We start from the raw sequence: 121453 nt of genomic DNA, 5'->3' as shown, positions 1-121453 counted from the left end.
AAATGTTCTCTTTCTCCTGCTTCTGGACCTGTAGTCCACCAGGCATCTGATTTCAGCTCTGCACTTTCTTGTGTTTCTGACTTTGATCAACTGAGATGTATCTCTCATGCTTTTGAATCAAACAAGCTATCTTTTGTCTCCTTTTATTTATTTATTTATTTATTTATTTATTTATTTATTTATTTTTATTTTTATTTTTTTTAGACGGAGTTTCGCTCTTGTTACCCAGGCTGGAATGCAATGGCGCGATCTTGGCTCACCGTAACCTCCGCCTCCTGGGCTCAGGCAATTCTCCTGCCTCAGCCTCCTGAGTAGCTGGGATTACAGGCACGCGCCACCATGCCCAGCTAATTTTTTTTTTTTTTGTATTTTTAGTAGAGACGGGGTTTCACTATGTTGACCAGGATGGTCTTGATCTCTTGACCTCGTGATCCACCCGCCTCGACCTCCCAGAGTGCTGGGAATACAGGCTTAAGCCACCGCGCCCGGCTCCTTTCATATTTTTAACTGTTACTTCTGTGTGTAGCAGAGAGGAATCCAAGCATCAAATTACTGCCATAATTGTAACCTCCAAAACTGGATTCTAGTTTTATCACTTAATTCTTACTATTCAATCTGTTCAGCTTTATATCTACAGTTTATTTTTTTAATTACTATTATTTCTACGGCCATACCACCAAAAAAAAAAAAAGAAAAAAAATTTAAATTACTAATATTAGCCTACCTAAAAAATACTAGGATCGAATAAAAATTATACATAAAACTCATTGAAAATGCCAAGTTTTGACACTTGCTCTAAGAGAAAAGTTTCTACAAGTATTCCAGTAAATTCTGAATACCAGTACTAAAAAGTCTAGTACTCAGTGCTAGACTTGAGCCAAACTGGTACATTTTTTTTAAAAAAGGAAAAGCCTGCCCTTAGGAAGTCTAGAGTGAGGGAGATAGAAATTAGTATGTATGTATGTATGCACATCATTTATCAAAGAATCACATACCACTGAGGTGTGCTAGGAAGGATAACTGTAACTACAGAAATCCTACGAGGAAAAGGTTCCCCAGACATGGGTAAGCACATAACATGAAATCTTGACACTTTTCACTCTCACCTAACTTAAATGAGCCATCAAATATCAACACATCTATGTAAAGAACTGAAACTTTCGGCCGGGCGCGGTGGCTCAAGCTTGTAATCCCAGCACTTTGGGAGGCCGAGGTGGGTGGATCACGAGGTCGAGAGATCGAGACCATCCTGGTCAACATGGTGAAACCCCGTCTCTACTAAAAATACAAAAAATTAGCTGGGCATGGTGGCACGTGCCTGTAATCTCAGCTACTCAGGAGGCTGAGGCAGGAGAATTGCCTGAACCCAGGAGGCGGAGGTTGCGGTGAGCCAAGATCGCGCCATTGCACTCCAGCCTGGGTAACAAGAGCGAAACTCCGTCTCAAAAAAAAAAAAAAAAGGAAAAGCCTACCCTTAGGAAGTCTAGAGTGAGGGAGATAGAAATTAGTATGTATGTATGTATGCACATCATTTATCAAAGAATCACATACCACTGAGGTGTGCTAGGAAGGATAACTCTAACTACAGAAATCCTACGAGGAAAAGGTTCCCCAGACATTGGTAAGCACATAACATGAAATCTTGACACTTTTCACTCTCACCTAACTTAAATGAGCCATCAAATATCAACACATCTATGTAAAGAACTGAAACTTTCGGCCGGGCGTGGTGGCTCATGCCTGTAATTCAAGCACTTTGGAGGCCAAGGCAGGCGGATCACCTGAGGTTGGGAGTTCAAGACCAGCCTGACCAACATGGTGAAACCCCGTTTTTTTAAAAAAAAATTTTAATTAAAAAAAAAAAAAAGAACTGAAACTTTCACCTGGCTTTTATAGGCTATCTCAAATGAAAAACTCTTTTGTTTATCCTGGAATTATATTGAGCCAACTTTGTTATTGAAGAAGAGAGAGGAGGCATGTTTTTACTTGTATGTTTATGAAGTTAGATGTTTTCCTAGGTAGATACCCACAACCCCAAGTTATGTTTACATTTCCTTTAGACCTTGATTGCAGACAAGAGGAGACTGGGCTTCTCTGAATATGAGTTTCTTATGATTTAACCTTTCTTTTTTAGATGTTCACTTAATTACATTCTAAATAGGTCTTCACAATTGCTTTATTGATGCCAATTTGAGGGTTTGCAACCTAGAGATTATGAGAAAAACACTACTATTTTAGATAACTGGTGAGACACTGAGACAGCAGAGGATGGTTTCTCTGGGAATTTATTTCCACCTGAAATGTATGTGTGTGTGTGTGTGTGTGTGTGCGCGCGCGTGCGCACACATGAATATCTTATCTGTGTTAAGGTTTATTTTTTGAGATGGAGTTTTGCTCTTGCTGCTCAGGCTGAAGTACAGTGGCACAATCTTGGCTCACTGCAACATCCGGCTCCTGGGTTCAAATGATTCTCCTGCCTCAGACTCCTGATTAGCTGGGATTACAGGCATGCACCCCCATGCCAGGCTAATTTTGTATTTTTAGTAGAGACAGAGGGTTTCTCCGTGTTGGTCAGGCTTGTCTCGAACTCCCAACCTCAGGTGATCCACCTGCCTCGGCCTCCCAAAGTGCTGGGATTACAGGTGTGAGCCACTACTCCCAGCCTACCTTTGCTAAGTTTTAAGTGATTAATATTATAAATCAAGAGACTTTAAGTTCTTACCACATATTATGAGAATGCTAATTTATCATCAGCATGTTACGATTTGACGTATAAGTTTGTACTCATGAATAGGGACTATTTCTTTTTATTAGTTGGCAGGATTAATCAGTGTGTCACAATTATCACTTCCTCAAATCATGTTTCTCTGTGGTGAGATCAAACTCCAGCATCGTTTAGAACAGTAAGATTCTTAGCAAATCATGGCAACAACGGCACAAACCAATCGGTCTGTGTTGGAAGCTTTCTCCCTGAATTCTTCCTTCAAGTATCTGGGGCTTTGAGTCAGGATAATACCCACAAGGATTTGGCAAAAGAGATGAGGCATGAAAATGACTCACATTATAGGCGTGCTGAAAACAGCAGGTACAGGAGGTCTTCACAAGCCTGGAGAGGCCAAGCATGGTAGCTCATGCCTGTAATCCCAGCACTTTGGGAGTCTGAGGCAGGAGGATTGCTTCAGCCCAGAAGTTCAGGAACAGCCCGGACAACATAGCAAGATCCAGTCTTTTTTTTTTTTTTTTTTTTTTGACAACTTCACTGCTAGCATAGACCTTGTCTTTAAAAATAAAAAATAGGCCAGGCACGGTGGCTCACGCCTATAATCTTAACACTTTAGAAGGCCAAAGCAGGGGATCACGAAATCAGGAGATTGAGACCAACCTGGCTAACAAGGTGAAACCCTGTCTCTACTAGAAATACAAAAAATTAGCCAGGCCTGCTGGCACGCACCTATAGTCCCAGCTACTTGGGAGGCTGAGGCAGGAGAATCGCTTGAACCTGGGAGGCGGAGGTTGCAGTGAGCCAAGATTGCACCACTGCACTTTAGCCTCAGCTGGGCGACAGAGGGAGACTCCGTCTCAAAAAAAATAAAATAAAATAAAAATAAAAAAATAAAAATAAGTTGAAAATAAATAGTCAGGTGTGGTGGCATGTGCCTGTGATCTCAGCCACCTGGGAGGCTAGGTGAGAGGATCACTTGAGCCTGGGAAATCAAGGCTGCAGTGAGCCCTCTTCAAGCCACTGCACTCCAGCCTGGACAACAGACGGAGACTCTGTCTCAAAGAAGGAAAAAAAGCATGGAGACTGCCTGAGGGGTAAGGGAGGCCGGAAACCTTAAACTGCCATTCTCCTACAGTAGCAGAAATCCTCATCAGGGTCACTCTGGAGTAACCTTGGAGAGTAACATCCAAGGAGCCAAATGATTTTTCTCAACCCACAACATCCACACATTTATATGAACTCTTTTTTTGTTGTTTTGAGACGGAGTGTACCTCTGTCACCCTGGCTGGAGTGCAATAATTGGATATCGTCTCACTGCAACCTCTGCTTCCTGGGTTCAAGAGATTCCAGTGCCTCAGCCTCCCAAGTAGTTGGGGCTACAGGCACGTGCCACCATGCCCGGCTTGTTTTGTATTGTTTATAAACCATATTAAAAGTTAATATAAAGGCCAGGCACGGTGGCCCACGCCTGTAATCCCAGCACTTTGGGAGGCTGAGGTGGGTGGATCACGAGGTCAAGAGATCAAGACCATCCTGGTCAACATGGTGAAACCCCGTCTCTACCAAAAATACAAAAAATTAGCTGGGCATGGTGGCACGTGCCTGTAATCCCAGCTACTCAGGAGGCTGAGGCAGGAGAATTGCCTGAACCCAGGAGGCGGAGGTTGCGGTGAGCCAAGATCGCGCCACTGCACTCCAGCCTAGGTAACAAGAGCAAAACTCCATCTTAAAAATAAATAAATAAAAGTTAATATAGGCCCGGGTCAGTGGTTCACACCTGTAATCCCAGCACTTTGGGAGGTTGAGGCGGGTGGATCACCTGAGGTCAGGAGTCGGAGACCAGCCTGGCCAACATGGCGAAAACCCATCTCTGCTAAATATACAAAGATTAGCCGGGCGCGGTGGCTCAAGGCTGTAATCCCAGCACTTTGGGAGGCCGAGGTGGGTGGATCACGAGGTCGAGAGTAAGAGACCATCCCGGTCAACATGGTGAAACCCCGTCTCTACTAAAAATACAAAAAACTAGCTGGGCATGGTGGCGTGTGCCTGTAATCCCAGCTACTCAGGAGGCTGAGGCAGGAGAATTGCCTGAACCCAGGAGGCGGAGGTTGCGGTGAGCCGAGATTGCGCCATTGCACTCCAGCCTGGGTAACAAGAGCGAAACTCCGTCTCAAAAAAAAAAAAAAAAAAAAAAGGGCCGGGCACGGTGGCTCAAGCCTGTAATCCCAGCACTTTGGGAGGCCGAGGCGGGTGGATCACAGGGTCAAGAGATCGAGACCATCCTGGTCAACATGGTGAAACCCCGTCCTTACTAAAAATACAAAAAAGTAGCTGGGCATGGTGGCACATGCCTGTAATCCGACCTACTCAGGAGGCTGAGGCAGGAGAATTGCCTGAATCCAGGAGGCGGAGGTTGCGGTGAGCCGAGATCGCGCCATTGCACTCCAGCCTGGGTAACAAGAGTGAAACTCCGTCTCAAAAAAAAAAAAAAAAAAAAAAAAAAAAATATATATATATATATATATATATATATATATATATATACACACAAAGATTAGCTAAGTGTGGTGGCACACTCCTGTAATCTCAGCTACTCCGGAGCTGAGGCATGAGAATCACTTGAACCCAGAAGGCTGAGGTTGCAGTAAGCCGCACCATTGCACTCCAGCCTGGGTGACAGAATAAATAAATAAATACTGCAAAACAAAATACTCAGTACCATCTAAAATAACGTTTATTTCAAGAGGTTCATTACTTGGCTTTCAGTTTGTTATATTAAGCTCTAATCTCATTAACGAGAGGACAATTGACATGTCTCCTATTGAAACTTAATTCACTCTGTTCCTTTTAAACTTTGAGTGTTTAAGGATGTTTAACAATTATACTTGAGAAAATTATTGAAATAAAATTTCTGGCCAGGCACGGTGGCTCATGCCTGTAATCCCAGCACTTTGGGAGGCTGAGGTGGGTAGATCACAAGGTCAGGAGTTCAAGACCAGCCTGGCCAAGATGGTGAAACTCGGTCTTTACTAAAAATACAAAAATTAGCGGGGTGTGATTGCATGTACCTGTAGTCCCAGCTACTCAGGAGGCTGAGGCAGGAGAATGGCTTGAACCTGGGAGGTGGGGGTTGTGGTGAGCCAAGATCTCACCACTGCACTCCAGCCTGGGTGACAGAGCAAGACTCCCATCTCAATAAATAAATAAATAAATAAATAATATAGGCTGGGTACAGTGGCTAACACCTGTAATCCCAGCACTTCGGGAGGCTGAGGAGAGAGGACTGTTTGAGGCCAGGAATTTAAGACCAGCCTGGGCAACATAGAGACCCTATCGTTACAAAAAAATATATTTTAAAAAATTTATCAGGGCTCAATCCTGTAGTTTTAGCTACTCAGGAGACAGAAGCAGGAGGATTGCTTGAGTCCAGGAGTTCAAGGCTGTAGGCTGCAGTGTACTGATTGTGCCCTTGCACCCCAGTCTAGGCCATAGAGTGAGACCCTTTCTCTATAAAAATAAAAATTTGATTCATTTTGGAATTTAGAGGAAATAATTTGCTAATTTCTGTAGATTTTTCTTGAATTTCTTTTGAGCAGTTTCATCAATTCATTCTTTTACATTCTTTCTTTCTTTTGAGACAGGGTCTGGCTCTATCACCCAGGTGGTCGTGGGGTGATGCGATCATGGCTCATTGCAGCGAGCTTCCTGCCTCGTTTTTTTGTTTGTTTGTTTGTTTAATTTTTTTTCTAGAGATGAGGTCTCACTATGTCTTGAACTCCTGGGCTTAAGTGATCCTCCCACTTTCACCTCCCAAAGTGTTGGGCATGAGCCACCATCCCTGCCTCTTTTTTGTTTTGTTTTGTTTTTTGAGTCAGAGTCTTGCTCTGTTGCCCAGGCTAGAGTGCAGAGATGTAATCTCAGCTCACGGCAGCCTCTGCCTCCTAGGTTCAAGTGAGTCTCCTGCCTCAGCCTCCTGAGTAGCTGGGATTACAGGTGTGCACCACCATGCCCAGCTAATTTTTGTATTTTTAGTAGAAACGGGGTTTCACCATGTTGGCCAGGCTGGTTTTGAACTGACCTCAAGTGATCCACATGCCTCGGCCTCCTGAAGTGCTTGGATTACAGGCGTGAGCCACTGTGCCCGGCCTCCCAGCCTCTTTGCTTTTAAATAAAGAAGGGTGTCTCACTATGTTGCCCAGGTCAGTCTTGAACTCCTTGCTGTAAGTAATCCTCCCACCTGGACCTCCCAAATGCCAGCCAATTGGTTTTCTATAATTCTGTCCAAGTTCAGTTATAAGACTTCCTCAGTTTCAAGCAGGAATGAAATATTGCTTGGAAAGAATTTGCTTGATGCTTAATATCATTGAATCTAACACTATAATTCTCATTTAGCTCCTCAAACCCTTTCTGGAAAAGGTTGATTGATCAGGGCTGTGCCTCATCAAATTCTGCACATTTGTTACTATTTGATAGTTATTTTGATTATTTTCAATTGTCTATAAAATTTTTTTAAGGAATAGCCTAGGACTCAGAGATCAATCTCTGTGCAGATATGCAGAATAAATTCCTCTAATACTTTAAAATTATTATTATTGCCGGACGCGGTGGCTCATGCCTGTAATCCCAGCACTTTGGGAGGACGAGGCGAGTGGATCATGAGGTCAAGAGATCGAGACCATCCTGGTCAACATGGTGAAACTCCGTCTCTACTAAAAAAAAATACCAAAAAAAAAAAAAAAAATTAGCTGGGCATGGTGGCACGTGCCTGTAATCCCAGCTACTAGGGAGGCTGAGGCAGGAGAGTTGCCTGAACCCAGGAGGCGGAGGTTGCGGTGGGCCGAGATCGCGCCATTGCGCTCCAGCCTGGGTAACAAGAGCGTGACTCCATCTCAAAAAAAAAAAAAAAAAAAAGCCGGGCGCGGTGGTGGCTCAAGCCTGTAATCCCAGCACTTTGGGAGGCCGAGACGGGTGGATCACGAGGTCAAGAGATCGAGACCATCCTGGTCAACATGGTGAAACCCCGTCTCTACTAAAAATACAAAAAAAAAAAATTAGCTGGGCATGGTGGCACGTGCCTGTAATCCCAGCTACTCAGGGGGCTGAGGCAGAAGAATTGCCTGAACCCAGGAGGCGGAGGTTGTGGTGAACCGAGATCGCGCCATTGCACTCCAGCCTGGGTAACAAAAGTGAAACTCTGTCTCAAAAAAAAAAAAAATTATTATTATTATGATTATTATTATTATTTTGAGACAGAGTCTTGCTCTGTCTTAGGCGCCAGGCTGGAGTGTAGTGGCGCGATCTCGGCTCACTGCAACCTCCACCTCCTGGGTTTAAGCAATTCTCCTGCCTCAGCCTCCTGAGTAGCTGGGGCTGTAGGTGCGCCACCACGCCTGGCCAATTTTTTTTTTTTTTTTTTTTTGAGCCGGAGTTTCGCTCTTGTTACCCAGGCTGGAGTGCAATGGCACAATCTCAGCTCACCGCAACCTCCGCCTCCTGGGCTCAGGCAATTCTCCTGCCTCAGCCTCCTAAGTAGCTGGGATTACAGGCACGTGCCACCATGCCCAGCTAATTTTTTAAAATATATTTTTAGTAGAGACGGGGTTTCACCATGTTGACCAGGATGGTCTCGATCTCTCGACCTCGTGATCCACCCGCCTCGGCCTCCCAAAGTGCTGGGATTACAGGCTTGAGCCACGGCGCCCGGCCCAATTTTTTTGTATTTTAAATAAAGACAGAGTTTCACCATGTTGGCCAGGCTGGTCTCAAACTCCCGACCTCGTAATCCGCCCGCCTCGGCTTCCCTAAATGCTGGGATTACAGGCGTCAGCCACCGCGCCCGGCCCTGGGTGCCTGTTTTCTTCACCTCCGAGTGAACAGCAGAGGGAGCTGTTGGGTGAGGGCAAGACGAGGCGGGGAGGGACCAGGGCGTGCCGCGCTGCCCTCACTCAAGATGGCGGCCATCGCCTCGCGCTCGATAGCGCGGGGCGGCGCGTGCGTGCTTAGCTCGCAGGCTCGGGCACCGCGCTCGGGGGCGGGTCTATCTTGGGAGACGGTACGCGCGCCCTGCGGCCCAGTCTCTAGTCATCGGCCTCGCCGCTGCTGCCAACAGCACCGCCAGTGCCACCCCTCCCAGACTGGACGGGAGGATGGAGTCGATAGCCGTCGCTACCGACGATGGGGACAGGCCGGGGGTCCCAGCGGGCTCAGGCCTGTCGGCTTCCCAGCGTCGGGCCGAGCTGCGTCGGAGAAAGCTGCTCATGAACTCGGAGCAACGCATCAACCGGATCATGGGCTTTCACAGGCCCGGCGGCGCCGGTGAGAGCCTCGGCTTCCCCTCAGTCTCCCGCCCATCCCCGTAAATCCTCAGGGCCATTCTTGCCTCCCCATCTCCACTCCACTGACCTTTTTGACCAAGCCCCGCTCTCTGACCTCCTTTCTGTCCCGCCCCTTCGGTGAGTATCCCAGGTTCTCACTCCTGAACCCCAGGACGTTCCCGGTCGCTCCCCGCAGTTGTCCCGGGGCCTGGCCGTGAGATTTTCCCCACCCTGCCTGCAGAGCCCAGGCTCCCTCTGCCCAGTTACCTTCACAGCAACTCCTTCCTTCTTTAGCCACCCCTCGCCTTTCCTGAAGGGCGCACGTTTGATCCTCAGACTGCTGTGCCCACTGCTCCCCTTAAGAAGGTGGCTTTCCTTCTTAAGGTTCCAAGTGCTTTTCCTCACGGTGCCTTCTCTAGCGTTCCCTTCTTTTGCCTTTTGCTGTGTAATTCTTGTCTGCCTACATCAGCTTGTCTTCACTGAACTGCCCGCTAGTCCATCCTACGTGTATCAGGGACTCTTGTGGTCATATCCTAGTGTCTGTGTTCGGTGCCCTCAACACTATCACTTACACAGGCCGGCTAGAAAAGGTGGGGAAAGTGAGGGTGAGCATTCTTCAGAGACCCAGCAAGTGCGACGTGCACACTTGAGGTTTCCTGTCCTCATCAGCTGAGATTGGTGTGATTGGTGTCTGGAACTGCATTTCTTTCTTGTTTGCTTGCTTTTGGGGAGGGGGGGGACGGAGTCTTGCTCTGGCGCGATCTCGGCTTACTGCAACTTCTGCCTCCCAGGTTCAAGCGATTCTCCTGGCTCAGCCTCCTGAGCAGCTGGGACTACAGGCACACGCCCATCTAATTTTTTGTATTTTTAGTAGAGACCGGGTTTCACCATATTGGCCAGTCTGTTCTCAAGCTCCTGACCTCATGATCCACCCACCTCAGCCTTCCAAAGTGCTGGGATTATAGGCGTGAGCCACCCCTCGCAGCCCGGAACTACATTTTTTTTTTTTTTTTTTTTTTTGGAGACGGAGTTTCGCTCCTGTTACCCAGGCTGGAGTGTACAATGGCACTGTCTCGGCTCGCTGCAACCTCCGCCTCCTGGGTTCAGGCAATTCTCCTGCCTCAGCCTCCCGAGTAGCTGGGATTACAGGCACACGCCATCATACCCAGCTAATTTTTTGTATTTTTAGTAGAGACGTGGTTTCACCATGTTGACCAGGTTGGTCTCGATCTCTTGACCTCGTGATCCACCCGCCTCGGCCTTCCAAAGTGCTGGGATTACAGGCATGAGCCACCGCGCCCGGCCTCGGAACTACATTTCTAAAGGAGAGCGCGTCATTCCTCCCCCAAACACATGTCCAGTGATTTTCCTTAATTTTTTTTTTTTTTTTTTTTTTTTTTTTTTTTTTTTTTTGAGACGGAGTTTCGCTCTTGTTACCCAGGCTGGAGTGCAATGGCACGATCTCGGCTCACCGCAACCTCCGCCTCCCGGGTTCAGACAATTCTCCTGCCTCAGTCTCCCGAGTAGCTGGGATTACAGGCACGCGCCACCATGCCCAGCTAATTTTTTGTATTTTTAGTAGAGACGGGGTTTCACCATGTTGACCAGGATGGTCTCGATCTCTTGACCTCGTGATCCACCCGCCTCAGCCTCCCAAAGTGCTGGGATTACAGGCTTGAGCCACCGCGCCCGGCCAAAAAATTTTATTTCATGTGTGTATAATTGAACAATTAGCATGCCCTAGTGTTATCTAAGTTTCCATTGTTTTCTTTAGGAATTGGGCATTAGTCACTGGTCGCAAGCTCCTTATATGCTTGCGACTTTTGTTCTGTAAGGCTTTGGGTGTATAGCTACGAACTTTTAGATGATTTAAATGAGAGGTAAGAAAACCATTTCAAATTAATCTAGAACAATAGAAGAAATTCTATCAGGCTATTATTCTTTCTTGAAGGATTATTTATTTATTTATTTATTAGCACGATCTCGGCTCACCGCAACCTCCGCCTCCTGGGTTCAAGCAATTCTCCTGCCTCAGCCTCCTGAGTAGCTGGGATTACAGGCACGTGCCACCATGCCCAGCTAATTTTTTGCATTTTTAGTAGAGACGGGGTTTCACCATGTTGACCAGGATGGTCTCGATCCCTCGACCTCGTGATCCACCTGCCTCGGCCTCCCAAAGTGCTGGGATTACAGGCTTGAGCCACCGCGCCCGGCCAGTTGTTTTGTTTTTTGAGACAGGATTTCTCTCTGTAGTCCAGGCTGGAGTGCAGTGGCATGATCATAGCTCACTGCAGCCTCAAACTCCTGGGCTTAAGCAATCCTGCTACTTCAGCCTCCGGAGTAGCTAGGACCACAGGCGAACACCACCATGCCTGGGTAATTTAAAAATATTTCTTTTTCGTAGAGATGGCGTCTCACCATGTTGCCTAAGCTGGTCTTGAACTTCGGGGCTCAAGTGATTCCACCAGCCTTGGCTTCCAAAAGTGCTGGGATTACAGGATTGCAGGAGAGAGCCATTGTGCCTGGACTTTTTTTTTTCCTCCGAGAAGGTCTCTCACTCTGTCGCCCAGGCTGGAGTGCAGTGGCATGATCTCAGCTCACTGCAACCTCCACCTCCTGGGTTCAAGCAATTCTGTCTCAGCCTCCTGAGTAGCTGAGACTACAGACATAATCCTAGCTACTGATTTTTTTTTTTTTTTTTTTTAAGATGGGGTTTCACCCTGATGGCCAGGCTGGTCTTGAACTCCTGACCTCGGGTGATCCACCCACCTCAGCCTCCCAAAGTGCTAGGATTACAGGCATGAGTCACTACGCCTGGCAGATTTTTTTTTTTTTTTTTTTTTTTTTTTTTTGAGACGGAGTTTCGCTCTTGTTACCCAGGCTGGAGTGCAATGGCGCGATCTCGGCTCACCGCAACCTCCGCCTCCTGGGTTCAGGCAATTCTCCTGCCTCAGCCTCCTGAGTAGCTGGGATTACAGGCACGCGCCACCACGCCCAGCTAATTTTTTGTATTTTTAGTAGAGACGGGGTTTCGCCATGTTGACCAGGATGGTCTCGATCTCTTGACCTCGTGATCCACCCGCCTCGGCCTCCCAAAGTGCTGGGATTACAGGCTTGAGCCACCGCGCCCGGCCATTTTTTTGTATTTTTAATAGAGACAGGGTTTCGCCATGTTGGCCAGGCTGGTCTTTTTTATTTTATTTTATTTTTTTTTTGAGACGGCGTTTCACTCTTGTTACCCAGGCTGGAGTGCAATGGCACGATCTCGGCTCACCGCAACCTCCGCCTCCTGGGTTCAAGCAATTCTCCTGCCTCAGCCTCCTGAGTAGCTGGGATTACAGGCACGCACCACAATGCCCAGCTAATTTTTTGTATTTTTAGTAGAGATGGGGTTTCACCATGTTGACCAGGATGGTCTCGATCTCTTGACCTCGTGATCCACCCGCCTCGGCCTCCTAAAGTGCTGGGATTACAGGCTTGAGCCACCGCGCCCGGCCGGCCAGGCTGGTCTTAAGCTCCTGACCTGAGCTGCCCTCCTTGGCCTCCCAAAGTGCTGGGATTACAGGTGTGAGCCACTGTGCCCAGCCCCCCTTAAAAAAAGAAAAAACCAACACCAGAACAGCATCTTAAAACTGCTGAAGTAAGGCCGGGCGCAGTGGCTCAAGCCTGTAATCCCAGCACTTTGGGAGGCCGAGGCGGGTGGATCACGAGGTCGAGAGATTGAGACCAACCTGGTCAACATGGTGAAACCCCGTCTCTACTAAAAATGCAAAAAATTAGCTGGGCATGGTGGCACGTGCCTGTAATCCCAGCTACTCAGGAGGCTGAGGCAGGAGAATTGCCTGAACCCAGGAGGCAGAGGTTGCGGTGAGAGATCGCGCCATTGTACTCCAACCTGGGTAACAAGAGCGAAACTCCGTCTCAAGAAAAAAAAAAAACTGCTGAAGTAGCTACTAATGGCTGCCTGACTACACAAACAGTAGTTGTGGGATATGCCACACCCTATGGTCATAGGGCATGGGATTCAGAAATCTAATTTTAAAATAGAGATTTTAAAAGGCTTTACTAATTTGTGTGTGTGTGTGTGTGTGTATGTGTGTGTGTGTATATAATTTTTTTTTTTTTTTGGAGTTGGAGTTTTGCTCTGTCGCCAGGCTGGAGTGCAGTGGTGCCATCGGAGCTCACTGCAACCTCCACCTCCTGGGTTCAAGGGGTTCTCCTGCCTCAACCTCCCGAGTAGCTGGGACTACAGGCAGGCGCCACCACGCCTGGCTAATTTTTGTGTTTTTAGTGAGATGGGGTTTCACCATGTTGGTCAGGCTGGTCTTGGACTCCTGACCTTGTGATCTGCTCCCCTTGGCTTCTCAAAGTTCTGGGATTACAGGCGTGAGCCACTGCACCCTGCTTACTGATTTTATATTTTTAACCAACTAACCTAAGGCAGACAATGCAATTATACGTCTGGGATATATTATCCATAAAAAGTTGGTCTTTTCAGTTTGCTCCATCTCTGAATATCTTTCCCAGTTTGTCTACCAATCTTCTACCCACAAAGTGAGTTATTTCCTCTGCAGAACATTCTTTTTGGGTGATACATTTTGAGGATGTAGAGGAAGAAACAAGCTGCTTTTAATGCAGACTCAGTATTTATTTATTTTGATTCAGAGACTGCTGAATTCTAGCTGAAGCAGCATATTTTAAAATACAAACATGTAAGGCATTTGCCAGTATGGAATAAATAAGGCTTTTAACTTTCTTTTGTCAGAAGAAGAAAGTCAAACAAAATCAAAGCAGCAGGACAGTGACAAACTGAACTCCCTCAGCATTCCTTCAGTGTCAAAGCGAGTGGTGCTGGGTGATTCGGTCAGTACAGGAGCTACTGACCAGCAGGGTGCCATGGCCGAGGTAAAGGGGAACCAGCTGGGAGACAAATTGGACTCTTTCATTAAACCACCTGAGTGCAGTAATGACGTCAACCTTGAGCTCCGGCAGCGGAACAGAGGGGACCTGACAGCGGACACAGTCCAGAGGGGTTCTCGCCATGGCCTAGAGCAGTACCTTTCCAGATTCGAAGAAGCAATGAAGCTAAGGAAACAGCTGATTAGTGAAAAACCCAACCAAGAGGATGGAAGTACAACAGAAGAATTTGACTCTTTTCGAATATTTAGATTGGTGGGATGTGCTCTCCTTGCTCTTGGAGTCAGAGCTTTTGTTTGCAAATACTTGGTAAGAAAAGATCTATAAATTATTAACTAACTTAATGGAAAATGCAAAATGTTTATGAGTGCTTTTTATCCATAGAAGTCATCGCCAGTATTAATATCTACTAGATCCATGTGGCTGTTTGAAGATGTATTATTAACTTTGCTGTTCGTCTTACAGAATGAGGTGTTCTGCATAGATACAGAGCCTAATAATTACTGTTGGCCCTCCATATCAATGGGTTCTGTAATGCTGGTTCTGCAGCATATGTGAATTCAACCAACTGGATCGAACATACTGGGTTTAGTTGGGCGTGGTGGCACGCCTGTAATCTCAGTTACTCAGAAGGCTGAGCCAGGAGAGTTGCTTGAACCCGGAAGGTAGAGGTTGCATTGAGCCAGGATGATGCCACTGCACTCCAGCCTGGGCAACAGAGTGAGACCCTGTCTCAAAAAAAAAAAAAATCTATATCTATATGGGAAAAAAAATAACAATACAACAATAACAAGTAATAAATAATACAAATAAAAAATACAGCATAACAACTATTTACATTGTATTAGGCATCAAAAAGTCTAGAAATGAGTAGGTTACATGCAAATATTGTGCCATTTTACATAAGGGACTTGAGCATCTATAGATTTTGGTATTTGGAGGAACCTGGTACCAGTTCTTCCCAGATACTGAGGGTGACTGTACTGAAACCCTTTTTACATGCTAATGGCTTTGCATATATTGATTCATCTAATCCTCATTCTTACGAACTTGGTATTATTTGAATGAATTGGTAAATGAAGACTCAAAGAGGTTTAATCATTTGCCCAAGGTCACACAGTTACTAAGTGATGCTGGGATTAAACCCAGGCAGTTTCATTCCTTAACTAAAGGGTTAAGTGCCATATGTATAAATTTCAAATAATTTGCAGTAGGAAAATGCAGTTCCTGTGGTCTTGAATATGAGGTAATTTTCCTATGTTCAGAAGACATTTCAGCATTTCCTAATGTAGTATCATAATGACATGCATTTTGGTTGTACCATGATGTGGTCATTTTGTTTTCTAGTATGTTGGAGAATGCAGAAAAGCATAGGTCACAGTTCGGTGTCTTGCTCTAAGGTTTTTCCATTCAGTAGACATTTTAAGCATATGTACCAGGCACATAAATAAATTATCCGGATAATTAAAATTTATATGACTAAGCAAAACAATTTTTTAAATCTATTTTTATGCAAATGTTTTCATAAATAGAATCTGTTAAACAGATTTGATATATTTTTCACTGATGATAACTTGTCATTATAGTTTGCTGTAATGCAAAGATCAGTGATGCTTTCAGCATTCAGTGGGCTGCCTAGTTCTTTTTTGTCTCTATCCGAAGCACTCTGTGCTTTCATGCTTTTAAGGTTATGTCCTATTTTTGTGTGAGTTTTTTGTTTTGATTTTATATTTTTTTCACTCTCAGATTTTCCACTGTTTCTTGCTGCTCTCACTGTACTGCATTCTAGTAATGTTTACTACCTCGCTCCCTTCTTAATAGTTTTCATTTAAAAGTAATTATGTGGTGGCTGGGTGCAGTGGCTCATGACTATAATCTCAGCACTTTGGGAGGCCAAGGTGAGTGGATCACCTGAAGTCAGGAGTTCAAGACCAGCCTGACCAATGTGGTGAAACCCGTCTCTGCTAGACATAGAAAAATTAGCCGGGTATGGTGGCGGGTGCCTGTAGTCCCTCCTACTCGGGAGGCTGAGACAGTAGAATTGCTTGAACCCAGGAGGTGGTGGTTGCAGTGAGCCAAGATTATGCTACTGCATTCTACCCTGGGTGACAGAGTGAGACTTTGCCTTAAAAAAAAAAAAGGAATTATGTGAATGTTGTTTTGATCTTTTCTATTTCTATTTTGTTCACCCAGCCATTTTATCTCTAATAAGAATAGCTTGCCATGGGAGAATCAGGGATGGTAACTCTATGAGTTCATTCCCCACCCTGAAGTCTAAGGAATGAGTAGCATTTAGTTTAGTTTTCTTCTTGTTGTTGTTTTAGAGATAGAGTCTTGCTCTGGTGCCCAGGCTGGACTAGAACTTCTGGGCTCAAGCAATCCTCCTGCCTCAGCCTTCCGAGTAGCTGGAATAATGGCATCTATTTTGAGTGCTAGGCCTTTTATGTGTGCTTGCTGGACGTCATTTAATTTCCTCTGGGTGAGGGAGATATCACTGCATAATGTGTTAAACATCTGTCATTTAATACTTTTTTTTGTTTTGTTTTGTTTTTTGAGACGGAGTTTCGCTCTTGTTACCCAGGCTGGAGTGCAATGGCGCGATCTCGGCTCACCGCAACCTCCGCCTCCTGGGTTCAGGCAATTCTCCTGCCTCAGCCTCCTGAGTAGCTGGGATTACAGGCACGCGCCACCATGCCCAGCTTATTTTTTGTATTTTTTTAGTAGAGATGGGGTTTCACCATGTTGACCAGGTTGGTCTCGATCTCTTGACCTTGTGATCCACCCGCCTCGGCCTCCCAAAGTGCTGGGATTACAGGCTTGAGCCACCGCGCCCGGCCTTTTTTTTTTTTTTTTTTTTTTCGAGATGGAGTTTTGCTCTTGTTACCCAGGCTGGAGTGCAATGGCGCGATCTCGGCTCACCGCAACCTCCGCCTCCTGGGTTCAGGCAATTCTCCTGCCTCAGCCTCCTGAGTAGCTGGGATTACAGGCACGCGCCACCATGCCCAGCTAATTTTTTGTATTTTTGGTAGAGACGGGGTTTCACCATGTTGACCAGGATGGTCTCAATCTCTTGACCTCGTGATCCACCCGCCTCAGCCTCCCAAAAGTGCTGGGATTACAGGCTTGAGCCACCGTGCCTGGCAATACTTTTTTTTTTTTTTTGAGACAGAGTCTTGCTCTGTTGTCCAGGCTGGCATGCAAGTGGCGTGATCTCGGCTCACTGCAACCTCCACCTCCTGGGTTCAAGCGATTCTCCTGCCTCAGCCTCCCAAGTAGCTGGGATTATAGGCACACATTAACCACAGCCAGCTAATTTTTGTGTTTTTAGTAGAGATGGGGTTTCACCATGTTGGCCAGGCTGGTCTCAAACTCCTGACCTTGTGATCTGCCTGCCTCGGCCTCCCAAATTGCTGGGATTACAGGCATGAGCCACCAAACCCAGCCATTACTTTAAATAATTTATAAGGTAAGTTTTTATGAGAGAAGGCAGTTTTGGGGACACTGAAAGCATATGAAAGAATTGAGAAACATATTTTATGTTAGGAAATCAAATATCTTATTTTCTTCACCATTTTGCATACACAAGATTAATTTTAACCGTTAAAATTAATATTCTAGGCCAAGGATGGTGGCTCATGCCTGTAATCCCAGCACTTTGGGAGGCCAAGTCAGGCAGATTCCTTGAGCTCAGGAGTTTGAGACAAGAGACCAGCCTGGGCAACATGGTGAAACTCACATCTCTACAAAAAAAAAAAAAAAAAAAAAAAAAGTGGTACAAGGTGGTACATACCTGTATTTCTAGCCACATAGGAGGCCGAGGCGGGAGGATGGCTTGAGCCCAGAAGGTAGAGGTTGCAGTGAGCTGAGATCATGCCACTGCACTCCAGCCTGGGCAGCAGAGCCACACCCAAAAAAAAAAATAATTGCTGGGCGCTCACGCCTGTAATTCCAACATGTTGGGAGGCCAAGGTAGGTGGATCGGGTCAGGAGTTTGAGACCAGCCTGGCCAACATGGTGAAACCCCTTCTCTACTAAAAATACAAAAATTAGCCAGGTGTGGTGACAGATGACTGTAATTGAAGCTGCTCGGAAGGCTGAGGCAAGAGAATTGCCTGAACCTGGGAGGTAGAGGTTGCAGTGAACCAAGATCATACCATTGCACTCCAGCCTTGGTGACAGAGGAAAACTTCGTCTCAAAAAATAATAATCATAATAATAATAATATTTTCTTACAGCTTTGGCTTAGAATTTTATAGCTGCTGTTTGATTTATTGTGATTTTTAAATGCTTATGTTGGAAATACTTAATTTTAATCTTCTATCTTCACAGTCCATATTTGCTCCATTTCTTACTTTACAACTTGCGTACATGGGATTGTACAAATATTTTCCCAAGGTAAATTAATTTTTTTTCTAAATTTTGATGATATATTTGAATTGATTTATGACTAGCTAATTGAAGGAACTTAAAAATGTTAGTCCTATTTATGGTCTGAATTGGTGCTATTCAAAGTGTGGTTTGCCCACTTATCTCCAAACCATGTGTTTGTGTTTGTGATACATTAAGTTCAAAAAATTAGTAATTAGAAACTTTTATAGCAATTTGACATTGCCATAACATTGTTACTCTGTTGTACAAAAATATTGGTCTACTGTGGATTGAGGTCGTTCATGACAGAGTTTGAATAGTACTTGTTTAAGAAAGGTATTAAATTTAGACCGGCCATGGTGGCTCACACCTTTAATCCTTAAGCTTTGGGAGGCCAAGGTGGGTGGATCACCTGAGGTTAGGAATTTGAGACCAGCCTGGCCAACATGGTGAAACCCCACCTCACCTAAAAGTACAAAAAATGGCTGGGCGTGGTGGCTCACATCTGTAATCCCAGAATTTTTGGAGGCCAAGGCAGGTGGATCCTGAGGTCAGGAGATCAAGACCATCCTGGCTAACATGGTGAAACCCCATGTCTATGAAAAATACAAAAAATTAGCTGGGTGTGCTAGCGCACCTGTAGTCCCAGCTACTGGGGAGGCTGAGGTAGGACAATTGCTTGAACCTGGGAGGTGGAGGTTGTGGTGAGCTGAGATTGCACCGCTGCACTACAGCTTGGGCAACAGAGCAAGACTCTTTGTCAAAAAAAAAAAAAAAAAAAAAATGCCGGACGTCGTGGTTCATGCCTGTAATCCAACCATTTTGGAGGCCAAGGCTGGCAGATCACCTGAGGTCGGGAGTTCAAGACCAACCTGACCAACATGGTGAAACCCCGTCTTAAAAAAGAAAAAGAAAAAGAAATTCACCTTTGAAACATCAGTTGTAGTTTTACAGTAGCAAAAGTTTGGAACCTAAATGTCCACTGAGTGACTACATTTAAAAAAAAATTATAACATCTATTCAGAATGAAGCTGCTCTCAATGTACTAATAATGGTAAGCTCTCCAAGAAATATTAAGAGAAAAAAAATCAAAATTCAGAATAGAATTTATAGTGTACTTATTACTTTTGAAAAGAAAAAATAATATATTATTTGATTTAGCTTATATATGCATAAGCAATCTCTGAAAGAATATACATGAAATTATAAACAATACTTATGTGTGTGATAGAGATGTATATGGGTACTATGTAAATAGAAGAGAGAAAGGGAGAATTCACTATATGTATGTTCTCCCAACCAAACAGCATTTTGTTATGGCAGGGTTTGGTTTTTTTGGCTTGTTTTGTTTGTTTTTGAAACAGAGTCTCACTCTGTCACCCAGGCTGGAGTGTAGTGTTGCAGTCTCAGCCTACTGCAGCCTCCTCCTCCCAGGTTTTTTCTCCTGCCTCAGCCTCCCAAGTAGCTGGGACTATAGGTGTGAGCAACCACACCCAACTAATTTTTGCTTTTTTTTTTTTTTTTTGAGATGGAGTTTCGCTCTTGTTACCCAGGCTGGAGTGCAATGGCGCGATCTCGGCTCACCGCAACCTCCGCCTCCTAGGTTCAAGCAATTCTCCTGCCTCAGCCTCCTGAGTAGCTGGGATTACAGGCAAGCGCCACCATGCCCAGCTACTTTTTTGTGTTTTTAGTAGAGACGGGGTTTCACCATGTTGACCAGGATGGTCTCGATCTCTCGACCTCGTGATCCACCCGCCTCGGCCTCCCAAAGTCCTGGGATTACAGGCTTGAGCCACCGCGCCCGGCTAATTTTTGCATTTTTAGTAGAGATGGGGTCTCACCATGTTGGCCAGGCTGGTCTTGAACTCCCAGCCTCAGGTATCTGCCTACCTGGGCCTGCCAAAGTCCTGGGATTACAGGCGTGAGCCACTGCACCTGGCCTGTTACAGCAGTTTTAAACACAAAAGTTGGCTGGGCACAGTGGCTCACACTTGTAATTACAGACTTTGGAAGGCCCAGGTGGGCAGATCGCCTGAGGCTGGAAGTTCTTGACCAGCCTGGTCAACATGGTGAAACCCTATGTCTACTAAAAATACAAAAATTGGCTGGACATGGTGGTGCGGACCTGTAATCTCAGCTACTTGGGAGTCTGAGGCAGGAGAATCTCTTGAACCCCGGTGGCAGAAGTTACAGTGAGCTGAGATAGCACTACTGCCCTCCAGCCTGGGTGACAGTGAAATTCCATCTCAAAAAGAAATAAATAGCCAGGTGCAGTGGCTCACACCTGCAATCCCAGTACTTTGGGAGGCCAAGGTGGGTGGATTATGAGGTCAGGAGATTGAGACCATCCTGGCTAATGCAGTGAAACACCAACTCTACTAAAAATACAAAAAGTTAGCTGGGAGTAGTGGCACACACCTGTAGTCCCGGCTCCTTGAGAGGCTGAGACAGGAGAAGCACTTGAGCCCTGGAGGCAAAGGTTGCAGTGAGCAAGATCGAGCCACTGCACTCCAGCCTGGGAGACAGAGTGAGATTCCGTCTCAAAAAAACAAAAACAAAAAAATAAACACAGAAGTTGAAAGAATTGTGCCATGAACACCCATTTATATAATATCTGCCACCTAGATCCTACAATTAATATCTTATATATCTATTAGATTTTCTTTTATTTTTCAAACCCAAGATAATCCACCTAATTTTTCTTGATGCATTTCAAAGTATGTTGTAGGTGTACATGTTGGTATACCTCACCCCTCCTGCATAACATTAACTTAAAATTTACTGCTTAAGGTTTTTTTTTCTTAGGCAAAAAAAAAAAATTTTTTTTTTGAGTCGGTCTCGCTCTGCTGCTAGGCTGGAGTGCAGTGGCATGATGTCAGCTCACTGCAGGCTCTGCCTCCTGGGTTCAAGCAATTCTCCTGCCTCAGCCTCCTGAGTAGCTAGGACTACTGGTGCACGTCACCATGCACAGCTAATTTTTCTATTTTTAGTAGAGGTGGGTATTTCACCATGTTGGCCAGGATGGTCTCGGTCTCTTGACTTCATGATCCACTCACCTCGGCCTCCCTAAGGGCTGGGATTATAGGTGTGAGCCACCAAGCCCAGCCTATTCTGCATAGTATTTTTGAGATTTATCCATGTTGTTAGATAAATCGGTAGTTAATTTCCTTTTTTTCTTGACACAGTAATACTCCACTGTATGAGTATCTCCATTTATCTAGTCTCCTATAGATGGACGTTTTGGTGGTTTTCAGTTTTGGGTTAGTATGACTAAAACTAAGAGTTTTCTTGTATCAAGCTTTTTGTGAACATAAGCTTTCATTTCTCTTAGGTAACTATAGGTTTTTATGTTTAAAACAAATTTAAACCATATGATTGGATTTGTGATAGTAAATCAATAAATTAAAGAAAAATGGGCCGGGCACGGTGGCTCAAGCCTGTAATCCCAGCACTTTGGGAGGCCGAGGCGGGTGGATCATGAGGTCAAGAGATCGAGACCATCCTGGTCAACATGGTGGAACCCCGTCTCTACTAAAAATACAAAAAATTAGCTGGGCATGGTGGTGTGTGCCTGTAATCCCCGCTACTCAGGAGGCTGAGGCAGGAGAACTGCTTGAATCCAGGAGGCAGAGGTTGCGGTGAGCCGAGATCGCGCCATTGCACTCCAGCCTGGGTAACAAGAGCAAAAACTCCGTCTCAAAAAAAAAAAAGAAAAATGCAGCTTTTAATCCCTTAAAAAATGAGACTAGAAAATTATATTACTAAGTAAATGTTCTCTCTTCCCCCAGAAGTATACTGAATTGTTCAGTGATATTCTATTGCATGTGTAATCAAGTGTGAATTCCTTTGCGTAGCAATTAAGGCCCTACATGATGTGCCTGTAATTCTGTTACAAATTACTCATTGTTCTCTAAGCTTTCTTCTGCCTCTGACTTGTCATGAGACTTAACCCTTCAAAAAATTTCTCCTTTCACTCTGCCAGTCTAAAGCCTGCTCTCCTTTGAAGATCTGTTTTTAGTTGTTTTTCGAGACAGGGTCTCACTTTGTTGCCTGGTCTGGAATGCAGCGGTGTAGTCTCAGTTCACTGCAGCCTCAACCTCTTGAGAGATCCTCCCATCTCAGCCTCCTGAGTAGGTGGGACTGCAAGTGCATGCCACCACACTCAGCTAATTTTTTTTTTTATAGAGACAGAGTCTCCCTGTGTTGCCCAGGGTAGTCTTAAATTCTTGGGTTCAAGCAATCAGCTGGCCTCAGCCTCCCAAAGTGCTGGGATTAGAGATGTGAGCCACTACACTTGGCTTGAAGGCCTATTTTTAATTCTGCTTCCTCTGAAGTCCTCCTTGTGCTTTATTTACATAAAACACTGGTATGTAAGTTCCTATGTCACACATCATCCATGTCAGTCATTTAGCAGTTATTTATGTTCTGTTAGTAATATTTTTCTTGTTTTTATGTAGTACTGTTGTATATATCATAAATTGTTATTTATGTCATGCTTCCAAGATGATAGTTTTAAAAAACTTTTAATAGCAAGACTGAAGTCTACTATTGCCTAGCAGTTCAATTTATGTATTATAAGGTCGGTAAATGTTGGTATATAACTGATTGTTTTGAAATGTCATTACCGGTTTTTAAATCATTTAGGTAAAAATAGTAGTATCGACCATGTTTTTTTATATTGCTTTTGTAGTCTGCTGAAACTTTGAAGATTAATTTGAGTCTTTCTCTACACAGAGTGAAAAGAAGGTAAAGACAACAGTACTAACAGCTGCACTTCTATTATCGGGTATTCCTGCTGAAGTGATCAATCGATCAATGGATACCTATAGCAAAATGGGCGAAGTCTTCACAGATCTCTGTGTGTACTTTTTCACCTTTATCTTTTGTCATGAACTGCTTGATTACTGGGGCTCTGAAGTACCATGAAGCCTGCAGAACTGAGAAGAAGCTTACAAAAAAAGAAAATTCGTCTTCTACATTGCAGTGTCTCTAAAGGAGGCAACTTGGTTTACACCTTCATGTAATTCTTTTACTTTAGGGGTTGTAAAACTACTTCATTAGAAATCGAATGGCAGATTCCCTGATTTAAAAGGGTTGAGTTTGTATCACTACTGACATGAAGAATAGAGTACCAATGTCATTAATTGATTTTTCTTCTTTAATCAGAACCGCTATTCTGTACTTTTCCTCTTAACTTCTCAGATTTGTAATTCTTTGGGGGAGCTGAGCTAGTGCTTTTAGGAGAGCAGATAAACTTGGTCTCAGCCTACAGACTGCTTCTTGTATTTGTGTCAATCTATCTTGAGAAATGAAGTCATCTTAAAAATAAAATGAAAGAAACTGAATTGTTTAATGTTAAGTCTGCACATTGTAACATTTCTTGTTGAGTATCTTAAGTTTTACTCTAGTACGAGTATTTAATCAGATAAATAATTCATACATGTGAAATTGGAAGATATTTATACAGTTTTTATTGCTGTATACCAAACTCAGAATTGGAACTTTTTGCTTTCAAGTTTTTACTTTTTAGAAGTATGTTTTAAGCAAACAAGAACAAAATGACTAGATATAAAAATGGGATCTGAAGAATTGAGACATGCAACCCGATATCATAAATGTCCTTTTTGCCCCAAATGTGGTCTAGATGAGTTACTATAAACATACTTTTAACTTAACTCAGAAACTGTTATATTTTGATGGTTCGTCTTCTTAAAAGAGTATAAAACTAAAGTGTTATATTGCTTGGTGTTACATTTCCTTACAGATTTTTGTATAGTCTAATTTGGTTAATCCTTGTGACATTAAAAACACATACAGTTTTTTAAAAATTACTCATTAAGTCTTGATTTCTGTCATTTCATTTTGAACCAGGGTAATGAAGAATAGTTATAATAATTTAAGTCTGTTCCTCTGATTTTGGTTAAAGATTATAAGCACACATTTTTCCTGATTCCATAATGAATCTAGTATATCTAGAGGGTTGTAAATCATCCTTAAAGTTGTCACTTCCCTTAATTCCTGAGAAGATGCTAGTGGTCTTCAATTGTACATTGCTCATGTTTACTCTTTTGTTTCTTCTTTTTTTTTTTTTTTTTTTTTGAGACAGCATCTCCCTCTGGTGTCCAGGCTAGAGTGTAGTAGTGTCATAATCATGACTCCCTCCAGCTTTGATTGACCTCGTGGGCTCAAGCGATCCTTCTGTCTCAGCCTCCCAAGTAACTGGGACCATTCATGCCCAGCTAATTTTTTGATCTTTTGTAGAGACAGGATCTTGCCATGTTACCCAGGCTGGTCTCAAACTGGGCTCAAGCAATCCTCCTACCGTGGCCTCCCAGAATGTTAGAATTACAGGTATGAGCCATTGTGCCTGGCCTACTTTTGTTTCTTTTAAAAAAAAAATCATTTAGCCAACTGACACATGCGAAATTTTAGTAATTATAGATCATTACCAAATTTATATTTTGAAAACAGTTCTATCTATATATATTGGTGCTACCTTTTCTCTTTAACTGATTGTCATCTCCTGATCATTTGCTTACATTTGTTGAATAATATAAAATAATCTACAGCACCTGGAAATCAATAGACAAGAAAAAAAAGAATAATATGGAAATGAAAGGGTTTTTTTGTTTGTTTTGTTTTGTTTTTTGGAGACACAGTTTCACTCTGTTGCCCCAGGCTGGAGTGCAGTGGCACAATTTCAGCTCACTGCAACCTCTGCCTCTTGGGTTCAAGTGATGCTCATGCCTCAGGCTCCTGAGTAGCTGGGATCACAGGCATTGCCACCATGCCCAGCTAACTTTTTTTTTTTTTTTTTTTTGAGACGGAGTTTTGCTCTTGTTACCCAGGCTGGAGTGCAATGGCGCGATCTCGGCTCACCGCAACCTCCGCCTCCTGGGTTCAGGCAATTCTCCTGCCTCAGCCTCCTGAGTAGCTGAGATTACAGGCACGTGCCACCATGCCCAGCTAATTTTTTGTATTTTTAGTAGAGACGGGGTTTCACCATGTTGACCAGGATGGTCTCTATCTCTCGACCTCGTGATCCACCCGCCTCGGCCTCCCAAAGTGCTGGGATTACAGGCTTGAGCCACCGCGCCCGGCCGCCAGCTAACTTTTATATTTTTAGTAGAGACAGAGTTTCACCATGTTGGCCAGGCTGGTCTCAAACTCCTGACCACAGGTGATCTTCCTGTCTCAGCCTCACAAAGTACAGAGATTAAAGGTGTGAGCCACTGTGCCTGACCTGAAAGCTGCTTTTTTTTTTTTTTTTTTTTTTTGAGATGGAGTTTCGCTTTTATTACCCAGGCTGGAGTGCAATGGCTCAATCTTGGCTCACCGCAGCCTCTGCCTCCTGGGTTCAAGCAATTCTCCTGCCTCAGCCTCCCGAGTAGCTGGGACTACAGGCGTGTGCCACCATGCCCAGCTAATTTTTGTGTTTTTAGTAGAGACGGGGTTTCACCATGTTGACCAGGATGGTCTTGATCTCTTGACCTTGTGATCCACCCGTCTCAGCCTCCCAAAGTGCTGGGATTGTAGGCGTGAGCCACCGTGCCCAGCCAAAAGGTGCTTTTTTTTTGAGACAGGGTCTCACTCTCTTGTCCCAATTGGAGTGCAGTGGCATGATCAGGGCTCACTGCAGCCTTGCCCTCCCAGGCTTAAGCAATCTTCCCACCTCAGCTTCCCAAGTAGCTGGGACCACAGGCATGTGCCACCATGCCTGGCAAATTTTTTTTTTTTTTTTTTTTTTTTTTTTTTTTTTTTTGGTGGGAGGGACAGAGTCTTACTCTGTTGCCCAGGCTGGAGTGCAGTGACACGATCTCGGCTTACTGCAACCTCTGCCCGCCTCCAACCCGGGTTCAAGCAATTCCAATGTCTCAGCCTCCCGTGTAGCTGGGATTACAGATGTGTGCCACCACACCTGGCTAATTTTTTGTATTTTTAGTAGAGACGAGTTTCACCATGTTGGCCAGGCTGGTCTCAAATTCCTGGCCTCATGTGATCCACCCACCTTGGCTTCCCAAAGTGCTGGGATTATAGGCGAGAGCCACTGCACCTGGCCAGGGAATTGAAGTTACTGAAGTTTCTCTTTTTTTCTTTATTTTCTGAGACAGAGTCTCGCTCTTTTGTCCAGGCTGGAGTACAGTGGCGTGATCTCTGCTCACTGCAAACTCTGCCCACCAGATTCAAGTGATTCTCTTGGCTCAGACTCCTGAGTAGCTGGGATTACAGGCACCTGTCACCAAACCCGGTTAATTTTTGTATTTTTAGTAAAGACAGGTGTTCACTATTTTGACTAGGCTGGTCTCAAACTCCTGGCCTCAGGTGATCCACCTGCCTCGACCTCCCAAAGTGCTGGGATTATAGGCATGAGCCACCATGCCTGGCCTGGGAATTGAAGTTTCTTAGTGTTTGGAATAGTTTAAAATGTTTTTTATTTAGAAACTTCTGAGTTTTGAAAGGTATATGGATTGGCTGGGCATTGTGGCTCTTGCCTGTAATCCCAGCAGTTTGGGAGGCTGAGGAGGACCACCTGAGGTTAGGAGTTCGAGACCAGCCTGGCCAACATGGTGAAAGCCCGTCTCTACTAAAAAAAAAAAAAAAAAATACAAAAAATTATGCAGGTGTGGTGGGGGGCATATCTATAATCCCAGCTACTCAGGAGGCTGTGGCACAAGAATCACTTGAACCCAGGAGGCAGAGGTTGCAGTGAACTGAGATCATGCCACTGCACTCCATCCTGGGTGACTGAGTGAGACTGTCTAAAAAAAAAACAAAACAAAATAGAAACGTATATGGATTAAAACTAGAGTGACAAGGATGGTTGTTTAGAAGTGGCATCTTGACCATGTTACCTAGAAGTTTTTTTCGTTTAATTAGTTGTGTAAATGGACATTTGTCATCACAGTTGGCACTAAAAACAGCAAGAGGGTTATGAGATTCTCAGTACCGGATTGCTAAATCAGAGTCAAAATCTGCTGCTTTGGAAAACAGGTTAGTTTATTAAAAGTTAAGTATTGGAAGACAGACTATAGTCACTTCAGTTTTTGTTTTGTTTTGTTTTGTTTTTTGAGACGATGTTTCACTCTTGTTGCCCAGGCTCGAGTGCAGTGGCATCATCTCAGCTCACTACAGCCTCTGCCTGCCTCCCAGGTTCAAGTGATTCTCCTGCCTCAGCCTCCCCAGCAGCTGGGATTACAGGGACCTACCACCACACCCAGCTAATTTTCATATTTTTAGTAGAGACAGGGTTTTACCATGTTGGCCAGGCTGGTCTCGAACTCCTGATCTCATGTTTATCCGTCCACCTCGGCCTCCCAAAGTGCTGGAATGACAGGCGTGAGCCACTGCACCCAGCTCTAATCCTGTGATTTTTTTTTTTCTTGGTTCTTTACTTGGAATAATCCTGTGATTCTAAGCAATATTCAAATTGTGTTAATTTCAAAAATTAAGGACTTATTTCCATTCACTTCTGCATGGCCTCATCCAGTTCTGTGGCTTCTAATACCATGTATTATACATTCTATAAAATGGTGAGGACCCATATCTCTCCCACCTCTATTTGTAGCTGTTATCTCCTGGACATCTAGTAGGCACCTCAAATATCACATGACTGAAACAAAAGCAATGACTTTCTCTTTCCTCTACCAAATCTGTTGCTCCCATGCCTTTCTCATCTCCTCAAATTCACCGCAGTCCACACTAGCTCTGTTGCAAACCTGGCAGTCATCCTTTATTCCTTCCTTTCCCTCATAGCTCACATTCAGTTTATCAACTGGTGCTTTGAGAGCTGCTTCCTTCCGGAATACACCCAGAATCTGATCACTTCTCAGTCTCCACTGTCTAAGTCACTGGTGGTTTCCCATGTCTCTTAGACTGAAATTGACATTCCCTACCTGCAGCCCATATCCAAACGGTTTATAGGGTGATTTCAAACCCTCCTTGGTGTCCATCCTGTCACTCATTAATTAGCTCAGGCCTTCTTACCCTTGGCATGGACTGGCAGACCCTCCAGGCTCTATCCCTCTTCAGTGCTTCTCATGGCTACCTCAAGTGGGCAGCAAGCCACAGCAGAGGAGCATAAACTCCTCTTGGAGTGTCACTCATTGGTTTGCTTTTTTTTTTTTTTTTTTTAATTGACCTTGTTGAGGTAAAATTTACATACAGTAAGTCATGGACAAATTTAAACGGTATAGTTCATTGAATTTTGAAAAATGTTCAAATTCATTCAATGACCACCAAAATCAAGATACAGAACTTTTCTATCGTCTTTAGGTGTAAGGAAGTAAAACGGTACAGAGGCAGGTAAAGTAAAAATGTGAGCCTTTCTCCAACTCCATAATAGCTTTCTGCGAAAACAGCATTTCCATGTATGTTCCATGAGACTCATCATTCACAATAAATATATATTTTTTGGTGGCCAAACCCTGGAATACTGTTCTCAATCTTGACTGTACTTCAGAATTACCTGGGAAGCTTAAAAATTCCAAGTGCGGCCGGGCGCGGTGGCTCAAGCCTGTAATCCCAGCACTTTGGGAGGCCGAGGCAGGTGGATCATAAGGTCAAGAGATCGAGACCATCCTGGTCAACATGGTGAAACCCCGTCTCTACTAAAAATACAAAAAAAAAAATTAGCTGGGCATGGTGGCGCGTGCCTGTAATCCCAGCTACTCAAGAGGCTGAGGCAGGAGAATTGCCTGAACCCAGGAGGCGGAGGTTGCGGTGAGCCGAGATCGCGCCATTGCACTCCAGCCTGGGTAACAAGAGCAAAACTTGGTCTCAAAAAAAAAAAAAATATTGCTGTAAGTGGTTATATACCTAAGCATCTGGTGTCCTGTTCGTAATGTCTGAATTTGTATGTCCCATCATCGCTACCGTCAGAGACAACTGGGATAGAACTTCTTTAAGGTACTCAGCACAGACTTCTTATCTGAGAAGGTCAAATCCCTTATTTGCTGGTTGGGCTGACCATCCCAGTCCTGTCTTTTCTGTCAAAAACAGTTCAGGTGTTGTTACAGGAACATTGTGAAAAACGTTCACCAGTTTGGGATTACTGGCACGACAAAGATGGTTGGCGCCTGGATGGTCAGACAATGCCTGGTTAAATTTCTCCTTCTTCTCAGAGCACTAGTGGATTCAAAATAGCCATCCTGCAGATCTCCTCACCCACCTTTTCTGTCACCCCACGACTTTCCCAGTGCCCCTAAATAGGGCACTGTGTAGGGAAACCTATGCCCGTAATGCTCGAATTCTTCTGCACTCCTACTACCTTCCATTGTGGCTGTTCTTGAATCTTCAGAAGGATTCAGGTGGCCCTTTTCCTCCTCATCCCCATCCTTTACCCCGAACATCTCGTTTTCCTGTGTCTCAGCAAGTCCAGCGTCTCCAGGACTTGGCTTTGTTATCCCTCCTAAAATCCTTGAAAGAAAGGGCCGAATTTGAACACTCTGCTTTTAAGATGTGGAGGCATCTGAGGTATCTCAGATTTAAATTGAGGAGGGGGCCACCCAGATCCTATAGACCAGGGACCCCTTGACCCCGGCATCCTGCCTTCTCTCCATAATTCAAGGTTCAAGAATATCCAATGTTGTAGCAAGAAAGAATGGCTATAGTCATTTTCTTGTTTCTCCTCATCATAATCTTTCTGTTTTTCTGATTCTCCACACCCCCATGCCATGAATAGTTTTGTCCATGCTGGGTTTAATATCTCTGCTTAAATCCTGTTGACTTTGTTTCCTGAAATGGGAAACTCTTCCTCCAGTCCCCACTTGCTAAGGCTTCTGCAGTGTATGTTAAAGAATTTTTCTCTGGGCTTCTCAGAAGACTATGGAGTCCACCTTAAGAAACGCAAAATCTCCAGACTCTGTGAAGTGAAATGGCCAAAACTTGAAACCGGGTGGCCCCCAGAAGGGTTGTTGGACCCCACAACTGTTCAAGCTGTGTGGCAAGTTGTTACCAGAATGCCCAGACATCCTGATCAGTTTCCTTACATTGATCAATGGTTTAGTTTAGTTCAGAACCCTCCCCCATGGCTCCAGTCTTACACCATTCATAACCCCACCTCTAAGGTCCTTCTGAGTAAAACCCTTTCCCTGCCTCAACCTATTGCTCAAGTGGCACCTTCTGCTCCTCCTGTACTGCCTTCCTCTGAAGTAGAGGAAAGCTACCTGCACCCACTGCCTCCACCTTACAATCCTCCTGCTCCCCAAGGATCCCCCAGAGTTTCTTCATTGGTACCTCCTGTGGCCCCTCCACTGCCACCAGCCCCTGAGCCATCGTCTTCTGTGGTCTCTCTGCCTATTGCCTCTCAGCTATGGCCTCGGTCAAAGGAAGCTACCCCACTCTTCCCCTTGAGAGAGGCACCACCCCCATCAGGTAGCAAGTGTTCTGCTCCCTTTCTGGTTTATATTCCCTTTTCCACCTCTGACCTGTTCAGTTGGAGGGCCCCAAACCCTCCCTTTTCTGAAAAGCTCCATGTCCTAACTTCACTGATGGAGTCTGTGCTCCGGACCCATAGGCCCACTTGGGATGATTGCCAGCAACTCCTTCTGACTCTTTTCACTTCTGAAAAGAGGGACTGAATTCAAAGGGAAGCCAGAAAGTATTTCCTTACCTCAGCTGTTAGGCCAGAGGCAGAAGCCCAAAACCTCCTTGAGGAGGTTTTTCCTTCCTCTCCACCAGAGTGGGATCCCAATACCACAGAGGGAAGAAGGGCTTTGGAAGATTTCCACCAGTATCTCCTTGCAGGTATTAAAGGGGCTGCTTGGAAACCCATGAACTTGTCTAAAACAGCCAAAGTTGTCCAGGGGCCTGATGAGCCACCTGGAGTGTTGTTAGAGGGCCTCCGGGAGGCCTATGGAACTTACACCCCGTTTGATCCAGCGGCTTACAAAAATAGCTGTGCTATTAATTTAGTATTTGTGGCCCAGGCACCACCAGACATTCGAAAAAAGTTACAAAAACTAGAGGGATTTGCTGGAATGAACATCCCTCAGCTTTTAGAAATAGCCCAGGAAGTTTTTGACAATTGAAAGGTTGAAAACAAAAGCAGGCAGCTCAATAGGGCAGCTGACAGAGCCGGAAAAAGACAGGCAAAAATCTAGGCTGGGCACGGTGGCTCACACCTGTAATCCTAGCACTTTGGGAGGCCGAGGTGGGTGGATCACCTGAGGTTAGGAGTTCAAGAGACCAGCCTGACCATCATGGTGAAACCCCATCTTTAAAAAAAAAAAAAAAAAAAAAAAAGGACAGGCAAAAATCTTCGTGGCTGCCCTCCAGGGAACTGAAAAGGAAGAGCTTCCATCACAGAGCACCAGCCAGAGGACCCTGGATCCCCACCAGAAAGGCCAGAAAGGTGAGCGGGCTCCCCTACAAAGGCACCAGTGTGCCTGTCGTAAACAAACTGGACACTGGAAGACTGAATGTCCTTTAAAGTCAGAGAAGAAACCAAACAGAAAAGGGTCCTCACTTTTCCCACAGCAGAGGAATCTGATGATTGATGGGAAGGAGGCTCCTTTTCACTTGGCCCCAGGGAGCCCATGGTTATCACTACTGTGGGGGGCCAGCCTGTACATTTTTGATCAACACAGGGGCTGAACATTCTGTACTGCAAACATCCTTGGGCAGTGTCTCTAACAAGAAGGGCTATTGGAGGTATTCAGGAATATCCTGTCACCCATTCACACGAGGTGAACTTAGGTTAAAAGAGAGTAAGCAATTCATTTCTAGTAGTTCCAGAGTGCCCCTTCCCTCTCCTCAGGCAAGACCTGCTCCACAAGTTGCAGGCATGCATCTCCTTGTTGGCTCAGCAAATTCATCTCAAATTAGGGGACACAGAGCCCTCTCCTGCTCTGCTCCTGCTGACTGCCCCTTTATCAGAGGAATATCTCTTAGTCTCATTATCACCAATGAAAAAAGACAAAACTAACCCTCTCCTACTAGATCTACAAACTCTTTTTTGCTGGGTCTGGGCAGAATCAAGGACTGTCAAAGCACCATCCACCAGTAGTTGTAGAACTTCTGGCTACTGCCCTGCCTGTTTGGGTCAAGTGATATCCTATGAGTCAGCAGGCTAGAGAGAGGATCGGTCCCCATATTCAATGCTCTTACAAGGCAATATACTTACACATTGCCAGTCTGCTTGGAACACTCCATTCCTGCCAGTTCAGAAACCCGGGACAAATGATTACTGGCCTGTACAGGACTTATGGGAAATTAACAAATGGACAGTCACTGTCCATCCAACTGTCCCTAACCCTTACACACTACTCAGCTTGCTCCCGCCAGAGCCTACCATGTATACCATTCTTGACTTAAAGGATGCTTTCTTTGCCATTCCTCTAGCTCTTAAAAGCCAACCTATTTCTGCTTTCAAATGGACAGATCCTGGTTTGGGAGACTCAACCCAATTAACTTGGACTCAGTTACCTCAGGGTTTTAAGAATGCCCGACTCTTTTTGGGAAAGCTCTTCAGTAGGACCTTGTGATGTTCCGAGGCAGCCATACCAACTGTACCTTACTCCAATACGTGGATGACTTGTTATTGACTACTGAGACTACCAAAAGCTGCTTGCAACATACTACAGACTTATTTCACCTCCTTCAGGAGTTCGGGTACTGGTTCTCAGCCAAAAAGGGCCAGCTTTGTCTTTCTAGGGTCTCCTCTCTGGGACATGAACTAAACCAAGGAAAAAGAGCACTCGCCTATGCTCGGAAGGAAGCCATCTTGCTAATCCCTACCCCCACCACCAAGAGACAGGTACGTGAATTCTTGGGGGCTGGGGGATACTGTCGACTGTGGATATAAGGGTTCATGGAAATTGCCAAGCTTCTGTACACCACTGCAGGAGGAAATGGCCCCTTAGTTTGGACTGACACTGAAGAACAGGCCTTCAAAAACTTAAAGAAGGCAATGGCTGAGGCCCCTGCTTTAGCCCTCCCAAATATCTCAAAACCATTTCACCTGTTTGTCCATGAAAATCAGTGAGTTGCTAAAGGGGTGCTCACTCAAACCTTGGGGCCATGGCAATGCTCCATGGCATATTTGTCTAAAAGATTGGACCCTGTGGCCTCCAGGTGGCCAAGTTGTTTGTGAGCAGTTACAGCAACAGCAAGCCTCGTTCATGAGGCCAATAAGCTCACTCTGGGCCAGAATTTAATCCTTATGGCACCGCATGCCATAGAGACACTACTACAAGGTACTCCTGGCAGATGGATGTCTAATGCCCGTATCCCGCAATATCCGAGTTTGCTATTAGATCAGCCTTACTTAACTTTCTCCCCAACAAGGTGTTTAAATCCAGCTACTCTGCTCCCTGATCCAGACTTCACCACCCCTGTCCGTGACTGCCAGGAACTGCTAGAAACTACAGAAACAGGTCGACCTGATCTCCAGGACACTCCTTTTGGAAAGGTGGACACCACCACGTTTACAGAGGATAGCAGTTTCCTTGAGCAAGGGGTATGAATAGCTGGTGTGGCCGTCAACAGGGAGACTGACGTACTGTGGGCCCAGGCGCTGCCAGCTGGTACCTCTGCACAGAAGTCTCAGTTAATTGCTCTCACTCAAGCCCTCCGATGGGGTAAGGACAAACGTGTTAACATCTACAGTGATAGCCGATATGCTTTTGCTACTGTGCATGTTCATGGGGCCATCTATCAGGAGCGTGGGCTACTCACTTCAACAGGAAAGACTATTTAAATCAAGGAAGGAATTTTAGCCCTGCTCGAGGCTGTTTGGCTCCCCCTACATGTGGCTGTAATTCATTGCAAACGACACCAGAAGGAAAACACGGCTGTTGAAATCATGTATGGGAGGGCCCCATCTGTCTTGCCTAAACTGAGGGACATGCAGTTAGCAGAGATATCCCAAGCTAACTTGTTACACTACTTGTGGTCTCTCCAACAGGTTCAAGGTGTCATCCAGCCGCTAGTCCAGGGAGCACATCCTAATCTGGTTCCTGACCTGACGGGGCCCTGCCACCCCTTCTGTCCTGGTGACCTGGTATATGTCAAAAAGTTCCAGAAGGAAGGACTTGTTCCTGCTTGGAAAGGACCTCACACTGTCATCTTCACTATGCCCACGGCCCTAAAAGTGGACGGCATTCCTGCTTGGATTCATCATTCCCGTATCAAGAAGGTCAACAAAACGCAGCAAGAAATATGGGTCCCCAAGCCCGGGTCAGGCTCCTTCAAGCTGTGCCTAAGTGGAGTGCAGCCACCAGATTAGTTCTTTTTATCTACTTTTCTTGTCTGCTTTCGGTCGTTAAGGGTTCTGTCCCCTCCTAGGCCTTTCTCCTTACTTCTTTTGCAATAGGCTGTGTGCTTGCGAACTCCACCTGGAAGGAGAGCACCTCCGATGAAGTCTCTTTTACAATCGATTTACGTGTTTTATTCCCAAAGCCCAGCCATACCCTTGAAGAGCAGCGAAATACAATACGCCCCTCTGGGCAGGAGCGGAATTCGTCGACCTTGCTGCTGGGTTTGGACACACCGGAAGTGAGAGTGGATGCAGCAGCTCTAGGGGTGCAGAAAAGGGACTCTAATGTGTAGATTTCTCCCTCTATCCTGGAGATCACCCTGACGCCACCTGCCAGGGATCGTTACGAGTTTTTCTGCCCCTTCTGGTCATGTGTAACCTTGTCTTCTTACCCGGGGGGATCGACTCGGTCCCTGACCCTTTCTATAGCTCGTACCTCTCGTCCTAGACCATGTACTGTGGGAGCTTGTAATCCTATTACCGTAACTGTCCATAACCCTAGCTCAGTTCAATGGTACTATGTTATGACATGGGACTGAGACTCTATATCACAGGGTTTGATCTTGGAACTACGTTTACCATTCAGAAGAAGGTCCTGATTCCCTGGAGCCCCCCTAAACGAATTGGTCCCTTAACTGATTTAGGAGACCCTGTGCTCTGCCCACACCCAGATAGAGTCAGCCCCATCGGCCCAAGTGTCTCATTGCCAGTCCAAGCTCCTAAACCTCAGCTGCAGCATCAGTACCTCCAACCCAGCTTAATGTCCATTCTAAATGGAGTACATTACCTTCTTAATGTTACTCAGCCTGAACTGGCCCAAGATTGTTGGTTATGCCTAAAGGCAAAACCTCCATATTATGTTGGATTGGGAGCTGAGGTTAAGCTTAATATTGGCCCTTTTTCTTGTCATGCTCGTCCCTGTTCCCTTACACTAAGAGATGTTTCAGGAAACGCCTCCTGCCTAGTCAGTAATGGGTATAACCTATCTGCTTCCCCATTTCAGGCCACCTGTAACCAGTCTCTGCTTATTTTCCTAAACCCTTCAGTCTCCCACCAGGCACCCGACAATACTTGGCTGGCCCGCACCTCAGGCCTCACCCGCTGCATCAATGGAACTGAACCTGGACCTCTCCTGTGCGGGTTAGTTCATGTGCTTCCCCAGGTTTACGTGTACAGCGGACCAGAGGGACAACTTCTTATTGCTCCGCCTGAACTGCACCCCAGGATTGGCCGGGATGTCCCATTCCTAGTGCCCCTTCTGGCCGGCCTTAGTGTAGCTGGGTCGGCAGCAATCGGCACTGCCGCTCTGGTCTGAGGAAAAACTGGACTAGTGTCCCTAACTTAACAAGTAGATGTTGACTTAAGAAATCTCCAGTCAGCTGTAAATATGCTACATACCTAGGTAGAATCCCTGGCTCAGGTTGTTCTCCAAAACCAACAGGGCTTAGATTTACCATTCCTCTCCTAAGGAGGTTTATGTGCCACTTTGGGGGAAAGTCGCTGTTTTTATGCTAACCAGTCTGGAGTCATAAAGGATACTCTTCAAAGAGTTCGAGAAAATCTGGATAAACGCCAACAGGAGTGGGAAAGTAACACACCATGGTACAAAAGCATGTTTAACTGGAACCCTTGGCTGACTACTTTAATAACTGGATTAGCAGGACCTCTTCTCCTCCTCTTGTTGGGTTTAATTTTAAGGCCCTGTATATTAATTTGGTCAATTAATTTGTAAAACAGTGTATAACTTCTGTTAAACTTACGTATCTTAGAACCCACTCTAACCCCCTCACTATAACTGAGGAATCAATGATTTGAATCCCCAAAAACACAAGTGGGGAATGTGTTATCCTATCTTGTGTTGGCTTTACTAACTCATTCTTAATTGAAGAAGCCAGACAAACTCCATCTTAGCTTCTTCTCTCATAGTTATTTTCCCTCCATTAAGTATGTAGCTGCGGTGTGTGATTGGGGCAGGATGACACCAGGCACATCCAGGAATGCATTTGCTGATAAGACACCGAGTCAGGCAGTACCAGCAGCCCCTGGGAATGCAGATGTTGCTAAGTACACAGAGCCCCCATAACTGTAAGTTGTATGTCTTTGGTGACAGCTTAAGCCCCTGCACCTGGTACTGTTTACTTCTTATGTACTAGTTTATCTTTGAACTTTTTGCTTGCTCTGCTTCTGTGAAAAAAATTGTTTCAGCTAGGTTCCCCCTCCCTTTTCAGATTAGGGTATAAGAAAACCACCTAATTCCTTCTTTGGGGCTGAGAGAATTTTGGGCATTAGCCATCTCTTGGTCACCGGCAGTAAAGGACTCACAACTCAAATCTCAGAGTGTGGCTCATTCCTTTACTCGCTCGGGTAGAGCAGCACATGCCTGTCATCCCAGCTGCTCGGGAGGCTGAGGCAGGAGAATTGCTTGAACCTGGGAGGCAGAGGTTGTGGTGAGCCAAGATCACACCATTGCACTCCAGCCCAGGCAACAGGAGCAAAACTCCACCTCAAAAAAATAAAAAATAAAAAATTCCCAGTGCACAAAAAGTACTCCAGGCCAATTAAATCGGAACATAGGGGTGGAACCCAGGCTTCTATTTTATTTTATTTTATTTATTTATTTTGAGCTGCAGTCTAGCTTTGTCGCCAGGCTGGAGTGCAGTGGTGCGATCTCGGCTCACTGCAACCTCTGACTCCCTGGTTCAGGAGATTCTTCTGCTTCAGCCTACCGAGTAGCTGGGATTACAGGCACGCACCACTGTGCCCAGCTAATTTTTGTATTTTTGGTAGAGACGGGGTTTCACTATGTTGGCCAGTATGGTCTCGATCTCCTGACCTCATGATCCGCCTGCCTCAGCCTACCAAAGTGCTGGGATTTCAGACGTGAGCCACCGCGCTGGCTTCAGTCATCTCTATTTCCCCCGCTAGACTGTGATCCCCCAAAGATCTGGCACAAGCCTGGCATATGACAACAGATAAATAAATGAGTGAATGTATACATGTACAAAGACAGTGTATGGACAAGGTTGCCGCATTATTTAGCGCAGATTAAGGCAGACATCAGCCTGTCCAGCACGCCTCTTTGGCTGTGGCGGGAAATACCCTCCTAGGTCGGCGAGGCTGGGGCACTACCCTCCATCGCACTAATCAGCCAGGCCTCGCTCGGGGGTCGGGGAGACCAGGCGAAGGCATCACCTTTCGATGAGGCCGGCGCTATGCGCCCTCCAGGGGAGAGGCGGCGCTGTGGAAGAGCGGCAGCTTCCGGTCGGCTTTTCTCTTCCTTCGGCTGCCGGCGCCAGTACGTCCTGTTTTCGTTGGCCGCGCTGGGATAGTCGCCGCCGCTGCAGCTGCTGCCGCTTCGCGCTGGTCTTTGCCCGGCACTGAGGGCAGCGCAGACCTCCTGTTTGTCCGGTTCGCCTACGCGTGGTCCTCAGGGGCACCGGCTTTCCCGCGGTCGGCAGCATGGGTCGGGAGTCACGGTGAGGCAGAGCGCCGAGCGGGCGAGCAGGCGAGCGGCTTCTTGGGGTCGTGAGAAGAGGCGGGAGTTGAGGTGGCCTCCGGGCCAGGCCTGGCGCGGCCCCATGTGCGGTCAGCGCTGCCCGGCGGGCACTGGAGGGGCTTGGGGGGCCTCGGGTGAGGGAATGGCTGTGCTTGGGCTAGCGACGGTTTCCCTGCACTACCGTCAGCGGGTTGGAGTCCCTGGAGCGGGAACAATCTCCAGGACGTTAGTGATTGGGCACCACATCCCGCCACTTCAGCGGAGCCTACCCTGATTACTTCAGTCAGAAGGGATCCCAGCTGGATTGCTTATTGCTTCGCGTTTCCAGCGTTGCCTCGACTCCCATCATTCTGTATTTTAGTTCTTTGTACGCGTGCGGTCTTTTCCCAAGTTACTTGAAAGGAGCGTGAGGGCAGACGTTTTTACCGCGCCGGCAGCACTGTAGACGACTAGGCTTTTTTTTTTACTGGGCTACGATGAATACTTGTTGCGTGGGCATTTACTTCACAAATAGGTTTCGTATTTCTTTTGTTACGTCCTTTTCTGTCCTTTTGAAGTTGTGGACTGTGAGCTCTTACTAAAACTGTGAGATCTCATCACAACTTTAGGTTGTTGATAAGATTGTTTGGAACCTCGAGTTTTTTTTAATCTGAAAAATGAGTATTTTCTGTGTATTTAGCAGTGACCGAAATGTATTTTATGTCTAGAAACAGTGAAGGCTTTTGTTTTTAATGCTAGCAGTTCTTTGTTGAGGTATAATTAACCAGGAAAATGGACAAAACGTAAAGGTAAAGCTTGATGAAATTTATCACATATATGAACCGTATAATTATCACCTGGATGAGGATAAAGAATATTTCTTTCCAGAAGATCCCTGTGACGGTGTTTTAAATCTGAAGGCTGTCCGGACCAGAAATTTGGAAGTGATACTTATTTGAGTCATTCTTCTCTCACTACCCGCAGCCTGTTAGGCTCTACATCCTTTCCCCATTCTGGCTGTCCCTGAATTAATTGAGGCCCTAATTATTTACTGTCCAGACTACTACATCTATTTTAAGTTGATTCTTCTCTTAATTGATTATCTTCCTCTCTTGCTCTCCCAATTGTTAGATCCCTCACACTACAGCCAGTGACACTTCTGAAGTAGAGATAAGATCATGTCATGGCCGGGCGCGGTGGCTCAAGCCTGTAATCCCAGCACTTTGGGAGGCCGAGGTGGGTGGATCACAAGGTCAAGAGATCGAGACCGTCCTGGTCAACATGGTGAAACCCCGTCTCTACTAAAAATACAAAAAAAAAATTAGCTGGGCATGGTAGCACATGCCTGTAATCCCAGCTACTCAGGAAGCTGAGGCAGGAGAATTGCCTGAACCCAGGAGGCGGAGGTTGCGGTGAGCCGAGATCGCGCCATTGCACTCCAGCCTGGGTAACAAGAGCGAAACTCCGCCTCAAAAAAAAAAAAAAAAAAAAAAAAAAGATCATGTCATGCCCCTGACTTAGTCTGCATTGGTTTCTGCTGCTTCCAAGATGAAATTTAAACTGTGACAGACTTCAAGGCCCTTCACAAAAAGGTCCATTCTTAGCCCTTCAGCCTTCTTCTTCTTCTTTTTTTTTTTTTTTGATATGGAGTTTCGCTCTTGTTACCCAGGCTGGAGTGCAATGGCGCGATCTCGGCTCACCGCAACCTCCGCCTCCTGGGCTCAGGCAGTTCTCCTGCCTCAGCCTCCTGAGTAGCTGGGATTACAGGCACGCGCCACCATGCCTAGCTAATTTTTTGTATTTTTAGTAGAGACGGGGTTTCACCATGCTGACCAGGATGGTCTCGATCTCTTGACTTCGTGATCCACCCTCCTCGGCCACCCAAAGTGCTGGGATTACAGGCCTGAGCCACCGCGCCCGGCCTCAGCCGCCTTCTTTACCTCTCTGCTGTGTATGGCCTGTGCTCTAGGTTTGTTCAGGGGGATCATGAAAGGCTCAGAGGTGGGAAGGTGCAAGGTGTTAGAGAAATAGCTAAGAAGCCCAATTTTTCTACATGAGTAGGTTTCATGAAGGGTTTTTTGTTTTTTGTTTTGAGACGGAGTTTCGCTCTTGTTACCCAGGCATGCGATCTCGGCTCACTGCAACCTCTGCCTCCTGGGTTCAGGCAGTTCTCCTGCCTCAATCTCCTGAGTAGCTGGGATTACAGGCATGCGCCACCATGCCCAGCTAATTTTTTGTATTTTTAGTAGAGATGAGGTTCAACTATGTTGGCCAGGAGGGTCTTGATCTCTTGACCTCATGATCCACCCACCTCGGCCTCCCAAAGTGCTGGGATTACAGGTGTGAGCCACCGCGCCCGGCCCGACCACAAGTCTTTAAGAATGTCCTAGGTAGAAATGTCTGATATAGAATAGTGACCGTTGGAACTCTGTGGAGGTAATACAATGTGAAGGAGATTACAGAGGTGAAATTGGTATTACTTGGTGGGTTTTTGTTTTTTGTTTTTGAGACAGAGACAGAGTCTTGCTCTGTCGCCCAGGCTGGAGTGGATTGAAGCAATCTTGACTCAGTGCCACCTGAGCTTCCTGAGTTCAAGAGGTCCTCTTACGTCAGCTTGCCAAGGAGCTGGAACTACAAGCATGTGCCACCACATTCTGCTAATTTTTGTATTTTTTGTAGAGACAGAGTTTCACCATGTTGTCCCGGCTGGTCTTGAACTCCTGCGCTCAAGCTATCTGCTCACCTTGGCTTCCCAAAGTGCTGCAGTTACAGGCATGAGCCTCTGTGCCCAGCTGTTTCATATTTCATTTATTGTATCAAATGAGGCAAGAGAAAAATATTGATGATAACTAATGTTTTGAGCCTAGTGACCAGAAGTTGGTATGATTAATGGTTTGGGGAGGGAAAAGTAATAAGTTTGGGTTTCTACAAGTTGAACTTGAGATGCTTGAAAGATAATGAGGAGCATTCATCTCCTAACAATCTTATTTAGGTTTATAGCTTTTTTTTTTTTTTTTTTTAAAAGATGGGGTTTCACCATGATGGCCAGGCTGGTCTTGAACTCCTTACCTCAGGTGATCCACCCTACCTTGGCCTCCCAAAGTGCTAGGATTACAGGCGTGAGCACCATGCCCATCCAGGTTTATAGCTTTAAATAGCCTTTGTACACTAATGACTTCAGTTTATATTTCTAGAGAAACCTCTTCCTTGAACTCCAGACTAATATTTCAACTATATACTATATATCTCCACTTGGATACCTAATATTCTGATCCACCTCCCCAGATCTGTTCCTCTCTCAGTCTTCCCATCTTAGTAGATGGCAACTTCATTCTTCTTACTTGGTCAGGTATCTTCAAGTGATTTCTCTCTTGCTGTCACATTTGACATTTAATTCATCATTAAATCCCATCAGTGCTAGCTTCAAGATATCCAGATTTTGACCCTTCTCAGCGTCTTTCCACCTGCCTTTTTTTTTTTTTTGGAGACAGAGTCTTGCTCTGTTGCCCAGGCTGGAGTACAGTTGCCCAGTCTCGGCTCACTGCAACCTCCACTTTCTGGGTTCAAGCGATTCTCCTGCCTCAGCCTCCTGAGTAGCTTGGATTACAGGCACGCGCCACCACACCTCACTAATTTTTTGTATTTTTAGTAGAGATGGGGTTTCACCATGTTGGTTAGGCTGGTCTTGAACTCCTGACCTCGTGATTGCCCACCTTGGCCTCCCAAAGCACTGGGATTACAGGCGTGAGCCCCACTGCCCAGCCTCCACCTGCCATTTTGATCAATGCCACCACTATCTCTTGCCTGGATGATTGCTGTAGTGCTGGTCTTTGCTTATCCTACCTATTCTTTTTCCTTTTGTCCTTGCCCCGCTTTGTTTGGTTTGTTCTTCTCTCAGCAGCCAGAATGATACTTTACAAATACTAGGTCTACTAAAAATACAAAAAATTAGCTGGGCATGGTGGCGCATGCCTGTAATCCCAGCTACTCAGGAGGCTGAGGCAGGAGAACTGCCTGAACCCAGGAGGCAGAGGTTGTGGTGAGCCGAGACTGCGCCATTGCACTCCAACCTGGGTAACAAGAGCGAAACTTCGTCTCAAAAAAAAAAAAAAAAAAAAAAAAATTAGGCCAGGTGTGGTGGCTCACGCCTGTAACCCCAGCATTTTGGGAGGCTGAAGTGGGAGGATTGCTTTTGCTCAGGAGTTCAAGACCATCCTGAGCAACATAGCAAGACTCTATCTCTACAAAAAAAAAAAAGAAAAGAAAAATAGGTGGGCATAGTGGCACACACTTTTGGTCCCAGCTACTTGGGAGGCTGGGGTGGGAGGATTGCTTGAACCTGGGAGATTGAGATAATCCTGAGCAACATAGCAAGACACCGTCTCTACCAAAAAAAAAAAAAAAAAGATAGGCATGGTGGTGTGTGCCTTTGGTCTCAGCTGCTCTGGAGGTTGAGGTGGAAGGATTGCTGGGACCCAACAGGTCGAGGCTACAATGAGTGGTGATCGAGCCATTCTATTCCAGACTGGGCGACAGAGCAAGACTTTGTCTCAAGAAAGACATTTAAAAAATAATAAAAAGTCGGCCGGGCACGGTGGCTCACGCCTGTGGTCCCAGCACTTTGGGAGGCCGAGGCGGGTGGATCACGAGGTCAAGAGATCGAGACCATCCTGGTCAACATGGTGAAACCCCGTCTCTACTAGAAATACAAAAAAATTAGCTGGGCATGGTGGTGCATGCCTGTAATCCCAGCTACTCAGGAGGCTGAGGCAGGAGAATTGCCTGAACCCAGGAGGCGGAGGTTGCGATGAGCCAAGATCGCGCCATTGCACTCCAGCCTGGGTAACAAGAGCGAAACTCCGTCTCAAAAAAAAAAAAAAAAATAATAATAATAATAAAAAGTCTGGGCACAGTGGCTCATGCCTGTAATCCCAATGCTTTGGGAGGCTGACGTGGTAGATAACCTGAGGTCAGGAGTTCGAGAGCAGCCTGACCAACATGGTGAAACTCCGTCTCTACTAAAAATACAAAATTAGGCTGGGCACAGTGGTTCACGCCTGTAATCCTAGCACTCTGGGAGGCCAAGGTGGGCAGATCACCTGAGGTCAGGAGTGACAGACTAGCCTGGCCAACATGGTGAAACCCTGTCTCTACTAAAAATACAAAAAAAAAATTAGTGGGGCGTATTGGTGGGTGCCTGTAATCCCAGCTATTCGGTAAGTGAGGCAGGAGAATTGCTTGAACCAGGAGGTAGAGGTTGCAGTGAGCGGAGATAACACCATTGCCCTCTAGCCTGGGCAACGAGAGAGAGAGATTCTGTTTCAAAACAAACAAACAAAAACTAAAAAACAAAATTAGTGGGGTGTGGTAGCATAGGCCTGTAATCCCAGCTGCTTGGGAGGCTGAGGCAGAATTGCTTGACCGGGAGGCAGAAGCCGAGATTGTACCACTATACTCCAGCCTGGGCAACAGAGTGGGACTCTGTCTCAAAAAAAAAAATAAATAAATAAATACATAAACAAATGAAAATTAGCTGAATGTGGGCATGCCTGTAGTTCCAGCTTCTTGGAAGGCTGAAGGGGAAGGATTACTTGAGCCCTGGAGGGTTTAAGTTGCAGTGAACTGTGATTACACCACTGCACTCCAGCCTGGGTAACAGAGTAAGGCCTGTTTCTTTTTCCTTTTTCTTGTTTTTGAGACGGAGTTTTACTCTGTCACCCAGACTGGAGTGTAGTGGCGCGATCTCAGTTCACTCCAACCTCTGCCTCCCCAGTTCAAGCAATTCTCCTGCCCCAGCCTCCTGAGTAGCTGGGATTACAGGTGCGTGCCACCATGCCCAGCCAATTTTTTGTATTTTTAGTAGAGACCTAAAAATAGTAGGTTTCACCATGCTGGCCAAGCTGGTCTTGAACTCCTGACCTCAGGTGAACCACCTGCCTCGGCCTCCCAAATGTTGGGATTACAGGCGTGAGCCACCGCACATGGCTGGCCTGTTTCTAAAAATAAAAATAAAGACATTAGTGAAGTTATGTCACTCTTCTGCTTAAAGTCTTCCAGTAGATTTTCATCTTAGTTTAAAAGACAGAGTCCTTATATAATGGCCAGTAAGGCCCTCTGGATTTGGCCGTCCTGCTGTTTTTCTGACCTCATCTTATGGCACACTCTGTTGCTCTTTCATCGCTAGCCGCAACTGGCATCCTTGCTGTTCCTTGAATGCACCAGTCAAGCTTCCTCTTTACAGACTTCACACTTGTGCCTTTTGTGTGGAAAATTTCCTGTATGTCTATATAGCTCCTTTATTTCCTTCAAGCCTCTGTAACAAAATGTCATATTTATATTGTCTATAAACAAACTATATACAGTATTTGTTTCTTCACTTGTCTGTTGTCTTTTCCTTTACCAGAATATAAGCTGCTTGGAGCTCAAAGGCAGGACCTTCTTCTGTTTTGTTCACTGTGCTTGCTTCTCTTTCAAGACAGATTTTCCACCTCTACATGTGCTTGTGCTGAAGCAGAAGGGTTCATTTTTTTTCTCTCTTAATTTTAGAAAAGTTTGTAGAAAATCCTTTGAGTGTGAAATTTGTCTGCTGAAATTATTTTTGGAAAAAATGTAATAAAATATAATAGAAGCTGTCTTTGCTGAACTTAATCTTTGACTTATTGTTGTAGTCACTATCGAAAACGATCAGCATCACGGGGACGCTCTGGAAGCCGGTCTAGGAGTCGCTCGCCCTCAGACAAAAGAAGTAAACGTGGAGATGACAGACGATCTAGAAGTAGAGATAGAGATAGGAGGAGAGAGAGGTCTCGTAGCAGGGATAAAAGAAGATCTCGGTCAAGGGACAGGAAGCGTCTAAGGTAAGATATTAATTAATCTCCAAAGGACCAGTGATAAATTGGGCCTTCTCAGCTGTAGCAGCTTCTTCAACAGTGCGCGTTTTTTTTTTTTGAGACAGAGTCTTGCTCTGTCTCTCCAGGCACCAGGCTGGAGTACAGTGGCACAATCTTGACTCACTGCAATCGCCGCCTCTTGGGTTCAAGCAATTCTTGTGCCTCAGCCTCCCTAGTAGCTGGGACTACAGGCGCATGCTACCATGCCCAGCTAATTTTTGTATTTTTTAGTAGAGACAGGGTTTCACCATGTTGGCCAGGATGGTCTTGATCTCTTGACCTCGAGATCTGCCCACCTCGGCCTCCCAAAGTACTGGGATTACAGGCATGAGCCACTGCACCTACACCTAACCTATTTTATTATTTTTTTCTTTTTTGAAACGGAGTCTTACTCTGTTGCCCAAACTGGAGTGCAGTGGTATGAGCTCACTGTAACCTCTACCTACTAGGTTCAAGCAATTATCGTGCCTAAGCCTCCCAAGTAGCTGGAATTACAGATGTGCATCATCACACTTGGCTAATTTTTATGTTTTTAGAAGAGACGGGGTTTTACTATGTTGGCCAGGCTGCTCTCGATCTCTTGGCCTCCCAAAGTATTGGGATTACAGGCATGAGCCGCCATGTCTGGCCATCAAACAGTATTTTTAGTTTGGAAACTTTAGGCTGTATTTCCTGTAACCCAAAGATAGTCCTTGAAGCCCTCTGAGGGAGGTACAAAATGAAGTAAAAAGTAAAGTAATAAGTTATATTCAGGGGGTTTCTATTCCAATTCTGTTCCAGGAGAGCTGACCAAGGTGTTTATTTTCCTTTCCTTTTTTTTTTTTTTTTTTTGGCCTCGTTGAAATTTGCAAAAATTTCCTCCCTCTCTCCCTCCTTTCCTCCCTCCCTTCATCCTTCCCTCCCTCCCTTTGTCCTTCCCTCTCTCCTTTCTCTCCTCTCTCTCTCTTTCTCCAACTCTTTCTCTCTCCCTTCCCTTTTCTTCCTTTTGCTGAACAGTGTGTTTAGAGTACCTCCTAAAGCAGATGGAATAAGGAAACAGAGCAGACCTTCTCCAAGCCCTTTAAACTGTTTTAATGAGCTGTCATAGATTTAAACTAAAGAGCATCTTAATCTTTTTTTCTTCTAATTTTAATTTTTTTTTTTCAGACAGATTCTCACTCTGTCACCTACACTGGAGTGCAGTGGCACGTTATCAGCTCACTGCAACCTCTGCCTCCTGGTTTCAAGTGATTCTCATGCCTCAGCTTCTTGAGTAGCTGGGATTATAACCATGCACCACGACACCTGGCTAATTTTTTTTTTTTTTGAGACGGAGTTTCGCTCTCGTCACCCAGGCTGGAGTGCAACGGCACGATCTGGGCTCACCGCAACCTCCACCTCCTGGGTTCAGGCAATTCTCCTGCCTCAGCCTCCTGAGTAGCTGGGATTACAGGCATGTGCCACCATACCCAGCTAATTTTTTTGTATTTTTAGTAGAGGCGGGGTTTCACCATGTTGACCAGGATGGTCTCGATCTCTTGACCTCGTGATCCACCGGCCTCGACCTCCCAAAGCGCTGGGATTACAGGCATGAACCACCGCGCCCAGCAATTTTTGTATTTTTAATAGTGACAAGGTTTCACCATGTTGGCCAGGCTGATCTTGAACTCCTGACCTCAAGTGATCCACCCATCTCAGCCTCACAAAGTGTTGGGATTACAGGTGTGAGCCACTGTGCCCAGGCTTCATTTTTTTTTTTTTTTTTTTTTTTTGAGACAGAGTCTTGCTCTGTTGCCCAGGCTAGAGTGCAGTGGCTTGATCTCAGCTCACTGCAACATCTACCTCCCGGGTTGAAGTGATTCTTCTGCCTCAGCCTCCTGAGTAGCTGGGATTACAGGTGTGTGCCACCACACCTGGCTAATTTTTGTATTTTTAGTAGAGATGGGGTTTCACCATGTTGGTCAGGCTGTTCTCGAACTCCTGACCTTGTGATCTGCCTGCCTCGGCTTCCCAGAGTGCTGCTAGGATTACAGGTGTGAGACACCGTGCCCGGCTTATTTTTTGTTTTCTCTATTACTTCCTTGGCACTAGCCAAGCAGCCATAACCTTTTCTCCAGGTGAAAAACAGTCTTTATTTTGTTTTGATTTTATTTTATTTTTTCTGAGAGAGGCTTACTCTGTTACCCAAGCTGGAATGCATTGGTGGCGCAATCTTGTCTCTTTCAGCCTGTCTCCTGGGTTAAAGCAGTTCTTTTGCCTCAGCCTCCTGAGTAACTGGGACTACAGGCATGTGTCACCACACTTGGCTAATTGTTTTTGTTTTTTGTTTTTTAGTAGAGACGGGATTTCACCATGTTGGCCAGGATGGTCTCAAACTGCTGACCTGAAATGATCCACCTGCCTCCGCCTCCCAAAGTGTGGGATTACAGGAATGAGCCACTGCACCTAGCTGAAAAATAGTCTTTAAATGAAAATAGTCAGCCAGACGCAGTGGCTGATGCCGTAATCCAGCACATAGGGAGGCAGAGGCAAGCAGATCATTTGGGGTCAGGAGTTTGAGACCAGTCTGGCCAACATGACGAAATCACGTCTCTACTAAAAATACAAAAATTGGCCAGACACAGTGGCTCACGCCTGTAATCCCAGCACTTTGGGAGGCTGAAGTGGGTAGATCACTTGAGGTCGGGAATTTGATTCCAGCCTGACCAACATGGAGAATCCCCATATGTACTAAAAATAAAAAAAGAATTAGCTGGGTGTGGTGGTGCATGCCTGTAATCCTAGTTACTCAGGAGGCTGAGGCAGGAGAATTGCTTGAACCCAGGAGACGGAGGTTGCGGTGAGCTGAGATTGTGCCATTGCACTCCAGCCTAGGCAACGAGTGAAAGTCCATCTCAAAAAAATAAAATAAAAAGCTGGCATGTTAGTGCATGCCTGTATTCCTAGCTGCTCAGGAGGCTGAGGCAAAAGACTTGCTTGAACCCGGGAGACAGAATTTCAGTGAGCCGAGATGGCGCCACTGTGCTCCAGCCTGGGCGACAGATCAGGACTCTTATCTCAAAACAGAAAAAAGGAAAATAGTCTTTCATGCACACCACACCCAATTAAGAAAAGCTTTTCAGGCCGGGCGCGGTGGCTCAAGCCTGTAACCCCAGCACTTTGGGAGGCCGAGGCGGGTGGGTCACGAGGTCGAGAAATCGAGACCATCCTGGTCAACATGGTGAAACCCCGTCTCTACTAAAAATGCAAAAAATTAGCTGGGCATGGTGGCACATGCCTGTAATCCCAGCTACTCAGGAGGCTGAGGCAGGAGAATTGCCTGAACCCAGGAGGCGGAGGTTGCGGTGAGCCAAGATCGCGCCATTGCACTCCAGCCTGGGTAACAAGAGCAAAACTCCATCTCAAAAAAAAAAAAAAAAAAAAAAAAAAAGAAAAGCTTTTCATAGAGATGGGGGTCTTTTTTTTTTTGAGATGGAGTTTTGTTCTTGTCGCCCAGGCTGGAGTGCAGTGGTGTGATCTCGGCTCACTGCAGCCTCTTTGTCCCCAATTCAAGCAGTTCTCCTGCCTCAGCCTCTCAAGTAGCTGGGATTACAGGCGCCCACCACCATGCCCATCTAATTTTTTGTATTTTTAGTAGAGATAGGGTTTCGCCGTGGTGGGCAGGCTGGTCTCGAACTCCTGACCTCAGGTGATCCACTGGCCTCAGACTCCCAAAGTGCTGGGATTACAGGCATACGCCACCATGACCAGCCAAGATGGGAATCTTAACTGTGTTGCTAGTGGCCTTCCAAAGGGCTGGGACTGCAGATATGAGATTCTGTACCTTGCCCAGTTTCTCTTTAAAATAGGAAAGGGAAACAAGGTTGTGTTGTGAATGGATCACAGAAAGAATTTAACTTTGTCCTTTTCAGACATTGGAGTACTGATGTTACTTAGGACTTGGGGAAAATACTCACTGAGTGGACTGCGCTCAGCCTGCAAACATCTTTATGAAATTAGTATTCTCTGGCCTGGCATAGTGGCTCACACCTGTAATCCCAGCACTTTGGGAGGCCAAGGCGGGCAGATCACTTGAGGTCAGGAGTTCAAGACCAGCCTGGCCAACGTGTCAAAACCCCGCCTCTACTAAAAATACAAAAATTAACCGGGCATGGTGGTGCACATCTGTAATCCCAGCTACTGAGGAGGTTGAGGCAGGAAATCGCTTGAACTCAGAAGGTAGAGTTTGCAGTAAGCCTCGATCATGCCACTGTACTCCAGCCTGGGCAACAGGAGTGAGACTTTCTCTCAAAAAAAAAGAAATTAAGCCGGGCGCGGTGGCTCAAGCCTGTAATCCCAGCACTTTGGGAGGCCGAGGCGGGTGGATCACGAGGTTGAGAGATCGAGACCATCCTGGTCAACATGGTGAAACCCCGTCTCTACTAAAAGGGTGCAAAAAATTAGCTGGGCATGGTGGCGCGCGCCTGTAATCCCAGCTACTCCGGAGGCTGAGGCAGGAGAATTGCCTGAACCCAGGAGGCGGAGGTTGCGGTGAGCCGAGATCGCGCCATTGCACTCCAGCCTGGGTAACAAGAGCGAAACTCCGTCTCAAAAAAAAAAAAAAAAAAAAAAAAGAAATTAGTATTCTTGTTTTTTCATTGAATGCTTGTAAGAATCGGCTTTACTTGTTTTCTGTTTTGCTGATTTGATAGTTAATTGAGACCTCTGCCTTTAATAATGATAGTAATTAAGATTCTTTCAATCCTAATCTGAAATAGTAGATCCATTTGGTCATAGAATAAATGAAAAGTGTACCCCTTTTAGGCGTTCCAGAAGTAGAGAGAGAGAGAGAAGCCGGGAGCGAAGAAGATCTCGAAGTAGAGACAGGAGACGCTCAAGGAGTAGAAGCCGGGGCCGGCGATCCCGATCCTCCAGTCCTGGCAATAAAAGCAAGAAAACTGAAAATAGGTAATGTTATCATTGGGCTGCATCTGTCATGCAGATTATCTATCATGCAGCTTTGGGACTGCTTCCCTTCTCTATGCCTTTCTTTTTTTTCTTTTTTTCTTTAAATTTATATTCATAGAGAATTAACTGCATTTGGCTTCTACCATGAACTGTTGGCAGTGTTTTATCAGCTTATAAAGTTTATAGTTCATCTGGGCTGGGCGCGGTGGCTCATGCCTGTAATCCTAGCACTTTGGGAGGCCAAGGTGGGTGGATCACCTGAGGTCAGAAGTTCCAAGACCAGCCTGGCTGTCATGGTGAAACCCCATCTTTATTAAAATAATAATAATAATAATCTGGAAAATACTAGATTCTGTCAGTTTAACATTCAATACATTGTATTCTTATTTAATACATACTGTTGATCAGAAATATATTTTATAAACATCTTTGTAGTAACGCTGTTTTCTTTTCAGACGGGGTCTCACTCTGTTGCCTAAGCTGGAGTGAAGTGGCGGGAACATAGCTCACTAACCTCAAACTTGGAGGCTTAAATGATCTTTTCACCTAGGCCGCCAAATGTCCTAGGATTATAGGTGTGAGCTACTCTGCCCATTCTGGATGTTCTATTTCAGTTAAAAACACACAAAATATAAATTCAGAAAACATGAGCAAAATATAAACATGTAGTCTATTAAGTAATTATAAAATAAACATCATATGCTCACCGTCAAAGTCAAGAAAGAAAACATTAGTATTCCGTAAGTCCTCCATTTCTCTTCTCTCTCTCTTTTTTTTTTAAAGATGAGGTTTCACGATGTTGGTCAGGCTGATCTTGAACTCCCGACCTCAGGTGATCCTCCCGCCTTGGCTTTCCAGAGTGCTTGGATTACAGGCAAGAGCCACCATGCCCGGCCGGCCATTCGTCTACTTTCTACCTCCTAGGTGAAACTGCTGCTGACTTTTGTGCTAGTAATTTCCTTCATTTCTTTATAGTTTTACACTTGTATTGGCATCTGGAAAAAAGTAGTTTAGATTTATGTGTTCTTTTTATCTTTTTTCTTTTTCTTTTTTATTTTAGAGATGAGGTTTCACCATGTTGGCCAGGATGGTCTCGATCTCTTGACCTTGTGATCTGCCCACCTTGGTCCCAAAGTGCTGGGATTACAGGTGTGAGCCATTGTGCCCAGCCTCTTTTTAATCTTCACATGATGACTGGAGTCTGTTTTTTTTGAAACGAAGTCTCGTTCTTGTCTCCCAGGCTGGAGTGCAGATTGAACATACTATACACAAACAATGAAATTTAGGTGGGATAGTTAAAATGTGATAAACGGAGAAGTAGACCAAGGTCTTAATGTTCTGCAAGATAATTTATATAATAATATTTAAAATCCCAATGTGTATGCATTTCTGATGGTCTCATGTTCTAACGATTTTTTTTTTCCTTGAGACAAAGAGTCTCGCTCTGTCCCCCAGAGTGGAGTGCAGTGGTGGGATCTTGGCTCACTGCAACCTCCACCTCCCGGGTTCAAGCGATTCTCCTCCTGACTCAGCCTCCTGAGTAGCTAGGATTACAGGCATCTGCCACCAAGCTTGGCTGATTTTTGTATTTTTAGTAGTGGTGGCTCACGCCTGTAATCCCAAGACGGGCAGATTATGAGGTCAGGAATTTGAGACCAGTCTGACTAACATGGTGATACCCTAACATGGTGATACCCTGTCTCTACTAAAAATACAAAAATTAGCCAGGAATGGTGGTGTGTGCCTATAGTCTCAACTATGCAGGAGGCTGAGGCAGGAGAATCGCTTGAACCTGGGAGGCCAAGGTTACAGCGAGCCGAGATGCTACCACTGCACTCCAGCCTGGGGGACAGAGCAAGGCTCTGTCCAAGGGAAAAAAAAAAATTAGAACGTGAGACCATTAGAAATGCATGTCCACGCCGGGTGCGGTGGCTCACGTCTATAATCTCAGCACTTTGGGAGGCTGAGGCGGGTAGATCACGAGGTCAAGGGATCGAGACCATCCTGGTCAACATGGTGAAACCCCGTCTCTACTAAAAAAAATACAAAAAATTAGCTGGGCATGGTGGCGCATGCCTGTAATCCCAGCTACTCAGGAGGCTGAGGCAGGAGAATTGCCTGAACCCAGGAGGTGGAGGTTATGGTGAGCCAAGATTGCCCCATTGCACTCCAGCCTGGGTAACAAGACCGAAACTCCGTCTCCAGAAAAAAAAAAAAAAAGAAAGAAAAGAAATGCATGTCCATTGGATTTTAAATATTATTACATATATAAATTATCTTACAGAATATTAAGATCTTGGTCTATTTCTCCATTTATCACATTTTAACTATCCTACCTAAATTTCATTGTTTGTGTATGGTATGTTTAATTTACCTTGGTCGAATTTCCAAATATTTAGTAATGCTTCCCATTAGTGTCATGGGATTAATTTTTTTCATGATATTTTCAAGGTGTTTTATCAATGGAGTATGAAAACGCAGTTGACTCTTAGAAGTTTATTTCTTAACTAAATAGTGGAATACAAGTCTAGTAAGTGTACTTAGTTATTTTTGTTTTAATAGAAATGAGGTCTCACTATATTATCCTGTCTGGTCTCAGACTCCTGTGCTCAAGTGATTTTCCTGCCTTGGCCTCCCGAAATGCTGATATTACAGGAATGAGCCATCATGCCTGACCCAAGTTTCTGTTTTTTGTTTTTTTGTTTTTTTTTTTTTGAAAAAGAGACAGGGTCTTACTTTTTCACCTAGGCTGGAGTGCAGTGATGGGATCATAGCTCACTACAGCCTTAAACTCCTGGGCTTAAGTGATCGTCTTGTTTCAGCCTTCTCAGTAGCTAGGACTGCAGGTACACACCACCACATCCAGCTAATTCTAGGATCTTGCTATGTTGTCCTGGCTAATTTCTTTAACTACTGGCTTTAGTTGATCCTTCTGCCTTGGTCTCCCAAAGTGCTGGGAATATAGATGTGAGCCACCCTACCCAACCTATAAAAGTATTTTAAGGCTGGGTGAGGTGGCTAACGCCTATAATTCTAGAACTTTGGGAGGCTGAGGCTGGCAGATCACCTGAGGTTAGGAATTGGTGACAAGCCTGGCCAACATGGTAAAACCCTGTCTCTACTAAAAATACAAAAATTAACTAGTTGTGGTGATGGGCACCTGTAATCTCAGCTACTCAGGAGGCTCTGGTAGGAAAATCGTTTGAACCTGGGAGGTGGAAGTTACAATGAGCTGTGAGCATGCCATTGCACTCCACTCCATCTGAACGACAGAGTGAGACGTGGTCTCAAAAAAAAAAAAGGGCATTTCAAAATGAATGTTTCTAAGCACAAATGAATAACATTTCTCTTGTCTCTTTTATTTTTTTTGGTAGATCTAGGTCCAAAGAGAAAACCGATGGTGGGGAAAGTTCTAAAGAGAAGAAAAAAGACAAAGATGACAAGGAGGATGAAAAAGAAAAAGATGCTGGGGTATGTTTACTAACTTAAAAATAATTGTATATCATACTCGTTCCTTTTTTTTTTAATCCCCCCCTGCCCGGAGATACAGTCTCGCTCTGTTGCGCAGGCTGAAGTGCAGTGGCATGATCTTGGCTCACTGCAACCTCTGCCTCCTGAGTTCAAGCAATTCTCCTGCCTCACCTTCCCAAGTATCTGGGACTACAGGCATTTGCAACCATGGCCAGCTAATTTTTGTATTTTTAGTAGAGATGGGGTTTCATCATATTGGCTAGGCTGCTCTCAAACTCCTGACCTTGTGATCTGCCAGCCTTGACCTCCTAAAGTTGAGATTACAGGCATGCGCCACTGTGCCTGGCCATCAGACTTGTTTCTATGATGACAAATTTTTTTCTTTTTAATGCTGTAAGCTTTATTTAAAAATAACCAGGTATGTAAGATAAAAAGGAAGATTAAATAATATTTACCCCTGTGGGAAAATTTTTTGAAAGAAATTGCACATTTATACACATCTGTTTTTACTTACAAAGTACAGTCTTACCATATAAACATTATCAATTGCCTTCCAAAAAAGCTGTATAAATTTAGACTTAACACTGGGCATGGTGGCTCATGCCTGTAATTGCACCACTTTGAGAGGCCAAGGCTGGTAGATCCCCTGAGATCAGAAGTTCAAGACCAGCCTGACCAACATGGTGAAACCCCATTGCTACTAAAAATAAAAAAATTAGCCAGGTGTGGTGACATGTGCCTGGGAGGCAGAGGTTGCAGTGAGCCGAAATCACACCATTGCACTCCAGCCTGGGCAAGAGTGAAACTCTGTCTCAAAAAACAAAATTTAGGCTGGGCGTGGTGGCTCACGCCTGTAATCCCAGCACTTTGGGAGGCTCAGGCGGGCAGATGATGAGGTCAAGAGATGAAGACCATCCTGGCCAACATGGCGAAACCCTGTTTCTATTAAAATTAGAAAAATTTGCTGGGTTGATGCACGCCTGTAATCCCAGCTGCTTGGGAGGCCGAGTTAGGAGAATGGCTTGAACCCTAGAGGTGGAAATTGCAGTAAGCTGAAATCATGCCACTGTACTCCAGCCTGGTGACAGAGTGAGACTGTATCTCAAAAAAAAAATTTAGATTTAAGAATTTAGACATGAGGCTAGGTGCTTTGCTCACACCTGTAATCCCAGGAATTTGGGAGACCGAGGCAGGCGGATCACTTGAGGTCAGGAGTTAGATACCAGCCTGGCCAACACAGTGAGACCCTGTTGCTACTAAAAATACAAAATTAGTCAAGCATAGTGCTGTGTGCCTGTAATCCCAGTTACTTGGGAGACTGAGGTAGGAGGATCGCTTGAACCTGGGAGGCGGAGATTTCAGTGAGCCAAGATCGTGCCACTGTACTCCAGCCTGGGTGACAGTGAGACTCTGTCTCAAAAAATAAATAAATAAATAAATAAATAAAAGAAAGTATTTAAACATGAATACATTTGTTTCTGCACACCCTTGCCCCTGTGGGAATTTCAAAGTTTAATTTTTCCAATCTAGGAAGTGATTGGTATTTGTTATGGTGAGCTTCATATCTTAAATGAGTGATTATTTAAATGCAACAAATATGTATTTATAATGTAACAAGAATGTATTTTCTCAAGTTTTTTATTTTTATTTTTTTTATTATTATTTTTTTTGAGACAGTTTCACTCTTGTCACCCAGACTGGAGTGCAATGGTGGGATCTCAGCTCGCTAGAACCACCACCTCCAGGGTTCGAGTGATTCGCCTTGCCTCAGCCTTCCGAGTAGCTGGGATTATAGGCATACGCCACCATGCTCAGCTAATTTTTTTTTTTTTTTTTGAGACGGAGTTTCGCTCTTGTTACCCAGGCTGGAGTGCAATGGCGTGATCTCAGCTCACCGCAACCTCCGCCTCCTGGATTCAGGCAATTCTCCTGCCTCAGCCTCTTGAGTAGCTGGGATTACAGGCACGCGCCACCATGCCCAGCTAATTTTTTTCTTGTATTTTTGGTAGAGACGGGGTTTCACCATGTTGACCAGGAGTTTAGAGAGTTTAAAATTGAGAATAACTGGGAAACTTTCCTGCTGATTGCTTTAGTTTCTGTTTTTAGGAAGAAATCAAATTTATGTTTGAATATTGCTTGCAAGTAAAATGAGATTAATTCATGGTGTTTGAAATCTTTTGGCTTTCTTATTTGAAGATACTTTTCTTGTTATTTTATTTTTTTTTATTTTTTGAGACGGAGTTTCGCTCTTGTTACCCAGGCTGGAGTGCAATGGCGCGATCTCGGCTCACCGCAACCTCCGCCTCCTGGGCTCAGGCAATTCTCCTGCCTCAGCCTCCTAAGTAGCTGGGATTACAGGCATGCACCACCACGCCCAGCTAGTTTTTTGTATTTTTAGTAGAGACGGGGTTTCACCATGTTGACCAGGATGGTCTCGATCTTTCGACCTCGTGATCCACCCGCCTCGGCCTCCCAAAGTGCTGGGATTACAGGCTTGAGCCACCGCGCCCGGCGTTATTTTATTTTTATAATATATTTGTGGATATATTTATAAAGATGAGTGATCTAAGTCTACCTTAAGGAGTTTGTATCTATGCCGTTTTTTCTCCTTTTTTATACTTTGAAGAACTTACTGGAATGTCCCTTGGAGCAAGATTATTAATAGTGGTTTTGCTTTTTATTTTCCCCCATCTCTTTCTTTCTTTTATTCCCCTAAGAACTTTGACCAGAATAAGCTGGAAGAAGAAATGAGAAAGCGAAAAGAAAGAGTAGAAAAATGGCGCGAAGAGCAACGTAAAAAGGCTATGGAAAACATAGGAGAACTGAAAAAGGAAATCGAAGAGATGAAACAAGGGAAAAAGTGGAGTTTAGAGGACGATGATGGTATATTTTTCAACCTAATAGCATTTTATGAATAATATTTCATATGGGGTTTTAAATCTTCTTTATTGTTAAAAACTATGCATAATACACTATTTACCATTTTCGTCATAATCAGTTTTCAATTCAGTGATACGTACATTTGCAGTGATGTGGAGTCATTACCACTGTCTATTTCCATGACTTTTTCATCATTCTATACAGTAAGTCTGCACCTTTTAAATAGCTCTGTAGCTTCTTTTCTTGCTATGTCTTATAACCTTAGCTCTGTTTTCTGTCTCTGATTTCATTTAGTCTAGCTACCTCACATAAGTGGAATCATAAATATTTGTCCTTTTGTGTCTGGCTTATTTTACTTAATATAGTGTCTTCAAGGTTGATCTATGTTGTAGCATGTTGGAATTTCCTTTCTTTATATGACTGAATAATTATATGCCAAGTTTTGTTTGTTCATCCACCTGCTGTTGGTAATTTGGTGGTCTCTACCCTTTTGTTATTGTAATATTTATATGACTATTGGTGTATAAATATATTTTTGAGTCTCTGTATTCAGTTCTGTGGAGTATATATCCAGAAGTGGAATTGAGATTTTAAATGCCCCTCTTTTTTTTGTTTTGTTTTTGAGACGGAGTTTCGCTCTTGTTGCCCAGGCTGTAGTGCAATGGCTCGATCTCAGCTCACCGTTAAATGCCCCTTTTAATATTTATGTTGTAATTTGAAATACAGAATTGTGTTCAGTAAGCATCACTGGTTTTACTTTAGAGTGAATCATTGACTGCTTATGGGCATAGCCAGTAAATAGGTCTTTAATATATTACTGTCAGCCCTGGCATGGTGGCTCATGCCTGTAATCCCAGCACTTTGGGAGGCTGAGGTAGGTGGATCACCTGAGGTTAGGAGTTTAAGACCAGCTTGCCCAACGTGGTAAAACCTCATCTCTACTAAAAATACAAAAACTTAGCTGGGCGTGGTGGTGGGAGCTTGTAATCCCAGCTACTCGCGAGGCCGAGGTGGGAGAATCGCTTGAATTCAAGAGATGGAGGTTGCAGTGAGCTGAGATCAGTTTGGTTGGGTAACAAGCTTCCTCAGCAACTTTACAACTTACTTTTTATTTTTTATTTTTTATTTTGAGATGGAGTTTCACTCCTGTTACCCAGGCTGGAGTGCAATGGCGTGATCTCAACTCACTGCAACCTCCACCTCCTGGGTTCAAGCAGTTCTTCTGCCTCAGCCTCCCAAGTAGCTGGGACTACAGGCGTGCGCCACCATGCGCAGCTAATTTTTGTATTTTTAGTAGAGACGGGGTTTCACCATGTTGACCAGGATGGGCTTGATCTCTTGACCTCATGATCCACCCGCTTTGGCCTCCCAAAGTGCTGGGATTATGGGTGTGAGCCACCCCACCAGGCAACAGTGTAATCTTTTTTTTACATAACTAAGATGTGCTATTTTTTTCTTCTTCTGTGATTGAAAGGTGATTGAAAGGTAATTGAAAGAAAAGAAATACAGTTGACCCTTGTACAACTTGGTAGCTAAGTGCAGTGACCCCCTACAGTGAAATATCCATACATAATGTTTTGCTCCCCAGAAACTAAGCATTACCTGTCTGCTGTTCACCAGTAACCTGAACAGTTGAATAACACATACTTTGTATGCTGTTGGGAAAAGCAGCAAAGGATAAAGGACTTAGAGAGTGCCTACATAAATTGCTTGTGTGTAACGTAATAAACAAGGAACAACAAACTGCGGAAGGCTGCATGCAGGAGGCATCTGAGGAAGAAGGCTTTTCCATGCCTCATGTTCTGGTGCTGGGTGACCTAGGCTCTGTACCATAAACATTGCGCTTAAGGACATAAGGCTCCTTCATAGCACTATGACGTAGCCAGACTTGTAGGCTCCTTGTAAGATCTGTGTTCCATCAGCTGTACATAGATAATAAGCTAAACATAACTACATGTTCTTGTTTTGTGAAACTCCCAAACCTCCACTGTTATCATTCCTTAGAATGACACACCAGTTCCGGTTTACTGATTGATTTCCGGCTCACTGATTCACTCCACCATCACCCTCTTCCCACCATTATTCCACCCCTACCCTGTAGATCAAAGTGATTGTAACCAATAAATAGTGGATGAACAGAGCTTGGGGCCTTCACTGCTTCCTCCAGAGTAATAAGTGATGGTCCCCTGGTCCCATTGTCTCAATCTTTTTCTCATTCCTTTGTCATCACCGAACTTGGGGTACCCACAGATGATGTAGTGCTGGCTCCCTGCATTCTGGTGCCCAATGTGGGACCCATGGACTCTATATTCTGGTGCCCAACATGGGGCTTATGGATTCCTACATTCTGGCACCCAATGTGTGGGGCTCATCGACTCCGTACAGTGTGATTTATGTATTAAATACTAGATTTGTTTAATAGATACAGTGGAGGAAAAAAAGAATGTCATTAAGAGAATTATAGGCTGGATGCAGTGGCAAACACTTGTAATCCCAGCACTTTGGGAGGCCAAGGTGGGCAGATCACGAGGCCAAGAGATTAAGATCATCCTGGCCAACATAGTGAAACCCAGTCTCCACTAGAAATACAAAAAAATTAGCTGGGCACGGTAGCATGCGCTGTAGTCTCAGCTTCTTGGGAGGCTGAGGCTGGAGAATTCTTTGAACCCAGGAGGTGGAGGTTGCAGTGAGCCCAGATCGTGCCACTGCACTCCAGCCTGGATGACACAGCAAAACTCTGTCTCAAAAAAAAAAAAAAAAAAAAAAAAAACTAAAATATTTTTGCTATTAAGTTAAAGTAGATCATCTTTTTTTTTTTTTTTTTTTTTTTTTTTTGAGACAGAGTCTCACTCTGTAGAGTGCAGTGGCACAATCTTGGCTCACTGCAACCTCCACCTCTCTGGTTCCTGCCCCAGCCTCTGGAGTAGCTGGGACTACAGGCAAGTGCCACCACACCCGACTAATTTTTGTATTTTTTAGTAGAGATGGGGTTTCACTATATAGGCCAGGCTGGTCTTGAACTCCTTGTGGTCCGCCCTCATCGGCCTCCCAAAGTGCTGCGATTATAGGCGTGAGCCACCATGCCCGGCTGAAGTAGATCATCTTAAAGGTCTTCCTTCATCTTTGTTGTCTTCGCACTGAGTAGGCTGAGAAGGAAGAAGAGGAGTGGTTGGTTGGTCTTGTCTCAGGGTGGCAAAGGCAGAAGAAAATTTACTTCCATGTGGACCCATGCAGTTCAAACCTGTGTTGTTCAGGGATCAACTGTAATTAAAAATGTTATTTAGCAGAGAAAGTTTGTAGTTCTGTATCCAGCTGTATAGCTATAAACTCTATTATTGGAGATCAACTTTTTTTGGCATAAGTAATCTTTTGACCCTTTTACAACCAAATAATTTATATTTTATTAATATTTTGTCATTGTTAATATTCAAAAGTAATACATCCTTCATGTAAACAGAAAAACATCAAAGTGTGAGCATTTGAATTGCTGGATGGCTGGAGTAAATAGAAAAGGAGTGTTTGGGCAGTGGGAGAAAAATTTAGAGAGGTGGAGTGTGGTCTGATTGTGAAACACTGCATTTTGAAACACATGTTCAAAGAAGATATGTTCTGGTATTTTAGATGATGAAGATGATCCTGCAGAAGCTGAAAAGGAAGGAAATGAAATGGAGGGTGAGGAGTTAGATCCATTAGATGCTTACATGGAAGAAGTGAAAGAGGAAGTAAAAAAATTTAACATGAGAAGTGTAAAAGGTGGTGGGGGAAATGAAAAGGTATGGAATTTCTTATTTTTACAGATTTCTGTTTCCTCTTGGGTAATTTGGATTCTCCATTGTATTGTCCTACTGATTTGCTGATTTGCATGACTTCATAAAGCTAACAATTTTCTTTCTCCTTGTGAGAGATATCAATGATTTTTTTTTTTTTTTTTTTCGAGACGGAGTTTCGCTCTTGTTACCCAGGCTGGAGTGCAATGGCGCGATCTCGGCTCCGCCTCCTGGGTTCAGGCAATTCTCCTGCCTCAGCCTCCCGAGTAGCTGGGATTACAGGCATGTGCCACCATGCCCAGCTAATTTTTTGTATTTTTAGTAGAGACGGGGTTTCACCATGTTGACCAGGATGGTCTTGATCTCTTGACCTCGTGATCCACCCGCCTCGGCCTCCCAAAGTGCTGGGATTACAAGCTTGAGCCACTGCGCCCGGCCTTTTTTTTTTTTTTGAGACGGAGTTTCGCTCTTGTTACCCAGGCTGGAGTGCAATGGCGCGATCTCGGCTCACCGCAACCTCCGCCTCCTGGGTTCAGGCAATTCTCCTGCCTCAGCCTCCTGAGTAGCTGGGATTACAGGCACGCACCACCATGCCCAGCTATTTTTTTTGTATTTTTAGTAGAGACGAGGTTTCACCATGTTGACCAAGATGGTCTCGATCTCTTGACCTTGTGATCCACCCGCCTCGGCCTCCCAAAGTGCTGGGATTACAGGCTTGAGCCACCGCGCCCGGCCGCGCCCGGCCTTTTTTTTGGAGATGGAATCTTGCTCTGTTGCCCAGGCTGGAGTGCAGTGGTGTGATCTCAGGTCACTGCAGCCTCCGCCTTACGGTTTCAAGTGATTCTCTTGCCTCAGCCTCCTGAGTAGCTGGGATTACAGATGCACGCCACCATGCCCGTCTAATTTTTTTTATTTTTAGTGGAGACAGGGTTTCATGATGTTGGTCAGGCTGGTCTCAAACTCCTGACCTTATGACCCGCCTGCCTTGGCTTCCCGAAGTGTTGAGATTACAGGTGTGAGCCACTGTCCAGCTATCAATACTTTTTCTAAGTACCAGAGATACTGGTGAATTTTAGATATGAAGTGTTCTTTCAGAAGTCACTGTTTTAACACCATCATTTTTGTTTAGTATCTTTGCTTACATATTACATATTTTTAGTAAGTTCTCTGGAGACTTCTGTAGCACTCCTGTCCTTGATGCCCTTGTTTTTTAAACAGAATCTCTCTCTGTTGCCCAGGCTGGAGTGCAGTGATGTGCTCTTGGCTCACTGCAGCCTCCACTTCCCAGGCCCAAGCAGTCTACCTACCTCAGCCTCCTGAGTAGCTGGAACTATGTGTGTGCGCCACTATGCCTGGCTCTTTTTATATTTTAGTAGAGATTAGGTTTTACCATGTTGCTCAGGCTCGTCTCGAATTCCTGGCTTCAAGTTAATTCACCTGCCTTGGCCTCCCAAAATGCTGGGATTACACGCATGAGCTACCATGCCTAGCTGCATCTTTCATACCCTTCACTCCCCTTACTTAATTCTGTTTTTCCTCTTTTTCATAGCATTTATTACATTTTGACAAATTATATAATTTTTGTGTGTTTACAGCGTGTCCCCTCTCCTTTCTAAAATGTGAGCACTCTTAAGGGCAGTGACTTTTACCTGTTTATTTATTGATTTATTCATGCTCCTAGTGCGAGTTCTTGGTTTGTCTAGTGACTGGAAAATACCATGTAGTATTTTATTTTATATTAATTTCTTTTTTGAGACATGAGTGTTGCTCGTTGCCTAGGCTGGAGTGGTGTGTGATTTTGGCTTTCTGTAACCTCTGCCTCCTGTGTTCAAGCGACTCCCCTGCCCCAACCTCTGGAGTAGCTGGGATTATAGGCGCTTGCCACCACGTCCAGCTAATTTTTGTATTTTTAGTAGAGACAAGGTTTTACCATGTTGGTCAGGATGGTCTCCAAGTCTTACCTCAGATGATCCACCTGCTTTGGCCTCCTAAAGTACTGGGATTGCAGGCATGAGCCACTGTGCCTGCCCTATTTTATTTTATTACTTTTTCAAGATGGAGTCTCTCTTTGTTGTCCAGGCTGGAGTGCAGTGGCACAATCTCAGCTCACTGCACCTGAGTATATATTTTTAAGCTACCACTAGGCTGGACACAGTAGCTCATGTCTGTAATCTCAGCACTTTGGGAGGCCGAGACAGAAGAATCACTTGAGTCCAGGAGTTCGAGACCAACCTGGGTAACACAGCGAGATTCTGTCTCTATAAACAGTTAGCCAGGTGTGGTGGTACATGACTGTGGTCCTGACTAAGAAGACTGCGGCAGAATGGTTGCTTCAGCCCAGGAGTTTGAGGTATGATCATGCCACTGCAGTCTAGCGTGGGCGACATAGCTGGACTTTGTCTCTAGAGAAATTTTTTTTTTAATTAAATAAGCCTGGACGTGGTGGCTCATGCCTGTTATCCCATCACTTTGAGAGGCCAAGGTGGATGGATCACCTGAGGTCAGGAGTTCGAGACCAACTTGGCCAGCATGGTGAAACCCCATCTCTACTAAAAATAGGAAAAGTAGTCGGATGTGGTGACAGGTGCCTGTAATCCCAGCTACTTGGGAGGCTAAGGCAGGAGATTTGGTCAAACCAGGGAGGCAGAGGTTCCAGTTAGCTGAGATCATGCCACTGTACTCCAGCTTGGGAGACAGAATGAGACTCAGTCTCAAAAATACATATATATGTATTTATGTATTTTGTGTATATATGTATATTTATATATGTGAGTATAGTATATGTTTACATATTACATGTAATTACGTATAGTATGTGCTATATATAATATATATACTATAATATATATTTTATAACATAACATATACAATGTATATTTTATATATAGTATATATGAGTATATAAATACTATATATAATATGTAATATATGTATTATATATTTTATATACATAAATGTATTACATATAATATATTCAATATAAATTTATGTAATATATATGTATAGAATATATATATAAAGTATCAGCTGGGCGTGGTGGCTCATGCCTGTAATCCCAGCACTTTGAGGAGACTGAGTTAGGTGAATCACCTGAAGTAAGAAATTTGAGACCAGCCTGGCCAATGTGGCAAAACCCTGTCTCTACTAAACATGTAAAAATTGGTCAGGAGTAGTGGTGGGCACCTGTAATCCCAGCTACTGGGGAGGCTGAGGCAGGAGAATTGCTTGAACCTGGGAGCCAGAGGTTACAGTGAACTGAAATTGTGCCATTGCACTCTAGCCTGGGTGACAAGAACAAAACTCCATCTCAATCAATCAATCAATTAATAAAGCATATATAATCATATAAAATTATATATAATAAGTGATGAATGTTTTATAAAATGTAATTATGTTATGCTGAAAAGTTTATACAAATTAATGATAAAAACAGGCTATTATTTATCTTTTTACTTAATAACTGAGTTGGCTGCATGCCTTGGCTCACACTTGTGATCCCAGCACTTTGGTAGGCCGAGGCAGGTGGATCGCTAGAGCCAAATAGTTCAAGACCAGCCTGGGCAACATAGCATGACTCTTTCTACCAGAAAACTAGAAAAATTGGCCAGGCGTGGTGGCTCATGCTTGTAATCCCAGCACTTTGGGAGGCTGAGGTGGGCAGATTACAAGGTCAGGAGTTCAAGACCAGCCTGGCCAATATGGGGACACTCTGTCTCTAAAAAATTTTTTAAAAAAGGAAAAATTAACTGGATTTGGTGACATGTGCTTGTAGTCCTAGCAACTGAAGAGGACCGAGGGGATGAATTTTTTTTCCCTTATTTATTGATTTTATTTTACTTTTTTTAAGAGGTTGGGTTTCTCCATGTTGGCCAGGCTGGTCTCGAACTCCTGACCTCAGGTGATCCGCCTACCTTGGGCTTCCAAAGTGCTGGGATTACAGGCGTGAGCCACCGCGGCCGGCCACAGATGAGTTCTTTAACCAAGAAATTTGAGGTTGCAGTGAGCTATATGATCACACCACTTAAGCCTGGGTGACTGAGACCACGTCACTAAAAAACTAAAAATAAAAAACTAAAAATGAAATTGTGTCAGTTATTGTGTGCTTCATATGTCATACAACTTGTGCTTCAACTTTGCAAAAAAAATTTTTTTTAAATATTTTTACTTGCCATCCAGTAACAGCAAAATATTTTATTTTATATTTCTTGTTTTAGAAGTCTGGGCCAACGGTCACAAAAGTTGTCACTGTTGTGACAACCAAAAAAGCAGTTGTAGATTCTGATAAGAAGAAAGGTGAGCTGATGGAGAATGACCAGGATGCCATGGAGGTGAATTTCCATTAATTTTGACTTTGTTTATGATACTATCCTGGAAGCGTTTATTAGAATGCATTCATGGAGATATGCCTTTCATTTATATGAACTAGGAGAAATTCCCAGAATTGAGAGACATTCTTCCTATTCTTAGTAGCATAATAGTATTGTAGTTAAATATCTATTTAGTAGGACATTCTGTCATCTTTCATTCCTAACTGTATGATCTTTCTGCCCCTCAACAGCTTACTTCAGGCATACAATATAGAGAGAAAAAAATGAAGTAAAAGAGTGAATTAAGTTTGTTCCATTTAACACATGTAAAGATTGATACAGTAAAAACAATAGTAAAACTTTATGGGCCGGGCGCGGTGGCTCAAGCCTGTAATCCCAGCACTTTGGGAGGCCGAGGCGGGTGGATCACGAGGTCAAGAGATTGAGACCATCCTGGTCAATATAGTGAAACCCCGTCTCTACTAAAAATACAAAAAATTAGCTGGGCATGGTGGCGCGTGCCTGTAATCCCAGCTACTCCGGAGGCTGAGGCAGGAGAATTGCCTGAGCCCAGGAGGCGGAGGTTGCGATGAGCCGAGATCGCGCCATTGCACTCCAGCCTGGGTAACAAGAGCGAAACTCCGTCTCAAAAAAAAAAAAAAAAAAAAAAAGTAAAACTTTATGAAAGCCATCTGTGATCATTACTGTATTAGCTTTATGTTGGCATTTTAACTTTCTAAGGGGCAAAGAAAAAAGAAACTAAGTTGAAAAAATTCTTCAGGAGTTACTTGATGTGTTTCTAATTGAAGATGACATACATCATTTGAGGTGATTTTGAAATTATGAAGTGTAAGTGTGCTGGAGCACTATAAACATCTTGTGGGTCAAACAGTCTGTTGCAGAAAGTAAAAAAAAGAGTAGTGTCTAGGAGAGGACGATTTGAAAAGCTAGGAGTATTGCCATAAGGGGAAATAGTAATGAAGTTAGCTCTTTAATTTTTTTTTTTTGAAACTATAGTATTCTTCAGAGGAGGAAGAAGTTGATCTTCAGACAGCTCTAACAGGGTATCAGACAAAACAACGAAAGCTTCTAGAACCAGTTGATCATGGAAAAATTGAATATGAACCATTTAGGAAAAACTTCTATGTTGAAGTTCCAGAACTAGCAAAAATGTCTCAAGAAGGTAAAATTCCTTTTTTCGTTTACTGGTTATAAGGGAACAGAGCAGGATGCATTTCACATTACTCATGAGAAATGTGGATATATTTTTAAAATCATCAAAAATTAATTGACAGGCCAGGCACGGTGGCTCATGCCTATAATCCCAGCACTTTGGGAGGCCAAGGCAGGCGGATTGCCTGAGCTCAGGATTCGAGACCAGGCTGTACAGCATGGTGAAAACCCATTTCTAGTAAAATACAAAAAATTAGCCAGATGTTGTGCCATGCGCCTGTAATCTCAGATACTCGGGAGGCTAAGGCAGTAGAATCACTTGAACCTGGGAGGCGGAGGTTGTAGTGAGCTGAGATTGTGCCACTGCACTCCAGCCTGGGCCACAGAGCAAGACTCCGTCTCCAGAGAAAAAATAATTGACCTCATGTGGTTGAGATTTTTGGGGTTGAAAATCTTCATGTGGAGTTACAAATAAAACACTTTTTTTTTTTTTTTTTGAAACAGAGTCTCACTCTGTCACCCAGGCTGGAGTACAGTGGTATGATCTTAGCTCACTGCAACCTCCGCCTCCCAGGTTCAGGCAATTCTCCTGCCTCAACCTCTGTAGTAATTGGGATTCTAGGCGCCTGCCACCAAGACTGGTTAATTTTTAAATTTTTATTTATTTATTTGTTTATTTTTATTTTTATTTTTTTTGAGACGGAGTTTCGCCCTTGTTACCCAGGCTGGAGTGCAATGGCACGATCTCGGCTCACCGCAACCTCCGCCTCCTGGGCTCAGGCAATTCTCCTGCCTCAGCCTCCTGAGTAGCTGGGATTACAGGCACGTGCCACCATGCCCAGCTAATTTTTTGCACTTTTAGTAGAGACGGGGTTTCACCATGTTGACCAGGATGGTCTCGATCTCTCGACCTCGTGATCCACCTGCCTCGGCCTCCCAAAGTGCTGGGATTACAGGCTTGAGCCACCGCGCCCGGCATTATTTGTTTATTTTGATAGAGTTTCACTCTTGTTGCCTAGGCTGGAGTGCGGTGACACAATCTCAGCTCACTGTAGCCTCTGCCTCCTGGGTTCAAGTGATTTTCCTGCCTCAGCTTCCCAAGTAGCTGGGATTACAGGTCTCTGCTACAACACGCAGCTAATATTTTGTATTTTTAGTAAAGACAAAGTTTCTCCATGTTGTCCAGGCTGGTCTGGAACTCCCGACCTTAGGTAATCTGCCAACCTAGGCCTCCCAGAGTTCTGGGATTACAGGCATGAGCCATTGCGCCTGGCCTAATTTTTATATTTTAGTAGAGATGGGGTTTCACCATGTTGGCCAAGCTGGTCTTGAACTCCTGCCCTCAGGTAATCTGCCCACCTTTGCTTCCCAAAGTGCTGGGATTATAGGCAGGAGCCACTGGGCCCAACCACAAATAAAATATTTCTATTAACCTATTTTTTCTGGAAGTTGAATGTTAAGAACCATTGTGAATCTGTGTAATATTGGTTGAATAAAGGTAATGTGGGGAACTCTTACTAACAGAACAAGTAATTGTATTACTCGTCAGTCTTTGCTGTTTTTTTCTTCCATTGCTGTTGCAGTTTAAGACACAACAAAATCCAAAATTGTTGAAATTGGACTATTTTATTTCATCCTTGGTTGTTTGTAATCATAATCACATAAACAGTTTCTCTCAGGTGTTTATTGCTTCCTCCTGTAGCTCTTCTATGAAATTATCTTTGGTAGCATGTTTAAAAAAAAAAAAGAATTGAAGTTTTTTTGTTGTTGTTGTTGGTTTTGTTTTGTTTTGAGACGGGATCTCCATCACCCAGGCTGGAGGCTAGAGTGTAGTGGTGTACTCATGGCTCTTTGCAGCCTTGATTTTCCACCATTCCTCCCGACCTCCCCAGGCTCAGGTGATCTTCCTATGTCAGCTTCCCAAGTAGCTTGGACTACAGGCATGTGCCATCACACCCAGCTAATTTTTGTACTTTTTGTTGAGGCAGGGTTTCACCATGTTGCCCAGGTTGGTCTTGAACTCCTGGGCTCAAGTGATCTGCCTGCATCAGCCTCCCAAAGTGCTAGTTGGGATTATAGGTCTGAGCCACTGGGCCTGGCCCAAGAATTAAAGATTCTTAATCTTATGCCTAGTTGAAAAGTAGAAGACACCAATAGAACAATATTTAAGAACGTTTAATCTGGGTTTTGTTTTGTAGAGGTAAATGTATTTCGATTGGAAATGGAGGGCATTACAGTCAAAGGAAAAGGTTGCCCCAAGCCAATTAAGTCTTGGGTACAGTGTGGAATTTCCATGAAGATCTTAAATTCCCTCAAAAAGTAAGTGGTTGGTGGTTGTTCATGTTTTCAGTGCCTTGCTGCTCAAAATAGTCCTTTCACACAAATGTGTCCCTCAGTTACATTTTTACTCTAATAAAAAAACTTATTTTAAAAAACTGTTTTGTTGAGATAATTTACACATCAAAATTTACCCTTTAAATTTTTTTTTTTTTTTTTTTTTTTTTGAGACGGAGTTTCGCTCTTGTTACCCAGGCTGGAGTGCAATGGCGCGATCTCGGCTCACCGCAACCTCCGCCTCCTGGGTTCAGGCAATTCTCCTGCCTCAGCCTCCTGAGTAGCTGGGATTACAGGCACGTGCCACCATGCCCAGCTTATTTTTTGTATTTTTAGTAGAGATGGGGTTTCACCATGTTGACCAGGTTGGTCTCGATCTCTCGACCTTGTGATCTACCCGCCTCGGCCTCCCAAAGTGCTGGGATTACAGGCTTGAGCCACCGCGCCCGGCCTTACCCTTTAAATTATATAATTTTTGTGTTTTTGGTTTTTTTTTGAGACAAAGTCTTGCTCTGTTGCCCCGGGTGCAGTGCAGTGGCATGATCTCCCTGTATTCACTGCAACCTCAGCCCCCTGGGTTCAAGCGATTCTCCTGCCTCAGCCTCCTGAGTAGCTGGGCCTATAGGTGTATGCTCCCATGCCCAGTTAATTTTTTTTGAATTTTTATTAGAGATGAGGTTTCACCCTGTTGGCCAGGCTGGTCTTGAACTCCTGACCTCGGGTGATCTGCCTGCCTCGGCCTCCCAAAGTGCGGGATTACAAGCATGAGCCACCATGCCTTTTTTTTCACTTTTTCTTTTTGAGATAGAGCCTCCTTCCTCTGTCATTCAGGTGTGCCAGTGGCACAGTCTCAGCTCACTGCAAACTCTGCATCCCAGGTTCAAGTGATTCTCATGCCTTAGTCTCCTAAGTAGCTGAGATTATATGCGCCCGCCACCACACCCAGCTAATTTTTGTATTGCCAAGTAATAGTGTATGAATATATACTATCTTTTGGAAGAGTTTATTTTTATGGGAACACGTAGAACCTCTTAGGGGCCCAGCAATCTCAATTCTTACCATTTCTTTCTTTGCTTTTCTTTTTAAGGCATGGCTATGAAAAGCCCACGCCCATCCAAACCCAAGCTATTCCTGCTATAATGTCTGGACGAGATTTGATTGGCATTGCCAAAACAGGAAGTGGAAAGACCATTGCTTTTCTTTTGCCCATGTTTAGACACATCATGGATCAGAGGTCATTAGAAGAAGGAGAAGGGCCAATAGGTACAATTCTTTTCATTAAACTTTGTTTTTTCAAATAACAGCTTTGTTGTCAATCGGAAAGACCTTATACTTTATAATGTTCTTTGTTATGACAATGAAGATGTCTTTATGTGCATTTTCTTTATCAATTTGGCACTTTGGGGCTGATTTCCCCTTACCAGCAGGTGGAGTGAGAATCTTCAGAGCTCTGGAATGACATCTCAGAAGTACAAAAACAGCCTCTCCTGGCACAGCTCAGTTTTTAAACTCTGACTTGGCAGGTAGACTCCTCGTGCATCTATCTGTTTATTTATTTTGAGGTTTGTTAGCTCAGTCTCGGTGGATGTATAAAGTCAACATGGAAGATAATAGGAAAATGTATTTTTCTAGATAGTCTTTGGCCTTAGCAGGCTATAGTGCCAGCATTTCATTCAGGGTTAGTTCTTAGTTTCTGGTCTTTTGATTCCTCTTGGCAGGGATAACTCTTGCAAAGTTGAGTAGGGTTTTGGAAAGTTGTTCAGCTTCTTTCTTAGGAACATAGGGTGTAGTATATCTCTCCTCTCTCTATGCCCCTCAGACCAAGGTTGTTTCTGGAAGCAGCAGTATTTGGCTTCTGTGGCACAATGAGTCACTTGATTTTCTTTGTTCTGTGATTTGCATTTGAAAACTATTTGCATTCTGTTGAACCAGGTATTTTCTTGAGGGTTGGATGAGGCATTTAGCTGTCATTTATCTTCTTTTAGCATATTTAAAAAATCTGCTTATGCTTATCCTTCCCCACAACCTCTGCTGTTATACAACTTTTGAAATAGTTTTTGGAGATGCATAACAAAACAAAAATTAGGTGAAACAATCTGAACTTTATTGCAGAGGTTAAATTTAATACTTTAAAGCATAGCCGTAAGAATTTTGGTGGTTAGGCTATTGATGTATTTATCTTTCCAGCTGTCATCATGACTCCAACTCGAGAACTGGCTTTACAGATTACTAAAGAGTGTAAGAAGTTTTCCAAGACTTTGGGACTTAGAGTGGTCTGTGTTTATGGAGGAACAGGAATCAGTGAGCAGGTAGTTATGAAAGAAATATTCATGTTTTCCATTCTTTTCTCAAGTTGAATGATTCAATGAAGTAAAAGAGTGACTTTTACTTTTAGTGTTTTGAACAGTGATTTCTTAAAAAATCATTTAAAAAGGGAGGTATAAAAATAATAGTAAGAATTAGTTATTTTGCGCCGGGCGCCGTGGCTCAAGCCTGTAATCCCAGCACTTTGGGAGGCCGAGGCGGGTGGATCACGAGGTCGAGAGATCGAGACCATCCTGGTCAACATGGTGAAACCCCGTCTCTACTAAAAATACAAAAAATTAGCTGGGCATGGTGGCGCGTGCCTGTAATCCCAGCTACTCAGGAGGCTGAGGCAGGAGAATTGCATGAGCCCAGGAGGCGGAGGTTGCGGTGAGCCGAGATCGTGCCATTGCACTCCAGCCTGGGTAACAAGGGCGAAACTCAGTCTCAAAAAAAAAAAAAAAAAAAAAAAGAATTAGTTATTTTATGCAGGATGAATACCTTCTGGAGATGTAATATACAGCATGGTGATTACAGTTAATATTATGTTGTATGCTGAAAATTTGTTAAGCCAGTAGATCTTATATGTTCTTACCACAAAAGAAAATATTAGTAACTGTGTGAGGTGATATGTTAGCTTGATTGTGGTCATGGTTTCACAGTATATATGTATATGAAAAATTTGGTACACCTTAAATATATATAATTTATATTACTTATGAACCAATATAGTTGTGGCAAAAAAGAACATACTATGCTAATTCTGTATTCGAATTTTAAGTCATTTTTACATTAGCTTTTCCCTCCTTCCTCTTCCCCTGCCTGAGAAGGCAGATTGTTTTTTCATTTTATGTAAGAGGAAATATTCAGAAAGATTAAATAAGTTGACTTGGCTAGTAAGTTCTAGAAGTTTGGTCTAGAACCTAGGTCTCTGATTCCCGAGCATTTATTTTCTCCAATCTATGTTGACATCTTTAAAAAATGATGGTGGCCAGGCATGGTGGCTGATGTCTGTAATTCCACTACACTGGGAGGATCACGAGGTCAGGAGTTTGAGACCAGCCTGGCAAACATGGTGAGACCCCTGTCTCTACTGAAAACACAAAAATTAGTCCGGTGTTGTGGCATGTGCCTGTAATCTCAGCTGCTTGGGAGGCTTAGGCAGGAGAATCACTTGAACTGAGGAGGCGGAGGTTGCAGTGAGCTGAGATAACACCACTGCACTCCAGCCTGGGCAACAGAGCAAGACTGTCTCAGAAAAAAACAAAAAACAAGTGACGGTGATGACTGGGATGCATTAATATCAGAGGTTTTTTTGTTTGTTTGTTTGTTTTTGAGATGGAGTTTCGCTCTTGTTACCCAGGCTGGAGTGCAATGGCGCGATCTTGGCTCACCGCAACCTCTGCCTCCTGGGTTCCAGCAATTCTCCTGCCTCAGCCTCCTGAGTGGCTGGGATTACAGGCACGTGCCACCGTGCCCAGCTGATTTTTTGTATTTTTAGTAGTGACGGGGTTTCACCATGTTGACCAGGATGGTCTCGATCTCTTGACCTCATGATCCACCCGCCTCGGCCTCCCAAAGTGCTGGGATTACTGGCTTGAGCCACTGCGCCCGGCCCACATTATGTTTATATAAATGCCAAACCAAAGTTTTATGATATCAGGGGACTTCTGATATTCTCCATCCTATTTGATTTTAAAAATGCTGGTTACGATTGAGCACTGTGACTCACAGTAATCATCACGGCACTTTGGGAGGCTGAAGTGGGAGGATCACTTAAGTCCAGGAGTTTGAGACCAGCTTGGGCATTATAGTGAGACCTCATCTCTTAATAAATAAATTAGTGAGTATCTCTAGTCCTAGCTACTGAGAGGGTGTGTGGGAAGATGCAGGGAGGGGCTAAGATGGGAGGATCACTTCAGCCCAGGATTTAGGCTACAGTGAGCTGTGTTGACACTGCTGCAAGTGGGCAACAGAGCCTGGGCAACAGAATGAGACCCTTTCTCAAAAAAAATAAAAAGCTGTTCATGACAGTTAAATTGATTTCATGATTCACTAATGGTGGCAACCCTCGATTTGAACAACACTAGTCTGTATATATGGTCACTTAGAACTTTTTTTTCTGAGATGGGGTCTTAACTCTGTTGATCAGGCTGGAGTGTGATCATAGTTCACTGCAACGTTGAACTCCTGGGCTCAGGAGATAATCACTTTTTCTTAAAACTGCTCTCTTAAGTTCATTGCTTGATTTTGAGAAATAGTGGCAAATTATATTTGCAAGATTCTCTAGTTTTTATTTGTTTCTAATTTATGGCACCATAGTTTTCATGTTGTTGCATTTCTTTAGTTGTGCTCCCAGATTCAAAATAATTAAGCAGGAAGTTTTGAAGTCTTCTAATCATACTAGGCAAGGACTAAATGTAATTTTTTTAGTGTTTAAGCATTAGTGATAAAGCTTCATCTTTTTTATTAGATTGCTGAGCTGAAAAGAGGTGCTGAAATTATTGTTTGCACACCTGGTCGAATGATTGACATGTTAGCAGCTAACAGTGGTAAGTCAGGGGTGTTTTTTTGGTGTCTTTTATTTTTGAGTTCTTTTCTTTTTTTTTCTTTTTTTGTTAAAACAGATGCAAGAAACCAACAGAGGGTTTCTATGTTTTTTCTTAAAGCTGCAGTATCTTAAAATTAGTATTGTAACAAGTTGATTATTATAAGCATTAATAATATTTTTCAATTTAATTTAATTTTTTGTTTCACAAGTAACTCCATTTGATCATAACTTGGATTCTTAATCTATTTTGGGCCTAGCTTTACTTAGTATAAGAGTGGGGTAGTAGCCTTTTCTTCGTTACAAAATTTAGAATTTTTCTCCAAAGGAACTCATATTTTCTTACAATACGACATAAATTAAGATATTGCAGCTTCAAGAAATTTTATCTTTTGTAAATATTGCATGTTTTTAGTTCAAATGTTATGCTTTGTTAAGTTATTCCCTATCAAAACTCTTACTAAACTGTTGACATTATTTAACTTCTGTGGAGAAAGGCCCTTCAAGATTTATAGAACTGGGCTTCCGAGACTTAAACCATCAAAGGTAGGTAATTTAATGCTGTTCCCGACCTTGAAAACTATAAATGCTAGTGTGGAATACTTAAATATTAGATAGCACTTATTTTTTTGAAGAAAATGCTCTCAGAGGTTTCCATTGTAACATACAGTATATATATAACAGAATATTAAAAACTGTGAGTTAATGCATGTTTCTAATAGTATTCTGCTTGAATTTCTGTATAAACTTAATTCTAATTATACACGAATTTGGCAAAGTAACATTGAAATTGTTTGAGAAGTGCTTGTCTAGCATATGGAAAGCTTTGGGTTGAATGCTGATTAAATAATGCCTTGGGTTTTTCTTTCTCAATGCTGCATTGATTAAGTCTCCTCCTGAAATTCATCTTGATTAATTTTACCTTTTTCTCTTATCTGTCATTTTGGTCTATTTTTAAATAACTATTTTATACATGTTTTTGCCAGGTGATTAATTCAACAGTTGATAGCAATGTTTGTGTTAATATTTTAGAAGAGGTTTCCTGTGTATGTATTTTGTTTTCACTGTTTAGGAAATGAGCTGCATTTATTGAAGTCAGTGGGTTCACTTAATAAAGTTGGGATTTATATCTTTGTATGGAAAACATTTATGTAATGTGTTTTGGTATTTAAAGTTTTTGTGCGATACATTAGTTTCCTAATGCTGTCAATAACTTCTCATTAAGGGTTTGGCACGCCCATTTAAGAAGCTTCTGAATATATGGAAGTCGGTTATAAAATAATGTAGAGAGACATTTTCTGTGTCTGAAATAGTTAGCACTAGAACTTGCTTTCCACACATACGCTGTAATCTCTAATATGTTTTTTTCTAGGTGATGCTGTCAGATAATGGCTGATGTGGCTCGATGCTTCATCTCAGTCTTAGTTTTATGATGTGTTTTGGAGAGGGCTGTTTTCTGAATTTTACAGGTTCTTCAGGCCCTATGATGGTATGCAAGAGACGAGTTTGACAAAATAAAGGGCCTCATATACCCATTGTCAGAAAGTATTTGCCACTAGATTAAGATATTGTAGATCAAAATTTCTTTTCACTTTTTAAAGATACCTAACCTACCCCTCTTGTTAAGTCAGGCATTTTAGTTTCCTTTACAGTTTTTAAAAGTTCTTGGTAGCCATAAAATGAATTGTGACTAATTTTTAGTTTTCTTTTTGTCTTTATTTTTCTTCTCATCTTAGGTCGGGTCACAAATCTTCGAAGAGTGACATATGTTGTTTTAGATGAAGCAGACAGAATGTTTGACATGGGATTTGAGCCCCAGGTAATCATTACATGTCTTAAGTGTTTTGAAATGTAAATATAACCTTGTAGCTGCCATGAGAATGTTCATGTGAGCTCTTCATGTGGTTTCTGAAATTCACACACATGCTTTTCTATTGCACGGTAATACAGAAGACTGGGAACATATAGAATTGAAATACATATTGATGTTGCAGATTCCTCATAAAACTTCTTCACCAAGTATTTATATAGGCATTTCTTAGATATCTAAGACCAACACCAGTAAAACTACAATTGGAGAGTGCTAATAATAGAAGCTTAAGCCTTATTTTTATTTTTATTTTTTGAGATGGAGTCATGCTCTGTTGCCCAGGCTGGAGTACAGTGGTGTGATCTTGGCTTACTACAACCTCCACCTCCTGGGATCAAGTGATTCTCCTGCCTCAGCGTGCCAAGTAGCTGGGATTACAGATGCCTGCCAGTACGCCCGGCTAATTTTTGTATTTTTAGTAGAACCAGGGTTTTGCCCTGTTGGCCAGGCTGGTTTAAACTCCTGACCTCAGATGATCCACCCACCTCGGCCTCCCAAAGTGTTGGGATTAGAGGCATGAGCCACTGCACCCTGCCCATTGTCTTTTTGAATAAATTCTTCTAATTCATGCTTTTAAATACCTCATTATCTAGTCTAGATAGCACATTAATTACATTCACCAAAAGTCATTCACTTTTGCTATCTAGATAATGGCCCAAAGAATTTGTCTAGCTTAGGTTTTTATATTCGTTACATACGCTTTTTGCTCAGGTACAAAATTTCAGTGGTAGAAACATGGACTGGACATGATGGCTGACGCCTTTAATCCCAGCACTTTGGGAGGCTGAGGTTGGTGGATCTCGAGGTCAAGAGATTGAGACTAATCTGGCCAACATGGTGAAACCCCATCTCTACCAAAAATACAAAAATTAGTTGGGCATGGTGGTGCGCCCTTGTAGTCCCAGGTGCTTGGGAGACTGAGGCAGGAGACTGAGGCAGGAGACTAAGGCAGGAGAACCCAGGAGGGGGAGGTTGCAGTGAGGTGAGATCGTGCTACTGCACTCTAGCCTGGCAACAGAGCGAGACTGCATCTCAAACAGGGAGAGAAATTTATAGGAACACATTTTAAAGGTGGTAGAAAGTTTTCTTAAGAAGAGCATTGTGAATTGTTAGTAGGCTGTACTTGCCAAAAGATAAAGGATTATAAGAGGCTACAGTAATGGAAATGCGCATGGAAAAGGGATAAGACAAATGTCACATTTAGCCTTTTCGGTTTATTCACCTACTCTCCAAAAATTTATTGCTTATTATATGATAGTGCATATATTGTGTTTAGATTTAGAAACTGCATTCTAAATGTGATGTAAATAGAGGAGCACAAAAGAGAAGAAACAAGATTGTGGTAGTGCTTGAACCATGTGAGAAACAGTTAAAAAATAATATTAAGCTTTGGGTGGGGAATGGTGGTTTATGCCTTTATTCCCACTACTTTCGGAGGCCGAGGTGGGCGGATCAGTTGAAGTTAGGAGATGCAGACTAGCCTGGCCAACATGGTGAAATCCCGTCTCTATTAAAAATACAAAAATTAGCCAGATATTGTGTCGAGTGCCTGTAATCCCAGCTACTTGGGAGGCGGAGGCAGGAGAATTGTTTGAACCTGGTAGGCAGAGGTTGCAGTAAGCCAAGATTGCACTATTGCACTTAAGCCTGGGTGACAGAGCTAGACTTTGTCTCAAAAAGTAATAATAATAATACTCAGCTTTGAGTATTTGATATGATAGCATCCTTTAATTCTGAACAAGTGTCACATGGAAGCAGCATTGAATTTATTTTTTTGATCTCAAGGAGTACAACTGAACTGGGATCCAGTGGGGAAGTCATAGGGAGCTTGACCTGAGTTTCGTTTGAAGGAGGATTGAATAAACATTATTTAGAGATGAAACAGATTGCTTTGTGAGGGAGTGGGAACTGATACTGAATATCTGTTTCTTCCACGTGTTCAAGCAGAGGCAAGGGGTCTGTCTGTGGAAAGAGACTAAAGAGAAAGTGTCAGATGGAACAGTCACGTGCCCTTTAATGTCTTTCCCAATTATGAGAAATCTTAATTATAATGCTTTAAGTAGGTAGAATAATTGATAGGGACTTTCTGACAAACCAAGTTCTTGTAGAGTGGGTTCAAAACATTTTCCATTGAAAGGCCAAGTGTGAATCTTTTCTTGCCATAAGTACATATAGATACCTAAGTACACAAAATAAATGATTGATTCAACATTCTCTCATGTATTTCTGTCTGTGTGCTTATGTACATGTATGTGGTTAATGTACGTTTATGTAAGTACATGAGAGAGAAATGTGAATAATTATTTATTGGTAACTAAAAACCTGCCGGAGACTGGGCGTAGTGATGTATGCTTATGATCCCTGCATTTTGGGAGGCCGAGGCAGGTGGATTGCTTGAGCTCAGGAGTTCAAGACAAGCTTGGGCAACATGGCGAAACCCCTTCTCTACAAAAAATATAAAAATTAGCTGGGTGGTGGGGGGCATGCACCTGTAGTATCAGCTACTCAGGAGGCTGAAGTAGCAGGATTGCTTGAGCCTGGGAGACAGAGGCTGTAATGAGCCAACATCATGCCTCTGTACTACGGCCTGGGCGACAGAGTGAGACCCTGTCTCAGGAAGAAAGGAAAATTTTGATTAGTTTATGATTATTTTGTGAGCTTCATAGATTAAAAAACAGTAAGGTTTCAGTGTCATGCATCGCCATTTGGAGGTGTAGCAACAAAAAGACACTGTGATGTAAATCAAAGCTGGTTCTGTTGATTACAAAGCTGCACGCTGACTTCTACCTAGAGAAGAGTTGGCAAGCAGTAGTGTGCTTCCAGGAATAATTCTATATTGAAAAAAGTAGGGCCGGGTGCGGTGGCTCAAGCCTGTAATCCCAGCACTTTGGGAGGCCGAGGCGGGTGGATCACGAGGTCAAGAGATCGAGACCATCCTGGTCAACATGGTGAAACCCCATCTCTACTAAAAATACAAAAAATTAGCTGGGCATGGTGGCGCATGCCTGTAATCCCAGCTACTCAGGAGGCTGAGGCAGGAGAATTGCCTGAACCCAGGAGGCAGAGGTTGCGGTGAGCTGAGATCGCGCCATTGCACTCTAGCCTGGGTAACAAGACCGAAACTCCGTCTCAAAAAAAAAAAAAAAGAAATAGTGAGAATTTTAAGAATTAGCCAGGTGTGATGATATGCATGTGTAGTCCTAGCTATTTGGGAGGCTGAAATGCAAGGATCACTTGAACCCAGGAGTTAAAGGTTACAGTGAGCTATGATTGTGCCAATGCACTCCATATCAACCTGGGGACAAAGTGAGACCCTGTCAAAAAAAAAAGAAAAAAAGAAAAAAGTAATGAAAATTGAGTTATTTATTTATTTATTTAGCGACAGAGTTTCACTTTATTGCCCAGATTGGAGTGCAGTGGCTCACTGCAACCCCTGCCCCCACAGGTTCAAGTGAACCTCCTGCCTCAGCCTTCCGAGTAGCTGGGATTACTTGGCCACCATGCCCAGCTAATTTTTGTATTTTTAGTAGACGCTTTCACCATGATGGCCGGGCTAGTCTCCTAATCCTGACCTCAAGTGATCTGCCTGCCTTGACCTCCCAACTTGCTAGGATTATAGGCCTGAGACACCAACACCCAGCCTGAAAACTGGCATTTGAATCTAGTAATATGGTAACTTGGGAATCAGATTCTCCCCTTCCCTAGGGTTTGCTGTTTTTTATTACTGTTATTGTTTATTATTTTTGTTTTTGATTGTTGTAGGTGGTCTGTGGCAAGGATTGCCCTGAGGTGTAAACTTAAGGTCATCTCATGTGTTTTCTGAGCCTGTGCCATTCTCTATGTGTTGTCACTTTGTAATTATTTCTGAATATTCATTTGTTTTTAAATGTCCTAGTCTTTAATGTTTGGCTGTCAAAAGGAGAAAAATTAAGGCAGAGGGAAGGGGCATTAGGCTTTTAAATCCCCTGATAATCACTTCAGTTTGAGAGGCCCAGGACTGTAGTCGTTTGGGGGGTGTGAATGCAACAATAACAGCCAATGTCTCTGTCTTCATCTCTGTGATCAGAAGTACTAATCAGCACATAGATCCTCCATATTTGGAGGGCAGAGTTCTTCTTGACCACCCTGGCTCCTATAAGCTGTGTACAGTTTGCTTCAGAAACATGCATGCCTGCCTTCTGTGGGGCTATATGTGGGGGATGGTTAACTGCTACTGTGCTAAGAGCCGAAAATGGTGGAAATTAGCCACAATTTATCTTCCAAGCTTTTCCCAGGAAGTTGCAAATCTTCCATAGACTTCAGAGTTCCATGGTGGTTACATCAGACAGATTCTACCAGCACAATTGTTGTCTAGGTATGAATACAGGTTCCTGGTGATTTCCCGCTCTGCCAACTTCCCAGAATCCTCCTCTTTTTGTCTGTTTTATTGTATATTCCTAGTACTTAGAAAAGTACCTGATTCAAGGTGGGTCTTTAATAAAAATGTATTGAATAAATGAAGGAAAACAGTGGTAGTTGGTTGTATCCTAGTTAATAGTTTGAAGATAGACCACTGTATTTCCTGGTGGATTGGTTGTAAGATGAGTGACAGATTAATCAAAGATACCTTCTACATTTTTGGCCTAAGCATATGTGGGGTTGTCATTTCTTGAGATCGGGAGACTGTGGGAGTAGCAAAACTAAGATAGTTGTTCTCAAAAGTTCCTTTTACTTGGTTTTAACATTGCATAAGCTTTGAAGACTATATATTTACCATATTTATATGAAATGTTTTCTTTTTCTCAGGTCATGCGCATTGTGGATAATGTTCGTCCTGATCGACAGACGGTTATGTTTTCAGCTACTTTCCCCAGAGCTATGGAGGCTTTGGCTCGCAGAATCCTGAGTAAACCTATTGAAGTGCAGGTTGGAGGCAGGAGTGTGGTTTGCTCAGATGTGGAGCAGCAAGTGGTGGGTACTATCTTTAGGAAACCCCAGTTTCCTTGATACTTAGGTAGTATGTGTAACCCTTTTGAGATCACTGTTTGTGAGGTAGGCAAGGTAATTTCTAAAATGAAGTCATCTACAACTACTGTAGCATTCAGTATTTTACCAGATACACTTAACTGTACTGTTCCATGGAACTGGCTGTTTAAAATGCTCTTTTTTTTTTTTCTTTTTTTTTCTTTTTTTTGCTGGGTGCAGTGGTACATGCCTGAAGTCCCAGCTTCTCATTTTCCATAGTTTTGGGCCGTAGAGCACTATGCCGATCTTTGTCCATACTAAGTTTAGCATCAATGTGGTGACCTCCTGGTAACAGGGAAACCACCAGATTGCCTAAAGATAGGATATTCAGCCCAGGGCAAAAAAACAGAATAGGTCAAAACTTTTGTGCTGATCAGTAGCTGGATCACACCTGTGAATAGCACATACCCATAGTGAGCCCTGTCTCTTTTTTTTTTTTTTTTTTGAGACGGAGTTTTGCTCTTGTTACCCAGGCTGGAGTGCAATGGCGCGATCTCAGCTCACCGCAACCTCCGCCTCCTGGGTTCAGGCAGTTCTCCTGCCTCACCCTCCTGAGTAGCTGGGATTGCAGGCACGCGCCACCATGCCCAGCGAATTTTTTGTATTTTTAGTAGAGACGGGGTTTCACCATGTTGACCAGGATGGTCTCGATCTTTTGACCTTGTGATCCACCCGCCTTGGCCTCCCAAAGTGCTGGGATTACAGGCTTGAGCCACCGCGCCTGGCCAGCCCTGTCTCTTTAAAGACAAATAAAATTAAATGTTCGTTTTAGTTTCTCTCACCAGAAGTAGCAAGTGGTGAATGGTGAGCTGATACATAGAAATGTTACATTCCAGACAGGCATGGTGGCTCATGGCTTTGGTCCCAGTACTTTGGGAGACCAAGGTAGGTGGCCACTTGAGGCCAGGAGTTGGAGACTAGCTTGGGCAATATAGTGAGACCCCTGTTTCTACAAAGGAAAAAGAAATGTCACATACCTGTTTTACTTCTTGGTTACTAGGATATGAAATTAAGAGCCAGAGAGAACAGATGATCATATGCCTACATTTGCAAGACTCTTATAACTAGAAAGATTACAGTTCTTTTTGGCTCTTATTATTTGCAATTAAAATTAACATTTTCCTAGCCCTTGGTAAAGATAATAGCAAGATATTGTCATTTATTCATTCACCACAAATAAAATGAATATTTTTGTCCAAGGGATCTGTTTGCATTTTCACTTCATTAACTTGGTACAATATGGTGTTTTCAGATTGTGATTGAAGAAGAAAAGAAATTCTTGAAGTTACTTGAGCTTCTAGGCCATTATCAAGAGTCAGGATCTGTCATTATATTTGTGGATAAGCAGGAACATGCTGATGGTCTTCTGAAGGATTTAATGAGAGCATCTTATCCTTGCATGTCTCTTCATGGAGGTATATTAACTTGATTCACACATAAAATATCTATTTCGTACTTGACAAGCATTGTGCTGTGTTCTAAATGATATTTACTTTGTTCTCTATAATTCAGAATTAAATTTTATATCAGTTCTTACTCAACTGTGCTCTGTGGGAGTAAGTATAATTTTTGCCTCACCTAAGAGAAAGAAAGTTAGACAGACATACATTGGTTTGACCAAATTCTATCACCCTTTATCAACTATGGAGGAATTATATGTAACTTTTCTCTGTGTTTTACACTTTCCATTGCTCATGCTATCTGTAGGTTTTCATGATTTACTTTAAGGAGCTTTTACTGAAATCTCAAAATAACATTTTAATTTCTTGGGATACTGCTGTTGTTACATATGTGTGAAACTAGAACACAAATCACATACCAGGAGCAGTGACTCACGCCTGTAATCCTAGCCCTTTGGGAGGCCGAGGCAGGCAGATTACCTGAGGTCAGGAGTTCGAGACCAGTCTGGCCACATGGCAAAACCTTGTCTTTACTAAAAATATAAAAATTAGCCGGGCATGGTGGCACGTGCCTGTAATCCCAGCTACTTGGGAGGCTGAGGCAGGAGAATTGCTTGAACCTGAGAGGCGGAGATTGCAGTGAGCTGAGATCATGCTGCTGCAAAACCCACAAAACACATGGAATAGAGATAGTTTGAATTATTCTCATTTGCTAAATGTTCTGACTAACTAGCTTAGTAATGAATCACTCCAAAATTTAGTGGCAGTAGATACTTAACGTTGCTTATGAATCTTCAATTTGGGCAGAGCTCACCATGTACATCTCGTCTCTGTTTCATGCTCTACCTGCTGGGACACAGTGGAGCTGGGTATCACCTACCAATTTACCTCAATTTATGTGGCTGGCAAATTGATGCTGGCTCTTGACTGGGAGCTCAGTTAGGCCTTGGTCCAGGCCCTGTGGGCTTCTCTATGAGGCTGCTTGGCCAAGAGGAGAGAACCAGAAGCTGGCCAGCCAGATAAGGATGATACTGGAATTGGCAGAGCCTTCATTTCTGCCATATAAAATAGGTTGGCTACCACACTTTCCCAGATTCAAGGGGATGGAAGTATAGATGTCACCTGTTGATGAGAGAGTATCATCCCATACGCAGAAAAGCATGTGGAATAGGACATACCTTGTTGTCATCTTTGAAATACAGTCTACTTCCAGCAGGCTTCATATGGGATAAAATTAAAGGGACTTTGAAAATTCGTGTTTGGTTAACTTTTAATGTTTGAAAATGATTTTTTTTGTGTGTGGTAAATATTCACTACATAGAAAGACCCACTCCCCTCCCCGCTCCTACTTTTTTTCAGACAGAGTCTTGCTCTGCCACTCAGGCTTGAGTGCAGTGGTGCAATCTCAGCTCGATGCAACCTCCACCTCCTACTTCCTGGGTTCAAGCAATTCTTGTGTCTCAGCCTCCTGAATACCTGTGACTGTGGGTGCATGCCACCATGCCTGACTTATTTTTTTAGAGGCGGAGTTTCATCATGCTGGCCAAGCTGTTCTTGAACTCCTGACCTCAGATGATCGCCTGCCTTGGCCTCCCACAGTGCTGGGATTACAGGCATGAATTACCATGCCTGGCCTTAGACTGTACCATTTTTTGAATATAATTCAGTGACGTTAAGTACATTCACAATGTTTCGCTCCTATTTCCAGAACATTTTAATCACCCTGAATAGAAACTGTACTATTTTAAGCAACAAGTCTTTTTCCCCCACCCCTGAGCAGTTGCTTATAACCTCTATTCTGCTTTCTGTCTCTATGTATTTGCCTATTCTGGGTACTTCCTTTAAGTAGAATCATACATTCTCTGTCTTTTTGTGACTTGCCCTTTTCACTTAGCAAAATGCTTTCAAGGTTCATCTGTGTTGTAGCATTTGTCAGATTTCCTTTGTATGGCTGAAAAATATTCCGTTGTATGTATATAGAGTCAGCCCTTTATGTCCGTAGACTGCAGATTGAAAATTTTTGGAAAGAAATTTGTCCTGAACGTGCACAAAATCTATTCTTGTCATGATTCCCTAAACAATATAGTATGCAAACTATTTATTAATACATAGTATTTACAGTGTAATAGGAGGTTTTAAGTAATAGAGTTTTTTTTAAAGTTTTCAGGAGGATGTAGATGATATGGGCATACTATGCCATTTTATATAAGGGACTTGAGCATCCTAGGATTTTGGTATCTGCCAGGGGTCCTGGAACCAATCCCCTGAGGATACTGAGGGATGACTATATTTGTTGATCCTTTTTTTAGCTACTATTCATTGTCTACCCACACATCAATTTTTCTTAGTTTTTCACACATTTCAAATAAATTGGATAGCAGGTTATCACATTTCATGTCAATATGCCTATCATTAACACTAGTTCAAAACTTGTTTCATTTTTTTTTTTCTGACCCAGAGTCTCCCTGTGTTGCCCAGGGTGGTCTTGAACTCCTGGGCTCTTGGAATTATCCCTCCTCAGCCTCCTAAGTAGCTGGGGCTACAGCAAACTTTGTGAATATTTAAAAAAAAAAAAAAAAAAGAAAAGTCATCTGGGTGAGGTGGCTTATGCTTGTAATCCCAGCACTTTGGGAGACCAACATGGGTGGATCACTTGAGCTCAGGAGTTTGAGACGAGCCTGGCCAACATGATGAAACCTTGTCTCTACCAAAAACATAAAAAATTAGCCAGGTGTGGTGGCAGCTGCCTGTAATCCCAACTACTCAGGAGGCTGAGGCTGGAGAATCACTTAATCCTGGAAGGTGGAGGTTGCAATAAGTGGAGATTGCACTGTTGCACTCTGACCTGGGCAACAAAAGTGAGACACTGTCTCAAGAAAGAAAAAGAAAAAACATCTTATAGATAAACTAGTGAAATGTACACAGATGAGTTTTCACAAATACATATAAGCTGTGAAACCTAAACACCTATTAAGATACAACCCTAATCTGGGCACAGTGTTGCATGCCTGTAGTCCCAGCTACTCAGGAGACTGAGGTGGAAGGGTTGCTTGAGTCTAGGATTTTGAAGTTAGTTTGGGCAACAGTGAGAAATTTCCCTCGGTTTGTCTCTGTCCCTACCCCTCCAGAGTTGACCACTTTTTTTTTTTTTTTTTTTTTTTTTGATATGAAGTCTTGCTCTGTCACCCAGGCCGAAGTGTGGTGGCGGGATCTCAGCTCACTGCAACCTCCACCTCCTGGGTTCAAGTGATTCTCCTGCCTCAGCCTCCTGAGTAGCTGGGACTAGGGGCATGTACCACCACACCTGACTAATTTTTGTATTTTTAGTAGAGATGGGATTTCGCCATCTGGAAGCAGCAGCCACCTCCAGTTTAGTCATTTCTGTTGGACCCTGGGGATGGGGACTGCTTCCAGTATTTTGGTTGCTTTAGCCACGTCCCACAGAATACACCATGATCAGATTACAGAACATGTCAATCACTCCCTAAAAATCTCCCTCATGCGTCTTTATAAAGGTAATCAATTATAAAGGTACTTTTCCCCATCCGTAACCCCTGACAACCACTCATGTGTTCTTGTTCTTGTTCTTTTTTTTTCTTTTTTGTTTCTGAGACAGAATTTTGTTCATGTTGCCCAGGCTATAGTGCAATGATGCTGTCTTTGCTCACTGCAACCTCTCTCCCTCCCAGGTTCAAGCGATTCTCCTGCCTCACCCTCCCCAGTAGCTGGGATTACAGGCATGCACCACCACGTCCAGCTAATTTTTGTGTTTTTAGTAGAGACAGGGTTTCGCCATGTTGGTCAAGGTGGTCTTGAACTCCTGATATCAGATGATCCACTCACCTTAGCCTTTCAAAGTGCTGGAGTTATAGGCTGAACAACTGCACCTGGCTTCATGTTCTTTTAAAAACATTTGCAGGCCAGGTGCAGTGACTCGTGCCTGTAATTCCAGCACTTTGGGAGGCCAAGTTGGGCAGATTGCTTGAGTCTGGGAGTTTGAGACCAGCCTGGGCAGCATAGCAAGACCCCCCATCTCTGTAAAAAATTTTAAAAACTATAAAAAATTAGCCTCTTAGCTACTCTGGAGGCTGAGGTGGGAGGGAGGATTGTTTGAGCCTGGGAGGCGGAGGTTGCAGTGAGCCAAGATTGTGCCACATTACTCTAACCTTGGAGACAGAGTGAGACCCTGTCTCAGAGGAAAAAAAAAAGTTTGCAAATGGAATCCTACATTTTGTAACTTTTTATGGTTGGCTTTTTTTGTAGCTTAATGACTTTGATATGCATCCAGGTTCTTACACAGTTTATTCTTTTTTTTTTTTTTTTTTTCCTTGAGTTAGTTTTTCACTGTTTCCCAGGCTTGAGTGCAGTGGTGCTATCCCAGCTTGGCTCACTGCAACCTCCACCTCCCAGGCGCAAGCACTACTCCCACCTCAGCCTCCTGAGTAGGTGGGACTACAGGTATGTGCCACCATGCCCAATTGATTTTTTTATATTTTTGTGGAGACGGGATTTCACCATGCTGCCCAGGCTGATCTCGAACTCTTGCAATCCTCCCACCCCAAACTCTGGAGTGTTGAGATTACAGGCCTGAGCCATGGTGCCCGGCTTATAGTTCTTTTTTTCTTATTACTGAGTAGTATTCATTGTATGGATTTATCACTCTTTGTGTATCCATTCTTCTGTTTAAGGACATTTTGATTGGTTCTTGTTTTTTGTAACTGTGAATAGAGCTGCTGTTATTCAAATAAAAGGTCTTGTGTGAATGTCGGCTTTCATTTCTCTAGGGTAGATAACAAAGAATAGGATTGCTGGGTCATATGGTGACTATGTCTAGGGATGCTATTACTTTTATTTATTCTGTATGGGGTTCATTTAGCTTCTAGAATCTGTAAATTTATGTCCTGTTCTGAATTTGGGAAATTCTTGGTTGTTATTTCTTCAGGGTTTTTTTTCCTGCTTTATTCTCTTCAGTTTGTATATGTTTGACTTCTTGATATTGTCTCATCTATCACTGATGCTTTATTTAGTATTTTTCAACCTTTTTTTCCCCTCTGTCTTTCAAATTGAATAATTTCTTTTCTTTTTCTTTTTTTCTTTTTTTTCTTTTTGGGATAGAGTTTCGCTATCATTGCCGAGGCTGAAGTGCAGTGGCACGATTTTGGCTCACTGCAACCTCTGCCTCCTGGGTTCTGGGGATTCTTGTGCCTCGGTCTCCTGACTAGCTGGGATTACAGGCATATGCTACCATGCCCAACTAATTTTGTATTTTTAGTAGAGACAGGGTCTCACAGTGTTGGCCAGGCTCCTGGCATCAAGTGATGCACCCACCTCGGCATCCCAAAGTGCTGGGATTACAAGCGTGAGCCACTTTGTCTGGCTAGGATAATTTCTTTTTTCTTTTTTTTTGGAGACAGAGTTTTGCTCTTGTTACCCAGGCTGGAGTGCAATGGTGCGATCTCAGCTCACCAAAACCTCCGCCTCCTGGGTTCAGGCAATTCTCCTGCCTCAGCCTCCTGAGTAGCTGGGATTACAGGCACGCACCACCATGCCCAGCTAATTTTTTGTATTTTTAGTAGAGACGGTGTTTCACCATGTTGACCAAGATGGTCTCGATCTCTTGACCTTGTGACCCACCCGCCTCGGCCTCCCAAAGTGCTGGGATTACAGGCGTGAGCCACTGCGCCTGGCCTTGGGATAATTTCTTACATCCTGTCTTTAACCTCACTGTTTTTTTTTGGATCATCTCCTATTTTATGTTAGACCCATCCAGTGAATTTTTGAATTCAGTTATTGTATTTCTTTTTAGTTCTAAAATTACATATGTGTTCTCTTTTACATTTTCTTATTTGTCTAATTAGATGTTTCAGGCATTCCTTGTAAGCATTTTTTTAAAAGTCTTGATCATCATTATAATATGTGCTTTGAAATCTTTGTTAATTATAACATCTGTGTCATACTGATGTCAGTCTCTGTAGATTATCTTTTCTCTTGATTTTTGTTTTATGGTTTTTATCTTTCTTTGTATGTCTAGTAATTTCCATTTGTATACTGGACTTTGTAAATGATCCATTGAAGAGATTCTAAATTCTCAGTTCTCTGATGTTCCCCTCAAGCATTGTTTTGTTTTTGTTTTTTTTGTGTATGGTTTCCAAACAAGGCATTAACTTGGCTGAACCCAAACTCTGTCATCCTTTAATAGGCAGCATCTGAAATCTCTTATTTTACTTTTTAATTTTATTATTATTTTTTAGATGAAGTCTTGCTCTGTCTCCCAGGCTGGAATGCAGTGGCACAATCTTGGCTTACTGTGACCTCCATCTCCCAGGTTCAGGCGATTCTCCTGCCTCAGCCTCCCAAGTAGCTGGGACTACAGGTGCACACCTCCATGCCCAGCTTATTTGTGTGTTTTTGATAGAGATAGGGTCTCACCATGTTGGCCAGGCTGATCTGGAACTCCTGACCTCAGGTGATTCACCTGCCTCGGCCTCCCAAAGTGCTGGGATTACAGGCATGAGCCATTCGGCCCAGCCTTGAAATCTCTTAATTTTTTTTTTCATCCCAACTACTTGGACTTTGCCTCATGAATCTGTATCTTAGGGTCAGCCACATATGTCAGCAGCATATATATGCACAGTTGTCAATTTCTGCTCCATTCTTTTCAGGATTTATCTCCTGTTTCCCAGTCCACAGTTTGTTTTGAACACTTTCTGATGGTTTCTCTTGTAAGACTGTGAGTTTCTGTTCAAGTTTTGACTTCCTCGCTTGGTCTGTGCAAGGCCTTTCCCTAACCAAAGAGTTTGAAATAAGTAAGTAAATAAATACAGTCCTCTACATGTACCCAGTGCAATACTTTCTTCCAAGCGTCATCTTTCTTCCTCGGCTGCCTTTAGTCACTCTCTGGTGTCTCTATGTAGTTACTCTTTATTTTGCCCAGAATTCATAGTTGTTACCTGCTGGAGGGCTTGGTCCAGTATGAGTTTCTCCTACATTGTCGGAAATGTGTGTTTTTATATAGTAAGGAAGTTGTTTCCCATAATGCTTGTCTTTAATACTTCTTTTATCTTTTTGGCCAGGATTGTATCATATCATATACTTAAGCCTCTTTCATAGGCAAAGAGAATGACAAATGATTATTTTTTTGTTTTGTTTTGTTTTTTTGAGACAATGCCTTAATGTCTTGCTCTGTTTCCTAGGCCGGAGTGCAGGTGTGGGATCGCAGCTCACTGCTTCCTCAACCTGCAGGGCTCAAGCTCTCCTCCCACCTCAGCTTCCTGGATAGCTGAGACTACAGGCACTAGACACCATGCCTAGCTAATTTTTGTATTTTTTTAAAGATGGATTTTTGCTATATTGCCCAGGGTGATCTGCCCACCTTGGCCTCCCAAAGTGCTGGAATTACAGGCATGAGCCACAGAGCCTGGCTGAATGTAATAAAAAGTATTATCCTAGGACCTCTGAGAGTCCCTGAGATGTCAGGAGGTTTGTAAGGCTATATGTATTTTCATAATAATCCAGTGATATTTGCCTTTTTCACTCTCATTCTCTCGTTAGTGTATAGTGTTTGCTAGGGGCTAAATGGCATGGTATATTGTGACAGATTGAATACAGAAGAGAGGACACTCCAATTATCTTCTATTAAGCCAGACTTGAAAAAGATTGGCAAAAATGTAAATCAGTGCCATTTGTCTTTTTTTTTGAGATAGAGTTTCACTCTGTTGCCCAATGTGGAGTGCAGAGGCACTATCACATCTCAGTGCAGCCTGGATCTCCCTTTGCTCAGGTGATTCTCTCACCTCAGCCTCCCAAGGAGCTTGGACTATAAGCACATGCTACCACATCAGGCTAATTTTTATATTTTTTTAGAGAGGGGATTTTGCCATGTTGCCTGGGCTGGCTCATTTGTCTTAATAAATTATGTTACTGTTTTGGAAGTTATTTCTCCCAAAAATGTCCTTTTTATTTTAACATGTAATTGCTGTGGGTTTCTTTTTTCTCTTCTTTTTTTTTTGCTAATTGCAGTGACTTTATTTTAATGAGTTTTCAGGCATACAGAAAGGGGCTCTTCAGATGGACCTGTGTCACTAGTCAATCATCTTCACTGTGGAGTCCTAGTCACTATGATTTTGTTTTCTAGGTCACGAGGATTCATTCAGATTGTCTCCTCTTCTATTCCTTCATAATAGCGTACATGGTCTGAAAGTACATTCCTTCCTTCTCTAGTACATTGTATTCAAGCAGGTTGTTGCTACTTCTCTATTGTTATTAATCTTTTCATCATCTTACTCCTTTAGCATAGTTTAGGCCTAACATATTATCTTCTATGCCTGGGGATGGGAAAATGCAGGCAGGTAACAAGAAGAGAGAAATCATCCTCCTGTGAGTGGTAGGCACCCAGGCCTGACCTGCATGAAACTGCAGGAGTACCTAACCCTTTGTGTCTGCCGAGAGAAGTCGGCCATGGACCACACACCACCTGATACCAGAAGCTTGCATCAAAAACGCCTCAGCAGAAACATGAGTGGGACATAAATTCACAGCCTTAGGCTGAACAGCTCTTGCAGCATTTCTTGCCCACGATGCCAACATGTCTTCCTGCGTCGAAATTATCACTTCAACTGTATTAGTCTTTTCTGCTCTCTCATTCATTTCAAAACTTTTCTGAAGCCTTGCTGTCTTTGTCACTGCCTTCCATTTCCTGGAACATTGCTATACTCCGGTCTCTTGTGACATTTCAGGCATACATTGCTGTTGTTCAGGGTAAGCATGCCTATGGAGCCTCAGATAAACTTTTGTTTTCTTGCCCTTTGTATTCAAACCAAGTTCTTGACACCAGTTCCACAGTGTCCTGGCACACCTTATTTATGGGAGGCAAAATGGTCGGCAAGGGAGGGGCCTGTATTTTGCATCTAGCTTTTCGTGGAGCTGTAAATTGTTCATTTGCTTGAAGTAGATTACCTTGATTGTATTTCTTAGGCTTTTAGAGTTTGACATTAGAAGTTAAAGAAACACTTGGTTCCATTTGTTCCATATTTGGTTCATCTTTAACTGGCACCAGTGTCAAAATCACACTTTCCTCTCATCATCTACGTCCCCCTCAAAGAAATTCTTCTTACTGTTACCCAAATTTGAGTCTGACATTTTCAGCAGCACCCCCGTCTTGTCATTCGGTGATACTTTTTTTTTTTTTTTTTTTTTTTTTTTGAGACGAAGTTTTGCTCATTACCCAGGCTGGAGTGCAATGGCACGATCTCGGCTCACCGCAACCTCCGCGTCCTAGGTTCAGGCAATTCTCCTGCCTCAGCCTCCTGAGTAGCTGGGATTACAGGCACGCGCCACCATGCCCAGCTAATTTTTTGTATTTTTAGTAGTGACGGGGTTTCACCGTGTTTACCAGGATGGTCTCAATCTCTTGACCTCGTGATCCACCTGCCTCGGCCTCCCAAAGTTCTGGGATTATAGGCTTGAGCCACTGCACCCGACCCCGGTGATGCTTTTTTAAAAAATTAGGCGGAGCACGATGGCTCCTGCCTGTAATCCCAGCACTTTGGGAGGCCCGGGCAGGTGGATCACTTGAGTCCAGGAATTCAAGATCAGCTTGGGAAACCTATGTGTTTCTTTTTTAGTCTTTTAATTTTTATTATTCAAACATCATTTTTAAAATTTAGCTTTCTTACTCTGTGCTTGTGCCTTCAACACTTTCACCGTGAGTTGCTGCTACTTGATAAGGAAAGTATGCTTATGAACACATTTAACACATACAGAATCACCATAGGCTCTGCTGACATGCTTTTTTGTTTTGGGCATTCATGTAAGAATGTTAGGTCTCATAGCGCAGACCTCTGGACGTCTGTCTGGGCACATGCCACCTGCATATTTTGGTGCTTTCCCAACTTTCTTGGTATAAAGGTAAACAATTCTATTACCAGAGATTCCAGACAGCCTAGTTTTGTTAAAGGCTGCATTGTAGAAAGCCTATGGCAGGCAGTATATCAAATGCTTGATCATTCTGAGTGCCTGTAGGCAACGCCCCTGGAAGAGGAACTGTACTTTTAAACAAATCCAGTATTTAAAAATTTCCTTGGTCCAATTTTTTTTTTTTTTTTTTTTTTTTTTTGACAGTTTCATTCTTGTTGCCTAGGCTGGAGTGCGGTGGCACGATCTTAGCTTATTGCAACCTCTGCCTCACAGGTTCAGCCGATTCTCCTGCCTCAGCCTCCTGAATAGCTGGGATTACAGGCGCCCGCCACCGTACCTGGCTAATTTTTTTGTATTTTTAGTAGAGACGGGGTGTCGCTATATTGGGCAGGCTGGTCTCGAACTCCTGACCTTCCAAAGTGCTGAGATTACTGGTTTGAGCCACCTTGCCCAGCCTCTCAGTTCTAATTTCTCAAACATTAAGTATTGATAGATAAGACCTAAACTAAAGCTTTTTGGATTCGGGTCCCTATTGATTTTAAGAGTGTAAAGACATCATGAAGGCCAGGCGTGGTGGCTCATGCCTGTAATCCCAGCACTTTGGGAGTTGGGTAGATCACCTGAGGTCAGGAGTTCAAGACCAGCCTGGACAACATGTTGGAACCCCATCTCTACTGAAAACACAAAAATTAGCTGGGCATGGTGGCAGGTGCCTGTAGTCTCAGCTACTGGGGAGGCCGAGGCAGGAGAATTACTTGAATCTGTGAGGTGGAGGTTTGCGGTGAGCCAAGATCGTAGGTAACAAAAATAAAACTCTGCCTTAAAAAAAAAAAAATTCTGAAAACAGAACATTGGAGAAGGGTTGGTTTACTCTAAGCTTGATTCACTCTTTGAGACTGGGATTAGGCCCGTTTCCCATTTGATGTATACCTGACCATGTATTGGGGTTGGTATGTGAACAAAATTGGGGTTATTTTAAAAAGGAAGGGGGTTCATGGTTTTTGGGTTGATATTCCATATGCTGCTTGAGTTAGCATATTGTATTCAATTCCAAGGAATCAGTTTTGTGTGATTATGTTAGTAGTCAGGATACCTTGGGCTAAAGTAAAAGTTTTGGTATTTTCAAATTACAAACTTAAATTTATATTGATACTGATTTCATTACATTTTCTTGGTAGATTTTTTTGGTAAAGTATTAGATTCCACTTTCTTTGACAGTGATTTAAATACTTTATTTAAATCCCTGAAGAGTGCATTTAAAATTGTAGGTAGTAGTAGGAATTAATATTGGTAATTATTTACATGCTAAACAGTCTGTATGTTAAGTCCAGAATTTCTGTGAAATCTTCCATGAAAGCAGGATTTCTAAGCTTTGAGAATTTATCTTATTTCCTTCTTTATTAACAAAGTTTCCTGGGAACCTCATCATGAAATATTTTGTGGCCTGGGCATGTTGCAATAGAACTTTTTGGTATTTTATACTCTGCTTTATCATTAATACTAAACCTCTTTGGGTCACTTATTTAAGAGAGATCCAGTTGGGTACATTTAAACCAGCACTCCTCAAACTTTAATTTGCCTGTGATAATCACTGAAGGATTTTGTTAAAGTGCAGATTTCAATTTAGTAGTTTGGAGTATAACCCTACATTCTGCATTTCTTTATTTCTTTTTTTTTTCCCCCTCTGAGATACAATCTTGCCTGGTTGCATAGGCTGGAGTGCAGTGGCGTGATCTTGGCTCACTGCAACCTCCACCTTCTGAGTTCAAGCAATTTTCCTGCCTCAGCCTCCTGAGTAGCTGGGATTACAGGCACACACCACCATGCCCGGCTAATTTTTGTATTTTCAGTAGAGATGGGGTTTCACCATGTTGGCCAGGCTGGTCTCGAACTCCTTACCTCATGATCTACCTGCATTGGCCTCCCGGGTGATGCTGCTCTGGTCCTTGGACAAAACTGAGTAGCAAGGCTCTAAATAGCCTACAGGGAAAGGAGAAAAATCTAAATTTTGTTAGTATAGGCTGAATGTTTCTGCCTTTTCTCCCTTTGGCTCCCAAAGAGGTTAAGTTAGTTTCTGAGGCCGGGCGCGGTGGCTCACGCCTGTAATCCCAGCACTTTGGGAGGCTGAGGTGGGTGGATCACGAGGTCAAGAGATCGAGACCATCCTGGTCAACATGGTGAAACCCCGTCTCTACGAAAAATACAAAAAATTAGCTGGGCATGGTGGCACGTGCCTGTAATCCCAGCTACCCAGGAGGCTGAGGCAGGAGAATTGCCTGAACCCAGGAGGCGGAGGTTGCGGTGAGCCAAGATCGCACCATTGCACTCCAGCCTGGGTAACGAGAGCGAAACTCCGCCTCAAAAAAAAAACAAAAAACAAAAAACAAAAAACAAAAACAAAAACAAACAACAACAAAAAAAAGTTAGTTTCTGATATTGGGCCTTTGCAAATGTAAGCCTTATATAGAAGAAAGGGGACAATAAAAGATCAGAGTTGAAAGATTCATAAATGAATTAATAGCAATAACCTTTAATCTTGCCATTAATTTTCTTAGTCTTTTATTTTCTATATTTTAGGAGTTGGATGTGTCAGTTTGCTCTTTATTTTGAGTTTAGATTCTTTGTCAGAAGAAATGGGAAGTTTAATTTGGACATGTTTTACAACTCTTTACTTGCAGGCATTGATCAATATGACAGAGATAGCATCATAAATGACTTTAAGAATGGAACCTGCAAACTTCTTGTGGCTACCTCTGTTGCTGCCCGAGGTCTAGATGTGAAACATCTGATTCTTGTAGTAAATTATAGCTGCCCCAATCATTATGAGGATTATGTGCACAGAGCAGGGCGGACTGGAAGAGCAGGCAACAAGGTAAAATAATTTTGTTGTAATTGATCACCATTATATTAAAATACAGGCGTTTCTTTAGTATTTTAAGGAGTAAATAGGAGTTATGGAGACATTTTGAAAATCTGTAATCCACACAGTGTGAAGAGTAGTTGATGTTCATAATTTGTGTACGTGTACAGTTCTAAGTATTGTTAAGATGATCAGATACCTAGCAGCTCTTTATAGGCAGATATTGTTAACAGTTTGTGTTCCCTTTTAGATTTTTCCCCTCATGCCTAAAAAGTTCCATACAGATGTTCCTTGATTTATGATGGGTTTACAGTGTCCTGATAAATCCATTGTAAGTCGAAGATATGTTTAAATACCTGACCTACTAAACATCATAGTAGCCTAGCCTACTTTCTTTTTTTTCTTTTTTCTTTTCTTTTTTTGAGACAGAGTTTCACTCTTGTTACCCAGGATGGAGTGCAATGGCGTGATCTTGGCTCACCGCAACCTCCGCCTCCTGGGTTCAGGCAATTCTCCTGCCTCAGCCTCCTGAGTAGCTGGGATTACAGGCACGCGCCACCATGCCCAGCTAATTTTCTTTTTGTATTTTTAGTAGAGACGGGGTTTCACCATGTTGACCAGGATGGTCTCGATCTCTTGACCTCGTGATCCACCCGCCTCGGCCTCCCAAAGTGCTGGGATTACAGGCTTGAGCCACCACGCCCGGCCTAGCCTAGCCTACTTTCAACATGCTCAGAACACTTATATTAGCCTAAACTTGGGCCTAATCCTCTAACACAAAGCCTATTTCATAATAAAGTATTAAATATTTCAAGTAATTTATTGAATACTGTACTGGATGTGAAAAATAGTGGTTGTATAGATACTCAAAGTACAGTTTCTACTGAATGTGTATCATTTTTGCACCATGGTAAAGTTGAAAAATCATAAATGAATCATTGTAAGTCGGGGACCATCTATATATACATACACATAAATTATTATACTTTTTTTAAAAAACATGGGATCTTAAAATATACCCATCTTCACACCTACCAATTTCGCCTACTCCCCTCTTTCTCTATCAGTCATACATATATATGTTACTTGCGTTTTTGACTCACCTGTATTCCAGAAACTGTATAGGTCTAACTCATGTATTCTTTTTTTTTTTTTTGAGACGGAGTTTCGCTCTTGTTGCCCAGGCTGGAGTGCAATGGCGTGATCTCGGCTCACCGCAACCTCCGCCTCCTGGGTTCAGGCAATTCTCCTGCCTCAGCCTCCTGAGTAGCTGGGATTACAGGCACGCGCCACCATGCCCAGCTAATTTTTTGTATTTTTAGTAGAGACGGGGTTTCACCATGTTGACCAGGATGGTTTCGATCTCTTGACCTCGTGATCCGCCTGCCTCGGCCTCCCAAAGTGCTGGGATTACAGGCTTGAGCCACCGCGCCCGGCCCTAACTCATGTATTCTAGAAGTAGCAGACTATTCTGTTGTTGTAGTCATTGATTCTGATGTATTTAATTTTCTAACCCTGTACATTGCATAACAAAGCAGTAAATAGTATTAATATGCCATAGCATTCTTTAATAGATAATGTATTATCTGCCAGGGACTGTTTAAGTGTTTTACATGTATAATCTCTTTTTATCCTTAAAACTTCCTTTGAGGTAGATAATATTACTGTGCTTTATAGATGAGAAAAATTCATGCACATAGAACTTAGTTCACTTGCTTGTACACATTTAATAAGTAGTAGTGGTATTGATTCTTTTTTTTTTTAAGATAGGGTTTCACCTTGATGGCCAGGCTGGTCTTGAACCCTTGACCTCAGGTGATCCACCCACCTCAGCCTCCCAAAGTGCTAGGATTACAGGTGTGAGCCACCGCACCCGGCATGGTATTTATTCTTTTTAACCTATTAGGAATCAAGAAAGTTTTTTGATAAAGGGTCATGTACTAAAAATTGTATACTATTTGGGCTCTGTCACATATTCTCTTTGTCTCTCCTTCTGCGTGTATGTGTGTGTTATTATATGTTTGTAACACTATAAAAATGTAAATATTTGTAACTAGGGGCAAGTGCAAAAGCACCATAGGTCAAACGTGGTGGCTGTTTAGATATTTGTGAATTAAAATCTTAAACAGTGTTTTAAAATTTTTAACAGATAACAGATGACTGTTTGGGTGAGATTTTAATTTTGTGGAGATAAGGTCTTGCTGTGTTGCCCAGGCTGGCCTCAAACTCCTGGGTTCAAGTTATCTTTCCATCTCTGCCTCCCCAGGTGCTGGGATTACCAGTGGGAGCTATTGCACCCAGCAAGGTCAGATTATTTTGTGAAGATAGCAAACCACTTTTCTACTCCCAGCTCTGGTCTGTCTTTTGTGTGAATCAAGAAGTTGCTGGGAGTATGTGAAGCCTTTGGCTTTAGAGAATTCCAGAAGGGTGGTATGACTGGTCTCAGTTTTGCAGAAACAGTTACAAAAATAAGTATATTAAAACAACTCAACTGTGTAGTCCCAGCTACTTGGGAGGGTGAATTAAGATCTCTTGAGCCCATGAATTCAAAGCTGCAGTAAGCTATAATTGTGGTACTGCACCGCCAGCCTGAGTGACAGCAAAACCTTGTCTATAAAAATCAAACAACCAGACAATTTATTATGTATATATAATCAAGCATATATTTCCACACGTGTATCACACACACTTTTTTGTTTTATTTTTTCAATTTTCAATTCATTTTGTCAATATCTTTTATTGATCTTTAAGAAAAATATGGATAGCTATGTCCTAGGACATTAACTTGGTGAGACTGGTGTAGTAGATAGCAGAGGAAGGAGATGCAAGCAAAAAGAGAAAAAATTGAATATATTAAAGAAAATGGGCCAGACACAGTGCCTCATGCATGTAATCCCAGCACTTTGGGAGGCCAAGGTGGGTGGATAGGTTAAGCTCAGGAGTTTAAGATCAGCCCTGGCAAAATGGTGAAACCTCGTCTATTCAAAAAGTACAGAAAATAGCTGGGCATGGTGTCTGTAGTCCTAACTGTAGTCACTCCTGTAGTCCCAGCTACTTGGCCAGTGCCCAGGCTAGAATGTAGTGGCACGATCTTGGCTCACCGCAACCTCTGCCACCCAGACACAAACAGTCTTACCACCTCAGCCTCTTCAGTAGCAAAAACAGAGTGAAGAGTGAAACTATGTCTTAAAAAAAGAAAGAAAGGGCCGGGCGCGGTGGCTCAAGCCTGTAATCCCAGCACTTTGGGAGGCCAAGGCAGGTGGATCACGAGGTCGAGAGATCGAGACCATCCTGGTCAACATGGTGAAACCCTGTCTCTACTAAAAATACAAAAAATTAGCTGGGCATGGTGGCACGTGCCTGTAATCCCAGCTACTCAGGAGGCTGAGGCAGGAGAATTGCCTGAACCCAAGAGGCGGAGGTTGCGGTGAGCCGAGATCGCGCCATTGCACTCCAGCCTGGGTAACAAGAGCGAAACTCCGTCTCAAAAAAAAAAAGAAAGAAAGAAATTAGCCAGGCATGGTGGTGGTCACCTGTAATTCCAGCTGCTCGGGAGGCTGAGACAGGAGAATCACTTGAACCTGGGATGTGGAGGTTGCAGTAAGCCGAGATTGTGCCACTGCACTTCAGCCTGAGCAATAGAGTGAGACTCCATCTCAAAAAAAAAAAAAAAAAAAAAAGGAAAAGCAAAAGACCACACAATTGTGCATTTGTGTAAAATTGCATACATTTCTTTCTTTTGAGACAGTTTTCTTCTTGTCACCCAGGCTGCAGTGCATTGGTGCCGTTTCGGCTTGCTGTAACCTCTGCCTCCCAGGTTGAAGCGATTCTCCTGCCTCAGCCTCCCACGTAACTGGGATTACAGGCATGCATCACCACACCCAGCTACTTTTTTTGTATTTTTAGTAGAGATGGAGTTTCACCATTTTGGTCAGGTTGATTGCAAACTCCTGACCTCAAGTGATCACCTACCTTGGTCTCCCAAAGTCTTGGGATTACAGGCGTGAGCCACTGCATCCAGCCAGTTGCATGTATTTCTACCTCTGTATGAAGAAATTAGAAATTTTCTAGTTTACTTGTGTTATTTTAAAATATTAAACTTGGATATTTTACTTTGAATCATTAAGTAATTTAGTAAAACTCTTGTGGCTTTTAAAATTATTTAGTAATGTCAATCTTGAGGATTTATTAGGTGGATCACGTTTTATCTTACTTGTGATCTAGGTCTGATTCATCTTGTTAGTGTCTAATAATTGCACTTTTTCATCCATTAGGGTTATGCTTATACTTTTATCACAGAAGATCAAGCTCGCTATGCTGGTGACATAATTAAAGCTCTTGAATTGTCAGGGACTGCAGTGCCTCCTGATTTAGAGAAACTGTGGAGTGATTTCAAAGATCAACAGAAAGCTGTGAGTTTTTTAACCCATATTACTCTTCTAGAAATCATTAATGTGACTAAACCTTGATTATTTCATTCTTGGAAATCTTTTTTTTGTTTAATACTTGGAAATTTTGATAGGACTATTGAAAGCCATTCTGTCTTTTGCTTGAACTTAGTATTTTGTGATGTCTATGTAGAGCTCTTAGTTTATCTTACATGCTGGATGAAGTGTGTTTATTACACTGCCATACACCACCTTGAAAAATATCTTATTAGTATGAATTCCTAAACATGAAAGTTTTTACCATGATTTTAACTTTCTTTGTTTTCTGTTTTTGAAAGGAAGGGAAAATAATTAAAAAGAGTAGTGGGTTCTCTGGTAAGGGATTCAAGTTTGATGAAACAGAACAAGCTTTGGCTAATGAGAGGAAGAAGTTACAAAAAGCAGCTCTTGGTCTGCAAGATTCAGATGATGAGGATGCTGCAGTTGATGTAAGTTCAGTTATTTTCTCATTCTTAATTGAAGCGATTATTTCTTTCGTACTGGAGATCTTGTCATATGTTTGTCAAGATAACTAATCATTGGAAACCTTCTTTGGGAGAGGACGGTTCTAGAATAGTTTTGGAAAATCTGCCTAGTACATACCAGTATCCCTCCTCTTGATATGTAGACCACTCATAAGCACATCAAAGGATGTGAAAAAAAAATTTTTTTTGACCTAGAGTCTCGCTTTGTCAGCTCACTGTAACCTCCGCTTCCCAGGTTCAAGCAATTTTCTTGCCTCAGCCTCCTGAATAGCTGGGATTACAGGCGTCCACCACTACACCTGTCTAATTTTTGTATTTTCAGTAGAGACGGGGTTTCACTGTCTTGGTGAGGTTGATCTCAAACTCCCAGCCTCAAGCCATCCACCCTCTCGGCCTCCCAAAGTGCTGGGATTATATGCATGAGCCACTGCACCTGGCTGTGGATATGAAAAGTCTGTAAGGAAGCTTGTTTAACTTTGTTAGTTAAACCCAGAAATTCCCCAGCGTATCTGATCACAGAACATTTTTTGACATATGACACTAAACTTAAGCTCAGAAAACATGGTTAGAAATCAGGAATTCAATCTGATCTTATCAGTAGGAAATTGACTCCAAGAAAAGGTGTTAGGTCTAGGACCATAGTAGAAGTTATACAGAGTCAGGACCAGAACCCAGGTGTTCCATTAACCCTAAACCATTTATTTCTAGGGTAACATACTAGCTCAAATTTTATTTATTTATTTATTTATATTTTATTTTATTTTTTGAGACGGAGTCTCACTCTGTTGCCCAAGCTGGTGTACAGTGGCATGATCTTGGCTCACGGCAACCTCCATCTCCAGGGTTCAAGCAGTTCTCCTGCTTCAGCCTTCCGAGTAGCTGGGTGACCCCGCCACCACACTTGGCTGATTTTTATATTTTTAGATAGAGATGTAGAAATGGGGTTTTGTATTTTTAGATGGAGATGTAGAGACAGGGTTTCACCCTGTTAGCCAGGCTGGTCTGAAACTCCTGGCCTCAGGTGATCTACCTGCCTTGGCCTCCCAGAGTCCTGGGATTATAGGCGTGAGCTGCTGCGTCTGGCTAGTAAAGTTATTTTAAAATTTATCTGTTGCCGTGAAACAAATCAAAACTTAGCAGGTTAAAGCAGTAAACATTTATTATCATAGTTCCTGAGGGTCAGGAAATCAGCAACAGTTTAGCCAGGTAGTTCTGGCTTAGGCTGTCATGAAATGGCAGTCATCTGCAGGCTTGGCTGTTGCTGGATGATCTGCTTCCAAGATGACTCATTCACTCTGATGTTTACTGGATGCCTCAGTTTTTCACCTCTTTGCCTGTCCTTACCCACATGGCAGCTGGCTTTCCCCACAATGAGCGATCCAGGAGAGAGAGCAAAGAGAAAGCTTTGCTTTTTTGTGACTAGGCTCTGAAATTACACACTGTCACTTCCACTTTATTATTTGTGGGTTTTGTTTTGTTTTGGAAACAGTCTGGCTCTGTCACCCAGGCTGGAATGCAGTGGTGCAAACTCAGCACACTGCAGCCTCTGCCTCCTGGGTTCAAGCAATCTTCCTACTTCAGCCTCCCGAATAGTTGGTACCATAGGTGTACCAGCATGCCCTGTTTTTGTTTTTGTTTTTGTTTTTGTTTTTGTTTTTGTTTTTTGAGACGGAGTTTCGCTCTTGTTACCCAGGCTGGAGTGCAATGGCGCAATCTCGGCTCACCGCAACCTCCGCCTCCTGGGTTCAAGGAATTCTCCTGTCTCAGCCTCCCAAGTAGCTGGGATTACAGGCATGTGCCACCACATCCGGCTAATTTTTTTTGTGTTTTTAGTAGAGACGGGGTTTCACCATGTTGGCCAAGATGGTCTCAATCTCTTGACCTCGTGATCCACCCTCCTCGGCCTCCCAAAGTGCTGGGATTACAGGGGTGAGCCACCGCGTCCGGCCCACATGCCCTGTTAATATGTATTTAAAAATGATTTTATGTAGAGTTGAGGTCTCACTATATTGCCTAGGCTGGTCTTATACTCCTGGCCTCAAATGATTCTCCTCCCTCAGCCTCCCAAAGTGATGGTATTACAAACATGAGCCATCATGCCCAGCCATTCTATTAGAAGGAAGTCCTTGAGTCCAGCCCACACTCAGGAAAAAAGACTATGAATTTGTAGCCGTGTTTGAAAAACATCTGTCACTTCTTGGCATTATGCTAGTTTCCCCTTATCTGTGGTTTCTGTTGCGATAGGTTAATCACAGTCTGAAACTATTACAGTATTTTGAGAGAGACCACATTCATATAACTTTTATTACAGTATATTATTATAATTGTCCTATTTTTTTATTGTTAATCTTATTGTACCTAATTTATAAATTAAACTTTACATAGTTATGTATGTATAGGAGAAAACAATGTATGTTTGTGTGACACTATCTGTGTTTTTAGGCGTCCACTGGGGTTTTTGGAGTATATTCCATGTGAATAAGGGAAGACTGCTGTACTTTTAACTTTTTTTTTTTTTTTTTTTTTTTTTTTTTTTTTTTTTGAGACGGAGTTTCGCCCTTGTTACCCAGGCTGGAGTGCAATGGCGCGATCTTGGCTCACCGCAACCTCCGCCTCCTGGGCTCAGGCAATTCTCCTGCCTCAGCCTCCTGAGTAGCTGGGATTACAGGCACGTGCCACCATGCCCAGCTAATTTTTTGCACTTTTAGTAGAGACGGGGTTTCACCATGTTGACCAGGATGGTCTCGATCTCTCGACCTCGTGATCCACCCGCCTCAGCCTCCCAAAGTGCTGGGATTACAGGCTTGAGCCACCGCGCCCGGCTCTTTTAACATTTTAAAAAAGAAATCTCATGATAAAATATGGTGATTTTTTTTTGGCTGTTAAAGTAATATGTAATTTTATTAAAAATGTGAGCCGGGCGCGGTGGCTCAAGCCTGTAATCCCAGCACTTTGGGAGGCCGAGGCGGGTGGATCACGAGGTCGAGAGATCGAGACCATCCTGGTCAACATGGTGAAACCCCGTCTCTACTAAAAGTGCAAAAAATTAGCTGGGCATGGTGGCACGTGCCTGTAATCCCAGCTACTCAGGAGGCTGAGGCAGGAGAATTGCCTGAGCCCAGGAGGCGGAGGTTGCAGTGAGCCGAGATCGCGCCATTGCACTCCAGCCTGGGTAACAAGGGCGAAACTCCGTCTCAAAAAAAAAAAAAAAAAAAAAATGTGAACAGTACTTAACATTAATAAAATCAAAAGTAAGGTTAGTCCTGTCAGCTAGCATTGCATACTTCCCCCATTCCTGATTTTATGAATTTGTTCAGATTGTAATACCATGCATGCTATTTAATTTAAAACAGTTTTACTCAGGTAAATGTTGAGTTTTAAAAGTAGTTGATAAGGCCGAGCGCGGTGGCTCAAGCCTATAATCCCAGCACTTTGGGAGGCCGAGGCGGGTGGATCACGAGGTCGAGAGATCGAGACCAACCTGGTCAACATGGTGAAACCCCGTCTCTACTAAAAATACAAAAAATTAGCTGGGCATGGTGGCGTGTGCCTGTAATCCCAGCTACTCAGGAGGCTGAGGCAGGAGAATTGCCTGAACCCAGGAGGCGGAGGTTGCGGTGAGCCGAGATCGTGCCATTGCACTCCAACCTGGGTAACAAGAGCGAAACTCCGTCTCAAAAAAAAAAAAAAAAAAGTAGTTGATAAACTAACCCCCTGTTGGTTTTTTGTTTTATTTATTTTATTTTATTTTATTTTTTATTTTTTTTGAGATGGAGTTTCGCTCTTGTTACCCAGGCTGGAGTGCAATGGCGCGATCTCGGCTCACCGCAGCCTCCGCCTCCTGGGCTCAGGCAATTCTCCTTCCTCAGCCTCCTGAGTAGCTGGGATTACAGGCACACGCCACCATGCCCAGCTAATTTTTTTTGTATTTTTAGTAGAGACGGGGTTTCACTATGTTGACCAGGATGGTCTCTATCTCTTGACCTCGTGATCCACCCGCCTCAGCCTCCCAAAGTGCTGGGATTACAGGCTTGAGCCACAGCGCCCGGCTGTTTTGTTTTATTTTTATGAGACAAGGTCTCAATCTGTCAGTTAGGCTAGAGTGCAGTGGTGTGATCTTGGCTCACTGTAACCTCAACCTCCTGGGCTCAGGTGACTCTCCACCTCAGCCTTCTAAGTATCTGAGACTACAGGCATGTGCCATCATACCTGGCTAACTTTTATATTTTTTGCAGAGATGAGATTTTGCCATCTTGCCCACGCTGGTCTCAAACTGCTGGCTCAGGTAATCCTCCTGCCTCGGACTCCCAAAGTGCTAGGATTATAGGCGTGAGCCACTGTGCCTGGCCATAACTAAAACCCCTTAATAGGTAATGAATGTTTTAGGAATAATCTAAGGCTGGGTGTGATGTCTCATGGCCTATAATCCCAACACTTTGGAAGGCCAAGGTGAGAGGATAGCTTGAGCCCAGGAGCACAATATTCTCCTAGACAATATAGAGAGTGAGACCTTGTCTTTATGAAAAGTATTTTAAAAATTAGCTGGACGTATAGTGCACGCTATGGTCCCAGCTACTCGGGAGGCCAAGGTGTGAGGATCCGTTGAGCCTGAGAGTTAGAGGTGACCCTGTTTCAAAAAAATCAAAAAGCTAAATCGACTGTTTTTATTTCTGTAAAAGACTTTTGTATAAGTTTTAAGCCCTAAAGAAGCTTTTCTGTGCATTTGAGATCTAGAAGATACAGTTTTATTAATGTAATGTAAATTTCTGAAGGGGCTTGTATTTCTGTAGTCAGTGATATCAGTAGTCATTGTTGGGCAAAAGGCATTTTTTTTAAAAGAAATGTACATAGCAGTAGAGCTCATGTGACTTCTGTCAAAGCAAAGCTTTCACCATTGCACTTGCCTTGATGGGGAAACAGCCTGCATTTATTTCCTTTCTTGATTCAAAGGAATAAGGGAATAAGCCTTTTCTGGTTCAGTTACCCAGTTTTTAAGGCAAATCCAGTTGCATTTTATGGGTTAGGAAGAGTTTTGAGAGCTTTGCCTTAGGAACATGTTATACTACTCCCCCTGAGAATTATTGACTGTATTTTTAGTTGGCCACTGACCTTGAGTTGTAGCCCTTTTTCCAGCTTCTTTCATTGCAGTATAATTTGGTTTCAAGGCTTGAGCCCTGGGGCAACTCAGCTGCATCATATTTGCTGTTCTGTCTTGACAGCACATGTTTCCTCATTTATTGAACAAGGATGTAGTTTCTGGGCCTCTCAGGAGTCTGATGAAGTGGTTCATGCAATGTTGTTTCTCTGTTTCTGTTTTTCTTCCCACCAAAGACAACTGATTTTTGAAATGAGACGTGACTTTTAACAAATAGGTGGTATATTTTCCCATTGATCTATGTAGTAGGATTTGCATAAATATTTCCAGCCTGTTGGTGGAAACTTTCCTTATTTATTTCTGTAGAATAACCTAATTTGGTATTTCTAATTCAGTTTTTTTACTAGTCCTTTTTTTCCTTTTGATCTAGATTGATGAGCAAATTGAAAGCATGTTTAATTCAAAGAAGAGAGTAAAGGACATGGCTGCTCCTGGAACATCAAGTGTTCCTGCTCCAACTGCAGGAAATGCTGAGAAATTAGAGATTGCTAAGAGACTGGCTCTTAGAATCAATGCTCAGAAGAATTTGGGCATCGAGTCTCAGGTATTAAGTAATTTGTTCCAAGTCTCAGTCAATACATTTTTTTTTTTGAGACAGAGTATCGCTCTTGTTGCCCAGGCAGGAGTGCAATGGCGTGATCTCAGGTATTAAGTAATTTGTTCCAAGTCTCAGTCAATACATTATTTTTTTTTGAGACCGAGTTTTGCTCTTGTTGCCTAGGCTAGAGTGCAATGGCACGATCTCGGCTCACCACAACCCCTGCCTCCCGGGTTCAAGTGATTCTCCTGCCTCAGCCTGCTGAATAGCTGGGATTTTAGGCATGTGCCAGCATACCAGGCTAATTTTGTATTTTTAGTAGCAACGGGGTTTCTCCATGTTGGTCAGGCTGGTCTCGAACTCCTGACCTCAGGTGATCCATTCACCTCAGCCTCCCAAAGTGCTGGGATTACAGGCGTGAAGGAAAAACCCAGCTAATACTTTTAATAAGTTCTTTGATTTTATTTTTCAAGGATTATGTTGAGCACAAGTAAACAAGTTGTCCTGGACATTGAGTTTGTGAGAATTTAACGTTCTCAACATAGGATTTTTAAAAATAATTGTATTTGGATGATTTTTCTAGTGCTATTAACTGAGGACTTTATACCTGTTCTAGACTTTCTAACTATTAGCCATAGGTAGTTTTATAGAGTAGTATTCTGATGGGTCTTAACAAAACCTTTAAGATGTATGAATAATTCTGTTTCTTTATAAGCTTTCATTGGGTAGGTTGTTGGGCATACAACTCCCTGGACGTACAAACACCTAGTTAAATGACTCAAATCAACATGTGCTTAAATGGAGAAATGTAATTTTAAAATAGTTCATGATACCTTTTTCTTGGAAGCGTATTTGTTATTTTGAAACTTTTGAGTCAGTCATTATCATGTTTTTAATGCTGGCTTGGGTCATGGGTATGAAGGAACTCAGTGATGGTAGTAGTATAAACATTCAAATTTGGAGGAAACTCCTAGGAGTTACAGAGTATGTAAATGATTTTGGAAATATTTACTATGTCTGACATCAAGAGTTAGCTAATTATCAACTGCATCTCTTTGATCTGTTAGAATATATAATAGAGAGTTGAATGTTTTCCAGTTTTCTTATTCACAGGGAAAAACATTAAACTATATTATAAATACGTGTTGCTAAATCACATATCAATGGGCCTATGCATTAGAAAGGTGTTTATTTATTAAACTTGCATGAAAGTTAGTAGCTTTTCAGAGAATAATTTGTGGTGGGATCCCTACTCTTGTCTCTGCCCTCATTTGAGATTTAACTGTAAGTCGTCTTTAACTACAGGATGTGATGCAACAAGCCACCAATGCAATTCTTAGAGGTGGCACCATTCTGGCTCCCACAGTGTCTGCAAAAACCATTGCAGAACAGCTTGCTGAAAAGATCAATGCCAAGCTCAATTATGTGCCTTTAGAGAAACAAGAAGAAGAGAGACAGGATGGTGGACAGAATGAATCTTTTAAGAGATATGAAGAAGAATTAGAGATCAATGACTTCCCACAGGCAAGTAACAGTTTTAAACCTTTTTTGATTGTGAAGCAGAAAAAACAAAAATCTCATCTTTAAAACCCTGAACATTTTAACAGCTACTTCACTTTCTACCTAAATGGAGGATATAACAATAGAAATTTGACTTTTATGAATATGTTCAATGTACATTAGGATCTAAATGAACTTATGTTGCAGGTATGTGTTAATAATGATCTTTGTTTTGTTTTTGTTTTTTTGAGACGGAGTTTTGCTTTTATTGCCCAGGCTGGGGTACAATGGTGTGTTCTTGGCTCACCGCAACCTCCGCCTCCCGGATTCAGTGATTCTCCTGCCTCAGCCTCCTGAGTAGCTGGGATTACAGGCATGTGCCACAACGCCAGGCTAATTTTTTTTGTATTTTTAGTAGAGCTGGGGTTTCTCCATGTTGTTCAGGCTGGTCTTGAACTCCCGACTTCAGGTGATCTTCCCGTCTTGGCCTCTCAGAATGCTGGGATTACAAGAATGAGCCACAACGTCATACCACCGCGCCTATCCAAGAATGATCTTAATATTGACCATAGGGCAGGGCGCGGTGGCTCACACTTGTAATTCCAGCACTTTGGGAGGCTGAGGTGGATGGATCACCTGAGGTCGGGAGTTCGAGACCAGCCTGACTAACATGGTGAAACCCCGTCTCTACCAAAAAAAAAAAAAAATAAGCTGAGCGTGGTGGCACGTGCATGGTGGCACATGCCGGTAATCCCAGCTACTCGGGAGGCTGAGGCAGGAGAATCGCTTGAACCTGGGAGGTGTAGGTTGTGAGCTGAGATCTCACTGCCTCAGCAGCAACAGTGAAACTCTGTCTCCAATATATATATATATAGACCATAATGTGATATCAGTCAGCCTAGTCTTTGTTAGCACTCCTGGATTTTTTTTGTCTTATTGTGAAGTGATTTTTGTTTTACTTACCTTTTCTTTTAGACTGCTAGGTGGAAAGTTACCTCTAAGGAAGCTCTGCAGAGAATCAGTGAATACTCTGAAGCCGCAATTACAATCAGAGGAACATACTTCCCTCCTGGCAAAGAACCCAAGGAGGGCGAGCGGAAGATTTACTTGGCAATTGAAAGTATGTGCTGTTGGTTCTGTTTCAGTCTTGAGTTTAGATGAAGGTTGATGTAGGTGTAATAGATGCAAAGAGAATGTGAGGTCAATTCTAGAGAGAACTGAAAGTAAGGAACACCTTTGAAAAAAAAATTTCATGTCATTTGAGGTCTTTATTTAGAAGTTTAGTACATATGCAAAAGTAAATGATCTGTTTGTGAGACTCAGTTTTGACAAATCAAATTTGAAAATTAAAAGAAAACGACATTTTGAGGACTGACCTTTTTATGCTTAGGAATATTCTGGCCTAAATTTAGGTTGGAATGTAAATCAACTATATTAATCCACTCAATGGATGTTTATCTAGGCAAATACTGCCTGTGAAATTTTGCTCATGAAAGTTTATACCTTTAACAAAATAACAAGTTTTAATGACATAACCTAATGGTTACAAATAGTACATTATTTCATTATCTAAGAGCAATCAGGGTTTTCCTTCTTTTTTTTTTTTTTTTGAGATGAAGTCTTGCTCTGTTGCCCAGGCTGGAGTGCTGTGGTGCTATCTTGGCTTACTGCAACCTCCCCCTCCCAGGTTCAAGTGATTCTTCTGCCTCAGCCTCCCAAGTGGATGGGACTGCAGGCGCCCGCCACGATGCCGGGCTAAGTTTTGTATTTTTAGTAGAGATGGGGTTTTACCATATTGGCCAGGCTGGTCTCACGAACTCCTGACCTTTGATACACCCGCCTCGGCCTCCCAAAGTGCTGGGATTACAGGCGTGAGCCACCATACCTGGCCAGTTCTTAACTTTATTTCATACATTCATGAATGAATTTATTCCAGAGGCAATTTCCACTTTTAATTATTTTGTCACCCAGGCTGGAGTGCAGTGGCACAGTCTCAGCTCACTTCAGCCTCAACCTCCTGGGCTCAAGTGATCCTCTCACCTCAGCACTTCCAAGTAAGACTACAGGGACGTGTTACCACATCTAGCTAATTTTTTTGTATTTTTTGTAGAGAAGGAGTTTTGTTATGTTGCCCAGGCTGGTCTTGAACTCCTGAGCCCAAGTGACCCGCTTCCCCTCAGCCTCCCAAAGTGTTAAGATTACGGGCATGAACCAATGCACCCAGCCTATTTTATTTTTTCTGATGTGTTACTCTGTTGCACAGTAGGACACCCTGTCACACTTTATTTTTTCCCTGAGACTCATTCTTGCTCTGTTGCCCAGAGCTGGAGTGCAATGATGCAATCTTGGCTCACTGCAACCTTTGCCTCCTGGGTTCAAGCAGTTTTCCTGTCTCAGCCTCCCAAGTAGCTGGGATTACAGGTGCACATCACCACACACAGCTAATTTTTGTATTTTTAGTAGACACAGGGTTTCACCATGTTGGCCAGGCTGGTCTTGAACTCCTGACTTCAGGTGATCTACCCACCTTGGCCATCCAGAGTGCTGGGCTTACAGGCATGAGCCACTGTACCTGGCCAAGTATTTTCTTAGTGGTTACCCAGTGGATTGCAATTAACATCTTTTTTTTTTTTTTTGAGACAAGTATCTCTCTGTTGCCAGGCTGGAGTGCAGTGGCATGATCTCAGCTCACTGCAACCTCTGCCTCCCGGGTTCAAGCAATTCTCTTGCCTTGGCTTTGTGAGTAGCTGGGACTACAGGCGTGTGCCACCATGCCCAACTAATTTGTTTTTATTATTTTTTATTTTTTATTTTTTATTTTTAGTAAAGATGGTCTTTCACCATGTTGGCCGGGATGGTCTCAATCTCCTAACTTCATGATTCACCCGCCTCAGCCTCCCAAAGTTCTGGGATTACAGGTGTGAGTCACTGCACCTGGCCAATTTTACCTTTAAAAAATTCTTTTTAGCCTTCATTTTGGAAGAATAGTTTTCTAGCCATAGAATTCTTGCTTGATAGTTTTGATTTGTTTTCCTATTGGTACTTTGAATGTCATTCCATTGTCTTCTGGCCTCCATGAATTCTGAAAAGAAATCTGATGTTAATCTCATTGAGGATCCCTTGTAAGTGATAGGTTGCTTTTCCAGAATTATCTTTTTTTTTTTTTTTTTTTGAGACGGAGTTTTGCTCTTGTTACCCAGGCTGGAGTGCAATGGCGCGATCTCGGCTCACCGCAGCCTCCGCCTCCTGGGTTCAGGCAATTCTCCTGCCTCAGCCTCCTGAGTAGCTGGGATTACAGGCACGCGCCACCATGCCCAGCTAATTTTTTGTATTTTTAGTAGAGACGGGGGTTTCACCATGTTGACCAGGATGGTCTCGATCTCTCGACCTTGTGATCCACCCGCCTCGGCCTCCCAAAGTGCTGGGATTACAAGCTTGAGTCACCACGCCCAGCCCAGAATTATCTTTTGATATTTTTATTTTGTGCTTCTGCGTGGGTCTCCTGGAGGGTTTTAGGTTTTGTTTTAGATTTTTGGGTATGTATATATACATATTTTTCATCGAATTTGGGGGTTTTTGTTAATTCTTCATCTGTTCTTTCTGCTCCTTTGTATCTCCTCTGAAACTCATGTTGTGCATATGTTGTTGAAATTGATGGTGTCTCACAGGTCTCTTAAGCTTTATTCATTTTTCTTCATTACTTATTTTTTTCCTGCATTCTCTGACTTGATCACAATTGACCTACCTTCAAGTTAGTCATTCTTTCTTTTGTCTCATCAAATCTGCTGCCAAACTCTTCTAATGAATTTTTCATTTTAGTAATTGTGCTTTTCAACTCCAGAGTTTCTTTGATTTCTTTATTTCTCGTATTATCTATTTAGTTGGACATCATTTTCATGGTTTTCTTTAGTTCTTTATCTGTGGTTTTCTTTAGCTATTTGAGTATGTTTAAAATAGTTGATTTAAAATCTTAGTCTAATAAGTGTAATACCTTGATTTATTTTATTTTATTTTATTTTATAAAGACGGGGTTTCACCATGTTGGTCAAGCTGGTCTTGAACTCCCGACCTCAGGTGATGTACTCGCCTTGGTGTCCAAAGTGCTTGAATTACAGGCGTAAGCCACTGCTCCTGGCCTAATACCTTAATTTCTTTAGGGACAGTTTCTGTTTATTTTTTCCTGTAATCAGGTCATACTTTATTGTTTTTTTTATTTGTTTTGTTTTTGTTTGTTTTTTGCATGCTTCTTAGTTTTTTGTTGAAAACTGGACATTTTGAATATTATCGTGTAATTGGTAATCAGATTTTCCCCACTCCCTATTGTTTGTTGCTGCTGCTTATTGTTGTTCAGTGACATTTCTGAACCATTGTTTTAGTAGTCTCTATTCTTTTTCATATGTGGCTACTGATGTCAGCTAGTCATTAACTCTAGCTTTTGCTTTGTGCTTGCACAGTCTGAGGTCAGCAGAGATGAGAGCTTAGGGCCTTCTCAGGTCTTTTCTGAGCATGTGCCCAGCCCTGATTGTACACATGGCCTTTTAGATTCCAGTGAATGTGAGAGCTTTACAAAGCCTTTACTCCCCAAAGCATTTACTTCTCTAGCCTGTCCTCCTACAGCTTTTGGTTGTCCTTTGCCCCAGCTATTGTTCCTTTCCCAAGGATAATGTCTACTGCATTTGCATTTTGACAAATACTTTCCTGACCTCTCTAGTATCAGCTCTGGGAGAGTTCTGAGTTAGGTGGGATAAAGGCAAGCCCTTTGAGTCTGTCTTTCAGGGAGCCATCAATCAGGTCAAAACAAGCAACCACTTTTTTTTGTTGTTGATAATAAGGTTCATTTTGGTACCAGGAATGTGGGCTGTTCAAGGTTGTGAGTGGGGAGTAGGTGGGAGTCAAAGAGACGGGGTCAAGGTAAGTTGAAAGGCTGATGAAATACTCTGTTACTGAGATTGAACTTTTTTTTTCCCTCTATGAGTAAGTTTTTTTCTGGTTGATGTAAATTTTTGGTTAGTTTCCAGAGCTCAAATAAAGTTGATTTTGACAAGTTTTGCAAGTTTACTCCTTCTTTCTGTGGAGGGATAGACTTGTGTAGTTCCTTGCTCTGCCATTTTTGCTGATGTCACTTTATTAGACTTTTTGACCTAAGAGTGAATTATGGCAAAGATGAAACTCAAATACAGCTTTTATGTTTTACGTATTTTTGCGACTCTACCATTGCGTCATGGTAAGTTTCATACAAATTTTTATTTATTTTTTTTATTTTTTTTTATTTTTATTTTTTGAGACGGAGTTTCACTCTTGTTACCCAGGCTGGAGTGCAATGGCGCGATCTCGGTTCACCGCAACCTCCGCCTCCTGGGCTCAGGCAATTCTCCTGCCTCAGCCTCCTGAGTAGCTGGGATTACAGGCACGAGCCACCATGTCCAGCTAATTTTTTTGTATTTTTAGTAGAGACGGGGTTTCACCATGTTGACCAGGACGGTCTCGATCTCTCGACCTCGTGATCCACCCGCCTCGGCCTCCCAAAGTGCTGGGATTACAGGCTTGAGCCACCGCGCCCGGCCTCATACATATTTTTAAATGGCATACAAAGGATGTGTGTCCAGAACTAGGCAAACAACACTTTTTTTTTTTCATGTTTGTGACTATGAGAAACTGACTTAGATCTATTTATTTCATGTCAGGTTTTATAAAATGTCATCATTTTGTGTATCCTGAAATACTTTTGGTCTGCCAGTGACCCAGTGTGTTTCTAAATCATGTGACACTGTTTCTTATTACATAGTAAAATGAGGGTTGCTGACCCCTGGGTCTTCAAGCAGGGAACACTAAGCTGATACATTTCTGTAGTTGGATCTGGACAGGTCTTTGCTACTGTGTTAATTAGATCATGCAGGATAAACAACAATGACAGAGGAATGCAATGATAAAACTTTTTGTGTACATGAAGTCAGACTTTTATTGACTGCTTGAATACATGGGTATCATTTAAGGAAAATCAATATTTTAACTGCTTACCTTATAAAGAGGTAAATCAGAGACATGGTTATTTGCTTTGAAAAAGGATTCTTTTTGTAATTCATTTGTTAATTTAAATGCAGTGTTTGCTTGGTATGGTATAATTAATATGTCAAATTTCAATTTATATGTAACTTTATCAGAATACATCTTTACTATCAAGTGATGTGAAGTGAGATATTCACTGATTCCACAGCTTCCTTGTACTTTTTCTTTCATACAGAACCGTTTTGGTCATTTGTCTCCACTGTAAATTTACACTCAGGAAATAACATCTAATTTTTATAATGATCTAAGCAAGTCTCCCCAGTAAAAAGGCAACTTTGTTGAAAACAAATCCTAAGAATAATCTAGAAATATAATGATACTGGCTGGGCACAGTGGCTCACCCCTGTAATCCCAGCACTTTGGGAGGCCGAAGCTGATGGATCACAAGGTCAGGATCTTCAAGACCAACCTTGCCAACATGGTGAAACCCCATCTCTACTAAAAATACAAAAATTAGCCGGGTGTGGTGGCATGCACCTGTAATCCCAGCTACTCAGGAGGCTGAGGCAGGAGAATTGCTTGAAACCAGAAGGCAGAGGTTGCAAATGAGCTGGGATCATGCCACTGCACTCCAGCCTGGGCAACAAGAGCAAAACTTTTGTTTCAAAAAAGAAAGAAAGAAATATAATGATACTGAATAAGAGCTAGGTAATTTAAATGATCTAAAGCTTTCAGAATTTTCAGAGGTAATTAGTTTTTTTTTTTTTTTTTAAGGATCATTTAGTTTTCGAAGCTCCAAACTCAACTAAACACTAACAGGATGAAAACAGGTGTTGCTAGGTGGAGGGAGCCTAGTGTCATCTGTTTCTAGTTCTGTAATTGGAGGGTCCCCACTGCCTGGCTGGCTCCTTGGAGGCTCTGTTAGGCTCAGCAGCTCCAGGCCTCCCACCAGGCAGAGGGAAGGAGAACAGGAAGGTCTTACATGCCTAGTCAGCCTGTGTAATTTATATAGCCTATTCTGTGACCCTCTCTTTTTACTAGTGGAGAATACCTTAAAAGCAGCCAGGAATTATTTTAGGACCAATGAAAGGAAATGCCCTTTTTTTCATGGCTGCTTATAAACATATGTAACCTATTACAAGAAGTTATGTAAGTCAAAGTTTAAACTGGTCCAAATTGGGCTCTGACTAAAGTATGAAAATTAATTTTCCAGTTAGATCTAGGTGAGAGTGTCATTTTCCTTCTTTTTAAAGTTGCACGAAAGTATCAGCAAGCTTCACACCGACTCATGATAAGCAACGTGTTTTCCTCCCAGATTTCATTTTTGTTATAATTTTCAGTCTTACTTGTCTCTTAATTTTCTGTTTCTCTTCCCTTCCATCACTCACCTTCCCCATATAGTTTTAAAATGTTGTGGTTAGTGGCTAGTGGAGGTATAGGATTTAAATTAGGTGCGTTTCTATGACTTCACAGCCATACCCTTGGCCTTTTACTTCCTGTTGTGAAACTGTTTCTGTCTCTCTCTCTGTCTCCATCTCTGTCTCTCTCTGGGGACAGAAAAGTTACTCACTTCTAATATGAGGTGAAATTTTCTAATTTATTATAAATTCGTTCCTTCATTTGTATGTTTTTTTTTAAATATACAAAAGGATAAAAATGTAGCTCTCTACATTGCAAACCCAGTTCTCTTTTTATTCTTAGACATTTCAATCTTTAATCTTCTTTGATTCGGCTCTTTTACTCTTCTCAGTGTGCAACATAGTGCCTGTCTGTACTTATGTACTCCCTGGCACTGTCCGTTTGCTCCAGATTCTGCCCAGTCTACCCTTGATGGCTCTCTAATCTTTGCCAGTTCTAAACTTGTAGTCCATATTTCCATTGGCCTCATTTATATTCCTATCTGGATGTCTGAAGAGCATCTCAACTACAGCAATTTTAGATTAAATTTCACCTATTATCACTGTCTGAAACACTTATTTTTCCTCCTGGAGTCAATATATTCTTTATTACTTCTAACTCAAGTTTTTTCACTTGCTAGCCAGCTCTTAACATCTTAATTTGTTTATCTTTTTCACTGTTCACATCCCATCAGAAAAAAAAAAAATCTTCTCTGTTCTACCTCAAAAATGTGCTCTTGTGATGGTATAAATACAATGTTGTCAGAGCACTAAGGAAAAAAAACACTTAACTCTGCCTGGAAAAGTCAGGAAAAGCTTCCTAGAAGTGGTATTTAAAAGTGATTTTAGCAAACTACTTCCTATTCATCCTGTTGTAGTATCTTTACAGGTTTGTTTTTCTAGTAGTCTGAAAGATTTTAAAGAGCATGAATTTTTTTTTTTTATATATTAAATCTCTTACAGTATGTGAGAGGTGGGTGCTTGATGTTTATGGAATTAATAACTGAATGAATGTCTGCAGCCCACCTCATCCAGTCAGCTGTCTTGCCATGTTCGTTCACATTTTTTTTTCAACACACTTCCCTTACTCTTCAGTAATTAAGCATGCTTGTCTTAACTCTGTACCATTATACATGCAATTCCCTTTGCAAAATACTCTCCCTGGTGTGTCTCCTCCCTCCACTTTGCTAGTCCTCCTTTCATTTTAAAGATTTTGTTCAGATGACACCTTTCTGAAACATTTGCATACTTCAATGAACATATAAATGTCTAATAAATACTTGCTAAATGAATAAATCAAGGAGGTTATATTTTCCTTTAGCCTTCTTACTATCTTCCGGACAAATTGCTAATAGTCTTTATTCCACTCTTTTTAATCACCATGCTAGGAGCTCTTAACACAATAATGTGACCTCAGTGGTTACATTTGAAACTCTAAAAGTAATCAAAATAATAAGCTGCCATTATATAATGTGGGTAATGTTCCACCAGGCATTAAATGGCTATCTTTTTTTTTTTTTTTTTTTTGAGATGGAGTTTCGCTCTTGTTACCCAGGTTGGAATGCAATGGCGCGATCTCGGCTCACTGCAACCTCCACCTCCTGGGTTCAGGCAATTCTCCTGCCTCAGCCTCCTGAGTAGCTGGGATTACAGGCACGCACCACTATGCCCAGCTAGTTTTTTGTATTTTTAGTAGAGACGGGGTTTCACCATGTTGACCAGGATGGTCTCGATCTCTTGACCTCGTGATCCACCCGCCTCGGCCTCCCAAAGTGCTGGGATTACAGGCTTGAGCCACCGCGCCCGGCCTTAAATGGCTATCTTGGCAGGCAGTACAATGTTTCTGAAAGTCACCTACAGTGTTTCTTCCTGGACCTCCATGATGTGGGTAAACAGTGTAATTTTAGTAATGTGAGTAACATGCTTTCCACTCAATCACCAGGTGCCAATGAACTGGCTGTGCAGAAAGCAAAGGCAGAAATCACCCGGCTCATAAAAGAAGAACTGATCCGGCTGGTGAGTGAAAACCTTAAAGTTTTATTTGTTTTGTTTTAATAAGTGTTTTATTGAAATAGAATATTAATTTCAATAGATAAGTACTCAAATCTTAAACATATATAGTTTGATGAATTTTCACAAAGTAATAAGCATACCAGTGTAATCACTACCCAGATCAAGAAATAAAGAACATTGCTAATATTCCAGAAGTCTTCTCTCTCTCCCTCTCTTTTTTTTTTTTTGAGACAGAGTCTTACACTGTCACCCAGCCTGGAGTGCAGTGGCATGATCTCAGCTTACTGCAGCCTCCTCCTTCTGGGCTCAAGTGATTCTCCTGCCTCAGCCTCCTGAGTAGCTGGGTTTACAGGCACCCACCATCACACTTGGCTCATTTTTTGCATTTTTGGTAGAGATAGGGGTTTCACCACGTTGGACAGGCTGGTCTCAAACTCCTGACCTTGTGGTCTGCTGGCCTCAGACTCCCAAAGTGCTGCGATTACAGGCTTGAGCCACCGCACCTGGCCCCATATTATGAATTTTAAAATCATAGATGAGTTTTTCCTATTTTTGAACTCCACATAAGTGGAATTATGTGTTTGCACCTTTTGTATCTAGTTTCTTTCACTCAACATTTTGAGGAGATCAGTCCATGTTATTGCATGTAGCAATAATTAATTCATTTTCATGGCCATATAATATTTATATGAATATACAACAATTATATTTATATATTTGATTTGGGGGCTACTCTTTGTTTTTTATGAATAACGCTTCTATGAACATTATTCCCTGTGTGTTTGGTATATATTAGCATGATTTTTTTTCTTGAGTATGTACCTTGGAGTAGAATTGTTAATTATAGGTTAGGTATTGCTAGTTTTTCAAAGAGTTTACATCAATTCACACTCAATCCAACAGTATATGAAAATTCCAGTTGTTCTAAATATTTGCCAACGCATAGTGTTGTCAGTGTCTTTAAACTTTAGCAATGACTTAATTTGATTTTGGAAAAAGCAGCCATTTACAGACTGCCTTTCCAGAGGAGGCAGACATGTCCCTGTGTCTTTAGGGACTCTTCCTACAGTTTGTACATTGGGATGAGGGCCCTTTGGAAGGAAACCTTGCTTTTTCTTTAAGTGTAATTCTGAGAGCTTTTCTAAAATTCCCCTCACAGAGCATTGTTTTTTTAGAGGGGTAGGTTTAGTAGTTTAATGAAAAGAGGGTTGACAAAACAGAAGTAAAACACATGTTAAATCATGTGCGTAAGACTTTTTCACCAAGCAGTGATAGAAAAGTATCTTATGCCCATAGGTGCTACCACCATTAAGTTGATTCAAAATGTTGTTAAGGAATGGTTGAGTGAACAGAGAAATCATTAGTTATTAAATAGTTTTTCCTTTATCAGTACAATAATATTAACATTTTAAATTTTAAATAACCAGTAGTTTTATAAGTTGGCAAAGGAAATGATCTTAAATATTACCCTTTTTTTTTTTTTTTTGGCTTCCTCTGATGATGTGTCTTTTATTTCCTATTACAGCAAAATTCATATCAACCAACAAATAAAGGAAGATACAAAGTCCTATAAACATCCAGAAAAAATATTTTTACCTGTGCTGCTCTGTGATATGTGTGACAGTTGGTGGCTGCAGTTTACAATATATTGTAAATTAAGATTTTAAAAATTCTATCTTGCTGATTTTTTTAAAATGTGAAAAACTAGTATTTGGTAAAGAAATCTGTCCGTAAGTACCCCTACAATCAATCAAACTATATTTAAAGCCGGCCTGTTTTCAGAGTATGATGTCCTTTAATGTAAACTTAAATACAAATATTATAAATGTCCGGGTAATATTCTAGAGGTTTAAAAAATGGAAATATTTGAACTTTCTATTGAAGACAATAAAGTACACAAGTCGTTAAGGGGTTATTCACTTTATCCTGTACTTTCAATGAAATTATGATCATTTCCTAAGAAAAGGTAAAATTCACTCATATTTTGTGTCCCCGCCTTGAGCTTAAATGTTATATGACTTTTTGAAACAATATGAACTCGATTTAAGAATGTTATAATAGAAGTTTTACAAAATAGGTTGAGAGTTTTTGTTTCCATTTTTGTCATCATAAATGGGCAAAAAGTATTGGACTAATTTTGGTTTTTATACAAGTAAAGATTTAATAGTATAAGGTGTTTTTGCATTTCTTTACACTGAGTGTAAAACTCTGCTAAGAGTTTTAGTATTTACTATTAGTTTCACCTCACAGCTTTGGCTCCATACCTTGCTCCTCTTTTATAATCTTCCTTAAAAGAAAGAGTGTAGCCTATAAATATTAAATATGATACCTTTTCTTTCCAGAAAATGTTTGTATACATGTTATATGTACCAATATCCTACAACTTTTAATCTGATTTTTCTTCAGGATTATTGAGTAGGCTGTGAATTTTCTTTCTTAAAAATTGTAAAACATAATGGTACCCTCGTTTTAAACTTAGATGTCTTCATCTTAGTGAAATTTAGTTCACAAGGAATCATAAATTATATTTTTGAGGCTGGGTGCAGTGGCTCATACCTGTAATCCCAGCACTTTGGGAGGCTGAAGTGGGCGGATCACTTGAGATCGGGAATTCAAGACCAGCCTGGACAACATGGCGAAACCCTGTCTCTACTAAAAATACAAAAATTAGCTGGGCATGGTGGTGGGCGCCTGTAATCCCAGCTACTCTAGAGGCTGAGGCAGGAGAATCTCAGCCGAGATCACACCACTGCACTCCAGTCTGGGCAACGGGCTCCTTCCTCAAAAAAATAAATAAATTGAATTTTTGAGCCCTCAAGAGATAGTTCCTGAATATTCTGATTTAAATTATTATAATTGGATTACCTAATGTTCTTTTCAAGACTCCTGATATATTCATGTTATTGTCACTTTTCAAAAAAGGAATTTTTTCAGGCATTAAATAGATACAGTTGGCCTTCCATATCCAAGGGTTTCACACCCACAGATTAAACCAACCACAAATCAAAAATAGTCAGAAAAAAAAAAAAAAAAAGAAAAAAAATCATCTAAGTTTAAAAACATATAGTTTAACAGCCGTAAAACAGTTTTACTGTAACATTTACATTGTGTTAGGTATTTTAAGTAATTTAAAGATGATTTAAAGTATACAGGCGGATGTGCATAGGTTATATGCAGATAGCAAGCTGTTTCATATAAGAGGCTTGAACATCCATGGATTTTGGTACAGAGGAGGGGTTTGTTTAAGGGGTGTTCTGGAATCAGTCCCCCTCAGATACCAAAGGATGACTGTAATTTCTTAAATGAAGAGACTTTCATTCCTTAAATATTCTTGACTTACAGTTTTTTAAAAAGAAAAAATCAAAGCATACTATAGTTGTTAAATCATTTTAGGCCAGGCGCGGTGGCTCACACCTGTAATCCCAGCACTTTGGGAAGCTGAGGCGGGTGGATCACGAGGTCAAGAGATCGAGACCATCCAGGCCAACATGGTGAAACCCCGTCTCTACTAAAAAATACAAAAAATTAGCTGGGCGTGGTGGCACGAGCCTGTAATTCCAGCTACTCGGGAGGCTGAGGCAGGAGAATTGCTTGAACACGGGAGGCGGAGGTTGCAGTGAGCCATGATTGTGCCACTGCACTCCAGCCTGGCACCTGGTGACAGAGTAAGACTCTGTCTCAAAAAAAAAAAAAAGCAAATCATTTTAGTAGTATATTCAGTGGCTGAGGTGATAGGGAGTATTAATCATTTCTTCAATATAAAGTTATTCTTCCTGAAAAACTAAGATACACCTGGGAAGTATTCTTGGATCATTCACACATCCAGTTAATTTCTTGAAGGAAGAAAACAGACAAAAGACATGTAAAAACAAACCATTTACTGTAAAATTCCAGGAATTGTGGGCTCATTCTCTCTCGCTAGTTTATTTATTTGCTTATCTTTATCACTTAGTGGTAGTTTGTTTTCTTTGGTAGAATATATGACAGTCCCACATTGATGATAATTGGTGCTCCCTTCGACCAACTGGGTCACTTTGGAGATTCAGTTTTACATCATTTTAGTATTTTCTTTGTGTTTGTATATCAGTAGTGATGAGCCACTGATAAAATTTTGCTCTAAAATAAACATATTACTTTGTTAGTACTTTTTTAGTGTCACACTGACTTTTAAAATTTGAATGATGTACAGACTTTGTTTTTTTAATGCAATATGAATATTTGCTCATGTTTTCTAAATTCCTTATAAAATAAAATTAATTCGATCTGCACTTACTTAAAAATATCTTTCCTCAAATGCTTTTTCCTCTGTTTCTCTAATTTTGTTTATATTGGTAGATATGTCAGAGAAGTATTATACTCTGTGTTTTTATTTTAAAAACTCTAGCAACTTATTATGCAAAATATTTATAATTCTGTTCTGAAAATGTCTTACTAAAAAAGGCTCTTAAGTCTTTTATGTTCATTGTATTTAGTGTAAGACATATACAGGTGGAATAATAGGTTCATTTGCCAGTTGGGGTTTTGCCACAGTAACACTCGGTCTTACAAAATAGATATGTAGAGTGAAAGAATAATAAAGTTCTCCCTCACTCCTTTTGGACATTTTACTATTTGATATATTTCATATCTCATTGGCTTTGTTGGTATACACAATGCATATGAGACTGCTAATCTTTCTTTTGAGTCAGGCAGTTCCTATGTATAAAGAGTTGGGTTTGTTTGTTTTAAAGAACTGGCTATTGAATACTTAGGATTTATAAATCCCATTTAGCTAGCTGTGGAGTCAGCTTCAGAGTAACACAGCAGAATCCTGAGACTCACAGACTAGAAAGGAAAATCGCCAAAGTTGTAACTCAGCTGTTTCTGACCTCTTTTTACTATTGGTGCCATGCTTCGATTTATAAAGCCATCAGCTGAAGTCTTTTAGTGACAGATTTGCATATTGTTTAAAATAGGAGGTTGGGGGGAAATTGTTGTCTAAATGAAGTCTAGAATAAATAGCTGTACTTAGTAAAATGTGCCATTTTGCTGCTTTATAGGTCATACTAAGTTTTTTTCTTTTCTTCTTTTTTTGCAAGGGGGAGGGGACGGAATTTCACTCTCACCCAGGCTGGAGTGCAGAGGTGTAATCTCAGTTCACTGCAACCTCCACCTCCCAGATTCAAGTGATTGTCCTGCCTCCACCTCCAGAATAGCTAGGATTACAGGCACCCACCACCATGCCTGGTGAATTTGTATTTTTAATTTGTTTTTTTTTGAGACGGAATTTCACCCTTGTTACCCAGGCTGGAGTGCAATGGCGCGATCTCGGCTCACCGCAACCTCCGCCTCCTGGGTTCAGGCAATTCTCCTGCCTCAGCCTCCTGAGTAGCTGGGATTACAGGCACGTGCCACCATGCCCAGCTAATTTTTTGCACTTTTAGTAGAGACGGGGTTTCACCATGTTGACCAGGTTGGTCTCGATCTCTCGACCTCGTGATCCACCCGCCTCGGCCTCCCAAAGTGCTGGGATTACAGGCTTGAGCCACCGCGCCCGGCCTTAATTTGTATTTTTATAGTAGAGATGAGATTTCACCATGTTGACCGGGCTGGTCCTGAACTCTGGACCTCAGGTGATCTACCCGCCTCAGCGTCCCAAAGTGCTGGGATTACAGGAGTGAGCCACCATGCCCAGCCAGAACATGCTAAGTTCTTAAAGCAGGCAAGAGTTCTGAGTGGCTAGCCCAATGTGGACCATTCAAATACCCCTTCACTTTTTGAGTCTAGAGCTGTCATATCTTCACATTGTGGTACACAGTTTTACATATGAATAGGAATCTACTGGCATTTTCTCATGCCTTCTGCTTCTGGCATAAAACACTGAAGTTTTTAAAAAGGTGCATGTATGTATATTTATATGTGTTAAGTATCAGGAGTGAGAGAATAAATGTGTGTAGAGGGGTGAGGGAGAGTCTTAACTATCTAGTTCGGGTGCAGCCATCAGCAAACAAACTTATTGGAGTGAGACACTTGGAGTGTACGAACATCTTACATACTGGTGAATAAGACATCTGCTGTACTCTTAGATCAGCTCTCTGGAGCTAAAGACAGCTACATTTCCTTTTATCAGGTAAAAATTCCCTTATATGTTGACTGTTATGGATATTTGAAGGCCTTCTAAAAATATACATAAATTGATAATTTTTCTCAGGCAGGGGTCCAAGTAGGAATGCGAAGCGAAAGTGTAAAGGTA

The 121453-nt window shown here is 42.7% G+C and overlaps 2 protein-coding genes and 1 pseudogene across 4 annotated transcripts; 2 read left to right on the top strand and 1 right to left on the bottom strand.

The window, feature by feature from the left end:
* Nucleotides 1-8741: 8741 nt before the first annotated feature.
* On the top strand, nucleotides 8742-24152 carry CAMLG (calcium modulating ligand). 2 transcript variants are annotated; one of them, XM_003920573.4, is made up of 4 exons: nucleotides 8742-9037; nucleotides 13802-14262; nucleotides 18283-18348; nucleotides 23056-24152. In XM_003920573.4, the coding sequence occupies exons 1-4, from the start codon at nucleotides 8869-8871 to the stop codon at nucleotides 23245-23247; spliced, it is 888 nt and encodes a 295-aa protein (XP_003920622.1). In that variant the 5' UTR covers nucleotides 8742-8868; the 3' UTR covers nucleotides 23248-24152. The 2 variants fall into 2 exon arrangements, with proteins under 2 accessions (XP_003920622.1, XP_010336959.1); XM_010338657.3 differs by lacking the exon at nucleotides 18283-18348 and having other exon boundaries at nucleotides 8784-9037.
* A 13712-nt stretch (nucleotides 24153-37864) lies between these two features.
* Nucleotides 37865-118281, top strand: DDX46 (DEAD-box helicase 46). 2 transcript variants are annotated; one of them, XM_039469101.2, is made up of 23 exons: nucleotides 37865-38052; nucleotides 44720-44908; nucleotides 49724-49867; nucleotides 53242-53338; nucleotides 56056-56221; nucleotides 59840-59991; nucleotides 64200-64313; nucleotides 65310-65475; nucleotides 67664-67784; nucleotides 68887-69062; nucleotides 69987-70108; nucleotides 72577-72655; nucleotides 74388-74470; nucleotides 79307-79471; nucleotides 80778-80940; nucleotides 93519-93712; nucleotides 97975-98112; nucleotides 98427-98576; nucleotides 104138-104311; nucleotides 105611-105829; nucleotides 106781-106925; nucleotides 115151-115224; nucleotides 116747-118281. In XM_039469101.2, exons 1-23 carry the CDS (start codon nucleotides 38036-38038, stop codon nucleotides 116792-116794), a joined length of 3096 nt encoding a protein of 1031 aa, XP_039325035.1. In that variant the 5' UTR covers nucleotides 37865-38035; the 3' UTR covers nucleotides 116795-118281. The 2 variants fall into 2 exon arrangements, with proteins under 2 accessions (XP_039325035.1, XP_039325032.1); XM_039469098.2 differs by having other exon boundaries at nucleotides 104138-104314.
* On the bottom strand, nucleotides 89171-90063 carry LOC101052393 (developmental pluripotency-associated protein 2 pseudogene; annotated as a pseudogene).
* Nucleotides 118282-121453: the final 3172 nt, after the last annotated feature.

The sequence above is a fragment of the Saimiri boliviensis genome, chromosome 1, assembly GCF_048565385.1.
Source record: "Saimiri boliviensis isolate mSaiBol1 chromosome 1, mSaiBol1.pri, whole genome shotgun sequence".
In the NCBI taxonomy this organism is placed as follows: domain Eukaryota; kingdom Metazoa; phylum Chordata; class Mammalia; order Primates; family Cebidae; genus Saimiri; species Saimiri boliviensis.
This window is presented reverse-complemented; position numbering and strand designations above follow the sequence as displayed.

Excerpts from the sequence above, each read along its gene's own strand:
- CAMLG (XM_003920573.4), top strand. The coding sequence starts at position 8,869 with ATGGAGTCGATAGCCGTCGCTACCGACGATGGGGACAGGCCGGGGGTC. Across the intron at positions 9,038-13,801 it reads TCACAGGCCCGGCGGCGCCG|AAGAAGAAAGTCAAACAAAA; the intron begins GTGAGAGCCTCG and ends TTCTTTTGTCAG. Across the intron at positions 14,263-18,282 it reads CTTTTGTTTGCAAATACTTG|TCCATATTTGCTCCATTTCT; the intron begins GTAAGAAAAGAT and ends CTATCTTCACAG.
- DDX46 (XM_039469098.2), top strand. Across the intron at positions 44,909-49,723 it reads AGGGACAGGAAGCGTCTAAG|GCGTTCCAGAAGTAGAGAGA; the intron begins GTAAGATATTAA and ends TACCCCTTTTAG. Across the intron at positions 98,577-104,137 it reads ATGAGGATGCTGCAGTTGAT|ATTGATGAGCAAATTGAAAG; the intron begins GTAAGTTCAGTT and ends CTTTTGATCTAG.